This window comes from Sminthopsis crassicaudata, chromosome 3, assembly GCF_048593235.1.
Source record: "Sminthopsis crassicaudata isolate SCR6 chromosome 3, ASM4859323v1, whole genome shotgun sequence".
In the NCBI taxonomy this organism is placed as follows: Eukaryota; Metazoa; Chordata; class Mammalia; order Dasyuromorphia; family Dasyuridae; genus Sminthopsis; species Sminthopsis crassicaudata.
The window spans coordinates 355,271,594-355,415,772 of record NC_133619.1 but is presented as its reverse complement, the minus strand read 5'-3'; the positions used below and the strand labels follow the sequence as shown (position 1 = coordinate 355,415,772).

The following is a 144,179-nucleotide window of genomic DNA, read 5'->3' as shown; positions in this document are numbered from 1 at the left end:
AAAATAGTAAAATCCAACTTCTGTACCAAAACAAAAGAGTAAACAAACAATGGGAAATATATTTCTTCACAACTGCTTACATTGGAAAAGTAAATATATAAAATCTTCTATTAAATGGTCTGGAAATATTTTCTCCATTTTGTTTGATATAGTTATCAAATATGAAAACCCAGAAGGAGATCATCTCAGTTATTTTATTATTACCCAAAAAAGTTATATCATCTTACATTCAGTTAAATACCATTGAACTCAAAATTAATCAATTACAGGGAAATACTCATTATACATATCAGTTTTATGTAATTTAAAAATAATTAGAATGCAGTAACTATTAGGCAACTTTTTACATATAAATGCTAAATCTTGAAAAATATAATTTGGCAATTTACTTTGTGTAATTAAAAATCTGAACCTAAAATATCCTGATTATTTTCCAAATACATTATAAAAATCACATGGTATTTGTGTAATGCTCAAGAATTGAACAATGAAAAAAAATTGTCTCTTGCTTTAAGTTTTGTTTTATATGTGATTTCAATTTTTGTATATGAATGACATATGTCTACAAAAATATGAATTTAAATATGTATGCAGTTTTTTTTTTTCTCCACTAACATATTCTCTGGTTTCTTGTGGTTTATATGTAAACTTGGGCTCTGTTTGCAGAAGCCAAATGTGGTTGTTTGCTACAAAGTTTTTAGGTTTTCAGTATCGCTCTAACATTAGACCAGTTCAAATACTAGCCTAAATAAAATTTCAAAGCTCAGCATATGAGCATGTTAGCATGCAATGCTCTAATGCTCTGTCTCTCTCTCTTTCTCTTTCTCTTTCTCTCTCTCTCTCTCTCTCTCTCTCTCTCTCTCTCTCTCTCTCTCTCTCTCTCTCTCTCTCTCCCCTCTCTCTCTCCTCTCTCTCTCTTTTCTGTGTCTGTGTGTCTGTTTCTATCATAGAAAAAATCAAAGATGATCTTATAAGATATAAGAGCTTCATGTAGTCAAAATATACATATAGAAGCGCACACAAACTATGTTCACATGCATATGTGTATACAGATACACACATTTATGTGTTTTCATCATTTTGTGAATCTTTGGCTTCATTATTGTGGAAAACTTTTGGTTCAGAAACTTACACAGAAACTTATACAGATTTCTTCTGTATTTTATAGTCTAAAGAGTTGCCGAGGGATTGAGCAATTACTTTCCCATGATCACAAAGTGGAAAGGATAAAAGGAAAAGCAAGGAATAAACACACATATATATATATATTGAATACTATGCATCTCTCTGATAATTTAATAAAAATATTTTTATGATATTATGCAAGAGACTATTTCTCTTCTTGAATGTGTCTGCTTTTCATGTTGTATAAAGAGCCATTTTTGGAATCAGGAACAACTTATTTCAAGTCCTGTTTTGGACATGCAATAACTATTTAACAATGGATGTCATTTAATACTTCTCAGTAGGCAGTTTCACAGGCAGAGTAAAGCCAGGAAGCTGCTCATTTGAGATTCTCTGTCCAGGCTTAATAGCCTAGACAGCCTGCAGTCCTTGCACAGAAAGCAAGAAGGAGGGAAGGAGAAGAGGGAGAGAGTGAAGGAGGGAGGAGGGAGAAAAAAGGGAGGAAAATAAAAAACAAAGGAAGAAGGAAGAAAGAGAGAGAGAGGAAGGAAGGAAGGAGAAGAGAGAAGGAAGAAAGAGAGAGAGGAAGGGAAGGAAGGAAGGAAGGAAGGAAGGAAGGAAGGAAGGAAGGAAGGAAGGAAGAAAAGAAGAGGAGAGAAGGAGTGAAGGAGGGAAAGAGGAAAGGAGGGAGGAAGGGAGGAAGGAAGGATGGAGGATGAGAAGGCAAAGAGACAAAGAGAGAGATAAACAGATAAGAGACAAAATCAGAGTGACAGAGACAAAGAGAGAGAGAGAGAGAGAAAGAGAGAGAGAAGAGAGAGAGAGAGAAGAGACAGAGAGAGAGACAGAGAGAGAGACAGAGACAAAGAGAGAAAGAGAGAGAGAAAGAGAGAGAGAGAGAGAGAGAGAGAGAGAGAGAGAGAGAGAGAGAGAGAGAGAATGAGCAAGAAATAGAAAAGAATCTTAACCAAATGATTAACACCAACTCAGAAGAGGATAAAATGACCACACAGGAAATATTTAAGACATCAAGAATCAGTCAGATAAACCAAAAAGAATATTTAAAAAATGGAAGAAAATGGAAGTTACTTCATTTGGGGAAAAAAATCAACTTAGAAAATAGATACAGAAAGATAATTTAAAAATTATTGGTCTACCTCAAAAAAAAAAAAAAAAAGATGCTGGACAGCATTGTTTAGAAGATCAAAGAAAACTGCTCTGATATATTAGAAACAGACTGCAAAATATTCATTTAAAGAATCTATCAATAACCTCTGGAAAGAGATCCCAAAAGGAAAACCCTAAGAAACATCATTGCAAAAGTTGAAAACTATAATCTCAAGGGGAAAAGAAAGAAAACAAAACAAACCAAAACCCAACAATTAAAGTATTAAGGAGCAACAGTCATGATTACCCAGGATTTGGCAGTTTCTACAATTAAGAATTAAATGGCTTGGAATACCACATTTCAAAAGGCAAATGATTTGGAATTACAACCAAGAATAAATTACCTATCAGTCTGAGCACCATCTTTCAAGAAAGGAAAGGGATCTTCCATAAAGTAAGGGCTTTTAATCATTTCTATTGAAAAGACTAGAACAATAAAGGACATTTGATTTTCACATTCAGGATTCAAGAAAACTATAGAAATATTAACAAAAAAGGGAAAAACATTATTTAAAGGTTAAACCATTTATATTTCAGGATAAGAAATTGATACTTGTAACTTTTGAGAGCTGTGCCTCAGGGCAGTTAGAGGAGGCACATAGAGACAGAGGGATGAGTAGTATAAAGTTACTGATATAATAACATTAAAGAAAAATACATTAAGGAGTGAGGAAAGATACCTAAACCAGGTCGATCGAAAACTGAAAAAGAAAATTATAGACCAATTTCCTTAATGAATATTGATGCTAAAATCTTAAATAAGATATTAGCAAAAAGACTTCAGAAAATCATCCCCAGGATAATACACTATGATCAAGTAGGATTCATACCAGGAATGCAGGGCTGGTTTAATATTAGGAAAACTATTAGTATAATTGACCATATTAATAATCAAATTAATAAAAACCATATGATCATCTCAATAGATGCAGAAAAAGCATTTGACAAAATCCAACATCCATTCCTACTAAAAACTCTTGAGAGCATAGGAATAAATGGATTATTCCTTAGAATAATCAGGAGCATATATTTAAGACCTTCAGTAAGCATAATATGCAATAGAAATAAACTGCAACCTTTCCCAGCAAGATCAGGAGTGAAACAAGGTTGCCCACTATCACCATTACTATTCAATATAGTACTAGAAACGCTAGCCTCGGCAATAAGAGCCGAGAAAGAAATTCAAGGAATTAGAGTAGGAAATGAGGAAATCAAACTATCACTCTTTGCAGATGACATGATGGTATACTTAGAGAACCCCAAAGACTCTGCTAAAAAGCTATTAGAAATAATTCAGAATTTTAGCAAAGTGGCAGGATACAAAATAAATCCACATAAATCCTCAGCATTCTTATATATCCCCAACAAAATGCAACAGCAAGAGATACAAAGAGAAATTCCATTCCAAACAAATGTTGAGAGTATAAAGTATTTGGGAATCCATCTATCAAAGAATAGTCAGGAATTATATGAGAAAAATTACAAAACACTTGCCACAAAAATGAAGTCAGATTTAAATAATTGGAAAGACATTCAGTGCTCTTGGATAGGCTGAGCAAATATAATAAAGATGACAATACTCCCCAAACTAATCTATTTATTTAATGCTATACCAATCAGACTCCCAAGAAACTATTTCAATGACCTAGAAAAAATAACAACAAAATTCATATGGAAGAATAAAAGGTCGAGAATTGCAAGGGAACTAATGAAAAAAAAGTCAGAGGAAGGTGGTCTAAGTGTACCTGATCTAAAGCTATATTATATAGCAGCAGTCACCAAAACCATTTGGTACTGGCTAAGAAATAGAACGGTAGATCAGTGGAACAGATTAGATACAACGGACAAAAAAGGTACATCTATAGCAATCTAATCTTTGACAAACTCAAAGATACCAACATTAGGGACAAAAATTCATTATTCGGAAAAAACTGTTGGGAAAACTGGAAATTAGTATGGCAGAAATTAGATATGGACCCACACTTAACACCATATACCAAGATAAGATCAAAATGGGTCCATGATTTAGGCATAAAGAATGAGATCATAAATAGATTAGAGGAACAGAGAATAGTCTACCTCTCAGACCTGTGGAGGAGGAAGGAATTTATGACCAGAGGAGAATTAGAGATCATTATTGATCACAAAATAGAAGATTTTGATTACATCAAACTAAAAAGTTTCTGTACAAACAATACTAATGCAAACAAGATTAGAAGGGAGGTAACAAATTGGGAAAATATTTTTAAAAGTAAAGGTTCTGACAAAGGTCTCATTTCCAAAATATATAGAGAACTGACCCTGATTTATAGGAAACCAAACCATTCTCCAATTGATAAATGGTCAAGGGATATGAACAGACAATTCTCAGATGATGAAATTAAACTATTTCCACTCATATGAAAGAGTGTTCCAAATCACTACTGATCAGAGAAATGCAAATTTAGACAACTCTGAGATACCACTACACACCTGTCAGATTGGCTAAAATGACAGGAACAAATAATGATGAATGTTGGAGGGGATGTGGGAAAACTGGGACACTGATACATTGTTGGTGGAGTTGTGAAAGAATCCAGCCATTCTGGAGAGCAATTTGGAACTATGCCCAAAAGGTTGTCAAACTGTGCATACCCTTTGACCCAGCATTGCTGTTATTGGGCTTATATCCCAAAGAAATACTAAAGAGTAGAAAGGGACCTGTATGTGCCAAAATGTTTGTGGCAGCTCTTTTTGTTGTAGCTAGAAACTGGAAGTTGAATGGATGTCCATCAATTGGAGAATGGTTGGGTAAATTGTGGTATATGAAGGTTATGGAATATTATTGCTCTGTAAGAAATGACCAGCAGGAGGAATACAGAGAGGCTTGGAGAGACTTAAATCAACTGTTGCTGAGTGAAATGAGCAGAACCAGAAGATCACTATACACTTCAACAACAATACTGTAGGAGGATGCATTCTGATGGAAGTGGATATCTTCAACATAAAGAAGATCCAACTCACTTCCAGTTGATCAATGATGGACAGAAATAACTATACCCAGAGAAGGAACACTGGGAAGCAAATGTAAATTGTTAGCACTATTGTCTATCTACCCAGGTTATTTATACCTTCGGAAGCTAATAATTAGTGTGCAACAAGAAAATGGTATTTACACACATATATTGTATCTAGGTTATATTGTAACACATGTAAAATGTATGGGATTACCTTCCATTAGGGGGGAGGGAGTGGAGGGAGGGAGGGGATAATTTGGAAAAATGAATTTAAAAAAAAAAAAGGAGTGAGGAAAGTATTATACTAGGAAAAGAGGAAAGAGGAGGTAAAATGGGATAAATTAGATCACATGAAGAGGCACAAAAGATCTATTACAATGGAGGAAAAGAAGGGAGGGGAATGAGAATTGTCTGAAGCTTAATCTCATCAGATTTGACTCAAAGAGGGCATGACATGTTCACTCAGTGAGGTATAGAAATTTATCTTACCCTATAAGAAAGTAGCAGAAGAAAGGGCAAAGAAAAAAAGAAGGGGCTAGATAAAAGGGAGGGTACAAACATTAGGAGAAAGGATTGAGAGAAAAGGTGATAGAAGAAAGGGCAGGTTAAGGTCAGGGTGAATCAGAAGAAAACTACTACTAAGGAGGGACAGGGTGGAAAGAGAGAACAAAAGAGAAAATAGGAAGGAAAATAGGATGGAGGGAAATACACAGCTGGTGGTTATAACTATGAATATGAATAGAATGAACTCTCTTATAATACAGAATTAGACAGATGAGAATTCTAGATATATGAGAATTTTACAATATGTTGTTTACAAAAAACACATTTGATATAGAGAAATACATTCAGAGTAAGGATAAAAAGCTGAAGCAGAATTTATTTTGCTTCAAGCAAAGCTAAAAAAATAAATTAAAAAAAAAACAAAAAAAAAACAGGGGTAGCAATTTTGATCTCAGATAAAGAAAAAGCAAAAATAGATGTAATTAAAAGCAATAAGGAAGGAAAATACATCTTATTAAAGGTACCATATAAAATGAAATGGTTTCAATACTAAATATTGTATTGTATGTATTATGTACAATACATATGTATGTATGTATGTATGCACAATAAAATGTATTGTATTGTACCACCAAGTGGTATAGCATCCAGATTCTTAGAGAAGATAAGAATAGACAGGAAAACTATACTACTAAGATACCTCAACCTCTGCCTCTCAGAAGTAGATAAATCTAACTACAATATAAATAAGAAAGAAACTAGGGAGATTAATAGACTCTTAGAAACCTTAAATATGATATACCTGTAGAAAAAAATTGGAAAATTGAACTGAATAATAATTTCTTGAACTGTAATAGATCTTTGGTGCCTTTTTCTTCTCAGCAGTACATGGGACATATGCATTGACTATGTGTTAGGGCATAAAACCCTCACAATCAAATGAGAAAGGCAGAAATAGTATGTTTCCTTTTCAGACCACAATGCAATAAAAATTACATTTAATAAAGTGTCATGGAAAAGTAGACTAAAAAACTAATTGGGATGATCTGTAATGAACAGAACCAGCTACACCCATGGAAAGAACACTGGGAAATGAATATGGACCACAATATAACATTTCCATGTTTCAGTTATTCTTTACCACATTTTTTCCCTCAGGCTATTTTTACCTTTTTTCTAAATCCGATCTTTCTTGAGCAACAAGATAACTGCATAAATATGTACATAAATATCATATTTAACACATACTTTAACATATTTAACATGTATAGGACTACCCGCTATCTAGGGGAAGGGGTAGAGGGAAGGAGGGGAAAAGTTGAAACAGAAGTTTTTTCAAGGATCAATGGTAAAAAATTACCCATGCATATGTTTTGTATATAAAAAGTTATAATTTAAAAAATAAAAACAAAAAACAATTGTAAATTAAATAATCAGATTCTAAAGAATGAATAGTTCAAGAAATAAATCATCGAAACAATCAATGATTTCATCCAAGAGAAAGAATGACAATAATGGGACAATATACTAAAACCTATAGGATGCTAGCAAAGCAGTTCTTAGGAGAAATTCTATATCTCTAAATAGTTACAGGAATAAAATAAAGAAAGAAGTAATACATTAATTTTTCATGCAACTAAAAAAACCTAGAAAAAGAACAAATTTAAATTGGCAAATTAAATACCAAATTAGAAATCCCAAAAATCAAAGAAGTGATTGATAAAATTGAAAGTAAGAAAAGTACTGAAATCATTAATAAAAATGAAAGTTTGGTTTTAAGAAATGATGAAGAAAATAGATAAACCTCTGTTTAATTTAATTAGGAAAATAAAAAAACAAAAAACAAATTATCAGTATCAAAAGTGAAAAGGATGACCTTGCCACTGATGAAGAAGACATTAAAGCAATCATTAGGATCTGTTTTACCCAATTGTATTCCAGCAAATTTGACCATCTAGTTTAAATGGATGAATATTTATAAAATTATAAATTGACCAGATTAACGGTAAAGGGAATAAATTACTTAAATAGCCACCTTTTAGAAAAATGAATTGAACAAGCCATCATCAATTCCCTAAGAATAAAACTCCAGGGCTAGATGGATTTACAAGTGAATTCTACCAAACGTTTTTTTTTTTTTTTTTTTTTTTTTAATTGTGATAGTGTTTAACTTTTTCCTCTTTATTAAAGCTTTTTATTTTTCAAATCTGTGTGGACAACCTTAGCCCTTGCAAAACCTTGTATTTCAATTCCCTCCTCTTCACCATGCCCTCCCCTAGATGGCAAGTAGTCCAATACATGTTAAACATGGTAGAAATACATGTTAAATCAAATATATGCATACATATTTATACAATTATCATGCCACAAAAGAAAAATAAAATCAAACCAGTAAAAAGAGAGAGAAAAGAAAAATAGAATGCAAGCAAACAACAAAAAGAGAGAAAATGCTATGTTGTAAACCACACTCAGATCCCACATTCCTTTCTCTGGGTCCATATGGCTCTCTTCATCATTGAACAATTGGAACTGGTTGGAAACACCCCATTGTTGAAGATAGTCATGTCCATCAGAATTAATCATCATATAGTCTTATTATTTCTGTGTATAATAATCTCCTAGTTCTTCTCATTTCACTTAGCATCTCTCCAGGCTTCCAGGGGAAGTGGGAAAACTGGCACATTAATGCATTATTGGTTGAATTGTGAAATGATCCAACCATTCTGGAGAGCAATTTGGAACTATATCCAAAGGGCTATACAACTTTGCATATTCTTTGATCCAGTAGTACATTACTGGGTCTGTAAACCAAAGAAATCATAAAAGAGGGAAAAGAGACACCATCTACAAAAAATTATTGTAGTAGCTCATTTTGTGGTGACAAAGAATTGGAAAAGGTAGATGCCTTTTAGTTGGAGAATGGCTATATAAGTTATGGCATATGAACATGTATACCTATCAAAAATGTTTTTGCATGTAACTGAGGAAAATTAAAATAAGAAAAAATACCTCTCACTGCTCCAGGAAATTCTATGAGATTATTATAATTTTCTTGGGTATTGATCTGAATTGATAGAAGAAGATCATTAGTAGGAGCCCTCTCCTGCAAAGAAATCACAAGTTCAGTGCACAATATGTGTCTATGTTTACCATCTTTCATCAAAAAAAATTTGAGAATGTGATTATGTGTATATGGATATGTATGGTTTTATTATTAACAGAAATAACAATTTTTTTCTTTATTTCTGTACAAGTATTTGCTTCATTGTAATTAAAAATATCTTCTCAAGACTTCCTATCTTGCCATTTCATGAGATTATTTGTGTGTGTGTATGTGTGTGTGTATGTGTATGCATTGGTTTTATTATCAACAATAACAAATTGAGTTTTTTACATCTGTAAAAAAATATTTGCTTTATTATAATTAAGAATATTTTTCCTAGCCTGAAACTACTGGATTTTTTCCTTTCTAGTCTATGCCATGTTTCTTTAGATCAAAACATTCCCCACTTCTGCAGGAAATCTAGAGCTTCAACATCAGATATTTTCTTGAATGATTTAGTCAATAGCACTTTTTGTTAGAAACTGTTATGTCTTTCAGATAAGAAAATTGCAAGATTAGATTTGTAGATCATGTGGGCTGGCCATCACCCCCTCTTCAGATTCAAGTGTTTGGTCATATATATTTTCTTCTTTACATTCTTCCGCTTAAATGGGCTTGATGTTTCTTAGAAACACATCTTCATACTTTTCATATTTATTGAATTTCACTATTGTAGTCATACAGGAAAAATGAAGAGTTTCAATTTTTATCCAGCAAAACATATCTTCTAATTCTAAGAGACTTATGATGAAAAATGTTATGCTCATGTAAAGAAAGAAATAATGGAGTCTGAATACAGATTGAAGCATACTATTTTCACTCTCTTTATTTTTCTCATTTTTTGTCTTTGTTTTTTTTTTTCCACAACATGGAAATATATTGTGCATGATTGCACAATGTATCACCTATATCATACTTCCTACTGTCTCAGGGAAATGGTGAGAGAAAAGAGAAGTTAAAAGTAAAAATTTTAAAAAAATCTTTAAGAAATGTTTTTTAAAAATATCTGATATATACTGTGTCTATGACCTTATTGAAGTCCCTTAAAATGGAAGTTATCCTAAGCAGTTCTCTAATGTTAAACACATTACTAATCCTCATAGTTTACAGAGATTTACATCCAGCATAAGCATCATATATCTGAACCCTCCCAGAACCCTCTTAAAAGAGATGTATAAGAATGATATTGGTTTTAGTGGAATGATTTTTCATTAGAAATTGCCAAGTTGTTATCACTAAATTGACAGTAATAAAGAACAGTCCCTGTTAGCAATTCAAGTGTGTGAGAAAGAGCACACTAAGGCTAGTTAATGGGCAAACTTCCTTTGTTCTTGGAAATGAATCAATCAATACATTTATTTGGTGACTGCAATGTGCAAAGTACTGCTGAAGTTTTTTACTAATACTAAAATTTGCCAGCTAACAATGACACATTAGCCAGGAGTTGGCTCTTGACATGTACATATAAATGTTTCATTCATTTTTTAGTGTGTTTGTGATGGAAGAAGTAGATAAGACATTCTATTTTAACAATGTTTTGCTGTTGAATGAGAAACAGCATTTGAAACCCAAAATAAACATATAATTTTTTTTGTTTTTTTAATGATTTTATTTTTCTGGTTATACATGGACATTAGCTTGTTTAATACACATTTCTTTATGAATTATGTTGGAAGAGAAAAATCAGAACAAAAGGGGAAAAAAAACAGAAAAAAAATGAAGTGAACACAGCATGTGTTGATTTACATTCACACTCTATAGTTCTTTTTCTGGATGCAGATGGTGTTTACTATCCAAAATTTATTACGATTGCCTTGGATCACTGAACTACTGAGAAGAATCAAGTCTTTCATAGTTGATCATCTCACAATTTGTAATTAGTGTGTAAATGTATTCCTGATTCTGCTTGTTTCACTCAGCATCAGTTCATGTAAATCTTTTTGGGACTTTCTAAAATCTGTCTGTTCATAATTTCTTACAGGACAGTAATATCCTTTCACCTTCATATATCACAAATATTCATTTTCCAGTTAAAGGGGTTCTTACTCATTTTCTAGGTTTTTGCTACCACAAAAAGATATGCTACACACATTTTTGCACATGTGGATTCTTTTCCCTCCTTTTTGATTTCTTCCTATCTTTGATTTGATACAGACCCAGTAGTGGCACTGCTGGGTCAAAGGGTATGCCCAGTCTTATTGCCCTTTGGGCATAGTTCCAGAATGATAGAATCTTTTCACAAATCTACCAACAATTCATTAGTGTCCCAGTTTTCCCACATCCCCTCTAACATTTATTATTACCTCTTCCAGTTATCTTAGCAAATCTGACAGATGTAAGGTGGAACCTCATAGTTGTTTTAATTTGCATTTCTCTAATAGTGTTTTAAAGCATTTTTTTCATATAACTATAGACTTTGTCAGTAGAAAATGGTCTATTCACATCCTTTGATCATTTATCATCATTTATCAATAGGAGAATGACTTGTTTTATTGTAAATTTGACACTTTTTAAATATATTTAGAAATGAGACCTTTTTTCAGAAACATTAGCTGTAAATTTCCCCTCCACCACCACCATGTTTCTACTTCCCTTTTAATCTTGTTTTGTTTTGATTTTGTTTATGCAAAAATGAGCTGCTTTATTTTTCTATCCATCATTTGGGAAAAGGTATTCTGTGAACTGATAGAAATGGGACAAGCCAATTAAATGATTAATTCCACTGTAATATGTTTTTTTTTTAATTAAATGAAGAGCAAAAGCTTGAGAAATGGTATTTTCTTGACCATAATCTCTTGATGTCTCTTATTGTTTTGCCTCCCTTTGACCAACATCTGCTTGAAAGTTTATGTCAACTGTTTTATTGAACATCAGAAATGTGGTTTTACCATTTTTGTTTTACCATTTATCATTTACCAAGAATTACCATCCTTTCTATAATCACTCATGAGATTATAGAAACAAATGATTACCTATTTTTAAATTTCAAGTACTGATATAAAGTTTTCAGAGTTAGAGTTTCAAAGAACTTCTTTCAGTATTTTTTGTTAAAAGAAAATTCTTTCTCATTCTATATAATTCCATGGATAGAGGAATAACATTTCCTGGTCACCTATTCTGTCCTGCCTAAGGCTGGACAAAATGCTAAGACATCTTTAAGTCCTTTCATTCAGGAATTACCCAACTTCCAATGGTGGTAATCCTTGTGTCTAATCTTACCCTTTCAAATTTAAAACTAAAATTTCACTCATTTGTCTCACTTTGATTTAAAATAAGATATAACCTCAGATGTAACTCCTTCAGAACTGACCAATTAGATAAAAGAAGCTGCAGAATTATTGGTCTTCATGTGTTATCTCCTCTTATGTCAGTCCCCAGAGGAGTAAAATAGTATTTCTCCAGACTTATGAAGACCAATTTTCCCACATGGAGACAGCAAACTAATATTATAAAACTAAATTAGAGGAAGAATCTTATTTGGTTTAAGACAATTGTTAATAGTAGAAAGGAAAAGAATTGTTCTCATTCTCCTTCCCTTCTGACACCAAAACCTCAAGATACACAATAGCTATGGGTGTTAACTATGTACGAAGTACCACCTTCATAATGCACACAAACAATATTACTTTGTAACATAGAATAAAAAGTTGTAATATAAAAAGGGTATATAAGATTTATTTTTCCTTCTTCACTTCAAAAATTCCACCATCAGATAATCATTCCTTTAACTTAAGATTGACTTATTTTAAATTACTAGTCTTCTTGAAAGGAATCAAATTCTAAGTTTTTTCTCTTTTATTAATGCTTTAGGATAAAGGATGTGAGAGAAGGTTTAGTTGAAAAACAAAGGGGAGAAATTCTGATTATTTCACAGAGAGAACAATGTAGGGAAGATAAAATAATATTCAAAATATAGAGTTGGATAACTCAAAAAACAAACTTTGCTGCATACAGTGGATCTAGCTAGAGTAGGGTAAATGAGTTGAGTAACAGGGCACAGGAATTTAATAGGTGCTAAGAATACTTAATAGTTTTTTAGCCTCATAGAAAAAAATAATCTTAGCATTTAGCAAAATTATTCTAAAATCAGAAATTACCAATTATCATTTTCTATCTCATTTCCTCCCCCTCAGCATCACAAGTACATTATCTCAAAGGCCAATTCCACCATATTCCTTCCTCCCTCAACTTAATAGTGAATTTAGCACTGATTTCCAGACTTCAACCTCTTTCTACCCAGAAATTTATGTTTATTAAAATTTGATAATTTATGATCAATTGAAATTGATAATGTCCCACAGAAATATCCTTAAGAGGTAGGGACAGGAATCTTTTTTGGCTCCATTACTCCCAGAGCACAGAGCCAGTTTATTCTGACAAGGGTTTTAAGCTCAGTTAATTATTCATTGTGAGTACACAAGGGGCAAGGGCCCTGAGGAACAGGGCTTTCTTCCTTTGTTAGACCAAGATATTCTTGTTTGTTAAGGTAGAGGTAGATTAAATTATATTGATATTATAGCATATGCCCTATATTATTAAATTTAAAATAATATCAGGAAGAAGAGGGAAAAGCAAAAATCCCTGACATTTCTTCTCATTTTACCCAGCTTTTTAGCAACCAATTTTGAAATTCTTACTCCATCACAGCTAAAGGCTTGATAAGGAGATAAAAATACTAGTGCTTCTACCAGCTATAGTTCTTCCTCAGTTCAAGAGTTAACACTCTTGCATTAGCTTTATGACAAAGCTACTATAAGTCAAGAAGTTTAAGAGTAGAGGGATAAAAGGTGTAAAGGGCTGAAACTCTTGAATCAATGCACTGAGGTCAGACAATCGAGTACTTGCGGCTAATTACCGATTGGACAATATTCTATAAGAATATGCTTGGAAAATGGCCCTTTCCACTATCCTGTGCTGGCTCGATCGTTTGGTGTATACAGAGAATTGTGGGAGGAACTAGGAGGTGGAGTGAGACTAGCCAGACTCACTCTGGGGGGGAGGGGGGAATGAAGAGGTGAGGTGGCAGAGATTCTGCTTCCATCCCCTTGACTTCTACCACTGAAGACCAAAAATAAAGACTTTTGCTTATCCTGACTCTGGCTGATTCTAAGGTATCTAGGGTGCTAACATAGTCATCACAAAAAGGGAAGATTAGCTCTTGGTCTGTGGCTTACAAAAAATATTTCTATCCAGTTACTTGCATTATTTTTGCTTGTGCTGGGGTAGAATTGATACTAAAAGTGATTATTGATTCTTCTGGAAGCAAATTTTCAATGTGGAAAGCACTGAATATGGAGCTGAAAGAGTGGAGTTCAAATCCCCATTCTACTTTATAGGCATTCAGATTTGAAAGTAATTTTAGGAATTCAATTCAATTCATCCCCAAAATCCATATTTTTGACCTTTATGACCAATGGGCTTTATAGATTCCCTGCTATTTAGTTTCCTTATTTTAATATAAAGTATTTGAATTAAATGATTTTTTATTTTTTCTTTTAACTACACCCTGTGTATTACACTGGAGCTACCTTCTCAATTCCCTTTCAAAAAGGTAGGCTGCATCTCCAGACAGCAGCTACTGCTTTCCTTAAGAATCACAGAGGTAGCTTTTAGATATGCAAGATATAAAGGCAGGGAGAACTGTTTGTACTCTATAATTGCTCATAAACTTCCACTATTGATATGTCAAAAAATTAATTAATATCAATTAGCTTGTTGAAAGGAGTATTTATTAAAGTAGCATGTTAAGAACCAAAGATACAAAGTACCCACCCCTCAAAGGCTATGACATAGTTTCCCAAGGGTACATACAGAGTCCAGGGAAAAGTAGAGTCAAGCTTAGAGGATGCATTTAACAAAAAGGTATATTCACAGCTCCAGGTAGTTTAGCTAGAGTTCTTAAGATGTTTCATTTAGTTATGATATTTATTTTTCTAGTGGTTTTCCCATAAACACATGGAGCTGCTTTTCTGCAGTGTATCTATTTCATTTTTTGCTTCCAATGCCAAAACTGTTGCAATTATTGTTCTATATATGAAAAAATTCTGATACTAAAGCCCTTTAAAGTTCAAAAAGTCATTCTCTAGCCTGAGATAAATCTATAAAGGTGAGAATACACATTCCAATAACATCTTCTACTCTCTCAAAAACTTCCTCTCACATCTAGTTAAAACATCTTTAATTGGTTGATGTAACATGATGTCTAGGTATATGTTTCATTGATTAATTCAACTAACATTCCCACACACATACACCTAGCTAAGGTAACAAGGTAACAGCATCCTTTCAGTTACTTTAAGTGAGAGTGAGTGATATTATTGATTGACTCAGTCAACTTTGTACAAATTACATCTATAAACTGCTTTTTTAATTGTTGTTTTAATTTTTATTTATTTTTAGTAATATTTTATTTTTCAAAATATAGGTAAAAATGGTTTTCAACACTCATTTTTCTAAAACTTTACATTCCAAATTTTACTTCTCACCTCCCCCAGGATAGCAGTCAACCTAATATGGGTTAAATATGTGCAATTGTTTTAAATATATTTCCATATTTGTCATATTGTGTTAGAAAAAATAAGATCAAAAAGGAAGAAAAAACACAAGGAAAAAAAAGAAGCAAGCAAACAACAATAAAGAGTCAAAAAATATTATGTTTGATCCACATTCAGTCTCCAATATTCTGTATCTTGGTGTGGATAGTATTTCCCATACCAAGTCTATTGAATCATCTTGAATCATCACATTGTAGAAGAAAGTCAAGTTTATCATAGCTGATAATCATATAATTGTATTGCTAATATGGATAGTATTTTCTTGGTTTTACAGACTTCACTTGTCCTCAGTTCATATGTCTAAAATGTAGTGTTTTAAGATTAAGACAGTCTAAACAACAAAATGGTGAAGAATTTGGGGTAGAGGAAGTAATGACTTTTTCCATGGTAAGCTGATGACAAAAAAAGAGAGAAAAGTATAGGAAGATGGAATAGAGAAACAGTAAAGCAATGAAAAAGATGAGCATTAGTAGAAGCATATGAATAAATGATATTTTATTAAGTACTAACCAAGTGGTAAGCACTGTGTTTATATTCTAGTGAATAGGAATCCAAGCAAGCAATATAAACTCTGTACTCAAGAATGTTACATTCTAATAAAAAAGAATATATTTTAAGATATATAGTGGGAAAGAGGGGCTGGGGACATTGTGTTATTAGAAATATCTAGGAATTGATGTTACCCTTGTTTGAAATAAGATGAAGTGATAACTCACCTATCAAATGCTTAGATCTTGTAAAAAAAGAACTAAAATTCTAAAGTTGAAGGGCCAGAATCCAGAAGGCATAGTTTGAAAATGATAAGAAATGAAACAATATCATATTAGGGGGAAAACCGTGATAGACACTGGTGGCAAACAGAGGTTTTGGTATATACTGTGAATACAGGCAAGTTTCTTCACCTTTTGAGAATCTTTGTCTAAGTCAGTAAAAAGAAATATGGAATAGTCAGAAGAGTCATCTTTCCTATCTGGAGGGTGATTGATGCATAAGGATTCCATAAACTCTGAGACACTTTTTTTTAAATTTGATTTTATTCTATTAATTCATGCTAAATACTCACTCCTCTTTTATAAATGTTACATATGATATCCCAGATTTATTTAGATTTGTGTTTTAGTACAAAAGGAAGATTTGAACATACTCAAAGAATGTGCTAGAAGTTAGAGTCAATCTGCATCAGCCATGTACTGAAAAATGCCTTTTTCCTTCTCAAGATCTATTTTATCTAAATGACTAAGACAATTTCATATATATTATATCATAACATGTTATATATTGATGTGTTATATTAATATATATTAATTATATGTTTTATATAATTATTATGTATAAAATAAATATAATTAATAATATGTTAATTATATGTATTATATTATATATATTAATATATATTAACCTTTTTTAGCAATATATATGTTGAGGTAAATCTGACGTACAGGAATTTTCCTGAGCAAAACTAAATTTAGAGTAATTAGTTGTTGGAGTTTTTTTCAATGTTACCAGTTTTTCTTTTTAGCATACATCTGACCCCTTCCTTATTCTCTACACACCCTATTTGCTTATTTGTATCTTTGAGTTTTTTATTACTTTTGTTCAGGTAATTCCGTTGTGCACAAATCTTTGTGACCCCATTTGGGTTTTTCTGGTAAAAGATACTGTAGCAGTTCATCATTTCCTTCTTCAATTCATTTTACAATTAAGGACATTGAAGTAAACAGGCAGTGACGTACCCAGGATCACATAGCTAGTAAATGTCTGTGGCCAGATTTGAATTTAAGTCCTTTTAATGCCAAGGGTGATGATCTATCCCCAGTACAATGTAACTGCACCCTCTTCTCTTACCCTGGATTTTTTAATGACTGACAATGTGGGACTTTTTCTCATATTAATAGCAAGTCATAAAGATAAGCTTAAATAATCTCTTTTTTAAAAAAGTTAACAGAGGTAGAACTATTGGACATAATTGAGGACCTTGTGATTTTCTTGATATTATATACCATACATTATATACCATGGTAAGTTATTAATTCATTTATGAAAAAAATCAGTAAAATGAGATTTAATTTAATAGAACAATTAGTGACATATATTTTTATTCTTCTTTCAAAGAGAAAGGAATAAATGTCAAAAGTTTCCCCTTCAGGATTTATTTGGGGAAAAAAAAGGCTTTTTATAAAATACTCTTCAGTTAGTAATGATTGAACCCAATCTCCTACAATTTTTTTTAATTTCCAGTTCCAGCTCTCAACATGAGAATTGAGAATGATGACCCTGCATGTCCTGAAATATTCTCAATCATCAAAGAAAGACTCAATTATGTTCACTTAACTGTCTGAATCATTATAGGATGATTTTAAAGAACAAAAGTTGAACCAAAAAAAATCTGAATCTTAACCCAGATTGAACCAGGAAATTCATTTACACAGATAGACAGATTTAAAGTAGATCACTAGATCTTCTAGTTCCATCTCTTCATTTTAAGCATTAGATTTTGAAGCCCAGGAATATGTGATTTTTTTCCCATGTAACACAAAGAGCAAATTGTAGGATTGGGATTTAAATCTAGATCCTCTGAATACAAATGAATCTGCTTTCCACATTCCTTTTGATGAAGATGGAAGATTATAAAAAATAATAATGATAATAACATTCTAAATTTGTTAAGAATCTTAAACTTTTCACACTGCTGCTATATATATATATATATATTCCTTATTTTTTTATCTTGATCCTCCAAAAATGGTTCCAGTACCATTTAAATCATTTTTTAAATCTACAAATATTTATTAAATACTTACAAGAGATCATACATTGGACTAAGTTTTGGGAATACAAAAACAATGTTATCCTTATTCTTAAAGAGTTTACATTCTAAAGTATGAGACTATTATGTGTATCATATATGTATACATATATGATACATATACATTGACTCAGAGAGGATGATTAAATAAAAATAAAAGCTTAAGTGGGGAGATAATAATACCTAAGCTAATCCATAAAGGAAGAATGATTTATAGAGGCTGAATAGAAGAACATAAAGTCACAGGAATTGGCCTGATGATACACAAAAGTGGGAAAAGAGGAGAATGAAATATCAAATTCAGGATGTATCTAGTAATCTGGTTTACTTGGAAAAGTAGACTATGCGAAAGAATGATATGAAATAAGGTTAAAAATAAATTAGAATTAGACTGTAGGTAGTCTTGAATACTAGCTTGAGAAGTCTGCATTTATTCTAGAGGCAATGGGGAAGCAATTTCATTCAAGCAACAAATGTTTATTAAGTTCTCTATGTATTAGGTTTTGGTGATATAGAAACAAAAGTTAAATAATTCCAGCTGTCAAGTATTATACATTCTACTGAAGGAAAGCAATTTATGCCCAGAGAAGATGCAAGATATTTTTAAACTAAGTCAAATATTATGGAAGTTTGGAGGTGGCTAAGAAGTGATTAAAATTTGGAGTTGAGAGATAAGGGGAAAAAAATTCTCTAGTAAGAGCTAAGTTCTGAACCAAATATTTAAGGGATCAGGGATTTCAAGAAGCAGAGATTTTGAAAAAGAATATTTCAGGCATTGGGAACAGCATGTTAAGAGGCTTCTAATTCAGAAATGTAATGTCATGTATGGTTAACAGCAGGTAGACCAGTTTTACTAGAACATAAAATGAGTAGGAGTAATGTAAACTTAGTCTGGAAAATGTAGGTTGGAGCCACACTGTGAAGGACTTTAAATGTCAGAAAGATAACTTTGTATTTTATCCAAGCAGCAAAAGGAAGCCACTAAAACTTTTTGATCAAAGAGTGACATTATAAGACTTATGCTTTACAAATATAATTTTTGTACATTTGTGCAATAATGATGGTTTCTATGTTGTAATAGTCCAAGTAAGAGGAAATAAGCACCTGAACTAAAATGGTGATTGTATATATGAAGGAAAAGGAGAATACTTAGTGATATAGTGGGGATACAAATGACAAAGTCTGTCAATTGATTACATATATAAGATGAGTAAGAATGATAGAGTGAGAATGGTGGTTAAACTTCAATATCAGAAGACTGGAAGGTGGTGTCCTTAAAAATAAAAAAGAACTTCAGAAAGAATGAGTTTAACAGGAAGTGAAGGAGTTCTGTGATGTTCAGTTAAAGAATATTTGGGGAACTCAGAAGATAGGCTAAGGATTGATAAATATATCTATGAGTCATGTGTTTAGAAATGATAATTTAAATATCCAAACATATATCAGTTCACCAATCATGAGATACAAATAAAACAGATCTGTGGATTATATTCCTAGTTAATTACTTTGATATTGATAATTTTTGAGCCAAGGACACTGAGAAGGAACAAGCACACAATTTTGAGAAGAACCATGATAGAGCAGCACTATGAAAATGCAAAAAGGAGAGATTCCCCAGAAAAATTTTGAAGTGTCAAACGTTGCAGGAATATTAAGAGGGATGAGGATTTGAAGAAAAGCCATTCGTTTTTTTTTTGTTTTTTTGTTTTTGTTTTTTTTTTTTTTTGTCCTTGTTTGTTTTGGCTGTTGTTGTTTGTTTGTTTGTTTATTTGTTTTTTTTACAATTAAAGGATTATGGTAACTTTGGAAAAAGCATCCTAACATGAAAGTGGGATCTGAAGCCATATTGTGTAGTGTTAAAAATAAATAAATAAATAAAAAGAATGACAGAAGTAGAGAAAACAATGAGTTTCTTTTCAATAAGATTGTCTGAGAAAGAATAGATGTAACTGATCACAATGGTAGAATATAGGGAGTGTTATTTTAATATATGAGAGATTTGGGCATGTTCAAAAGCAGTATATTAAAAAAATAATAATAATAAATTAAGCATGATTTAAAAATAAAAAGAAATAAAAGATGAAAATGGGGTAATCTACTTATATCATGGGAAGTAATATTTCCCCCATACAATTAGAGAGATATATTTTCTTTAAAAGATATTGAAACTGTCTTTTAGAGATGAAAAAATAGAAGATATGAGAGACCTTTGGAGAACATTAATGGGAATAGGAAGGAGTATAACTTTTTATCATCTGGATATGCCAACTTCACAAAAATTAAATGTGTATTAGGACATAAAAACTTCATAACAAATTCAGAAAACATAAAATGTGAAATTCATGCTTTAGGATCATAACACAATAAAATTACACTCAAGAAAGTGTATTAGAAGCATAGACTAGAGTTTGAAATTAAATAATTTAAACTTGAAAAATAAGTGGGTTAAATCACAAAGTATATAAAGAATCAATAATAATAACAATGAGATAACACCAAAATCAGTAGGATGCAGCCAAGTAGCATTGAAGAGAAAATGAATATCTATAAACATATTAATAATGGGGGGGGGAGGGAAGAGCAGATATCAATGCAATGCAACTTAAAAAACTAGGAAAAGAATGAATCAAAAATCACTAATTAAACGATAAAATGGGAATCCTAAAAATCAAGAAGAGATTAATAAAACTGAATGTTAAAAAAATTTTTAAAAATTGAACTAATAATTAAAACCAGAAGTCAGGTTTTATGAAAAATAAAAAGGAAACAACGAATAAAATGATTTATCAATTTGATTATTAAAAAGGAAGAAAACTATATTGTGAAGAGCAGAAATGAAATAACCAAATTGAATAACCAAAGAAGATAAAAGTTAAAGAAATTATTAGGAACTATTTTCCTAATCATATACCAATAAAAGCTACAATCAAAAATAAATGAATATTTGCAAAATTGTAAATTACTCATATTAATGGAAGAGCAAAAAGAATATGTAAAGATTCACATATATTTTATCTAGGTTATACTGGAACACATGTAAAATGTATGAGATTGCCTGTCATCTAGGGTAGGGAGTAGAGGGAGGAAGGGGAAAATTTGGGAAAAAATTACTCATGCATATATACTGTCAAAAATAAATTTATAATTATAAAATTAATTTTAAAAAGTAAAAAAAAAGAATATGTAAAGAACCCAATCTTTAAAAAAAGCCATTGAACATGATATAAATAAAGGCCTTAAGAAAAATATCCCCAGGACCAGATGGATTTATAAGTAAATTCTACCAAATATTTAAACAACAATAAATTTCAATACTATATAAATTATTAGACATCTATCTTAATAGAGATAGATAGTGAGCATAGATAGTCAGCTCTAACAGCTGCTATGCAGAATACTCTTGGAGTCTGGTGCTTAGAGCCCAAATCTGGGTAAATATCACCAGATTGACTATTAGGAGTTTGTATCAGTAAACCTGATGCAACTACTTCTCATTGGTGATGTCACTTGTATTAGTGACTGGGATATTATCTACACATTCCCCAGTTTCCCAAGTAAGTATATGGATAGACACTGTTTTGTAAGCACTTTCAGGAGGTGAAATGGTCAAGCCTATTGTGCCTGGAAGCAAAGGATCTGTAAGGTGGACAGGGACAGATTTCACCTCTCTAGGGGATATCTTAATAGTCCCCGCTGCCTACAACTCTATTTTCCCTAAATGCATCCCATCAGGTTGCTTCCTGGCTGATTGATTATGTAATCACTTTCTCCCATCAGATTGCTTCTTGGCTGATTGGTCATGTCTGAGTACTAAACTTCTAAAGATTCTCTGGGTGTAACATCAACTGCCATCATGCCTCAAGTGTTTTTTTTTTGCCTGGGGTTCTGAAGCTGAGCCCCACATCTCCTTTCCCTGAGTCAATCCACATTTTGATGCCCAATAGAAGCCTCTGTTGCATTTTGGACCTAGGTTTTTTGGTCTTCTTGTCCCACCTTGTCTTCTATGACAATATTGAGCTTTCAGATGTCCTACTTTCCCACATTGAAAGTGTTGACAAGTCTCTCTGGAAGTCTCTTGCCAAGAGGGATCCTGTCTTCCCATGTTCTGCATCATAGCCTGGGTATAACAGGCATTTGTGCCCACTGTGGCACATAATCTTATGATCTTCTCTAAAGGAGCATCTTTGTGTAGTCCTAGTATAATTCATATACAAACGCTATTAGCATTTTCTCTAGCAAGTTGTCTTATCATAATTTTATTGCTATATTTTCAATAGTTCATATGACAGCTGCCTGAAGATATCCCAGGAAATCAGCAAAGGGTTCATTTGGACCTTGGGCTATTTTCATGAAGGCTTCCCCTTATCTTTGAGTGAAAAGTGATTTAGATTAAAGATTGCTTGTAGGCAGATGGAAATGTATTATCACTCTGATTGGACTTATTTTCATGCAGATTCTCTCATCACCCCTTCAAATTTGTTTTCTTACAAATCTTCTTATAATATAATATTTTTAGGCAGCTAAGTTGTGCAGTGAATAGAGCACCAGCCTCAAAGTCAGGAGGACTTGAGTTCAAGTCTTGCCCTCAGACACTTAACACTTCCTAGCTGTGTTAACCCCAATTGCCCCAGCACAAAACAAAAACAAACAAACTATATACATATATATGCACATATATATATATATATATATATATATATATATATATATATGTAATGTTTCTTTGCCACTGAATTCATGTACATTAATTACTTAATCAATTTACAATAGATATATTTTACAGTCCTAGAATCATATCTACTAATAATCAAAAGAACTAGGCTTGTGGCCAAAAATATATCCAGCAAAATTATCTATAATTCTGAATGAGAAAAAATGGATATTCAATAAACTTGTAAATTTTTAGGACTTTCTATCAACCAAACTCAAACTTACAGAGAATTTAATATATGAGTTAATGTGAAAGGTCAATTTTAAGGAATTTAACATGAACAAACTGTTTAAACTTGGACAAATTGAAATTGTAGGGGGTTTTTTGTTGTTGTTTTTACTTTGACAAAGGTATACTGTAAGTTTAAGATTCACATCAACAACAGGATAGCTCAAAAGAAAGATTGCCAGAATCAAGGTAAAAATAGTAATCAGGTTTTACAAATGAGGTTCAGAGAAGGAAGAGACACAGAAACATTAGACGGGGGAGGAGGGCTTATACTTCTGAAAAATCTACTCACATTAGGAATGGGTTCAACAGACAATACTACAAATATACCAGGAAGGGTATAGCATCCTTCAAAATCCATAAAGAAATAAGAGGAAAGGAAAGAGTGGTTGGGGAAGCAAAGGATGAGGGAAGAAGAAAATAAAAGAATTCTTAAGTAGGGGGAGGTAAAGTAATTTCAAGGCAAGTTATGGACAGAATTTAATTAAAGAGGCAGCAGGGATAGAAAAGATATGTGTATGTGGAGGGAGTTGAGAATGTGTATGTAAGTATCTATACTATATCTATCTATGCATCTATCTCTCTATATATATATACATAAATATATTTTTTCTTAACTGTATCTTACTTGTGGATGGTAGAAATGAAAGGGAGAAAAAAGAATAAAGTAAAGAAAATGTACAGAAGAGAGTCAAAGAACAATTTACAAGGAAATTTTAAAAAAGGACATTCATGAATATAATTTCTTCTACTAATATATCCTTTTTTGATGTGGTAATTTGTTGTTAAGTATTTTGAATCCTCCTTGATTTTCTGTTGGGCACATGGTAATGTTCTCTTTTGTTTTGCTTTATTTTGTTTAGTATTTCTTTTCTAATTTTCTTTTTTTCTTATTCTGTTTTTTCAAATAAAATAAATCCCCAAGAGTCAAAAAAAAAAAAAAAAAGAAAGAAAGAAAGGAAAATCCTCTTCCTCTTATTTATTTAAAGAAGATTTTATTCTTCTTATTAATCGGAAAAGTGAAGAGATCTCTGAAAGAGAGAGATGAGGTTGTTCTAGATGTATTATTATATTCTTTATCTCAGTCATGTCATTTTCTTCTTGTTCTTTATACTTTCTGAAAAAAAAATTTCTTAATCCTTTGCTATTCTTCATTGTAACTCTTCTGAAAAAAAAAAATTGCAGCAAGCTCCTTGTGGGATTGGGGGGTGAATCTTCTGTCCTGGAGTTGTTAATATTCTCACCTTTCCAGCACTTTCTCACTTTAAAAGTTATACTTAACATTCTTTCTCTTGTTTTTGATACTTTTTTTTTTCCATTGCTAAGCAACTTTTCAGCTTAGTCATGTTTGTCCTATATTTCTTCTTTTTGGTGATCAATAAAATCAAGCTGTCTCCTAAAGATACTCTGTCTCTTAACATATTCTTTAAAATGACCTCTCCTTCTGATAGAAATGGTCAAAATGGTTGATGTACTCCTTGCTGTCCAAGATAACTTTTGGACACTACTAACCAATTGTAAGCAACCACTTCTATTTTAAGTTTGTTGAAATCTTTATTGCTACTATTAATGTATACATAGGCTACTTTACTTCTTTCAAAATAAGTTCAGAACCTGTCTCAGAGACTTTCCCACCATAATCACTGCCTTTTAAAAATATCTTGATCTTCAAGTTTCTCAAACTTCCTAACTTCTATGAGTTCAAGCTTTTAGTGCCTTTCTAATACCATACACAAAATTGGTTCCTTTATACTAAAAAATAAATAAATAAAGATCAGGCAAATGTTTATGTGAACTATATCAATATTTATCTATTAAAAATAAAAATAGCTGATGATAATAATCATGATGGTAGTGGTGATAGTGGTGAGATTGATGACGATGGATTTATTACAGCATGCTTATTAAAAAGATCTTAGGAGTCCAAGATCTCACTAATCCATATTTTTAGAATGATTGGTATAGCCTAAACCTTTAAAATCATTTTTATCATAATTAGGCAATGACAGAGAACATCCACAACCAAGAAATAGACACATTAATAAAGTCAATTCATCTGTACCATATAAATACACTTTAGAGCACATTTGGATTTTTTTTCATTTAAAAAGGAATTAATGAATTTATAAATAAAACTCTCCAATGTACACATCATATATGTGGACATAAACTATATTTTACACATGTATAAGATTTGGAAACAAGTTGGAAAAATCATCATTTTGAATTAATTTCCACTGTTTGAACTATAGAAGGGACTCCAATCTTCTTTGACATTAGAACTCTTTAAACAAGTTGTATATCAAACTTAGTATTCCTTGACAAGAAACATATGGCCTTTTAAAAGATATACAATAGGCAAATCCATTGTAGGTCCATATAAACCACATAATACACAGAAAGGCCTATTCAGTATTGAGTATTACACAGGAATAATGTTTATTTGTCTTTTCTTTTTTCCTTTAGAATCAATCATTTAGTTTTTGAAACAGGGAGAAGAAATGTTTGTTTAGTTTTTGTTTCATTTCTTTTTATGGCAGATGTATACTTCATTGCACAACTGGCCTCAGAACCATATGAAGAAGCAATCAACACAAATACAAATATTTGCTATCCTGGCTTTTAAGGAAGAGAAAAGGGAATAGAAAAATTTTCTGTAATACAGTAATCTCTTTGCCTTTTCCTGGATCATTTTCTTTCTAACACACAAAGATGACTGTTGTGCTCAGCTGGTTCTTACACTCTTTGAAGATTCATCATGAAGAATAAACATATAATTAGCTGGTCCAGATTGTCTTCAACAAACAAATCAGATTATTATTTTTTTCATTCCTTTGTAAGAATTAAAGGGTAGTTGCATACTGTCCCTTGAAAATATCTTGACACAGGAAGATAAAAGGGGAAAGTAAATAAATACTCCAAATACTGTTTGAATTGGTGACTGTTAGTCATATTTCCCACCTCTCCCATATCCTACTTGTCTGTTATTATCATCAGTAAAAGAATTACTTTTTCTAGAAGAAAAAAAAGTATATTCCATCACCAAAATTTCCACTCAACATTGTGCTTGAATACTTGGGTCTATGAATATTTTTTGGAAGAGATCAATATCAATTTTTAAGAGATACTTAATCTGCTGCTATACAGAAAAGAAATTTAAGTCTTGCTAGTGTTTTCATCTGGAATAAGATAGGATACATATAAACATTTGATAATTTTTACACATATTGGGAAGGAAAATTTGTGAGAATTGGCTTTTTTGTCTAATTCTTATGGAAAAATGTAATAAATCATAATTAAATTGCATATATATTTAATCAAATAAACCTCTTGATCATGTGGTAAATTAGGCTAATCTGCTGTTTCCCCTAAGTATCCTGAGTGAAGCAGAAAATCAGATGAAGAAACAGAGAATGTTTTACTCAATTGAAATTCAATTTGAATTGAAACTTGAGGCTATTTTTTAAATGCATATCCAGCCTTTATACTGTAGAAAACTAGAGAAACATGGTGATTATCACTTAAGTCTATTTCCTAAAGAAATTAACAAGAAGTGGGAGGATTTTAGGGAGGTGACAGAGTAGCTCAGTAATTTTGTTTTTAGCAATAGTCTAGATTTATTTATGAAAATATAGCACACACCCCTCATAAGTGGAGTGCCCACCATTTTATCCAAGGGACCTTAGCTTAGGATTTACTTAACCCCACAGCAATCAGGAATTAGAAACTTCTCAGCTATCACATCTCTCTAATTCATCAGCATTGAACTTGGTGAATACACATTTCTTGGAGACATGGATTATATGTCAGCCAAGGAACTTGAACTTGGACCTACGCAAAACTTCAATTACATGTTCTTTATTCTGGACCTTGGTTTGAATTGACATATTAACTTGGCCAATGTGTACATGGGCTACAGTGTCCTGGGGCTTCCCAAAGGCTCCCCACATGCCAGTCTGGAGCTTATCAGCCCTAGCACATGACAACATCTTTTTGATGGAAATGACATGAAAAGATGTCACCACACATGAATATGAAAGCTATTCTTGCCATAACTCTTCACTATATACTTATTGGCACAGATCCAAGTGGCTTCTAAGGATGACAGCTGTTCATATTCATCTGTCACCATATGGCCACACAATGGAAATTCATCCAGTTTTGCTTTCTTTCTACCAAGATCAAAGATTCTTATCTTGGCATGAAGAATTCCATGCAGAAATGGAACTTTGGATATGGCTTATTTTTACAGTCCTACAACAGCACACAGGATAACAGTCCATGGTTCCAGTGCCAGCAGGGACTGTATCTCACCACAGAAAAAGGGATAACTCAGTAAACTTCAAGCTGTCCAGATTTTCCCCACTTATACAACAAATTTGAGCCTCAGAGCAAACATAGGCTGGTAAAAAAAAAACAAACAAGAACAAGAGTCCTTCTGTAATTACCAGAGGAGATCTGAAGAACGAATCCAGGCTGGAGTTTATCCCATATGAGGTGCAAACATCATCAGAATAGTTCCACAGAACAGCTAATGGGAGCCCTGGGACTATCTGGGTTTGGCTGGAGCCTCAACCCCAAATACAGAAAATTTTCCCTTCTGGACAGTGTGGGAAGTCAGCAGAAAGACCAAGGGAACTTCTGCTAATTAGGAATGCCAAGCCCAACTGTGCTGCAGAGACACAGCCATTGGTGAGAAGAAAGCAGCATAAGGTGAGTGCAAATGCAGGGAGTCAGGTACAAGCAACTGTCATGAATGCTGCATGAAGCAATGAGTGAAATGAAGGTGGAGCCAGGCAATTTCAAGCTTCCATCTTAAACTAATTTATTTCTTAAAGCTTCCCTTTCATATTCCACCATAAGTATATTTTTCTCTTTTATACATACACAAATGCCAGAAAATCACAGAAAGCATAACCAAGGCTGTGACATTTCCTTGTTCTGTTAGTCAAGGCAAATGCTGTTATTTGTTTCCATTTTTAAAAACATCCTGTCTCAAAATAAACTTTGGTCATGTTAATTGTCAGTAAATAATCCAAAAGAGATCAGATATGAGTTGTGAATTGGGAAACTGGACTTGTCAAGTTCCCCTTGTGTCAACCTTTCAAAAAATTTACAGCTGGCTTCCAATGAGCAGGAACTTTCAGGAAAGTGGAGCTTTTGGTTTGGGGTTACAAGTCAGAGGAGGAAGCTAAAGTGGCACTAGAGGCACCATTCCTCCATCTCTTTATTAGAGATGCTTATATTAATTGCTTTCATTAAAAAAAATAGACCAAGAAGAAAGAACAAAACCATAGAAACTACTATGGAATAAGGAAGATCAGGCTTCATCTTCAGAGGAGGAGAGTGAAGTTTAAAAAAACTCTTCTGCTCCAAAAAGTAACATCAAATGAATACTTACCCACAATTTATAGTACTCAAAAAAAGACTGAAAATCAAGTGACAAAGGATGAGAAAAAACTAAAACTAAAAATCTTATAAGAAAAACAAGATTATGAAAAAAGGTAACTAACTAGAAAAGGAGATACAAAGCTTCAAAGAAGAAATAAGCCTTTGAAAATTAGAATTGAGCAGGGAAAAGCCAGTGAAGCCATAAAGCTATAACAGACCAAGAAGTAACAAAACTAACTACAAATAATGAAAAAGTAAAACATAATATGAAAAATCTTGTAAGAAAAAAAACATCTAGAAAAGTGATCAATAATAGAAAATATAAGAATAATTGAACTACTTAAAAGTTATGATCAAAGAAAAAAAATATATATATATATGCCATGAGAGTATAGCACCCTCTAAAATCTATAAAGAAATAATTGAGGGAGAGAATAGAATAAGATGGGGAATAGAAAAATGGGTAGATTTATGGCAGTGAAACAATGTATAGATTAATGGAAAAGGAATAAAGGGGGACTGTGGTGGGAGAAGATAAAAGAAGGGTTCAAGAGTGGAGGGATATTAAGTAATAGCAAGACAAGTTAAAGAGGAGAATTAAAGTAGAAGAGTTAGAAATGATAGAAAACAGAGATATATACAAACATAACAACAAGGAACAGGAGTAGAATTCATTAGAATAAAAAAGTAGGTCTAGTATGTAAAGTATGGGCTTGCTCCCTGCAGGGCATTGGGGACAGCCAGAATCAGGATAAATCAAAGTACTTGTTCTTTAGGGAGAGAAGTGAAGGAGGCAGGCAAGCAGAATCCTGGATTCTGGAGTCCAGAATCACCAACTTCTCTCCTCTTCATCTTGTTGCCAAATGCTTCTAGCCTCTCTCTCTCTCTCTCTCTCTCTCTCTCTCTCTCTCTCTCTCTCTCTCTCTCTCTCTCTCTCTCTCTCTCTTTCTCTCTCTCTCTCTCTCTCTCTCTCTCTCTCTCTCTCTCTCTCTCTCTCTCTCTTTTCTCTCTCTCTCTCTCTTTTCTCTCTCTCTCTCTCTCTCTCTCTCTCTCTCTCTCTCTCTCTCTCTCTCTCTCACACACACACACACACACACACACACACACACACACACATATACACATGCCATCTCCCCCTCTAATCCTTGCCTAGGACTCCCTTAACACCAAACATTCAGCAAGCACCAATGGTAAGATCCCTTATCCAAATATATGCTATTAGAGTCATTATCTCACATTGAATAGGTAATTAACCTTAAATTCTCTGTTGTCTGATTCAAGTATACCTTTTTTGGAGTTTCAGCCTCTACACTAGTAAATCATTGATTTTAGACAAAGTCAAACTTAAAGATTCAATCAAGAGAGAAATCTATATTATATGTCAGCCAATCAATTCTGATGGACATGGCTCTCTTCAACAATGAAATGAATCAAACCAGTTCCAATAGAGCAGTAATGAATTGAACCAGCTACACCAGTGAACGAACTCTGGGAGATGACTATGAACCACTACATAGAATTCCCAATCTATTTTTGCCTGCCTGCATTTTTTATTTCTTTCAGAGGCTAATTGTACACTATTTGAAAGTCCGATTCTTTTTGTACAGCAAAATAACTGTATGGACTTGTATACATACATTGTATTTAACTTATACTTTAACATATTTAACATATATTGGTCAACTTGCCATCTAGGGGAGTGGATGGGGGGGACAGAGGGAAAAGTTGGAACAAAAGGTTTTGAAACTGTCAATGCTGAAAAAATTGCCCAAGCATATATCTTGTAAATAAAAAGCTATAAAATAAATAAATAAATAATGAGACACTGCCATTGTGGTTCCAAAACTGTGTCTATTAGCCTAGGCAGTCATTCTTATAAGAATGTAAAATAAATTTTTCTTCCAGTCATCAGTGAGCCAAAGGAGTTCTCTGTCAGATATTTTGTTTCTTTTTCTTACACCTTCCAATTATTCCAGTCCCACACCTTGTTCCCCAAGATGTATTCTTTGATATAATGACACTGCAGAGGGAGAACCAAGATGGTGTAGTAAAGGCAGGAACTCACCCAAATTCTCCACCAAACTGCTCCAAATTCCTTTAAATAATAAATAAAGGAAAAATAAACCCACAGAAATTATCAGCATTTCTATTACTTATAAAACCCATCAGCAAGAGATAGAAAGAGAAATCCCATTTAAAATTATTGTAGAGAAAATAAAATACTTGTGGGTCTACCTGCCAAGAAAAACCTAAGAATAACATGAGCCTAATTACAAAACACTTCTCACTCAGATAAAATAAGATCTAAACATGTAGAAAAATATCATTCATATCTGGGCTAAGCTAATATAATAAAAATGACAATTCTGCCTAAATTGGTCTACTTGTTCAGTGCCATACCAATCAATTTGCCAAAACATAATTTTATAGAACTGGAAAAAATAAAAACCAAATTTATCTGCAAGAACCAAAGGTCAAGAATATCCAAGAATATCAAGGGAATTAATGAAAAAAAAAAGATACAAAGAATGGTGGCATAGCAATACCAACCTAAAAGTATATTACAAAGCATCAGGCATCAATAATGTAAACTATTTGGTACTGGCTAAGAAATAGAGTGGTAGATCAGTGGAATAGATTAGATATACACAACAAAATAATTAAGACCTATAGCAATCTAGTATTTTATAAGCCCCAAAAATCTAGCTTCTGGAATAAGACCTCACTATTTGACAAAATTTCTGAGAACATTGGCAAATAATATGTCAAACTAGACATAGACTTACATCTCCCATACCATACCAAAATAAGGTCAAAATGGATATATGATTTGGGCAAAAAGGATGATATCATAAACAAATTAGGAAAACAAAGATAATTTACCTATCAGATTTTTGGAGAAGGGAAGAGTAATTTTTGACCAAAGGACAACTAGAGAACATTATGAAAGGCAAAATCAACAACTTTGATTGCATTAAATTAAAAAGGATTTGCACAAACAAAACCAACAGAAACAAGATTAAAAGAGAGGTACAAAACTGGGAAAAATATTTACAGCTAGTGTTTCTGATAAAGATCTCATTTCTAAAATATATATAGAAGTGTCAAATTTATAAGAAAACAAGTCAATGTCCAATTGATAAATAGTTAAAAGATATGAACAATGCAATTTTCAGATGGCAAAATTGAAACCATTTATAGTTATATGAAAAATACTCTAAATAATTTTGATTAAATAAATGCAAATTAAAATAATTCTGAGGTTCCAAATCATACCTCTCAGATTGGCTAAGATGACAGGCAAAGATAATAAATGTTAGAGGGAAATGGGAAAACTGGAACACTAATGCATTGTTGGTGGAGTTATGAAAGATTCAACCATTCTGGAGAGCAATCTGGAACTATGTCCAAAGGGCTATAAAACTGTGCATACCCTTAGATCCAGCAATGCCATTACTAGATCTGTATCCAGACCTTCATGTGCAAAAATATTTGTAGCAGCTCTTTTTGTAGTAGCAAAGAATTGGAAAAGTGGATGTCCTTCAACTAGGAAATGGCTGAACAAGCTATAGTACATGAAGGTAATTAGATATTATTGTTCTATAATAAACAATGAGCAAACTGATTTTTAAAAGAACTGGAAAGATTTGCATGAACTGATACTGAGCAAAACAAGCAGAACATGGAATACATTGTACACAGTAACAGCAAGAATTTGCAATGATCTGGATAGAGCACCAACAACACTACCTAGCTGTTTGATTCTGGACAAGTCACTTAACCCCAATTGCCTCAGAGAAAAAAAAAAGAATTTGCAATGATCAACTGTGAAAGACTTAGTAATTCTCAGTAGTTCAGTGCAATAGACTTTGGACAGAAAATACCACCTGGGAAAAAAGAAAAAGGGAGAGTGGAATGATGCAAATTATCTGCCATAAAAAGGAGGCAAGAAAAAGTTTTTATAGTTGAGGAGAAGGGGATGAGAGGGTAAAGCTTACTTTCATCAGAATTGACTCAAAGATGAAATAACTCAATATGGGTATAGAATTATCCTGCAGAGAATGGGATGGAGGAAGGGGAAAGGGGGATAAAAGAGAGGGAATATTAGGGGAGGGAGTGGTCAGTGCCAAAACACTTTTTGAGGAGGGACAGAGTGAGAGAAGAGAGAGAAAACATGGAAGAAATTATAGTTAACAACAGTGATTGTTAAAAGAATTTCAAAGCAACTTTCCCTGATAAAGGAAACATAGAAGAAACTGAATCAAATTTATAAAAAATAGGAGCTATGCCTCAATTGATAAATCATCAAAAATATAATCTGTGCCCAAAGGTCTATAAATTCATGCATATTCTTTGACTTAACAACATTACTACTTGGCATGAATAAAAAAAAAAGTTTTATTTGGGGGAGGGAGAAAAATGACCTATATGTACAAAAATTTCATAGCAACTCTCTTCTTAGGGCCAAGAATTTGGAAATTGAAGGCATATCCATCAATTGGGAAATGGCTCAATAAATTGTGGAGTGTGTGTATAAATGAATATTATTATTCTATGGGATAGGATGAGCAGGATGCTCTCAGGAAAAAAGAAAACCTGGAAAATTCTCCATAAACTCAAACAAAATGAAATGTACTGTATACAAAGGCGTGGCACTGTTCAGGAATAACTTGCTATAAATGACTCGCTATGCTCAGTAATACAATTATTCATAACTACTCTGAAGGACTTATGATGAAAAATCCTGTTCATACCCAGAGAGGGAAATGATTGTATCTGGTTAGATTTTGAAGCATATTCTCTCTCTCTCTCTCTCTCTCTCTCTCTCTCTCTCTCTCTCTCTCTCTCTCTCTCTCTCTCTCTCTCTCTCTTTATTTTTTGAGGGTTTTTACTTTCACTAGAGTTGGGATAAGGGAGAGTACCTGAAACTCAAAAAAAAAGTTTTAAAAAGAAATGTAAAAAATAATTTATAATGTAACTAGAGGAAATTTTTAAATAAATAAAAATGAAATTGTCATTGCAAAGAAAAAAAAAAGATATAGTGATACTGGCTTCTTGTTTTTTCTACAAATAAAATGTTCTCTCTTATTTCTAGTTAGTTGGATCTTCTTCATGCTTAGTATGCTCTCTCTCCCACCGCCACTCTGACAACTGAATTCCCTGGCTTCATTTAAGTGCCACTAAAATCCCATCTTTTGTAAGAAACTTTCCCCAATCACTGTTAATCCCAGTGCCTTTTCTCTCAATTATTTCTATTTTTCCTGTATATAATTTGCTTAATGTATAGTCCCAAGGAATTATTCCATTTCTCTCTGAAATTATCTTCCATCTACTCTGCATACATCTTTTCTCTCTTGTTATTTACATGGTTTTCTCCCTTTCTAAAATTTATTTAAAAACAGGGACTGATTTGCTTGCTTTTGTTTTTCTTTATACTTTCATGGTACTTATCAAAGAGAAATCCCTTAATAATGCCTATCAGCTGAATGTCTGAATCACAATTTCCTTTGATTCATTCTCTGTTTTGGTTTAATCAAATTGCTCTCCCTTTCTCTATTTTACCCTATTCTTTTCACTTATTTTTCCCCTTGGGTAGAGTGGCCTTTGTGATTATCAACATGTAATTACCTAAATTTTAAGCTATCTTAACCAAGCTGATCCCAATACAGCTTCAAAAATATGTACTGGTGTGTTTATCTTGGGCGTTAAATAGGAAGTCTATTACTGCCAAAGTATTAAACAAAAGTGTTAAGCATGCATCCTCCATAAACCTCTTCTAGGATTATCATTCATATTAAACCTGCATGCTCCTGTTTTCTCCATGTTACACCTTTCCTTCTTGGTATCATTTTGAATTCTCTCTCATTTACTGTTTGGGCACAGCTACCTTGTAGCAGCTCCCTGGTGCCACTTTAGGACCAAAATTCTCCTGTCAATCATCCTTTATAATCTTGGTGCAGGAAATGTAGAGAGAATGAATATAATAGGGTGCTGTGCTGTGGTACTATTTACTAAGAAAGTATTTGAAGACTTGACATCATGCTTTAAAAAAAAAGATATTTCTCTTTTATTAGGGCAAGGGGACCCATCAAATGGTCCAGTATGCATTCTTTCTCAGCATGTTCTCTCTGAAACTACAGGAACATCAAGATCATTTGGGTAATTATGGCTACTCTAAGAAGGCATACATAGACAATTATAGCTTCTTCCTTATTGAGTCAGTTTAAAGCCTGCAGCCACTTTTTTTCCCCTTGTATATGTATACTTGTTGGAAAAAATCATGGAAGGCACAAAAGGAACTCTCAAGAGTGTTCCCTGACTTTGTTGTGTGAATAAAGTATCTGGTCTATTAGGAAAACTATATCCCATACATGTAGCAGGAAATGAATGACAAGGATTCAGCTGATAGCTCTAATAAAAGACCAATTATTAACAATTTAGATTTTGTACTCTTTTTTGATGGATAATTTTTTACAGTGATACACACATATTTCTCTGCATAAACTTCATCTAGAAGACTAATATTGTTAGGATTCCTCTTTCTGGTGATGCAGTCATTTAGGTATTTCTTTTTATATCTATTTTTTCAGCTTAAGAACCTAAGATAGTGATGTAAAGGTTTAATCATCACATTTATTATTTTTTATGAGATATTAGTATATGCATGTATTGGGAACATTTCCTATTCATGTGGAAAATCTGGGAAAGGGATTAACAGGAAGATAGTTTTCTATAAACTTAAGGAAGATGGAATTTAAGGTATATAATCCAAGACACTCTTGAGGGAACCAATGTCATATGTGATTTATACTGGTATTTATGCCAGGTATTATGATGTGTTTAAGATCTATTTGAAGGAAAGGGAGGAAGGCAGAACAGCAAAAACTATGCAAAACTTGTGAATTTCTAGCTAAATAAGAGGGTTCAGTACACAGTTGTGGGAGTTTTTTAAATATACAGGTGATATAAATGATAAATCAAGTAATGTTTCTTAGGAAAGATATCCAACTCGGATTATGAATGAAGAAAGTTCTTCAACACTTTTGTGACTCCCCAGGCTCAAGCTCTTTCCTGGCCATCAATCCCTTATATATATGTTCTCCTTCTATTAGAAAATACATTTATTGAGTGAGACAACTTTTACTTTTTCATTTGTAATACCAGGATTCAACACAATATCTAGAACATAATAAGCACAAGATTATTTTCATTCATTTATTCAGTTATTCACTTAATTCATTTTTATCCTCTCTTAATAGACTTTCTGTGTAAACAGTGTATGTTTTCAATTCATGAATACTCCTATCTCAAAAGAATGTAATAGGAAATATACAAATCCCTCACTCTGCTGCAACAGGGATTCTAGATCTGTTGGCCTTCATTGATTGTAGGTGAAACTAGTCCATAGAGCAATATATTTTCAAAGTAAAGAATCTCTTGACTCTACTGTCTCCTTCCTGGTCACCTTTTTCTTCATGGCATCAAAGCCTTGTGTTCTACTCAGAGCCTATTATCCTAATGAAGTTAGGAAAACAAGATCAAAGGAAGGAGGACAGTGAAACATCTCAGTCAGAATATCATTTTTTTCTTCATCAAGTTGTGCTTTTATTGTGAGAGGATCACCAAGATTTTAGGCAAGGAGGGAGAAGCAATTATTTTTCTTTCGTTCCTAGGATCATCAGAAATGACCAGGCAATATGGCAATTTTTTTTAAAATTTCTTTTCCTCTACATTCCTCTCTTTAGGCCCAGGGGGAAACAATACAAATATTCAAGTCAATAGACATACACAGAATGTCTAGTCAATTTTCATTGGTCTGAATTAAATAAGACAGATAATCATTTAAATTTATTTATACATGTATATTAATTGAAAAAGAATCTACTAGGACAGGTAGTTTGTGCAGAAGATAGACTATTGGCCCTGAAGTCAGGAAGATCTGAGTTCAAAATTTGGACTCAGATACTTCCTAGCTGAGAATTCCTGGGTAAGTCACTTGACCCCAATTGCCTCACACACAAAAAGTAAAATTCCAGGCATTATTGGGGGGAGGGGTGATGTTCTGGCCTAGCACTCCTGATTTTATTCTCTAGCCCTTTGGTGATTTTAATGGTTGAAATTTGGGGGTCCTGAAGGAAAAGAAGCTGGCAGTAGGAAAGCTAATTAGAGAGAGATCAGATGGGGCCTTGAGATATTCTTTATAGTTCTTATCATAGGTTGTTAAGCCAATTTACCTATGTATACGACAAAGTCATGACAATGGGATCATGACTACATCTCAAGACCAGATTATAGGCCAAAGAGATTCCAAATTTCATTTCATTGTGATGATCTAAGAACCTTATTAAAATTTAACATTTTCTGGAAATAGAAATTCAAATCACTTAGCTCAGATAACTACCCCCAAATTATTAAGAATGTAAGAAAAGTTCAGGCATATGTAATTCTAACCTTAATCAGAAATATTTCCACAAGACATGTAATGATATCATAGAATTGCCTTTACAGAGTGTTGGTTTTGCTTTTTTTTTTTTTTTTTTTTTTCAGAATTCTTTATTACTTATCTAATCTTTAATTTATGGATTATAGTACAAAAATAAAATAAAATAAAATAAAGGCTTTTATAGAGATACCAAAATTTAAAGTCAAATCATTTTCATAAACATACCAAGACTTTCGCCTGTTCTTCCAAAGTAATATGTGTATATAAATAAACATATATATATACATATATATATGTATATATATATGTGTGTGTGTATACATATATATATATATAAATACATTTACATATATCTGTAAATGTATTTATCTATACATATATAAAATTAAGTATATAGATCATGAGGAAATAGATGGACAAAATAACATGTTTTTAAAGGAAAAATCCATGATTTCACCAATATGGTTATGTATACAAGTATAGAACATTCTGAGCAATATAAATATTGTTCAAATATTGACCAATTCTTGTTCATGCTGAATAGTCCTTTATATGCACCAAATGATTTACCTAATTAGCTGTATATTTTAATCTGAGCCATACCCATTATTCATCTATTAGATTTTTCTATATTAATTTAAGTTGCAGGTCACACTTACTTGAGTGTTCATTAATTGCAATTTGTATATCCCACAGAAATTCAGGACTTGATACAATCATAATTATATGATTTAAAATAAATAATGGTTTATCTTAATAAATGAGTAATTAAAACCACTCATAGAGATTTCCAAATTATATTAGAATGCCCCATAGAATAAAATAATTCCTTATCATTGGAATTCTTCAAGAAAAATTATGGTTCCTTTTTGCTCAGTTGTAGGGACAGTATGCTTTAGAAAAGAGTTAGATTGTTATATAATATCCCTTTCAATACTTAAATTGTATAATTCTATACCTTATCTTGAGGACATCTTCATTTTATTAGGAAAATCTTGGAGACCAAAAAGCCTTAAAGACCCTTCTCATCAAAAATTAAATTCTAATGATAAAATGTTAATTTACTCAGAGAAATTCCTTTGGGCAAAAAAGAAAAATCTTTCCTGTCTTCCCAGATAGTGTGCAATTACATTATAACTTATTCCTTTGATACTTTTTTTTTTTTTGCATTATATATGCCAAATACACACGTATCACTGGATTCAGTGATTTCTCAAGTCAAACAACATTGAGTTCTTGGGAATAGTTTATAACTGTTTCCATTTTTTAAATGTAATGTTTTTTCCATTATTTTTTCATATTCTCAAAGTAACATTTTATTCAGGGAAATAATTGTCATCCAAATTCTTATGTATTTCTTAAAAGTATTTTCTTCAAAATTTCTACTCATCATCCTCACCTCAATTCCCAAGATGAGTGTTTACTCTGTGAACTGCTATAATGCTTTATCAGAAAGGGGGATGTCTTGAAGTTTGATTTAGAAGAATTCTTGGGAAAGCAGTTTTTCATGTTTACTTACTTATATCCTTATTTAGCAAAACTATTACCTATAAAATAGGTAAATCATCAAGAATCTTCCAAGATATGGTCCTTTACTTACAGTAGTTATGTTAGATTCTATTACTTCATTGTTAATCATATCACAATGACTATAAGCTCAATAGTCAGGAGTGTGGCAGTTGTTTTTTTGTCAAATAAGTCAAATTTAAGTGGTAATAATAGATATATAATATCTACAATAAGTGCACATAGTAGTCTTCTTCTTTCCCCTTGTCCAACAATATCTGGACTTTCATGCTGAACTTTATCGGCCTTGGTGTACTCTTTGTGGTCTCATCATCTAATCCAATTTATTTTAAAAATAATAAAATAGAAAATTATACTTTCAGTAGAAATCTAGGGAATACTTTCAAACTTAACTTGCTGGAATAAATCATACAGACATGCAGAGAAAATCAAGCCCTGAACACTTATTTAATACTTTTCTGAATTTTGAATTAGGATGAAAGAAGTTTCATAAATGGGAGAGGCATGCAAAAAGAGCCGGTGCTGGGATTTAGTGCAAAAACAGTACCATTCTGGCCTACATAGTTATATACTGTAATGAGGAAACCAAATTATCACTCTTGGCAGATGATATGATGGTATACTTAGACAACTCCAGAGAATCAACTAAAAAGCTATTAGAAATAATCCACAACTTTAGAAAAGTTGCAAGATACAAAATAAATCCACATAAATCCTTTGCATTCTTATATATGACTAACAAAATCCAACAGCAAGAGATATAAAGAGAAATTCCATTTAAAATAACTGTTGATAATATAAAACATTTGGGAATTTATTTGCCAAAGGAAAATCAGGAACTATGTGAGCAACATTACAAAACACTTTCCCCACACATAAAGTCATATCTAAGCAATTGGGAAAATATCAAGTGCTCTTGGATAGAATGAGTGAATATAATAAAGATGACAGCACTCCCTAAACTAATCTATTTATTTAGTGCCATACCAATCAAACTCTTAAGAAACTATTTTACTGAACTAGAAAAAATAACAAAATTCCTATAGAAGAACAAGAGGTCAAGAATTTCGAAGGAATTAATGAGGAGAAAAGCAAATGAAGGTGGCCTAGCTGTACCAGATCTGAAACTATATTATAAATCAGCAATCATCAAAACCATTTGATACTGGCAAAGAAATAGACTAGTTCATCAGTGAATTGGTTAGGTTCACAGAAAGAAATAGCCAATGACTATAACAATCTAATATTTGAAAAACCTAATGGCCCCACCTTTTGGGATATGAATTCATTATTCCATAATAACTGCTGGGAAAATTAGAAACTAGTATGTCAGAAAGTAAGCACAGACCCACACCTAATACTGTACACCAAGATAAGGTCAAAATGGATTCATGATTTAGACATAAAGAATGATATTATAAACAAATTAGAAGAACATAGGATAGTTTACCTCTCATATTTGCAGAGGAGGAAGGAATCTGTGACCAAAGAAGAACTAGAGAGCATTATTGATCATAAAATACATAATTTTGATTATATTATGTTAAAAAGTTTCAATACAAACAAAACTGATTCAGACAAGATTAGAAGGGAAGCAATAAACTGGGGAAAAAATTTACATCCAAAAAAATCTGATAAATGTCTCATTTCCAAAATATATAGAAAATTGACTCAAATTTATAATAGTTCAAGCCATTCTCCAATTGATAAATGGCCAACAGATAAGAACAGAAAATTTTCTGATGAAGAAATTAAAACTATTTGTAGCCACATGAAAAGGTGCTCCAAATCACTATTGAACAGAGAAATGAAAATTAAGACAACTCTGAGATATCACTACACCTGTCAGATTGACTAAGATGATAGAAAAAGATAAAGACAAATATTGAAGGGGATATGGGAAAACTTGGACACTGATACATTGTTGGTAGAACTGTGAATGGATTCTGGAGAGAAGTTTGGAACTATGCTCAAAAAGTTATCAAACTATGAATACTCTGATCCAGCAGTGTTTCTACTGGGATTATATGCCCAAAGATATCTTAAAAGAGGAAAAAGGACCCATATGTGCAAAAATGTTTATGGCAACCCTCTTTGTAGTGGCAAAAAACTGGAAACTGAATGGATGCCCATCAATTGAAGAATGGCTGCTGAATACATTATGGTATATGAATGCTACAGAATACTATTATTCTGTAAGAAACGACTAGCAGGATGATTTCAGAAAGGCTTGGAGAGATCTACATGAACTGATGAAAAGTGAAATAAGCAAAACCAGGAGATCATTATACACAGCAATAACAAGATCATCTGATGATGAATTCTGATGAACATGGCTCTTTTTAATAATGAGATTAACCAGGCCAGTTCCAATGATCTTGCGATAAAGAGAGCCATCCATACCCAGAGAGGACTGTGGAAATTGAGTATGGATTGCAAATAATATTTTCACTCTTTTTATTGTTATTTGCTTGCATTTGATTTTCTTTCTCATTTTTTCCCTTTGATTTGATTTTTCTTTTGCAGGAAGATAATCATATAGATGTTTGAATATATTAGCTTTAACATATAGTTTTACCGTGTTTGACATAAATTTGATAACCTGCCATCTAGGAGAGGGGGTGGGAGAAGAAGGGGAAATTTGGAACACTTTTTGCAAGGGTTGATGATGAAAAATTATCCATGCATATGCTTTTTTCTTCTCTTTTATTTTTTAATAGTTTTTATTTACCAGATATATGCATAGGCAATTCTACAACATTGACAATTGCCAACCCCCTTGTTCCAATTCTTCCCCTCCTCCCCACCACCAGATGGCAGGTTGACCAATACATGTTAAATATGCTAAAGTATAAATCAAATACAATATATGCATACATGTCCAAACAGTTGTTTTATTGTACAAAAGGAATCGCACTTTGAAATAGTGTACAATTAACCTCTGAAGGAAATCCAAAATGCAAGCGAACAAAAATAGAGGGATTGCGAATTCTATGCAGTGGTTCATAGTCATCTTCCAGAGTTCTTTTGCTGGATGTAGCTGGTTCAGTTCATTACTGCTCTATTGGAACTGATTTTGTTCATCTCATTGTTGAAGATGGCCACATCCATCAGAATTGATCATCATATAGTATTGTTGTTGAAGTATACAACAATATCCTTGTCCTACTGATTTCACTCAGCATCAGTTCATGTAAGTCTCTACAGGCCTTTCTGAAATCATCCTGTTGGTCATTTCTTTCAGAGCAATAATATTCCATAATATTCATATACCACAATTTATTCAGCCATTCTCCAATTGATGGGCACCCACATAGTTTCCAGTTTCTGGCCACTACAAAGAGAGTTTCCACAAACATTCTTCATGCATATGTTTTGAAAATTAAAAAGCTTTAATAAACAAAAAGGGAAAAAAAAACAAAAACATTTCTTTTCCCTTAGAGAAATTCTATTTTCTCTGTCCCTCCCCAAACCTGCTTCAAAATGAGAAATCTGGCTGACAGTATTTGCCACCAAATCCTTAATTTATGGACTTCTTATTTGGGTTTTAGTACAGGAGTAAAGTGCTTTTTATTCATGTAGATCTTTCCCTCTTCATTTTTTTTCAAAACATTATAAGTAATCATATAATAAATATGTTAATAAAAAATCATAACAAGTATGGCTTTCTCAGTCAATTATAATAATGCCTCACACACAATGGCTATTTAATAAATACTTTATTTTCTTCTCTCCTGCATTTTGTGGAGCCACCAGGTAATATGTGATCCTAATGATTAGGATAGAGTTCTTAGTTGCTGACCATTTTTTTTTTATTCTCTGTATTTCAAAAAAAGAAAAATGTGTGGTGCTTTCTACCTGCTCTCCACAGCTTTGAAATAAAATACAGCTATGTTGCAAATTGGCTTAATCAATCATAGTTTTTGTGTCAAGGTATAATGCTTTCAAAGCTATGGATTGGATTGGAAATTATAAACAAACTTAAAGAACAAAGAGAGGCAAAAATGCAGCCATTTTACTGGAAGCAAAGAAAACATAAATTGAAACATTTCATTGGTTCCTTAATTTATTAGGAACAGTTTCATGGCCTCTTGTCCAGCCATGGAGCAATGATTTCTATACCAAAATCTTAATATCTATACAAAAGTGATCATCTGGATCTCTTGCTTTCTGTCAGAAAACTCCTTCATCTACTTTTCTCCAAAAAAAAAAAAAAAAAAAAAAAAAAAATGCTCCCAACCCTTCATTGTTATCATTCTCATCACTGGAATTATTTCACTGGGTGGGGAGAGAATGGTTTCTCTCTACTACCAAAACTCACAATTTAAATATCCAGTTATAGCTGTCTTCAAGGTAGGAATTATTAACACTACATAAAAATTGTTGAGAAGTAGATTTTTACAAAATATTAGGAAGAACTCAATGAAAATTAGGAATAGCTAATAAATGAATGGTATCCTTATAGACTAGTCTGCTTTGTGTTTCTAGAGGTCTTTAATAAGAAACTCAACAACCAATTAAGGTTACTATAGATGGAATAAGTTCTTTATATGACAATTAGATTAGATGACTTTTAAGGACCTTTCTAACTTCAAGATTCTATGGAATTTCTAAATGGAAAATTTTCTTTATGGTGAATTTGAAAGTTTCAATTTCTTTGTAAAGTATTGCTTAAGAAATCTAGCTTTACTTGTCATTACTTTATTTCTTCCTGGGAGATTGACAACGAAATTCATGGCATTAATGAGAGACTAAAATTCACAAAAATATAAACAAAACTAAAACTAAACTAAAGCTGCAAACCCCTAGCAAACTGATAGATGAAAACTCTGGTATCTGGCTGTATCTGTTAGTGACTGTGACTCTTAGTGAAGAAGAAAAAGACACTTTAAATTATTTGAAAAGAAGAGGTTGCATAAGATTCCTAATGCAGTTTAGTCCTGACTGAAGAAAGTTCAGATTAATCCCATCAATCATATTTTCTAGTGGTGGTACTGAGCTGCCAGGCAATGTTTTATATCAATCCATGTCAACCTCTCTGAGTTGTCATCATCTAATTAATAAGATTGATTTCCAGACACATTGTTTCAATAAGGGTCTTGTGGCTTGAAAATGGCGCAATTGTATTACACTCATACAAACCGAAGGAGGATTTCCAGCCACAAATAGTAAAGGTGAAGTTTGTCTTAAACACTCCCATATTCCTTTTTTATTCCTATCATATTTGAGCATTCACTGCCTTTTAAGGTCCTCATTGATGTTAAGATATTTCCATGAACTTTAGGGCTCCTACTTAAGACTACCCATCCTAGATAGCATCAATTTATCCTATTTCTACCCTTCTGATCCTCCCCCAAAAAAACATTCCTTTATGTCATGATCTCAACTAGCTGATATAGAGAAAATGAATCCCATTAACAAATTTACATTGGCCAGCTAGATGGCTCAGTGGATAGAGCACCAATTCTGAAGTTAGGAGGACCTAAATTCAAATCTGACCTCAGACACTTAACACTTCTTAAGTCATTTAACCCCATTGCCTCAGTTAAAAAAAAGGGGAAGGAAAAAAAAACACACACTTATGTTAATATGTCAACAAATAATAAGTTAAATGTTATTTAACTGCAAGTATATATTCCTTCTCCAAAAGAGGGGAAGCAAAGAGTAATCTGAGAAGGCAAAATACTGATGCACAAATTAAGGAGTCAGAATGATTGAACTGTAGGAAGAAGAGAACAACAATAACTAACAATTTTCAAATCTCATTTTCAACCTAATGTTGTTACATGAAGATAAAATAAAAAGAGAGAGAGGGGGGCAGAGCCAAGATGGCAGAGAAGACACACACCTCAAACTACCCTCACTACTGATTACCAAATTCGGTCTCTGAAATAGTTCTTGACTGGTAAAATGCATGAATATTGGGAGTTCATCAAATTACGAATCAAAGATAATCTGGAAGATCTCCAGAAAAGGTTTGTCCTGATCAGTGGGAGCAGGCCAGCTGCCTGGCAGCTCAGTACCACCACTAGAAAATATGATTGATGGGATTAATCTGAACTTTCTTCAGTCAGGACTAAACTGCATTAGGAATCTTATGCAACCTCTTCTTTTCAAATAACACAAAAACTAGCACACTGAGTGGATGGGGGGAGGGGGGGAGAGGTCTCCAAGGGTGGAGAATTTGCAGAGAGGACTCTACCACAGGTGGACTGCTCTGCTTTGGTTGCAAAGCAGTAGATCAGCAGAGAAGTTACAGAAACACCAAAGGCAAAGTGCACTCCAAAGGACCAGAATGTAATAGGAGCTGCCATACCCCAGGACTGAAAGCAACTCAGCACAGACCACAACACAGCTGTGCAGCCATATTCTGCAGCATAGGGCTCTGCCCAAGGCAACCACAATTCCATCAAATGCTAGGTTTGAAATTATAAAAGTAAAAGAAAAAAAAAATGATAAAATTGAAAGTAAAAAAAAAAAAAAAAAAAAAAACTATTGAGTTAATAAATAAAAACTAAGAGTTGGTTTTATGAAAAAAAAATACTTGAGAGTATAGGAATAAATGGACTATTTCTTAAAATAATCAGAAACATATAGTTAAAACCATCAATAAACATTATATGTAATGGCAATTAACTGGAACCTTTTCCAGTAATATCAGGAGTGAAACAAGGTTGCCCACTATCCCCATTACTATTTAATATAGTATTAGAAATGCTAGCTTAAGCAATAAGAATCAAGGAATACATTAAATGAATTAGAGTAGGTAATGAGGACACCAAATTATGGCTCTTTGCAGATGATATGATGATATACTTAAAGAACCCCAGAGATTCTACTAAAAAGCTATTAGAAATAATCCACAAATTTAGCAAAGTTGCAGGTTATAAAATAAACCCACATAAATCATCCACATACTTATATATCTCTAACAAAATCCAACAGTTAGAGATACACAGAGAAATTCCAGTTAAAGTAAAGTATTTGGGAATCTATCTGCGAGGAGAAAGTCAGGAACTATATGAGCAAAAGTATAAAACACTTTCCACACAAATAAAGTCAGATTTAACTAATTGGAAAAATATTAAGTGATCTTGGATAGGTCGAGCAAATATGATAAAGATGACAATACTGCCCAAACTAATATATTTATTTAGTGCTATACCAATCAGATTCCAAAAAAACTATTTTAAGGACCTCAAAAAAAAAAAAATAACAAAATTCATCTGGAAGAAAAAGTTAAGACTTTCAAGGGAACTAATGAAAGAAAAATCAAATGAAGGTGGCCTAGCTGTACCAGATCTAAAACTGTATTATATAGCAGTGGTCCCCAAAACCATTTGGTATTGGCCAAGAAATGGATTAGTTGATCAGTGGAATAGATTAGGTTCAAAGAACAAAATAGTCAATAACTTTAATAATCTAGTGTTTGATAAACCCAAAGCGCCCAGCTTTTGGGATGAGAATTCACTGTTTGACAAAAACTGCTGGGAAAATTGGAGATTAGTATGGCCAAAACTAGACCTTACACCAAGACAAGGTCAAAATGGGTTCATGATATAGGCATAAAGAATGAGACTATAAATAAATTAGAAGAACACAGGAAGTTTACCTCTCAGACCTATGGAGGAGGAAGAAATTTGTGACCAAAGAAGAACTAGAGATCATTATTGATCACAAAATAGAAAAAAAAATATATTATATCAAATTAAAAATCTTTTGTACAAACAAAACTAATGCAGACAAGATTAGAAGGGAAACAATAAACTGGGAAAATATTTTTACAGTTAAAGGCTCTGATAAAGGCCTCATTTCCAAAATATATGGAGAATTGACTCTAATTTATAAGAAATCAAGCCATTCTCCAATTGATAAATGGTCAAAGGATATGAACAGACAATTCTCAGATGAAGAAATTGAAACTATTTCTATCCATAGGAAAAGCTGCTCCAACTCATTGTTAATCAGAGAAATGCAAATTAAGACAATTCTGAGATACAACTACATATCTCTCATATTGGCCAGGATAACAGGAAAAGATAATGCTGAATGTGGGAGGGGATGTGGGAAAACTGGAACACTGATACATTGTTGGTGGAATTGTGAATACATCCAGACATTCTGGAGAGCAATTTGGAACTATGCTCAAAAAGTTACTAAACTGTGCATACCCTTTCATCCAGTAGTGTTACTACTGGGCTTATATCCCAAAGAGATCTTGAAGAAGGGAAAGGGACCTGTATGTGCAAAAATGTTTGTGGCAGCCTTCTTTGTAGTGTCTAGGAATAGGAAATTGAATGGATGACTATCAATTGGAGAATGGGTGAATAAATTGTGGTACATGAATGTTATGGAATATTATTGTTCTTTAAGAAATTACTAGCAGGAAGATTTCAGAAAGGCCTAGAGAGATTTACATGAACTGATGCTGAGTGAAATGAGCAGGACTAGGAGATCATTATATACTTCAACAGCAATAGTATATGATGATCAGTTATGATGAACATGGCTCTCTTCAACAATGAGATGAACCAAATCAGTTCCACTTGTTCAATAATGAATAAAGCCAGCTACACCCAGCAATATAATATACATACATACATATATATATACATATATATATGTGTATATATATATACATATATATATATGTGTATATATATATATATATATATATAATTTAACATATACTTTAACATATTTAACACATATTTAACATATATTGGCCTACCTGCCATCTGAGGGAGGGTTGGGGGGAAGGAGGGGAAAAGTTGGAATAGAAGCTTTTGCAAGGGTCAGTGCTGAAAAATTATCCATATCTTGTAAATAAAAATCTATAATAATAAAATAAAAAGGGAGAGAGAGAGATAATTCCAAAGCTAGACCATTGTAATGTTACAGTTGAACTGTATGTCACAAAATGAAAAAACATGCCAAAAATCTAGGCAAGATTTTTTTGTGACAGAAGTATGGTTATAGAGAGCTATTGTTCCTGAGTGATTTTCTTTATGTGTGCTCTTCTCTATGTGTATGAATCTTTTGGGATGTTTTATGAATCAAAGGAGAAGACTCATGTGTTTAAATTTTTCTACAACCTGAGATCCCAAACAAAGAAAATATTATAAATGTTTATAATAGTTGATGACTATGCTAACAAGTCAATGATGACATGGTCCTCAACATTAAAAGCCCTTAACTATTACCTGGAAGGGGTGGCTAGGTGGGGCAGTAGATAGAGCACCAGCCCTGAAGTCAGGAGGACCTGAGTTCAATTTTGGCCTCATACACTTAACACTTCCTGGTTGTGTGACTCTGGGCAAGTCACTTAACCCCAATTGCCTCAACAACAAAAACAACAAACAACAAACAAACAAACAAACAAACAAACAAACAAATAAAAAACTATTACCTGGATATGATTATGTTAGATAGAAGTCATGGAACTTGGTGGTCCTGATGCAATGTTGTCTCCTCTCCTCAGTTCCAGTGAATTATTCCTCTTAGATAATAACGATAGCTGTCATTTACAATATTATTACAATATTATATAAATATTATACTTTTTTAAAATTCCCATGATAAAACTGGGAAGAAAGTGATTTTTTTAATAATCCTTTTATAGATGAGGGATCTGAAGTAGCATTCTGAAGCTTTGCATATGGTCACATATTTTAGAAGTATTAAAACCAAATTTGAACACATCTTGACTTTAGGACCAACAGTCTATCCAGTACACTACTTCATTAGACAAAACAGTAATTCACTTGTCTGCCATATTTTTATGTCTTTTGATATATAAAAATATGTATCTTCTTTCCTTTATGTCTTTTGAAGCTTTTATTTTTGAATATTCTTCTTCACATTCTCTATTCAAATCAAACCCTATTGTTTTCCATTCTTCATACTGCCACTTCCTTTAAAGGGTTAATCCTGATCCAAAAACTATTCATATTTTCTCCATTCTGTTTCCAAATTCCAAATTGTAATTGCCACTTGAATTTATTTATTTGGATAAATGATCTTTTCCCCAATAACCTAAGCTTCTTGGGAAAATTATTCATTTTTTTATCTTTGTATCCCTAAGCATTTTCTTGCACATAAAAGGTAATCAATACATCTTGTTGAATGAATGATTGATACATGATCTATAAGGACAGAAATATTAAAAAATACCCTACATGTAGAAGGGACAACAAGTTAACTATATTTAACAAAGATATACAGAAACTTAAGGAAGGAAATACATTTAAGGAAAGCCTTCCAGAAACATAAGAGTCCTGAAGTTCTTCTTGACAGTTAACAAGAATTTTCACCTGGATCTTTTGGTCTAATCCAATCAGTTTGCAACCACATTAAAAGATAGTGACTCATTACAAATACTAGCCACAAGGTATTAGTAACACATCAATCTTTTAAAATTCCATGGCCCCTTTCTCTTCCAGAGCATTACAAACATTGTTCCAGGAAGAGTTTCCAATTACATTATACTATCATTTCCAGGAGGAAGATTCTTAAAACTTTTAAGCAGATAGGAATTGGTGTCTAATTTACTGAATCCTACCTAATAAAAAGAGAAAAGAAGGTAACGAATAAGCATATGAACTTTCAGGAAAATTCCCAGCTCATATACAGATTCATAATGTTTGTAAATGACTTTTATAAATTGAGGATATAATTACTAAAAGTGACCTTAAAGATTCACATGCATGAGTGTGAATTAAATTAAATGGATTTATACCAAAATGTTTTATTATTCAATGAGGTCTGACTCTTTGTGACTCCATTTTCAATTTTCTTAGCAAAGACACTGGAATGTTTGCTATTTCCTTCTCCAACTCAGAAAACTGAAGCCAACAAAGTTAAGTGACTTACTCAGGCTCACACAGCTAATAAGTATCTCAGATCTGATTTTAAATCAGATCTTCCAAACTTCAGACCTGTAACTCTATCCACTGTACTACTTAGCTGAGGGAGGAAAATGAGTGAATATTTTGGAAACTAATTTATTCATTTATCATGAACTCAGAGGCAAACTCCATGTTATTGAGCCATTGAATTTCAGGTAGCTAAAAATTAATAAGGTAATAACTGATAATTAACCAATAACTATGACTTTGCCAGTGAAAGAAAGCTCCTTTTCATCAGACAATCAAGAAAATACTAAGCAATAGTCTAAGATGTGGAAATATAAAGAAGTGCAAAAATATGTTCTCAAGGAACTCACATCTTAAAAGGCAGAACACAATATGCCAGTAATGTTGTATATATAAGATATATGGATATAAATAGTATGTAAATGGAAAGATATTTCTTTTTTTTTTATTATTATATATATATATATATATATATATATATATTTTATAATATTATCCCTTGTATTCATTTTTCCAATTTACCCCCCCTCCCTCTATTCCCTCCCCCCGACGACAGGCAATACCATACATTTTACATGTGTTACAATATAGTCTAGGTACAATACATGTGTGCGAATATCACTTTCTTGTTGCACAATAAACATTAGAATCCGAAGGTACATGCAACCTGGGCAGACAGATTGTAGTGCTAACAATTTACATTCCCCTCCCAGTGTTTCTTCTCTGGGTGTAGCTACCTCTGTCCATCATTGATCAACTGGAAGTGAGTTGGATCTTCTTTATGTTGAAGATTTCCACTTCCATCAGAATACATCCTCATACAGTATTGTTGTTGAAGTGTACAGTGATCTTCTGGTTCTGCTCATTTCACTCAGCATCAGTTGATTTAAGTCTCTCCAGGCCTCTCTATATTCCTCCTGCTGGTCATTTCTTACCGAGCAATAATATTCCATAACCTTCATATACCACAATTTACCCAACCATTCTCCAACTGATGGACATCCATTCATCCTCCAGTTTCTAGCTACAACAAAAAGAGCTGCCACAAACATTTTGGCACATATATGTCTCTTTCCGCTCTTTAGTATTTCTTTGGGATATAATCCCAGTAGTAGCGCTGCTGGGTCAAAGGGTATGCACAGTTTGATAACTTTTTGGGCATAATTCCAGATTGCTCTCCAGAATGGCTGGATTCTTTCACAACTCCACCAGCAATGTATTAGTGTCCCAGTTTCCCCACATCCCCTCCAACATTTGTCATTATTTGTTCCTGTCATCTTAGCCAATCTGACAGGTGTGTAGTGGTATCTCAGAGTGGTCTTAATTTGCATTTCTCTGATCAGTAGTGATTTGGAACACTCTTTCATGTGAGTGGATATAGTTTCAATTTCTTCCTCTGAGAATTGTCTGTTCATATCCTTTGACTTCTTATAAATTTGGGTCAGTTCTCTATATATTTTGGAAATGAGACCTTTGTCAGAACCTTTGTTTTTAAAAATATTTTCCCAATTTGTTACTTCCCTTCTAATCTTGTTTGCATTAGTATTATTTGTACAGAAACTTTTTAGTTTGATGTAATCAAAATCTTCTATTTTGTGATCAATAATGATCTCTAGTTCTCCTCTGGTCATAAATTCCTTCCTCCTCCACAAGTCTGAGAGGTAGATTATCCTCTGTTCCTCTAATCTATTTATTATCTCCCTCTTTATGCCTAAATCATGGACCCATTTTGATCTTATCTTGGTATATGGTGTTAAGTGTGGATCCATATCTAATTTCTGCCATACTAATTTCCAGTTTTCCCAACAGTTTTTTCCGAATAATGAATTTTTATCCCTAATGTTGGAATCTTTGGGTTTGTCAAAGATTAGATTGCTATAGATGTACCCTTTTTTGTCCTTTGTATCTAATCTGTTCCACTGATCTACCGGTCTATTTCGTAGCCAATACCAAATGGTTTTGGTGACTGCTGCTATATAATATAGCTTTAGATCAGGTACACTTAGACCACCTTCCTCTGAGTTTTTTTTCATTAGTTCCCTTGCAATTCTTGACCTTTTATTCTTCCATATGAATTTTGTTGTTATTTTTTCTAGGTCATTAAAATAGTTTCTTGGGAGTCTGATTGGTATAGCACTAAATAAATAGATTAGTTTGGGGAGTATTGTCATCTTTATTATATTCGCTCGGCCTATCCAAGAGCACTGAATGTCTTTCCGATTATTTAAATCTGATTTTATTTTTGTGGCAAGTGTTTTGTAATTTTTCTCATATAATTCCTGACTTTTCTTTGGTAGATGGATTCCCAAATATTTTATACTCTCAACATTTGTTTGGAATGGAATTTCTCTTTGTATCTCTTGCTGTTGCATTTTGTTAGTGATATATAAAAATGCCGAGGATTTATGTGGATTTATTTTGTATCCTGCCACTTTGCTGAAATTTTGAATTATTTCTAGTAGCTTTTTAGCAGAGTCTTTGGGGTTCTCTAAGTATACCATCATGTCATCTGCAAAAAGTGATAGTTTGATTTCCTCATTTCCTACTCTAATTCCTTGAATCTCTTTCTCGGCTCTTATTGCCGAGGCTAGCGTTTCTAGTACTATATTGAATAGTAATGGTGATAGTGGGCAACCTTGTTTCACTCCTGATCTTACTGGGAAAGGTTGCAGTTTATTTCTATTGCATATTATGCTTACTGACGGTCTTAAATATATACTCCTGATTATTCTAAGGAATAATCCATTTATTCCTATACTCTCAAGAGTTTTTAGTAGGAATGGATGTTGGATTTTGTCAAATGCTTTTTCTGCATCTATTGAGATGATCATATGGTTCTTATTAATTTGATTATTAATATGGTCAATTATATTAATAGTGGAAAGATATTTCAGAGAGAAGGCACTGGGTAGGAACAGGAGAGCAGACTGGAAAAGTTCTCTCCTGCAGAAGATGGGATTTGAGCTGTCTATTTTTTCATACAATAGTCCTCTACTTTCCCCCCCAGATACATTGTTATGCCGCAGTTTCTTTTAGTGTTCTGCCTCAGTTTCCCTACATTGTCCTACGTTTCCCTAAATTGCCCTACCTCAGTTTCCATAAATTATTCTCAATTTCCCTTAATTGTTTTGCCTCAATCCCACTGGTTTAATTCTATTTCCCTATTCATTAGGACTGAAATAATTAGGACTGTGGAGATCTGGCCACTCTGGCATTCCAAAAGAGTCATAAAACTCCATATGTCCTCTCTCAGTTACCTAGTCTCTACCTCTATCTCTCCAGACTTCCTGTCTCTAGCTGACTACCTCCTTCACTCTCAATTTATCAGAACTTATGGTCTTACCCCCATTCTGTCTAAATTGAACTGTCCTTTCCTGGAAATTCCATCTCACCAGTGTTTGGATTGTGTTTCCCCTGATCACTAGAGCCCTATAAAAATCATTTGAATCTCACATTCAATGTTGAATTTTTTTAAAAGAAAGTCCAATTCAGCCCTGGGAGCAAAATGGATTCTGCTCAGCCTTCAGACAATCTCTCTCAGAAGTGCAAATAAAATATTAAAAATTCTCTAATCTCTATCTTGCTCCAGTTACTCTGGCATTACATACAACATTACAAGTAATTTTTTTAGCATTCAGTTTTTAAAATATTTTGATTTCCAAGTGTTTTCCTTTGCTTCCTTTTTCTTTTCCCCTTTCTTCTATCAAATGATACTACTTAATAATATAGCTATTATCCAGCTGGAGAGGATTAAGATAATAATATAATGCAGAAGACCTTATATAAGCCTTCTCAATTCTCTTTCCACTCCACCTACCCTAGGCAATACAGTAGACAGAGCATTGGACATAAATCAGGAAGATGTGAATTCAAATCCAACCTAAGACCTTTACTGTCTGCATGCTCCTCAGCAAGTCATTTAACCCCTCTCTACTTCAGCTTCCTCAAATATAAAATGGGAGCAAAAATAGCATCTACATTGTAGATAGCTGTGAGTAGTTGGGAGAAATAAGTACGATAATATTTTCAAAGTTCACAATGCCTAACATATAGTAGGTACAATAAATCTTTCTTCCCTTGGCTCCTATCTTTTCTAAACTGATATCTTCTCCTTGTTTCCTACTTTTAAAAAAAGAGTTAATGAACCTCATACTGAAATCTATATCTTGTAGTCATATACATTAATATTATCCCTCTATCTTTTCAGATCCCCAGTGAGCACTTTTCGTGCATTTCTGATTTCTCCCTCTCTATTCAATACTTTCCTTCTACCTACAAACATGTTCAAAAATCCTACATCCTAAGAATGAATGAACAAATGGATATATGACACATACACACACACAACACACACACACACACACACACACACACACACACACACATATATATATATTATATATATATATGGTATACACATATATTTGACACAACTAACTGGTGAATATCTTTATATAAATATTTCAAGGAAAACTCAAACTCAATAGACCTAAATTCATTATATATTCCTCAAATTTTGCTCTTTTTGTAATTCCTTATTTCTATAAATGTATCATCATTTTCAAAAATGGAATCCATAAATAATTTTTGAGCCATTTTCTCCTTCATGCACAATGTTGAACACATGTAATAAATGGTAGTTCAGTCAATGAATCATACCAAGATCCAATCAGTTCCTAATTTCTTCTAATTCTACTCAATGATGCCACTTACATCAATCCATTTTTCTACTTCTACAAATATCTTAAATTTCAAGTTCACTTTTTTGTATTTCCCCTCTTCCTTATTAAGTCATACTGATGCTGAAACTCTTAAAAGGTATGCTTGAATCAGACAACTGAGCACTTAAAGCTAATTACCTATTAGACAATGATTCTATTAGCATATGTTTGGGAAAATGTCCCTTCTCACTGTTCTGTGCTGGCTCAGTGTTTGGTAAAGATAATTGTAGGCAAGGATTAGAGGGTGGGTAAAACAAACCACACTTCACTTTTAGGTAGGACAAGGAGGAGAAAGGTTGGTGGCAAGCCTCTGGCACTTTGTCTCCTTCATTTATCCCCCTAAAGACCAAAGACTTTTACTTATCCTGATTCCAATTGTTGCTGAGGCCTCCAGGGACCTAGCATGTACTTTACATTTTGGTGCTCAATATGTGGACCAAGGACCCTAATTTCACTAAAAATGTCCTTGGTGACCAGGAAATAGGGTGAGTATTTTAAAAGACAAAGAGGGAAATTATTTTGTTAAGGGCTAAACTAGTAACTCTCATTTCCTAGCTGAAATGGGGCAGCTATTAGGAAAAGATTCTCCCCCACCCCCACCTCCAACCCCATCCTGAGGGAGATATATGGGAAGATATACAGAATGATAAAGAGACCGAATTTGATTGTAACTTGGGACAAGATTGATGGACTCAGTGATACATTAGAATGAATGTCTTCTTGGTTCTTCAAGGAAGAAGAAATAGAGGCAAATAACTGGAAACTAATAGGAGATCAACTATGTGAATATTACAATGATAATGGTCCTGATTCAATTTCCAAGGAAACCTTCTATATGTATAACTTAATACAATTGGCCTTAAAGAATCCCACAAGTCATAGAAAAAAGAAAGTTTTAAGAATAGCCAGATGAGGAAGTGTGAGGATAAAGAGGATGATAAAGGACAGATTAATGACAATATCTCCAGAGGGCATGAAGGCTTATGTGAACAAGAAGGGCATAGTGATTCTCACTCTCACAGCCAGCTTCACTCCAACTACACCAAAGCAGACTCTTGAAACCCCTACCTTCCTGGGTGAAGGGAGGAGGAGGAGGAATGGGAGGAACAGTGATATCACTAGCAGCACTCCCCCTCCCAGCAATTACCCCATCCTATGACTAGATTACAAAAGGCACTACTTAAAGCCACAAAGGAAGGGCAGAATACAGCTGATTTTAGAATAGAAATGTATCTTGCAATTCAACAGTTTAACTCTTCAGGTCAAGAAAGTAGAAGATACACTCCTTTTGATCTAGAAATCATCAAAGACCTGAAAAAGGCTTGCACTCTATATGGGACTGCATCATCTTATGTTAAGATGTTATTACAGAATTTGGTTTATGAAATTTTAACCCCTAGCGACTGGAAATCTATAGCAAGGGCATGTTTAGAACCTGGACAAAACTTATTGTGGCTTTCTGAATATATTGAGTTCTGTAGGATACAAACCCCCCCAAAAAATAGTGAAAGTGGAGTTAATACTCCGATCATCTATGACAAACTAACAGGTGTAGGCTCTTATGCAGAAAATTCAATACAGATTAATTACCACATAGCAGCATATGAGCAAGTTGCTGTTACTGCTATCAAAGCATGGGGTTTTATCCCAGGTCAACAGGACAAAGGAGAGGCCTTCACAAAAAATAGCACAAGGGCCAAATGAACCCTTTGCTTATTTTGTGGGATATTTACAGACAGCTGTCATATGAACTATTGGTGAAAATGCAGCAACAGAAATTATGATAAGGCAACTTGCTAAAGAAAATGCTAATGAAATTTGTACAAGAATAATACTTGTTCTACACAAGGATGCTCCTTTAGAGGAGATCATAAGATGCTGTGCCAAAGTGGGCACAAATACTTTTTATAACCAGGCTATGATGCAGATTTCCCAAGATCCAAACATGGGGACAGGGTCCCTTTTGGCAAGAGACTTCCAACAAACAATGCTTTCAATGTGGTAAAGTAAGGCATCTGAAATCTCAATATTGGCATAGAGACAGAGTGAGAAAACAAGGTGGGAGAACAAGACCTAAAACCCCATGTCCAAAATGCAACAGAGGCTTCCAATGGGCATCAGAATATAAACTGATTGGGAAACATAATGGGGGGCCCAGCCCCAAGGCCCAAAACAAAAAATACTCGCGGCATGATGGAAGCCAATGGTATACCCAGAGAGCCTTTAGAAGTTCAATATCTAGACATGACCAATCAGTCAGGGAGCAATCTGATGGGAGAAAGGAATTATAATTATGGAAAATAGAATTGTATGCAGCTGGGACTACTGAGATACCCCTTGGAGAAGTGAAATCTGTTCCTCTCCAGCCTATGGATCCCTTGCCTCCAGGCACAGTAGACTTGACCATTTCACCTCCTGAGAGTATTTACAAAACAGTGTTCATCCATACACTGATGTGGGAAACTGGGGAATGTGTAGATAACATCCCAGTTACTAATATAGGTAGGCAATGTGTGACTTATCAACCAGGAGAAATATTAGCATCAGGTTTACTGATACAGACTCCTAAGAAGCAATCCAGTGATAGTTGCCCAGATTCTGATTCCAAGCAACACAATCAAGGAATATTTTGGATTACAGCAGTTACATCTGGCCAACCTATGCTCACTATCTATATAAGTGGTATTAGAAGGATTGGTAGACACAGGTGCAGATCGTACAGTTATTAGAAGTGCCAACTGGCCCAGTCATTGGCCAAAGATTAAGGCAGACACCTACATAGGAGGATCAATAGGAGCAGAAATTAGTGCTACCCCTTAGAGATGGATATTTGAAGGCAAAACAGGAGTTTTTACTCCTTTTATAGTTGAAAAATCCCCATCAATCTGTGGGGAAGAGACATTTTACAACAATTAGGATTACAAATGAGTACTTCAGTTTTTTATGCAGGGCTGCTGTTGAAGGCCTGCCAACACTTTCACCTGTTACTATTCAGTGGAAAACTGATACACCAGTGTGGATAGAAGAGTGGCCCTTAGCCAAAGATAAAATGCAGATCTTATTAGATATAATACAGAAACAATTTGACCAAGGACACTTACAACCTTCTCTAAGTCCTTGGAATTTCCCTGTATTTGTAGTAAGAAAGAAATCTGGAAAGTGGAAGATGTTGACTGATTTAAGAAAAGTAAATGAACAGATGGAAACTTTGGGAACTCTTCAGTCTAGACTTCTACTCAATTGCCTAGTGAATGGCCTCTTTGGATTATAGACATTTAAGAATTAGTTCTATTCTATCCTTCTAGATAAGGAGGATAAGTATCTAGTATTAACTTAGATGAGCCTTATAAAAGGTATAAATGAACAGTTTTGCCACAGGGAATGAAAAACAGTCCACGTATGTGTCAAATGTATGTTGCTGCTGCCCTTACTCCAGTAAGAAAAGCATTTCCAAAAGTAATGTTATTACATTACATGGATGATATATTGGGATGTGCACCTGAGGAACAAGTATGAAGCATGTCTACAAAAGACCATAGAAACACTAAGAAACTACAAATTGCATATAGCTCCAGAAAAAAATTCAAAGACTTGCTCCTTTTCAATATTTGGGATATGAAGTATACCCTAAGGTATTTACAGTAGAAAAACTTTCCTTAAGAACAGAGAAGCTAAATACCTTAAATGACTTTCAGAAATTGATAGGAGATATCCAATGGATGTGTCCAGTGTTAGACTTGACTACCTATCAATTGCAACCATTATATGACCTTTTAAGGGGAGACAGTGCTTTAAACTCACCACACCAGTTTACAAAAGAAGCTCAAGGGGCTTTGAGAGAAGTTGAACTGACTTTATCCAATGTGGTTGAAAGAGTCACTAAAAACCCTTGGAAATATAAATTTTTGCTACAAAACAGGCACCTACAGCATTCTTCATCAAGGAGACAGTGTGATAGAGTGGGTGAAACTCCAAGAATAACCAGACCAAAGCCTTACTCCTTACCCAGGGCATGTGGCTAGAATTTTATTAAAGGCCATTAAAGCAATGCAATTGTCTGGGATAAGACCTGACAAGACATACACCTTTTATACCAATGAACAAATTAATGTATGCTGTGAAACCATCGCAGAGTGGTAAATTTTATTGGCCACAGCTCCAAATTTTACATATGGGTCTCAATTAAAGATTACTAGGCTATTAAATAATTGATGATGGATTCTTGAAGAAAAGGTTTCTAAAGTTCCTCTTAAAGGACAAACTATCTTTACAGATGCATCCAAACATAATATTTGTGCTGTATACTCTCGTGACTCAACTATAAAGAAAGTAGTAAGAACTCCTTTTCATGCCACTCAGCAGAAAGAATTGGATGCAATCATTCTAGCTCTTATTATCCAGGAGATATAAATATAATATCTGATTCGGACTATTCAGTAGGTATGGTACAAAGAATTGCCACAGCCCAAATACAATTTGTAGCTTCCACTATATATCAGTTCTTTAAGGAACTTCAAGAGCAAGTGAGAAAGTGTCCAGATAAGATTTATATCTTGCATATCCACTCTCAGAGTGAACTTCCAGGTCATATTTTTGATGGTAAATCAAAGACAGATAGCCTTCTAACCATGTTGGCCAATACTCCTTTATTTCAAGAAGCCCAAGAATCTCATTCTAAATATTATCAGGCTGCTCGAGCTTTACATTTGCATTTTGGGATAACAAGTGAGGAAGCTAGGAGCATAGTAAAAGCCTATACAGCTTGCTTTCCTTTCCATGCTCCTATGCTTCTTCCAGGGAAGAACTCTCGTGGTTTGAGTCCCAATGAAATTTGGCAAATGGATGTGACCCATTACAAATCTTTTGGTTGTCTGTCTTTAATCCATGTTGTAGTAGACATCTTTTCAGGATTCACTTTTCTTATACCAGCAGCAAAAGAGATAGCCTGAGTGGTCACTGAATTCCTTATACAAGCATTTGCAATTATGTGCCACAAGCAATAAAAACAGATAATGGACCTGCATATACTGTAAACATTTTGCACATTTTTGTGCACAGTATAAGATTTTACATACCACTGGCATACCCTTTAATCCTCAAGGATAGGCAATAGTAGAGAGAAGAAACAGAAATATTAAAATGCTCCTCCAAAAACAAAAGAAATGAGGAGCCACAGATAACCTTAGAAAACTTCTAAATTTAGCTCTTTATACTATTAGCTTCTTAATTTTTGACAAAAATGCACTGGCTCTGGAAGACAGGTTTTATAACCCACCAGAAGGGCAGTGTCCAGTGCAAGCAGCTTCACTATCTTTAGATAATCCCCAGATGATTTGGAGAGATCCAGAAAGTGGTGAATGGAAGGGACCAGATAGTGTAACTGCTTGAGGGAGAGGGTTTGCTTGTATCTCTACAGATGGAGAAGGAATCAGATGGGTGCCAACAAGCCATATTCACCTTGTCTATTGAAGAGAGACAGAGCAGACCCTTGAAATGAAAGAGAAGACCCAAGAAACATTGGGTGGTTCCATCACTGATTGTGGCCACCACTGAAAGAGCATCGCAGTTATTTCAATTGACTCAAGAATCATTGGATTCTCTGAGACATGATAAGATTGTTGTAAGACTTGAAAACCCTCAGGAATCATTGGATTCTCTGAGATATGATAAAACTGTTGCAGGACTTCAAAATCTGCAGGAATCATTGGATTCCCTAACACATAAAAAGACTGTTTCAGGACTGCAAAAACTTGGAGGGGTCATTAGATTCCCTGACACATAAAACAATGGACAGTAGATTGGTTTTGGACTGTCTTTTGTCTACTGGAGGAGTGTGTGTGATTGTTATTTACATGCCCTCTTTCTAGGACTTCTGGAAATCTTTTACAATACCATATTGATTCATATTATTTGTTATATCACTACTTGCATGAACAATTTATGTTTGTTATACCACATTGAGCTTGCAACAACTATGGGGAGAGTCATCACTGCTTGCCTGCGTTATTGCTATGTGCTTGTGTAATACCTCTCATGCTGATGAGTTTGTGCATACCTGTTTCTAGTAAGATCCTTCAGCCCAGAAACTTGCTAACAATATCTGGATTGACTCCCTACTTCCCTTTGGTGTTTTTCATCTCTCTTCCTGAGAAGTCAGGGAAGGCATGATCATCTCTTTTATAGTGCCTTCACCTCCCTTCCTGAAAAGTCAGGGAGGTGGGGGCGGGGGAGGAGGCATGATCACTTCCTTTTTGGTGTTGTCACCTCCTTTCCTGAGAAATCAAGGATGGAGTGATCACCTGTATTCTAAAACAAAAGGAAGTGGGAGATGCAAAGTGCTGAAACTCTTAAAAGGCATGCTTGAATCAGACAACTGAGCACTTAAGGCTAATTACCTATTGGACAATGATTCTATTAGCATATGTTTGGAAAAATGGCCCTTCTCACTGTTCTGTGATGGCTCAGTGTTTGGTATATAAAGATAAGTGTAGGCAAGGATTAGTGGGTAGGGTAAAACAAGCCACACTTCACTTTTAGGTAGGATGAGGAGGAGAAAAATTGGTGGCCAGCCTGTGGCACTTTGTCTGTCCTCTTCACTTCTCCCCCTGGAGACCAAGGACTTTTACTTATTCTAACTCCAACTGTCCCGGAGGCCTCCAGGGAGTTAGCCCTGACTTTATAATACTGCACAACATTGCCAGGTTACTTAACAACTCCAATGCCATGACTATCCTACTCAAATTTTTTCAAAATATTCTTTTGCCTAATATATATAATACAAATTCTTTAGCCTAAAAATTTTAAACTCTCCATATCCCGTTCCAAGCACACTTTCTAATCTTATTCATTATTACATCCTTGAATACATTCTATATTAAAACCAAACTTGACAACTCTGAATTTCAGTTGTCCTAACTATCTGTCTTCTCTTGGGATATTTCATATCATGTCTGGAAGACCAGATACTTTCTTTCTGCTTTTTCTTACTAATGAAATCCTTCCTTTAAAGTTCTGACTAAATTTCACATATTCTATAAAGCCTCATATGATATCTTCTTCCTAGAAGTTAATTTAATGGCTTATAATATCTATTGAATTTTGCTTATTTGTTCTACTTTGTATTTTAGTAATTTATGTCTCTATCTTCTAGATTGTGAGTTCCTATTGTGAGGGGAATTACTCAACCTTTGTATTCTGAATCCAGTATCAGGACTTAAACATAGTAGTTTTTGTTTGTTTGTTTGTTTGTTTTTTTCCTGAAAGACTTTGTCAATAAAAATATGCATTGACATGTATGTAGCACTTGGGAAACCCTAGAGATTTCCTACCTTATTTTGCAGATAAGGAATTCAATGATAGTCAAGAAAGGTAAAGTGCCATATGCAACTTCATACAACTAGTTTGGTGGCATTATTGAAGTCATACAATGCATATAAGGATCTTCCCACAGAAGATGAATAAACATTCTGAAATGGAAGCTACATCTCAAACCTGATAGCACAATAAGGAACATTCACAGACTTTAGAAAGATGATGGAATCTCAATAACATAAGCAGGAAATAGGGACTCCTGGTGGTTGATGGCACTCTGATTAAGGGTGCAGCTGAGACTACATTTGCATACTTAATATAGTTAATCAGTAGGTATCCTGTCTTTCTGTGGTGTTTGTCTGGGACCTGATAGAGAGCCTGCTGAGACTGATCAAACCCACTGACTGATTCTCACCCGACATGGGAATGAATGATACCATCAAGGGCAACTCAGACAATATCTCTGTCAAATTACCCATGTCCCCAAATTGAAATGGAAAAAGATTAAAATAAACCACCAATCAACATGTGATTATAATTTCAAAGACTTATTAACTATTTTGAATCCAAGAAGCAACACCAAACAAATTCATATACACTTACATACAATCCATATAGTCTGCCAAATAAACAGCTGTTGACTCATTTATATCTTATTTTTTTCAATAAATGTTATTAAACCACAAATACTTGTAGATGAAGAGATAATCTAACAGTGAATAAGAAGCTGGGTCACTTATATCTTATTTTTTCAACAGACATTATTAAATTACAATTACTTGTAGATGAAGTCTAACAGTGAATAGGGTCTCAGTATGAGGTAGACTTGGATTCACATCTTGCATTAATCAATTATTGACTCTGTGGTCCTGGATCAATGACTTAACCTCTTTGTACCTCGAAATAACTCCTTAGGACTTTAAAGAACAAAGGAGGTAGAGTACAGAGGAAGTTTTCTTCATCAGGGTTTCATATATTAATAAAATCAGATATCTCACCTATCCAGGCATCTAAGTGACATTATAGTTAATGTTGGATTTGGAATCAGGAAGACATGAGTTTAAACCCTAGTTCAAGCATTAAATAATCGTATAACTGGATAATTTACCTAATTTCTCTACGACTAGGATTTATGATCTATAAAATGAGGATAATAACAGCACCAACTTTCATATATTGTTATGAATGCAATCTTAGGTGATAGTAAGAGGATCACTAAGCCTGAGGAGAAATAATTGTGCAGAGATGAACTCAAGATGGTAAAGTAAACAAGGAACTAACCTGAGCTTCCCCTCCCAAAATCTATCCAAATAAAATATAAATATATAAAAATAAATACAAATAAAACAAATAAATGATCTAAGCAAATTCAAATGCATAAGAATCCACAAAAGGACAAGAACCAATTTTCTAGCACAAGATAACTTAGAAGATCAGCAGAAAAGGTCTGCTGTACCAGGGTAAAAGTGGAATACAGTCAAGCATGGGCTGCATCAATATAGTCCTGACCTCAGAAAACCAGCAGCAGGCATTGGGGGCAATGAATTAGTGCAAGAGCAGGCAATTCCCAGGCTTCTCAATCCTAGAAGGTCAGTATGAAAAGTCTATCACACCTGGTGGGAACAGAGCACAGTTTGGTACAGAGGGTACCGACATAGCCCTGGCTTCAGAGAACTAGGAACAGGCCTTGAAAGTCACTGCCTATCAGCAGTAGTCGGAAGGAGGTTGGCCAGCAGGTCCAAAGGAGATTACAAGGGCTCTTTGCTAGTGCCAAGTAGGACTCTGGCTTTGCCCGTTCTAAAATACAGTTTACACTAGTGGGTTGCAGTTCCAGAGTGAGGAGGAGCATTAGCACAAGAGAGATGGCAGTCACAGTAATACAGTGACTGCCTCACCACAGTTACAGGACTGAAAAAAGTGCATGTGGTCACTCAAAGAACAGAGCACAGGTCAGGAGAGTAGTAAAGACACTCTCCTTAGAATATACCATCTTGGAAGAAGTATTTCCCTGGAAGTATCTCTAAAAACCCCTTCACAAAATCCCTGAATTTTGGGACATTACACTCTACATCCTGGAAGGAAAACTGTACTTTAAAAGTCAAACTAGAGGTTGGGAAAATGTGCAAGCAATGTAAACAAATTCTGACTATAGGAAGTTACTATGGTGACAAGGAATATTAAAATATATATTCAGAAAATAACAAAATCAAAGCCTTCAAGATTCAATTCCTTCAAGAAAAATAAGGATTGCTCTCAAGTTATAGAAGAGATCAAAAAACATTTGATAATCAAATAAGAGCGATAGATGAAAAAATTTAAAAGAAAAATGAGTGATGCAAGAAAATTATGAAGAAAAAAATCAACGGCTTGCTAAAGGACACAGGCATGCACACACACATACACACACGCACACACACACACACACACACACTCACACTCCTCCTCACACACACATAAATAATGAAGAAAATAAGATATTAAAAACATAGGTTATTTCAAACAATAAAGTTGAATTTGTATAAATTTGATTTTATTAACTTAAAAAGATTTTATACAAACAAAACCAATGATGAGAAGAGTAAAAGAGAAGCAATAAACAAAATAAATTTACATCCAAGGGTTCTGAGAAACACCTCATTTATTTTTTTTTTAATTTAATAATTTTTATTTATGAGATATATGCATGGGTAGTTTTACAACATTGACAATTTCCAAACCTTTTGTTCTAATTTGTCCCCTCCTTCCCCCCCAGATGACAGGTTGACCAATACATGTTAAACACGTTAAAGTATACATTAAATACAATATATGTATATATGTCCAAACAGTTGTTTTGCTGTACAAAAAGAATCAGACTTTGAAATAGTGTACAATTAGCCTATGAAGGAAATCCAAAATGCAGATGGACAATAGAGGGATTGGGAATTCTATGTAATGGTTCATAGTCATCTCCTAGAGTTCTTTCACTGGGTGTAGCTGATTCAGTTCATTACTGCTCTATTGGAAGTGATTTGGTTCATCTCATTGTTGAAGAGGGCCTCGTCCATCAGAATTGATCATCATATAGTATTGTTGTTGAAGTATACCTTCTGAAGTATATCTTCTGGTCCTGCTCATTTCACTCAGCATCAGTTCATGTAAGTCTTTCCAGGCCTTTCTGAAATCATCCTGCTGGTGATTTCTTTCAGAACAATAATATTCCATAACATTCATATACCACAATTTATTTAGCCATTCTCCAATTGATGGGCATCCACTCAGTTTCCATTTTCTGGCCACTACAAAGAGGGCTGCCACAAACATTCTTGCATGTACAAGTCCCTTTCCCTTCTTTAAGATCTCTTTGGGATATAAGCCCAGTAGTAAACACTGCTGGATCAAAGGGTATGCACAATTTGATAACTTTTTGAACATAGTTCCAAATTGCTCTCCAGAATGGCTGGATGTATTCACAGTTCCACCAACAATGGATCAGTGTCCCTGTTTTCCCACATCCCCTCCAACATTCTGCTTTATCTTTCCCTGTGTTGTAGCCAATCTGACAGGTGTGTAGTAGTATCTCAGAGTTGTCTTAATTTGCATTTCTCTGATTAATAATGACTTGGAGCATCTTTTCATATGTCTAGAAATAGTTTCAATTTCTTCATCTGAGAATTGTCTGTTCATATCCTTTCACCATTTATCAATTGGAGAATGGCTTGATTTCTTATCAATTAGAGTCGATTCTCCATATATTTTGGAAATGAGGCCTTTATCAGAGCCTTTAACTGTAAAAATATTTTCCCAGCTTATTGTTTCCCTTCTAATCTTATCTGCATAAGTTTTGTTTGTACAAAAACTTTTCAATTTGATATAATAAAAGTTTTCTACTTTGTGATCAGTAATGATCTCTAGTTCTTCTTTGGACATAAATTCATTCCTCTTCCTAGACCTTATTTCTAACATACATGGATAATTGTTTCAAATTTATAAGAACTCAAGCCATTCTCTAAGTAAGAAATAATCAAAGGATATGAACAGACAATTTTCAGATGAAGAAATTAAAACCATGTCTAATCACATGAAAAAATGCTCTAAGGTACTATTGATCAGATAACTGTAAAGTAAGACAACCAGATTAACTAAGATGATAGGAAAGCATAATGATGACTATTGGAGGGGATGTGCGAAAACTGGGACACTAATACATTGTTGGTGGAGTTGTGAACTGATGCAAGCATTGTGGAGAGCAATTTGGAATTATGCCTAAAGAGCTACCAAATGGTGCCTACTTTTTTGATCTAGCAGTGTTTCTATTGGGCTTGTATCCCAAAGAGATCATAAAAATGTTTGAAGCAGTCTTTTTTGTAGTGGCAAGAAACTGGAAACTGAGTAGATGTCATCATTTGGAGAGTGACTGAATAAGTTTTAGTATATGAATGTTATAGAATATTATTATTCTATAAAAAGATCAGCAGGAAGCCTAGGGAGGCCTAGAGAAACTTACATGAAGTGATGCTAAATGAAGTGAGTAGAATGAAGAGAACATTGTACATGGCAACAGCAAAGTTATACAATGATCCATTCTGATGGATGTGACTCTTTTCAACAGCAAAGACATTCAGGCTAGGTCCAATGGTTTTGTGATATAGAGAGCCATCTGCACCCAGAGAGAGGACTGTAGGAATTGAATGTTGATCACAACATAGTATTTTCACTTTTTCTGTTGTTTACTTGCGTTTTGTTTTCTTTTTCATTTTTTTTTCCTTTTTGATCTGATTTTCCTTGTGCAGCATGATATTTGTTGAAATATGTATAAAGAAGAATAGCACATGTTTAACACATATTGGATTAATTGCTGTCTTGGGGAGGAGGTGGGGGGTAAAGAGGAAAAAATTAGGAATACAAGGTTTTGAAAAGGTAAAAATTGAAAATTATCTATGCATATATTTTGAAAATAAAAAGCTTTAATAAATAAAAAGTTACTGTAGAAACACATACCTCCTTTTTTTTCTGGGAGGTTCCAAACCTGTTTTGTTTTTAAAAAATAAAGTGAATATGTATCTGGTGAAGAAAAAAAGAAAGAAATCATCAAGGAAAGGTGCACTAACACTCCAGAATCAGAAGAATTGAAAAATTCACTGATCATGTCCCAAAGAGTCCCAAAATGATATTCCCAGAACTAATATTATCAAATTCTAGAGCTTCCAGGTGAAGAAGAAAATATTACAAGTAGCCAGAGTGAAACAATTCAAACATTATGGAATCACGGGCAGGATAATGTAAGATTTAACATGTTCTACATTGAACAATGCCTAAAAGGCTATAAAACTATGGATACCTTTTGAGCTAGAAACAGTACTACTAGGTTTGTATTCCAATAAATATTTTAAAAGATGAAAAATACTTTTATGAGCTAGAAATATGTATAGAACCTCTTTTCTGGGAGTAGAGAATTGGAATATGAGGAAATGCCCATTGATTAAGGGATGACTGAACAAATTATGGTATGCAATTATGATGGAATATATTTCTCTTTGGTGGAAGAGAGAGAATCTGGAACTCAGTTTTAACAATCATTGTTAAATATTATTTTTCCATGTAAGGAGGGAAAAATCAAATACTAAATAAGAAAGGAAAAAGTATTAAGTTCACTGTGTTTTGCCCTCATAAAACTACACTTGAATAATGTATTTGATTCTATATACTACATTTCATGAGTAATATTGATAAGTAGAAATCATCCAGAGGACCACAAACAATATGGCAAAGGTACTCAATTTTATATCAGATAACAATCAGTTAAAAATACTACAGAAATTTAGCAGAAAGAAAATTTTTATGCAAGTAATTAAAAAGTTATAACAAAGAAAAATAGAATACTATGTCATTAATGATTAAGGGAGTGGGGAGAAATAGAAAGAAGTAAATATGTATACTGGCTATAAAGAATGGATTTTTAACAATAAACAACAGATGTATCTGAAAGTGGCATGATATATTTCAGGAGAAAATGGATTCTTCACCTTCACTTATGGTCATCCAAAAATATGTCCACATGTCCAAATTCATGCAAGGATTGTTGAACAGAAATATCTTGGATTTGGTGGCCTCTGAAATCCTTTCAAGGCAGATTCTATGATTGCAAAAGCAACTGTCATCCTTGCTTATTTTTCCTCTTATAAAAATGCATTGCTTGTTTTAACATTCTTTTCTTTTTTTTCAATTGAGCTCAAATCCTTCTTCTTCCATCCTATCACTTCCCAAATGATAAGAAAGCAAGCAAAATTATATAAATTACTCATGTTAAATCATGTAAAACACATTTCCATATCATAAAAAACAAAAAAGCAAGAAAATTATAGTTTAATTTGCTCCAGAATCTTTTCAGTTCTCTCTCTAAATATTATTAGAATTTTTTCATCATTACTCTTTTGGAATTGTCCTGAATTATTGTATTGTTCAGAATAGCCCTATCTTTCATAGTTGACAGCCAATACAATAGTATTGTTACTTTAAACAATATTCTCCCAATTCTCATTTCCCTTTGCATCCATTCATAGAGCTGTTGCTTTTCTAAAACAAACCTCCTCATTATTCTTATAGCATAATAGTACTCTGTCACAATCATATATTACAACTTGTTTGGTAATACCCCAAATGAGTAACATTACCTGAATGCCCAATTCTCTCCCAAAATAGAAAGTGCTACTATAAATACTTTTGCATATACAGAATTTTTTTCATTTTTTAATTGTTTTTTTTGGAGGATCTAAATAGCAGTATTACTACAGAGTTAAAGATATATGCAATATTACAACCCTTTGACAATAATTCCAAATTATTTTCTGGAATTCTTGGATCAGTTCACACTCACATCAACAATGCATTACTGTACTGGTTTTTCTTTGTTGCCTTCAGTCTTTGTCATTTTTTTATATGTGTGAGGTAATACCTCAGAATTGTTTTAATTTTCATTTATCCAGTTAATAGTAATTTAAAGCATTTTATATGGTTTTAAATAGTTTTGATTTCTTCTTATGAAACCTTCCTGTTTAAATGTTTTGACAATTTAACAACTGAGGAATTATTTAATTTTTATATCTATATCTATAGATTTGAGAAATGAGGGCATTATCAGAGAAACTTCTTTTATAAATTTTTATATTCATTACCTGTCCACATAGTTAGCAAAATGTTGTTTCCTTGATTATATTTTGCAATTAGATCTCTTTCTATTTGAGATCATGGTTTTTATATTAGCCTTTTTTTTTATTTCAGCTCAAGCACAACAGATTCTACTTCAACCCTCTTTCAAGTATGTCTCTTGTAAATAATATATTGTTGGATTTTGCTTACTAATTCATCTTGCTATCTATTTACATTTTATGGATAAGATGATTCTATTCACATTCGCCATTATGATTGCAGTGTGTTTTTCTCTATTCTATTTTTTTTCTTTATTCTTCCCTCTCTTTAGACTGACCCTCTTCAAAAGTCTGTTTTGATTTGGATCTTTGACTCTTCATTCCTCTTATTATCTCCTTCTCATATATATTTTAGCCCCTTTCCCTCCTATTTTTAGGTTAATAATATTTGAGTATCAAACTGAGCATATATAGATATTTTTTCCTCTTTGAATTAATTCTTATGAGTGAGTTCATACATTGCTTGCCACTTACTCTCATCTTACCCACCACTATACAAGCTCATCCTTGTGTGCCTCTTATATGTGAGACATTTTTTTCCTTTCTACCTTTCCCTTTCCCTGTTTTCCTAGTGTATCCCTCTTTCTTGACTGTTCATCTTTTTTAGATCATCCCAGCAAAATTAACTTATTTGTTTGATCTTTGTTGATGTAGACACCTTCTAAATGCCCTAATAAGGATGGAATTCTTAGGAGTTATATATATTTTCTTCCCTTTTAGGAGCATAGTTTAATATTGAATCTAGTTCCTTATACATGCTTTTTCCCTAATTGGTATTGTCCTAAAAATTAGATCAATTTCCCCCATTTTGTCTGTAGTTTTGTCTGTTCTTTAGTCAATGTGATGACGTTTTCTTTCAATCTTAGATATTTGCCTTTCCCCATCTCAAGGTCTTTATCTGTATCTTTATAGCTTGGTAATTTGATGATTTTCACATAAAAAATTCACACTAACAAAAATGAACACATTTTAAGAATACTTACTTGCTTCCTGTTTACTTTAAAGTCATATTTTTCATGTTTTCTTGCTTACAGTTACATGATTTTTTGATTAATGCCATAAACTACTACAATTATGTGACAGCTGTTATATCATTGTTGATTCATTAATATAACATTGATTTTGTCTACTATAATAATTCTTATTACTTTAATTATTGAATTATATTCTATCACTTTTCTAGTGATTTTGAAGTCCTAGGTAATAAGCAAAACTGTTTGGGTTTAAGGGAGAGGTAATGTCTTTATCTTCTATTCAATTGAAAGTCATGACTTTGAGTAAGAAGTAATAGAAGTGATAGCTCACTTTGAAGGGCATTGCAGAGCAAGATTGTTTCTCTGCATCATGACTTATAAAACTAGTTTTAAAGAGCTATTGACAAGAAATATAATGTATCTTCCACCAACTAGGATTAATATATTTGCAATGACACTTGGGTCCAACACCTATATAACCAGGAAAGGAAAAAGTAAATCTGCTTGATGGATAATTATGATGTCTTTATCATAAAGGCTGCATTTAAGTATAGAAACACAAACAAATGCCATCACTGGCATATGTAGTAGGATAGACCAATTTCTATTGTCCTTGAGTATGTTCAGGTTTGAACCTTCACCAGGTAAAGTCACAATAAGAACTATGGCAATATCTCAGTAGCTTTGGTAGTATATTGATTTTTTTGGTGCTGCTTTTATGAATGAATGAGCTGGAATAAAGATGGAAAAGAAGAATCAATTATGGGTAGATCTGTTTTTCTTTCATTCCATTTGCTTATGTATCATTACTACCCTTTGTATCCTTTGTTTTGTTACCAAGTCAATAAACCAATAGAGGAACCCGTAAATCTAATAATTCAGATTCTATCAAATTAGGGCTGGACTGTACCTCTGGTTAAGTTCTTTCTCCTTACTACTTTTTAACATGTACTGGAGAGGGTTTTATGAACATGACACAAGAATCCATTGAAATAACAACTTTGTAATAGAAAGATCTTATGATTAATTGGATGGAATTTCAAATAAGGATGTCAGTAATGTTTGTTGTTTCAAATGATTCCCTATTATAAATAGGGAAAATGAAAAAGGAAACAAAGTGAGAAAAGGAGGAATTCTAACATACAAACACAGATGTAATCTCGTGGCTGTCAGAAATTGGTGAAATGGTCATGATTAGAACGTGCCAGTTGGGGGGGGGGAAATATATATATATATATATACATATATATATATATATATATATATGTATGTATGTATGTATAGGTTATAGAAATATGTGTAGATGTAAGTAAGAAAAACATTTTCTATCAATAATAAATACATCCACATAGAAATCTAAAAAATACTTAATGAAGATATGGTGCAGAGCATTTGAAAGAAGCAAATGTTTTTAAATGAGTAAATTATTTTGCATGGACAATTTTGATTACATTAAATTTAAAAGTAAGACCAATGCAATCAAGACTAGAAGAGAAGCAGAAAGCTAGGAAACAATTTTATAGTCAGTGTTTCTCATAAAGGACTTTATTTCTAAAATATAAAGAGAAATGACTCAAATTTTATAAGAATAAAAGCCATACCCCAATTGATAAATGACCAAAGGATATAAATAGACAATTTTCAGACAAATAAATTAAAGTCATTTCTAGTCTTATTTAAAAATTGTCTAAATCACTATTGATTAGAGATATGTAAATTAAAACAACTTTGAAGGACTACTTCATACCTCTCAGATTCTTTAAGATGAGAGGAAAATACAATGATAAATGTTGGAGGGGATGTGAGAAAACGAGGACACTAATATACTGCTGGTAGAGTTGTGAACTAATTCAATCATTCTAGTGCCCAAAGGACTATAAAATCTTGTATACCTTTTGATCCAGCAGTATCTCTACTGAGTCTGTATCCCAAAGAGATCCCAAAAGACAGGAAAGGACCCACATGTGCAAAAATGTTTGTAGCAGTTTTTTTTTGTAGTAGCAAGGAACTAGAAACTGAGTGGATGCCATCAGCTGAATAATGGCTAGATAAGTTATAGTATACACACACACACACACACACACACACACACACACACACACACACACACACACATATATTGGAATATTATTTTTCTTTAAGAAATGATCAGTAGGATGATTTCAGAAAGCTTTGGAGAGACTTATATTAACTGAAGCTAAGTAAATTTTGTGGAACCAGGTGAACATTGTACATAGCGACAAGAAGATTATATGATGGCCAAATTTGATGAGACATGGCTCTTTTCAATAAAAAGATGATCTTGATTAAATTCAGGTATGTTGTAATGGACTTTACTTTCCATATGGTTAGAATCAGATGGTCATTAAGATCCCTCACCAATACTCAAACTCTGTGATTTTGTCAGTTTATATTCAAAGCTTTATCATTTATGTCAACCTGAACAAATCACTTAATTACTATGAGCCTCAGTTTCCTCATCTGTAAAATTGGGGGGGGGGTTGAGTTTAATAACCTCTAAGTTCTGAGTCCAAAAAAGTGTATACTGAATTGATGTCAGCTTGACAGATCTCCTGTGATACACTGAAATTGTCTGTATTTAATTTTGTCCCATTTAAACATTTTTAAATCATTTAGATGATGACATAAATAATATATAAATTCTGCAATATTGTGTAATAGCTTTCATCAATACTAATAGCTTGCTAGACTCTATATAGTGTCTATTTTATGCAAGGCATTTGTTAAATGCTTTGCAAATATGATTTCATTTCAGCCTCTTAATTTTGTGAGATAGATGCTATAGCTAACTCATTCTACAAATGAATCCATTCTACAAATTCAGATTAGATAAATGACTTGCTCAAGATCCATATAGTCTATCCATTATACCACAAACTGGCCCATAATTTTATATTTTTTACCAGTATTGGAGATATAAGTCAGAAAGACTGCATTCAAATCCAGTCTCTGAACTTCTCACTGCCTCAGTTTCTTTATCTGTAAGATAAGGATAGTAATAACACCTATCTTACATAGTTCTTGAGAGAATTATATGAGATATTGGAAAATACAGGACAGTGTTTGCATATAGTTGACCCTATAAAAGTGCTTGTTGCTGTTTCTATTGTTGTCATTGTTACATAACAGAAAGCTGGTATAGAAAGAAGAGGTTTTGAAAAACATAATGAGGAGGGAAAGAATTAGAAATCTAGGTCTATGAAAAGAAATAAACAGGTTTTAGTTTAATTTAATTTAATAGGTATAAATGCTGAAGTCCTAAATTTAGAGTTAGATAAAGTAAATCTTGTTTAATGAAATGTTATATAAAAAAGATCTGGGCATTTGAATTGACAATTTTAATTTAAGCTCCAAATGATTATTTGAAAAGATAATGTATTAATAAAAACACCTGTCAAGAGACATCCTTTCAATTTTCCTCAATCAAAATTATTTGTCATTAAGATAGAAAGGGCTAAAGTGGTGCAGCACTTGGCAGAAAACAAGGTAAAGCCTCCCAATATGCCCACTCAAACAGCTTCAGAATTATTCTTTTCCTAAAATGGCAAAACCAACAAAATATTAGGTTGAGAGACTTTCTCATTGGTCTAAGATAACTTAGGAGGTTGGTGGGAGTGGCTCTAAGGTAGAAGCAAGCCTGGGGTACTAGCAGGTATAGTGGACTTCAGAGGAGAGTATAACAGTAGCAGTGGCAGTTTTGGAAGTTGTCAGTCCAAAGATTGTGAGAGGGTCAGATAAGAAGTCAGAAAGAGATTAAAGGGAACCCTTTGCTATCAGTGGTGTAGTGGGCACTTATTAACAACTCTATGACTCATAAAGAAGTTCTGATTATAGTTCCATGGTAAAAAGTAGGGTTTCTAGGAGCAGTCCCAGGCTAGCTCTTGAAACTGAAGGATTGTAGGAAAACTGGTCACAATTCCAGAGCCAAAAGCTTTTCTTGGGTAAAGACCAGAACTTAGACCAGAAGAGCAGTAACTGTCCCTGGATCATACTATCTAGAAGCATTGAAAACTTGCAGATTCCTAAAATTTACTCAGAAAAAAAAAAAAAAAAAAGTACCAAAAAAAAAAAATCTGAGGCTTCAGGCAGTACCTTCCCAGACCAAAGTGAGCAGAGCCCAAATTTAATATGAAGTTCAAAGTCAAGAAATATACGGGGAAAATAAGCAAACAACAGAAAAAGAGAACTTGACCATCAAAGGCTAGTATGCTAGCAAGAAGACAAAGACATAAACTCAGAAGAAGAAAATAAAGTGAAAACAGCTATAAGCAAAGGATTAAAGAAAAATGGTAAATAGATCAAAGAACAGTAAGAATTCCTGAAAGAATTTTAAAAAGAAGGGGGCAACTAGGTGGCGCAGTGGATAGAGCACCAGCCTTGAATTCAGGAGGACCTGAGTTCAAATCTGGTCTCAGACACTTAACACTTCCTAGCTGTGTGACCTTGGGCAAGTCATTTAACCCCAGCCTAAAAAAATTTTTTTTAAAAAAGATAATAGTGATAGAGTAAAAGATGTGGAAAGAAAAGAGAGTGAGACAAAGAAATTATGAAAAGAGAAGTAATAGCTTAGGTAAATAGGCACAAAAAATTTCTAAAGAAAATAATACTTTAAAAAAACTGTGTTGCTTTAAGGATAAAAGAAGTACAAAAATTCACAGAAAAGAAAACAAAACTCGTTAAAGAGCAGAATAGGTAAAATAAAAAGGAAGTACAAATATTTATTGAAATAACTCCATGAGACCTCAAGAAACAATAAAACAAAAGCAAAAAGAATGAAACAAAAAAGGGGGAAATGTGAAATAGCTCAATGGAAAAACAACTGAGCTGGAAAATAGATTGAGAGAGAATTTAAGATTTATGGGACTTTCCTGAAAATCATTGTTAAAAAAAGGATCTATAAATCAGGTTTTTTAAAATTATGAAGGAAAACTACCCTCAAATCTTGATCCAGAGGGTAAAATAAAAATTGAAAAAATCAACAAATAATCTCCTGAGAATTAAAATTGAAAAATCTTAGGAGTATTATTGCTAAATTCCAGAGCTAAGAAGTCAAGAAGAAAATATTATAAGCATCTAAGAAGAAACATTTCAAATATTGTAAAAGATCAGAATCACACAAGAATCAGCATCTTCCAAGTTAAAGGAGTGGAGGGCTTAGCAATTATATTCCAGAAGGCAAAGGAGTGAGAATCACAACTAAGAATCACCTAAAAGTAAAGCTAAGCATATTTTTTGTGGAAAGATATGAACATTTAATGAAGAAAAGGACTTTCCACATTTCTAATGAAAATACCACAGCTGAATAGATTTTTTGACACAAAAGATTCAAGACAAACATAAAAAGGTAAATATGAAAGAGTAATTCAATATGGGAACATTGCACCTCTAATTCCTAAGGACTTTATCATTATTAGGGCAGTTAGAACCAGTCAATATAAATATAAGGTATGAGTATCAGTCAAATATGTTGGGATGAACTAAAAAATAAAAATGTTAGTTTCCAAGAAGAAAATTAAAGGGAAAGGGAATAAATATGCATGGTGGGGGATTGATAGAGGGGAAGGCAGAATATAGAAGAAGTGATCAGAAACTAAACAGACTTTTGAGGAAAGTAAAGATAAAATAAGAAATAATTTGGATAAACAGAAGAAAATAGGATGGAGGAAAATAGACATTATTTGTTACTATTAATATAAATAAGATTAGCTCAATCATAAATAGAAACAGATAGCAAAATGAATTATAAACTAAAATCCAATGATGTGTTACAACTTGAAACAGAAAAACAAAAACTGATTTAGAATGAAGGACTGGGGTAGAATCTATTATGCTTCTCCTGGAGTAGAATCTATTATGCTTCCCCTGGAGTAGAATATGCAGGAGTAGCAAAAAAAAATCTAATTAAAAGAAATAGTCAGAGAAACTATATTTGCCTAAAAGGCACATAGGAAAGTAATATTTAAAAAATTACAGTACGTTTCTTTCATAAAGGCTCCATTTTTTCAAATATGTAGGAAACAATTTTGAAAAAAAAAATAAGAACCATTTCTCAATGGATAAATGGTCAAAAATCTGAAAGTTTTCAGAAAAAGAAATTAAAGCTATCTAAAGACATATGAATTATTGTTACTATTGAATTAGATCATAAAATAAAATAACCCCATCCCTATTAAAAATGAATAAAGCCAAAGGGAATAAGGGGAATATTACTCTAAAGCAGTGATCCTCAAACTTTTTAAATAGGGTCCAATTCACTGTCCCTCAGACTGTTGGAGGGCCAGACTATCCAAAAACTATGAAAAAATTCCTATGCACATTGCATATATCTTATTTTGAAGTGAAGAAGCAAAATGGGAACAAATACAATATTTAAAATGAAGTAAAGTTAAATCAACAAACTTACCAGTATTTCAATGGGAACTATAGGCCTGCTTTTGGCTAATGAGATGGTCAATGTCTGGTTCCATATTTTTCACTGCTAGTTCTAACAAGTGATGCAAGTGTGCATCCATTGGTCTTGATCTGGTTGGAGATTTCAAATGTTTCATTCTAGAAAAAGGCTGTTCACAGACATAAGTGCTGCCAAAGATGGTTGCCATTTTGAGTGCATGGCTCCTGAGATAAGAATATGTCTCAGAGGGGAGAGATGCATAGAAATTATGAAGGCTGCTTGACTCGAATGCGTCTTTTAGAGAATCACAATTCTGTAGTTCAGCCAGTTCCATTTGGTAAATTGTATCCACATTTTCAATGTCAATAGAAAATGGGTTACAGAAAAGTTGTATGTTCTGTTCATGGAGATGAAGCTCTTTAAATCTAAATTGGAACTCCTTTTGCAATTTTTCCAATGAATCCACACATGTTTTGTTTGAGAATGCAGTCAGTGGTTTTTCTGCTAACAGATTTTGAGTCATGGGGAGATGGCAGAAGTTTTCCTCCTTCACTTGCTTGATGAGGAGACTTAATTTTACTTCAAATGCTTTGATAAGAGATTGCATATCACAGATGAGCTTCCTCTTTCCTTGAAGTTGCATATTGAAATTGTTGAGTAGCTCTGTTACATCTGTCAGAAAGGCAAGGTTCCATTTCCATCCTGCCTCATTGGCTCTGGTACTTCTTTGTTTTCTGAAAGCAGAAAAGTTGTAATCTGTGGAAGTAAGTCATAGAAATGTTTCAAAACTCGCCTTCAACTCAGCCACTTCTTTGTGATATAGAACATCTTCATACTCAACATTTAGCTCAGACAGAAATTCCTGAAATTGTCTGTGATTTGTTGCATTAGATCCAATGAAGTTAACACAAGATACCACGATTTTCATAACAGAGTCCCACTTCAGTAATTTACTACACAGGGCTTGTGGGTGGATGATGCAGCGTATGGCTATTGGATGAGAATGGTTATGTTTGTCCATCTCTTGGTTACTGCGAGCAATTACTCCTTTCTTAGACCCCATAATGCTAGGGGCACCAACAGTTGTCATGCTGGTTAGTTTACCCCAATCCAGCTCCAAACCATTTATAGTTTGGTAAATCTTTTCATAGATATCCTCTCCTGTAATTGTTCCTTTGATGCTTTGCAGTGTAGCAAGTTCTTCTATGACTTCAAAATAATTCGTCTCATGAATAAAAATTAGAAGTTGTGCAGAATCACAAACATCATTGCTTTCGTTGAGTGCCAAGGAAAAATATGAATTTTTTTGTGGAATTTTGCAAATGCTGATGCAGATTGTCTCCCATTTCTTCAATCCTCCATGTAATTGTAGGTCATGAAAGACTCACTGTACTAAATAAATCGGCCTTCTCTGGACACATCTCTTTGGCAACAGAAAGAAGGCATTTTTAAACAAATTCTCCCCCCACAAATGGTCTTCCAGTGTGTATTATTAGCTTGGCAACTTGAAAACTTGCTCGCAATTATGAAATGTTTAGCTGCTTCTGCTTCATAAAAATATTTTGCTGGGTTGTCAATGTAATTTTCAGTTTTAATATTTTATCTTTTCTCACTTCTCTAACTAAACAATCATATTTATCTTTATGTTGAGTTTCATAGTGTCGACACAATTTATATTCTTTGAACACAGACACTATATTCTGGCATCAAACAAACAGCTCTTTCTTTGTACTGCATGAAAAAGTAATCATAAGTCCACTGTTCTTTGAATATCCTACACTCCAAGTCAATTTTTCTTTTTCTTGACATCATTATTTCTAAGAGATTCCAAATTGCTATTAGTAAAATACCAATATATTTACACAGTGCTACAAAAACAATATACCAGCAATAACTTTGCCCACACAGAGACATACAGACTGCAACGCTCAACTTCCTCCAAGCTGCCTCTGCGCTGTGATGCCTCTGTTTCCCGCACTCTCTCTGCTGCTTCAGAACTTCACTGCATACAAGTCACCGCTCAGTAGGCCCTCCCAAATGCCCTGGCTTCCTCTGAATCCTGGGATCAATTCTCATGATCCAGCACTGCATGATCATACTGCTGCACTTGTAATTTATCATAATCGCAGGCAAGACTGCATATAACTGCAGGATAAATTGTATATGCAGAATGAACTTCAGTGACAAATTGTACATTGGGGTTTCCAGGGGAGGTCATCATGTGACTTGAAGCTGTACAAGTGTATGGGGAACTTAAGAATCTGGAGGAGGATGAAGCAGTACACCAGCTCTTACCCTCTCATACTCAGGATAAGTAGGGCGGCACTAAGGTCAGACCCCCAGTAATTATAAAGTGATGGTATATGTTAGCAATATTCCATCTCTTTATGAAACTACATAACATACACACAATGATAAAACTGATGACCACAACAGCCAGACATGAGGTCACTATGGATACAGGGCCATAGCCTGGTACCAGGACCCTCACTCTGGGTGACAATAGCAGTTAGTACTGCAACATGCACTAGAGAAGAAGCCATTACATTGTTATTTCAGCATAATGACAATGATAGAGTCAAGCTGGGACTTGTTGTACTGACTGTTACAGTTCCTGCGCACCAAACACAGCTCAAATATTCCCCCTGAAGTGGCCATGACATGCTCAGCATGCATTGTACATCTCTCACGCCTGTCTGTTGTGGTGGATTTCATTACTTTACAAGGCCATGAGCTGTCAGTTCTCTGTCTTCTACATCTCTCTCCCTTCCCCACACCATACATCCCAGCCTGGGAACTCACTTCACCTCAGTATCACCTCACATTCTGTCTCTGCCTCCTCAGCCCAGTGCTGGAAGTGGGCATTGCTAATGCAAATTTAGGTCTAATGTCACTTCTGGTCTGATTTTGCATTAACCAGGCGACCGCCTAAAAGTGCTTAGCAGGCCACATCTGGCCCATGGGCAGTAGTTTGAGGACCCCTGCTCTAAAGCACTGTTGGTTTAATCATAAATTGTACTAAACATTTTAAAAAAACAATTTGGAATTATTCTCAAAAGGCTATAAAATTACACATATCCTTTGCACACCTTCTAGGTGTGAATTTCAAAGAAATTAAAGAAGAAAAAAAAGAAAAAGAAAAGGACTTATAAGTACAAAAATGTTTATTGCCCCCTTTTGTGTTGGCAAAGAATTGGAAATTGAAGGTTTTTCATAAACTGGGAGATGGCTGGAAAAGTTTTAACATATGATTGTGATGGAGTGCCACTGTGCTATAAAAAATGACATACAAGATAGTTTTGTTTTTTGTTTTTTGTTTTTAATGGAAATAACTCTATGAATAAGAAGAATCAGGAGATCATTGTGCACAGTAAGAACAATGTTGTAATAATGATCTTTAGTGAAAAACTTTACTTCTCTGATCCATACAAAAAATTTCAAAGAACACATGAAGAAAAATCCTGTTATTTACCCCCAGAAAGAGAAGTAATAAACTGAGTACAAACTGAAGTATAATTTTCTTGCTTTATTTTTCCCTCTTTGTGATATAATTAATATAGGCATTTTGCATGATTTCACATATATACCTGATATATTATTTGTCTTTTCAGTGGATAGGGGAGAGGTGGGATTAAGGAAGGGTCTCAAATTTTTAAAAACATAAAAGAATGTTAAAAATAAATTTTGGAGGGGGAGAATAGCTGTGATATTAGTGGATAGTTTTGTATACCAAGTGTTAAGGAGATGTTCATAACATTTCAAAGAGAGATTTAGCACTATATAAATGCAAGTAATAGTAGTTGTTGTAGCTGTTGTTTTCGTTCTTGTTTTTATATGGCAAAAAGCTAGGATAGGAAGAAAGGCATTTTAGAAAACAGAATAGAGGCAAAAATCTCAAAATTTAAGTCTATGAACTGAAAATAATTGAATTGTTATTACTGATGTTATTGTTGCTGTGTTGATCCTCCTGAAACTAACAAAACCAAAATCAATAGGAATAAATCTTAAATTCTTTCATTTAGTGAGTTAGTAAAACAATTGCTGAAGTACAGGTTATAGGAGGGCTCACTTAATGAAATGTCATAAAAAAAAGATACATGTATTTGAATTAACAATTTAATTTTGAGTTCATTGTGACTATTTAAAAGGCTGATATCTTAATAGAAATCAAATATCTTCATATTGTATTTTTCTTTAGTCAAGCTTATCAGTGGTTGATGTGTATAAAAGGAGATGACATCTGGACCAAACAGAAACTAATGACTTCACAACATAAAAAGAAATATTAAAATATAAAAAGAGACAAAATAGAAAAAAAGTTAATATATCTCATTCCAAAAATGACTGTCTAGGGAAATAAATTGAAAAAGAAAAATTTAAAAACCATTGAACAACTGTTAAAGTCTTAAGCTAAAGAAAGAACCCAGACACCATGCTTCAAAAAATCCTTTAAAAAATAAGCAGTTGGGGCAGCTAGGTGGCACAGTGAATAGAGCACTAGCCCTGAAGTCAGGATGACCTGAGTTCAAAATCTAGACTCAGACACTTAACATTACCTAGATGTGTGACCTTGGGCAATGCACTTAACCCCAATTACCTCAGCAAAAAGAGAGAGAGAGAGAGAGAGAGAGAGAGAGAGAGAGAGAGAGAGAGAGAGAGAGAGAGAGAGAAAGAAAGAAAGAAAGAAAGAAAGAAAGAAAGAAAGAAAGAAAGAAAGAAAGAAAGAAAGAAAGAAAGAAAGAAAGAAAGAAAGAAAGAAAGAAAGAAAGAAAACAGTTGCCCATACCTCTCAGAGCTAGTGGAAATAGAATCTATAGATCACTTCTTGAAAGAAGTCCTAAAATGAAAACTCCCATAAACATTATAGCCAAAATCTGAAGGTTCCCTATCAAAGAAAAAATATTGCAAGCAACCAGAAAAAAATAATTCAACTATTGAGGAACCACTTTCAGTGTCATATATAATTTATCAGCCACCATAATAAAGGAATAGAGAGATTATAAGAAAATATTTTGAGAGCAAATCATTCAAGCATACAGCTAAGTATACTCAGAAAAGCTGAGTATAATTTTTTGACAGAAAGAAATAGAAAAAGTTCAAGATATTGGCTAAGAAATAGACCAGTTGATCAGTGGAATAGGTTAGGTTCAAGGACAAAACAGTCAATAACTTTTATAATCTAGTGATTTACAAAGCCAAAGAACCCAGCTTTTGGGATAAGAACTCAATGTTTGACAAAAATTGCTGGTAAAATTGGAAATTAGTATGGCAGAAACTAGGCATTGACCCACACTTACACCAAGATAAGGACAAAATGGATTCATGATCTAGGCATAAAGAATGAGATTAAAAATAAATTAGAGGAACATAGGATAGTTTACCTCTCAGATCTGTGGAAGAAGAAGGAATTTATGACCAAACTAGAACTAGAGATCATTATTAATCACAAAATAAAAAAAAAATTAATTATATCAAATTGAAAAGTTTTTGTACAAACAAAACTAATGCAGATAAGATTACAAGGGAAGCAATAAACTGGGAAAAAACTTTTACAGTCAAACGTTTTGATAAAGACCTCATTTTGAAAATATATAGAGAATTGACTCTAATATATAAGAAATCAAGCCATTCTCCAATTGATAAATGGTCAAAGGATATGAACAGACAATTTTTAGATGAAGAAATTGAAACTATTTTTAGTCATATGAAAAGATGATCCAAGTCATTATTAATCAGAGAAATGCAAATTAAAACAACTCTGACATACCTGTCAGATTGGCTAGAATGACAGGGAAAGATAATGCAGAATGTTGGAGGGGATGTGGGAAAACAGGAACACTAATACATTGTTGGTGGAATTGTGAATACATCCAGCCATTCTGGAAAATGATTTGTAACTATGCTCAAAAAGTTATCAAACTTGTGCATACCCTTTGATTCAGCAGTGTTATTACTGGGCTTATATCCCAAAGAGATCTTAAAGAAGGGAAAGGGACTTGTACATGCAAGAATGTTTGTGGCAGCCCTCTTTGTAGTGGTCAGAAACAGAAACTGAGTGGATGCCCCTCAATTGGAGAATGGCTGAATAAATTGTGGTATATGAATATTATGGAATATTATTGTTCTTAAGAAATGACCAACAGGATGAGTTCAGAAAGGCCTGGAGAGACTTACATGAACTGATGCTGAATGAAATGAGCAGGACCAGGTGATCATTATATACTTCAACAATAATACTATATGATGATCAATTCTGATGGATGTGGCCATCTTCAACAATGAGATGAACCAAATCAGTTCCAATAGAGCAGTAATGAATTGAACCAGTTATACCCAACAAAAGAACTCTGGGAGATGACAATGAACCACTACATAGAATTCCCAATACCCATATTCTTGTCTGCCTATATTTTTTATTTCCTTTAAGCTAATTGTACACTATTTCAAAGTCTTATTCTTTTTGTACAGCAAAATAACTGTTTAGATATGTATACATATATTATATTTAATTTATACTTTAACATATGTAATATGTATTGGTCAACCTGCCATCTGGGGGGAGAGGGTTGAGGGGGAATGAGGGGAAAAATTAAAATAAAAGGCTTGGCAATTGTCAGTGCTGTAAAATTACCCATGCATATATCTTGTAAATAAAAAGCTATAATAAAAAAAAGAAAAAAAGGAAAAAAAAATTCCAAGAGTAAGAGGAATCTTGTTTCCTTTTTTTTTTCTCTTTTTCTCATTGAATGGAGGGATAGTATGAGTAAAATAAAAATAATATCAAAATAAAAGATGAAAAACAGAAAAAAAAATAGCTGAAAGAACCATCTTCCTCAATGTTACATCCCTCCCAATGTCCTAATGGCCAACCATCCTAACTGTTAAAATAACTTTTAAACTTTTTAAACAGATATTGTCATTCACACCCTTTCTCTCCTACTCAAACTTTGATTCAACTATAAGAATAATCTCACTTATTCATAGATTTTATGCTACTATTTTACTCATATTTATTCACTGACTTGCTAGTATAGTTCAAAGTCATTTTCTCTGATATCCAAGGCACTTTATCTTTTCAGTTTTACCTCCTATTTTCTACCATGTATATTGTGTTTCTGCCATCATTTTGCAGATGTGGAAATTGATGACAACAGATTATATTTACCCAGAGCAAGAGAAAGTAACACAACTAGCAAATATCCAAGGCCAGATTTAAATTCAGGTTTTATTGACTCCGAGTCTAGTATCATGTCACTTGGGTGTAATCTATATGTTTCCTACTACTCTACTTGATTATACTTTCTATAAAGGAATATGTTCTATCTAAACTTTAGTCACTCTTAAACTCTAAATCAGTGCATTGATATGGTAGAAATCTAGTAAAAATCTATATTATTTTGGAAAAATGAAGAGAAAGAGTTTAAGGCAATTTTCAAATATTTAAAAAGTTGTCACTTAGTGGTGAAATTAGTTGCATTGTATTTGTTTCCTATAATTGGGATCATTAGGGATCATTATAAGGATAGAAGTTAGATTCAACAAAAGAACATTATTTTTCTAGAATCTAGAATCTAACAATGGATTTTTTTTACTCACTGTTTCCCAATGCCTTGAAAAATGGTGAGCTTTTCATTGCTAAAAATTTAAGTAGAGGTTGGATAATCTTAGAGATGTTAAAGAAGAGATTTCTATATTTACTAAAATAAAAATCTCTGAAGTATTCACCTGTCAATGTTTATGATTTTATGTTCTGTGATACATAAATAGATTAAATTGAATAAAGTGAATTGAATCATCATCTCAGATAACATTCTTCAGAGCCAAGGAATAAGAGAGAAAGAGGTTTGGAGAAGGAAAGGGAATCAGTCTTTCATAAGGTCTAGAGCCAAGTTCACATCTTGGGATGAACTAAAAGATTCTTGAAGACATCTGGTGATGACTATAAGAAGAATTTTCTTTGAAGAGCTTCTAATTAGACTGAAGATCATCTTAGGCCACTACTGAAAATGACTGATTATGACTCAACATACTGATTAAAAATAAAGGAAAGGATGAAAGAAGTTTGTAATGTTGTTGTTGAGGAGAAATAAAAGGAAAATTTGCCAAGTGGTAGTCGGATATAGTCCAGCATTCCCTATACATAAAAGGCTTATTTGGTGATAATAAACAATCTTTAGGAAGAGTAATGAATAACTTGGTATCACTCTCTAGATTTTTATTTTACTCAATCAGGGATATGTAGTCCATATGTAACAATTAGTTTGAGGGGGAAATCAGTAATTCTATCTTCTCAAAAAAATAACAAATTTAATGAAGGTCAAGGGAACAATATCTTGCATTTTGAAAAAAAAAGCAAATCTACTAGATCTCTTATGAACTAGAAATAAAATATCAAAAACAACAACAAAAACAACAACAATTTTTAAAGTATCTTGAAAGATTCTTGCAAGGAGGTCCTTTTTTAATACATGGTGACTCACTATTAGTGGAGTATAGAACTTATTTCTTTGATGTCCAAGATCCCCCATTTATGAGCTGCTACTAACAACTAGCCTTGCCTGCCATTAGCAGACTCTAACCTCTAACGAATAGCCACAAAACCTATACACAGCCATGACTTCCCACAATGCATATGTTTTCTCCTCTATATATCTGCTTGTCAGTCATTATTACTTTAGCATGTTACTCTGGGCAGTGAGTGATACAAGATGTGCTGTGTTTGCATCTGTGTGATAATTGTTCACATTATTATGTATTTCCCAGATAGTCATATCTATAAAGTAGGAGAGTTTCCTGGCTCTAACTCCCACCCAGACAGATCGATTTAGTCTTAACTGGCTATCATTGTAAGGAGGGGTTACTAACCTAATATCTAAATAATATCTAAATAAGCCAAAAAAAAAAAAAAAAAAACCTAAAAATACGCTAAAACCTAAGGCAATTGTAAGAAAATCTTTTTCTTTGTCTGAAGATTGGGAGATAGCCCCACAGTGAGAAAGACCCCAAGTTCTCCAACCCTTCAAGACTTTGTAGATCACTATCATAACTCATAAGGCAAAGCCACTTTGACTCTCAGAGCCTTAGTACATTAGTACAGAATTAGGTAGGATGCTAAGGAACAGCTGTTCTGCAAATGCCCACACTTTTAAATACTAGATCAGTCCTTTATGTGATCTTGAGCAAATAATTTAACTTCTCTGGGTGTCAGTTTCTTTATATGTAAAATAAAGAATTAGACATCTAAAATCTTTTGGGGACCTATGTCCTTTGGATTAATTTCAGGCCATGTTACCTGTTCAGTATTATTTCAATTTTAAATCATATTTCTGAAATAAGAAGGAAATGTTTCATCTCTTTTAATAGAATTTAAGTTATCCATCAGATTACTTTCCATTAAGCTTTTCTATGAAATTGACCATGGTCATGGCCTATATCTCCCCCCCCCCCCCACCAAGAAGCTCTGGTGGCCCCAATCAAGACTATTCCTCATTTGCTGTGAATCCTGTCAGAAAACTTATTCCCTAGAGTATTGGCTTGGTCATTCATAAATTTCAGTTTTCTCAAGTCTGACTACCATAATTCCCTGTATGTTACAGGAGAAACTCATTACAGTCTCCGTAAGGAGATCTTGCTTTTTGTCCAGTGCTCATAAGATAAAAGATGTTCTTAATATATATTTTTTTTTGTTTTCTAAGAAATGTTAGATTTTTTGTTTGATCCATTACTTGTTTTGTTGATGTTGTTGTTTAAAAGGAGGGTTTAGGTCACCTTTAATTTTGTAATTACTATAGAAACTTATTGGAAATATTTATTCAGTATCATTTTATAGAAAATGTAATGGTACAGCAAAATGTGAATTTCCTTGCATTTACAGAAGACAAAACTACCATATTTATTTTCAATAATGAAAGCCATGAAATTTATACTGCAGCTTGAAAACTACTAAATTAGACATTAGATCAATTGTCTAGCTTATTTTTTAAACCTGTTTCATGTCTTTCAGATCTTCAGTACCTGTGAAACTCTCTTCCCTTATATAAGACTTGTAAAATAATTCTTGAATGAGAAAAACCCTTTTCAAACTACTGTCATTCTGGGCAAGTTTTCCTTCCTTTATGCCCATCAGATTTACTCCTCAGAATGATTATGAACTCCCCCAAAATATTTAAGCTTCAGACAAACCTCAGTTAAAAAAGAGAAAAAAAATAAACATTTTCCCTGAGCCTGTTATAACAGTCCTTGTTTAATACCAATCTGAACAATTAATCAAAATCCTCTCTCACCATCTGCCCCCATCTTTAGTTTCTGCTTAGCTGTTTATCTTTACTTTCTCTCAGGAATAGACTCCAAGAATATTCCAATTTGCCCTTTCTGAACATAAAGTGACTCAGATTTGAACAATTTTGGACTGAATTTATTAAAGTTGTCCTATCTTTCTAATTGGTAATAAAACAGCAAAAATATATCAGTTGTGGGAAAATAAGATTTGGAATAGATGAAATTGTAGACATTGAAAAATCCACAGAAATTGTCTGTTTCAATTCACTCACTCTTTAGAGGAAGGAACTTAGAATCAACAAGGTGAAAAGTACTTAAACTGTTGAAACCAAATAACAGCTAAAATGGAATTAGAACAAAAACAATATGTGTCATTTGATCTCAAGAGGCTGAACTAGGAATGATGGTTAGAAATTGAAAAGAGGCTAATTTAAGTTGAATGAGGAGATTTTTTCTAATGATTGGAACTGTCCCAAAGTAGGACAGCTACTACCTAGAGGCAGAAAGTTACCTACTCCTAGAGGTTTTGTTCAGTGCATTATAAATGGGGTTCTTGCTCAGTTACAAGTTGGATGAAAAGATCTCTAATATAATTTCTAATTAATTTATCTAATATAATATATATGCATATATATATGTAAACACTATCTATAGAATATAAATGGAAGATAATCTCAGAGGAAAGGCACTAGGTGAGGTACAGGGTTGAGGAAAAACACCTCTGACAGTAGGGAAAATGGATTTGAATCTTAAAGGGATGGCAGGAATTAGTGAGGAAGGAAAATATTCCTGGCTTTAGTGATAGTCAGAATAAATTCAAAGTTTGGAAATGGAATATCTTGTATGATACACGAAAAGTAAACCAGTATAGTTAGATTCTAAAGTTTGTGAGAGAGAACTAATTTTGAGATTGGAGTTATAGGAAGAAATCAGTTTGTGAAGAGCTTTAAATGTTAAAGCATTTGATATTTTGCTTTGAGTGCAATAAAGAACCACTGGAGTTTATTGAGTAAAGGAGTGACATAGTCATACTTGTATTTTAAGAAACTACTTAGACTGAATGAAGGATAAATTGAAGGGGAAGAGATCTGAGGCAGAGAGTTCAATCAGGAGGCTCTTACATGACTTCAAGTAAAAAGTAATGAGCTTATTCAAGAATAGTGACTATGTAGGTGTAGAGAAAAAAACACATTTAAGAGATATTTTGAAGTTATGCTTTAACAAAGATTCAATGTGGATTGAGTATGAGGAGTGAAGGATGACACTCACAATTACAAGCCTTGGTTAATAAGATGGTGGCAATGTCTTTATCCATCAAAGAAGGATTTGGGTAGGGAAATGTACTTAGTTCTGATACTCTCAGTCCTTCAGTGTTTCAGTGTGATGTATTTATAGTAGAAGGAGCAAAGTGGGTTTTTTAAAGATAGACCTTTATATCAGGGAAAAGGTTGTTTTCGTTAAAACTAGGCAATTTCCCAAAGCCAATTCAGTTTTCTTTCTTCCTCTTTTTAACTATGGTCTTACATCATACTAATATTTTAAATAAAAAGATTGTTCAACTATAAGGTTTTGGACAATAAAAGTTCTTTATCCCCTTATTTTTGTTTTCCCTTGATAGGTAGTGTTTTTGAACAGCCCTCTTTACAGATTTCATTGACAATGTTCAAGGAGTTTTGCAATAATTCCAATGTCTTCCTAATATAGGAGTCTCTGGAAGAAGATACCATTTTTGGGGAAATCATCATGACCCTGAATTCTCTGCATATCCAAAATAGTAGCAAATATCTTTGTTGAGTATGTTTCTTACTGTTTTTATACCTCTATTAAAATTAACAAACACAGGAATAACTAAGATGATCTCTTGTTTTAAATGCAAGGAATCTTGTATAATTTTTTAAAAATCTGGAAATCACTTTGGGGGAAGAGAACCACAAGAGGATATTTGGCCTACCATATCAAACAGTGATTATTATTTGTAGTCATCAACAATATATTCTCCAGTTTATCTTCATTTTATCATGCTCTGATCATTCCAAGTTTTTATAAAAGAATCTCAAAGTACCTTAACAAATTTTATCTCAATGCCTAAATCAAACTCTTAGTATGTCTATGGTCTATAAACCCAACATTCTTTTTTAATCTCTTTCTCACTAGGCTCTATACACTCTTGATACTTCATACAAAATAAACTCATAAATATATTCTGTATTGCAAGCTACCTGTACTTTTGTCCATACTATTTAAATCACCTGGACTCCTAATCACCATCCCCATACGTTTGTGTGTTAAACATGCAAACATCTTAAAATTTCTTTTCAAAAACATTATCTATATGTCTAATCTTAATCCCTCAATCAGGTATTATCTTTACTACATTGTGGTACCATAATAGTAGTTCTACATTTTATTTTTTTTTTTTTACTTTTCTAAGATCATCATAGTATTATGGTTACTTTTGTACTTCATCTTCCTACTTTTTGTTCCTCTTCTCCTGAATCATTCTCTTGATACCTTAAGATCTTTTCCCCCTGGAGTCCTGCTGATTTTACTGGACACTGGTTCTGCCAGACCACTTTATCAGAAAGACCTAGCACCATGTTCCACTTTCACTTCTCATTCTCTGACCATCTCCTCTCTACTAACTCCATTTTCCCTGTCCTCCTATCTTTCCTTTCTCCAACACCTATATAGGGAACCAGGAATCATCATTCTAGGTGGAGTCTGACAATTTACAACTGTGGATATCTGTTGTGTCCATATAACACCTTAATGGATAGTTGAATTCACTCAATGAAATCAACAATACAAATTAACTTTATTTTATTTCTAAATGGCAAAGATAACTTGTCTTTATGTTGATACAGCTGCAACTCTCAAAGTCTTCTTGCAATATTCTTACACACAGTTTTTCTTGTGTCTAATATTTATCCTTCAGAAACCTAGCCAAAAGCATTCTCAAGCAATAAGTGGCTCCCTGTTGTACTATTAACTGCCTCATAACATTTCCTCCATTCTGTTCCTTGAAAAAAAAAAAAAAACACTATGTAAGGATGGGGAATCAATGCATAAAATTAGTTTGCAAACTCTTAAAAATTATAATATCTTTCCACTTAACATTTTCTTTCAAAAGCCCATAAGGTGATGTTACTACCATATAACCAGCTCCACTTATAATACTCAAATCCTCCTTAAAAAAAAAATATGAGATCCTATTGCATTTGATTGTTAGAATAGTAGCCTTTTATGTAGACTTATTTGATTTGCCATTTTATTACTTATTAGGATGACAGCTATTTCATTTGCATTGTTCTTTAAGCTCCATTTAGGTTTAAATATGTATTTTAAATTGTTGCTCCATGGGCCTATAAACTCTTGTGAGGTTTGAAATAATATGCATTTCAATTAAATTAAACAAACTACTTCTATGCATTAGGATCAGTACTGGAAGCTGGGGATGCAAAGATGAAAAGTGGCATAACCTTTTTGTGTCAGTCAGTCAATATACATTTCATTTTTGTTTTTAACATTTTATTAGTGATTTTATTGATCTCTGAAAATCACTGTTTATAATCTATTTTTTTTATTAAAGCTTTTTATTTTCAAAATGTATTCATGGATAATTTTTAACATTAACCCTTGCAAAACTTCAATTTCCCTTCCCTTCCCCTGCCCCCTCCCCTAGATGGCAAGTATCCCAATATATATTAAATATGGTAGAAATATATGTAAAATCCAATACATGCATGTATATTTATACAGGCGCTTTGCTGCACAAGAAAAATCAAATCAAACAAGAAAAAATGAAAAAGAAAATAAAATGCAAGCAAACAACAACAAAAAGAGTGAAAATATTATGTTGTAAACCATAATCAGTTCCCACAATCCTCTCTATGAGTACAGATGGCTCTCTTCATTAAAAGATCATTGGAATTGGTCTGAATCATTTCATTGTTGAAAAAAGCTACATCCATGAAAATTGATCATTGTATAATCTTGCTATTGCTATATACAATGATCTCCTAATTCTGCTCATTTTCCTTAGCATCAGTTCACATAAGTCTCTCCAGGCATCTCTGAAATCATTCTGCTGAAGTTTTCTTACAGAACAATAATATTCCATAACATTCATGTACCATAACTTATTAAGCCATTGTCCAACTGATGTGCATCCATTCAGTTTCCAGTTTCTTGCTACTACAAAAAGGGCTGCCACAAACATTTTTGCACATGAGGGGCCCTTTCCTTCCTTTAAGATCTCTTTGGTATATTAGCCCAGTAGAAATATTGCTATATCAAAGGGTATACACAGTTTGATAACTTTGAGCCTAGTTTCATATTGCCTTTCAGAGTGGTTGGACTTCTTCACAATTCCACCAACAATGTATCAGTGTCCCAGTTCTCCCACATCTCCTCCAATATTCTTTATATTTTTTTCTTCTCATCTTAGCCAGTCTGAGAGATATGTGTGTAGTGGTATGTCAAAATTATTTTAATTTGCATTTCTCTGATTAATAGTGATTTAGAGCACCTTTTCATATGACTAGAAATGGTTTCAATTTCTTCATTTGAAAATTGTCTCTTCATGTTCTTTGACAGTTTCTCAATTGGAGAATAGATTGAATATTATAAATCTGAGTCAGTTCTCTATATATTTTATAAATGTGGCCTTTATCAGAACCCTTGAATCTAGGAATGTTTTCCCAGTTTATTTCTTCCCTTCTAATTTTGTCTCAAAAACTTCTTAACTTATATAATTAAAATTATCTATTTTGTGATCAATAATGATTCCAGTTCTTCTTTGGTCACAAATTCATTCCTCTTCCACAGATCTGAGAGGCAAACTATCCTATGTTCTTTTAATTTGCTTAAAATATCACTCCCTATATGATCCATTTTGATCTTATCTTGGTATATGGTGTTAGGTGTGGGTCTGTGTTTACTTTCTGCCCTACTAGTTTCCAATTTTCCCAGCAGTTTTTGTCAAATAGTGAGTTCTTATCCCAAAAGCTGGGAGCTTTGGGTTTGTCAAACACTAAATTATTATAACCATTGACTATTTTGAACTGTGAGCCTAACCTATTCCACTGATTGACTATTCTATTTCTTTGCCAGTACCAAATGATTTTTGATAACTGCTGCTTTATAATATGGACATCCCCTCAATTTTTTTCCAAATCTTTGCCAACACAATGAAGAGTTGCTACAAACATTTTTGCACATATGTGTCCTTATCCCTTTTTATGATGTCTTTGAAATAAAGGCACATGAGAGATACTGCTGGATCAAAGGGTATGCATAGTTTGATAGCCCTTCAGGCATAGTTCCAAATTGTTCTCCAGAATGGTTGGATCAGTTCACAACTTGAGCAATACACACACACACACACACACACACACACACACACACACACACACACACACATATATATATATATAGGTTATAAGTGCAATCTTGTACTTTAGGAAAATTACTTTAGTAGATCAATGAAAGATGGGTTTGTCTTTACAGGAAGATCCAAGCTTAAAACAATTTCAATAGCCCAAGCTTAAAGTGATGAGGATCTGTACCAATATGGTGGCAATATCAGAGAAAAAAAGGGAAAGAAGTATTTGAAAGATGTTGCAAAGGTGAAATCAACCCATTGGACATCAGGGAAGAGAGCTAAGAGATAAGTGTCTGAGGACAGATTTGAACTCAGATCTTCCTGACTTTAGAGCTGGTGCGGTATCCACTGAGTCACCTAGCTGCCCCATAGTTGTGCTACTGTTGTTCAGAACTTTTTCTTACCTCTGATTCCTCATGACTCATTCCAAGTCACATCGCTAATTCATATTGATCTTTTAGTCCATTTAAACTCTCTCATCTTTTGCAGAACAACTACTTTCTAGTAATTTTTCTCTCATAAGCTTGTGAAATTATTTTATTTTTGCAGCTAAACGTGAGCTTTTACTTTTATTCCTATTGAATCTTATTAGATGCAACCTGCTGCTCTATCCTGTCAAGACCCTTTGATATTTTGTTTCCTATCACCTAGTATGATAGCTATCCCTTTAGACCTTGTGTCATCCACAGATCTAATGAGTATAGCATTGATTCTTTTATCTAGGCCACTGATAAAAATATTAAATAACTGGACAAGCACAGATTATTATAGCATTCCACTAAAGACCTCCTGTCAATTTGAAACTGAAGTATTCACTATTCATCCATTCAAAACCTTCTGAATGCATCAGAAGTCATTGAACAGTTGCATCTTATACAGAAATTCTCAAACCTTTTATTTTTAGATTTTTACATTCTCAAAATTTATTGGTGAATCCTTCCTCCCTCCTGTTGACCTCCCCCCAAAAAAGATGCAGTAAATAGAATGTTAGACCTAGATTCAGGAAAACCTGAATTAAATTTCAGCTGTGGGACCTTGAGCAACTCACTCACCTTTATTTGCTTCAGTTTCCTCAACTGTAAAATGAGTTGAAGAAGGAAATAGCAAACCACTCCAGTATCCTTGGCAAGGAAACCCGAAATAAAGTCACAAAGAGTAAGACACAACTAAAATAGGATAAAAAACTACAAAGATCTTTTATGTGAGTAATATCTATCTACATTTATCCTAGTAGAAACTAAGATGCCTCAGTATTATTATGAAAATAAATTTTACATTCTGAAACCTCTGAAAGGATTTCAGGGATTGTCAGAAAAAGCTTAAATCATAGTTTAAGAACCTCAAATCCATCACAATCATACACCACAACTTCTTCAGTCATTCTGCTATTGATAGATATTCCCTCAATTTCCAATTCTTTACCACTACAAAAAGAGCTGTTCCATATATTATTATTGGAGTAATTTATTTATTTTAATATACATTGGCTTATGAATCATATTGGGAGAGAAAAATCAAAACAAAAGGGAAAAACTATGGGAGAGATAAAAAATGAAAATAATATGTGATGATTTACAACTTTAGTTATTTTTCTGGATGTAGATGACATTTTCTGTTAAAAGTCTATTGCAATTGCTGAACCACTGAGAAAAACCAAGCCTTTCATAATTGATCATTGCACTTTCTTGCTTTTATTATATACAATATATTCTTGGTTTTGCTTGTTTCACTCAATATTAGTTCATCTAAATCTTACCAGGCTTTTGTATAATCAGCTTGTTCATTATTTATTATAGAATAATAATATTCCATTATCTTCATATACCACAGCTTGTCCAGTCATTCCCCAATTGATGAGCATCTGCTCACTATCCAGTTTCTTACTGATGCAAAAAAACACTGCTACAAACATTTTTGCACATGTGGGTCCTTTTCCCTCCTTCATGATTTCCTTTAGGATACAAACCCTTGCTAAATCAAGAAGTATGCACAATTTTATAGCCCTGTGGGCATAGTCCCAAATTGTTCTCCAGAATGGTTGGATCATTTCATATCTGTATTAGTGTTCTAGTTTTCCCACATCCCCTACAACATTTATTCTTATATTTTTCTATCATCTTAGCTAATATGAGAGTTGTGAAGTGGTACAGATTTATTTTAATTTGCTTTTCTCTAATCAATACTGATTTAGAGTATTTTTTCATATAACTATAAATGAATTTAATTCCATCATCTAAAAATTGCTTGTTCATATCCTTTGACCATTTATCAGTTAAGGAATGACTTGTATTCTTCTATGACTTGTATTGACACAGTTCTTTATATACATTAGAAATTAGACATTTTAGAATACTCTCTGTAAAGATTTTTCCCACCTTTGTACTTCCCTTTTAATCTTGTTTCTGTTTGTTTTGCTTGGACAAAAACTCAATTTAATGTAATCAAAATCCATTGTGCCTTTGATAATGTGCTCAAGGTCTTCAATCATAAAGTTTCCCCTTCTCCAAAAATCTCCATATGTAAATATGACTTGCATGACTTTTTATGTATATGCATATCATATTTTGTTATCCTAAATTTTTTTATGTTTCATCCTTCATGCCCAAATCATGTACCCATTTTGATCTTATTTTGGTATAGAGCACTGCAAATATTTTTGAACATATTAGTTCTTTTCTTTTTTAGATTTTTTTTTTTTTTTTTTTTTTTTTTTTTTTTTGTGGATACAAACCTGGGTTTGGTATCGCTCAGTCAAAGGCTATGCATGATTTTATGGTCCTTTGGGAATAGGTTCAAATTGTTCTCTAGAATAGTTGGATCCATTCACAATTACAAAAACAATGCATTAGTGTCACAATTCTCTTACATCCCTTCCAACTTTTCATTTTCCTTTTTGATAATATTAGCCAACTTGATAGGTATAAAATGATACCTCAGAATTGTTTAATTTGCATTTTTCTAACTCAAAGTGATTCAGAGCTTTTTTTTTTTTTTTTCCATATTAACAGCTTTGATTACTTAGTCTGAAAATTGCCTACTCTCTCCTGTAGCCACAAGCTCTTATGTGCTAGTTATTTTCTCCTTACTTTATGCCTGCAATCCAGGACCATGACTCAGATCTCAGTATATGCAATGTAACAGAGTCCTACACCCAGTTCCAGGAAAGCTACTCCTATAATGCCCTTCAGATGGGTTTTCTGATCCCCCCACCCTGCTCCCTTACTGTGAGTTGAAATCTCTAAAAGACATTGCTAAGGATTCAGTTATCCTCAAGGCCTGTTACTGGCTTGTTACATCATTGCATGTACTGGGCTTTGATCCACTTCCACTTCAGTGTAACACATTTTACCTGCCAATTTTCTAGCTTATCTTGAATTGGAAAATTGTTTTACCTCATCCTTTTATCAACTCTGCCATTCCAAAATTCATTTTGAGGTTCTTTTTTAAAGTTGTTTGGAGGGGACTTTGGGAGAATCTCTGCCATTTCTGTACTACTGTATTCATGATGTATATTGTTTTTGTTTTTGTTTTTGTTTTTTCGAATTCAAAATTCTTTCATCTGTGCCCTCTTACACTACATCCATTAGAAAGGTTAGAAATATGATATGCATATACATAAAAAGTCATGCAAGTCATATTTACATATGGAAAAAATAAAAATAAATTAACACAGAAAACAATATGGTGTTAAATTGTTTCACCAATTCAAAATAGGAAAATGAGAAGAATGTGGCTAGTTTAGGGGAGAAACATTAAGAGAAAATTGAAAATCAAAGAATTGGAGGTCATGAGTAGATAAAGAGCAAGGTTATTTAGATTGTATAAAGGTATTTCAGAATTGTTTAACATGAAAATGGTATATTTGTAATATCAAGGTTATGAGTGTAATAGTATTTGGATATAGTTGAGGTGGGATGGAGGAATGGCACATGGTAGATGAGTATGTTAAAGAACTAAATGGCTTCAATATTTAAAAAAAGAATCAATGTTTGTTGAAGTATTTAGTATGAGGGAAGGAATTGGGGAATAGAAAAAAATCAGATAGATAATGAATTAATTATTAAAGAAAGGGTAGTGACAAAGAAATCTGTTAAAAAATAACTATCAGAACTCAGACTACTTAGTAGATAAAAATAGTCTGAATTTCAAAAGAAGAGAGGTTACTGTGCTATGGAGGAAGTTGTAAGGGAGAGCAAGATGATTCTAAATCCTTCTCCCTGGCCAGTGAGCTGAGTTGAAATAATGAAGATATAATCAGTATTGGAAAGGATAGTCATAACATTGTTCTCTCAATTTCCTACTTTTCTTCTAATTTCAGCTTTATTGTTTTTGTTTGTATAAAAAACTTTAAATAATCCATATAATTAAAATTATCCATCTTAATTTCTATGAACGTCTTCATTTCAATCAGATAAAGTCTTTCATGCTTCCTAATTTACTAAATTTAAACTTTACGTTTAAATTTGAATTTTTCTTGCAAGATGGAGTGAATGTTTGACTTTGTCTAGTTTCTATCAGATTGTTTTTAAGATTATCCAGCAGTTTCTGTCAAGTGGTGAGCATTTGACCAAATAGGATAGATCTTTGATTCATCAAAGAATAGGATACTATGTTTATTTGCTTCTGAATATTTTATAACTAATGTGTTGTTGTTGTCCTCTCAAAGACAACTAATAACATCAGGAAGATAAGAAAAAGCTATGCAAAGTCACTAGCCTCACTCTCTTTTATAGTTATGTAAGTCTGGTAGCAAGATATAAATCAATACTAATTAAGATGGCCAGAAATGCAATAGGAGACCTTGATTTTTTTAAGCTAAGTTCTTTTCCAAGTCTTAGTTTGTCTGAAGCAATGTCCATTCAATCATAGTGGTAAGATAATTAATAACTAATCTACTAAATTGATTAATTACTTTGTTTCATCTTCATTGGTGATACATTACATTTTGGTCACTAATAGTTTGATTTTCTTCTCTTTTAATCAAATTAATCATAATTTTACATATTTTCTTGTTTTACTTTTTTATAAAGTCAACTCTTAATTTCATTTATTCAAAGGTTTTTATCTGTTTTTGGCTTTCAATTTTATTAATCTCTGCTTTTCTGCTTTGATTTTCTTTTTTTTTTTTATTTTGAAGTTTAACTGGTGGTTTTAAATTTGTTTTTTGTTTTTTTTTAATTTGCATTCAAATTAATTAATATGTATTTTCTTGGTATTGGCATGTACAAGTATACATTTTTCCTTAAATACTGCTTTGGCTTCATGCCACAAAATGTGGTATATTATCTCATTGTTATCATTATCTTTAGTGAAAACATATATTGCTTTTCTGACTGGTATGATCCACTTTAGGATTATATTATTTAATTCCAATTAATTTTTAATTTATGTTTTAAAAGTCCTTTATTGAATATAATTTTATTTATTATGCCTAAATTGTTTTTCTGTATTTGTTTGTAAGGATTTTATGCCCTAATCCATGGTCAGTGTTTGTGAATTTGACATGTATAAATAAGACACTTTTTATGCCAAAAGTATATGAGCTGCTAACTATCTTAACCTACTTGAATATTTTATCAATCCATGAGTGATCACTCAAGTAAAGTAGCAGAATTTTAGGCCCAATCCATTTTCTTTCTCCTATCTGGGACAGCTTATTTTTCAAGATTTTGAAAGAATTTTTGATGTGATTTTACAAATAAGATACCTATTGAAAAACCATGGGGAAAAAAACAATGTTACAGATTGAAAATAATGCATATTGTTTTATTATTTTAAGATATAAGTTTAATATTCACTCTAGGCTTGGGTTTTTAAATTAGATCTTGATCAAATGCTAAATTATTAAAGAGATGGTTTGTGAACACACTCAAAAAGGCAAGTGATAATTAGAAAGAACCAACATAGGTTTACAAAGGAAAAGTCATGCTGAACTAGTCTCAATTCTACTTTTCCCCTTGAACAGGGTTACTAGCCTAGGAAATCTTTTAATGAAACAATTTATCTAGACTTCAGCAAGATATTTGATAATATCTCTTATAGTATTCTTATCAGTTAATCAATCATAAGCATAAACTAGATAATAATAATTAAAACAAGATGACCACTGACCCCACAAAACACTGAATGATTTGCTGAGAAGTTTGAAGTAACTTCCACTTCAGCAATGGAAAGCTTTGTGCTTGACTATATTTTGTTCAGCACTTCTATCTATTACTTTGATAAATGGATAATGAAATACTTAGTGAATCAGTAGAGAAATATGACTGAATATGATCTAAGCTGAAACTGTGAGTATGAATTTTAATAGTTGCCAAGGCCATCTGTTATATTTTTGTTCAAAACCAATTTTATAATTACAGAATAAGGGAGGCTTAGTAAGAAAACCATTCATGTGAAAAAGACCTGACACTTCTAGTAAATATAAAGGTAAAGAATTGATGGGGGGGGGGGGAATTGGGAATTTATAAGCTTCAATAATAGAAGCTTGCTTTCTAAAATAAGACAGTTACTTATTACTGAATTGATCACATCACAACTGAAGTACAATATTCAGTCTTTAGAGCCACATTTTAGGAGAGCGTTGACAAGCTGGCTAAAGGAAGGATAAGAAGGTAGAGTGTTAAATTTTAGAATATCATAATATTTACTTTGAAAAATCAAATCTTATAAATATTTATGAATATTCTATTCTATATCTTTTCTTGAACTAGTAATATTTTATACATATTTTGAATTCTCCCTGATGTTCTGCTGGGCCCCTAACAATGCTCTGTTCTTTTCTTTAGTTTCTGTTTTTCTATCATATTTTTAATAAAATAAATTAAAAAATAAATCTGGAGCAGAGCCAAGATAGCAGATTTTGGTCTGAGCTCTTCCTGGCTTCCCTCAAAATCAACAGCAGATGAAGCCTTTGAACAGGTTTTGGAATGACAGGACCTACAAATATTTGGAATGTAAGAAATTTCCAGCAAAAGATATTTTGGAAGAATTTCAGGAAAAAAATTGTCTCATTCAAACAGAAAGAAAGACTGTCCAGTGCAAGCACAGTGCAGCAAGAACCAGGATGGAGAGGCCTCTGCCTGCCTGGAGAATCTACTGAGAGCGTTTTGCCAAAAAACAACAGCATTGGCAACTTTGTCCTGGTTCAGAAGTCAGTGGATCAATAGACTAACTGTGAGACTAATAAGACAAATACACAAGGCAAATAGTGAGCTCCTGAACCTCAGCATAGCAAGCAGGACTTAGCCATGCCCAACCAACACTACAAGAAAGCCAGCAGCACCAGTCCAATGGCACCTTGAAACCACTGTCACCCATAGAGGAAGCTTGGGATAATCTCCCTTTTGCCCTAAGAGCAGAACCCAATCTTTAAAAATAAGCAAAAAAGCAAAGAAAGCTCTGACCATAAATAGCTATTGTGGAGTCAGAGAAGAACACACCACAAATCTTGGGCACTAAAGGCAAAACATCTTCTGATGAAGCCGCAAAGGAGGATATAATTTTATCTCCAACTCAGGCTCTCTTGGAAAAATTCAAAAGGATCATAAAAGAGTTAAAAGAAAAATGGGGTCATTAGTAATCAGAGAAATGAAAATTAAGACAACTCTGAGATACCACAACACTTCTCTCAGATTGGCTAGAATGACAGGGAAAGATAATGCATAATATTGGAGGGGATGTGGGAAAACAGGGACACAAATACATTGTTGGTGGAATTGTGAATACATCCAGCAATTCTGGAGAGCAATTTGGAACCATGCTCAAAAAGTTGTCAAACTGTGCATACCCTTTGACCCATCAGTGTTAGTAATGGGTTTGTATCCCAAAGAGATCTTAAAGAAGGAAAAGGGACCTGAATGTGCAAGAATGTTTGTGGCAGCCCTCTTTGTAGTGGCCATAAACTGGAAACTGAGTGGATGCCCATCAATTGGAGAATGGCTGAATAAATTGTGATATATGAATATTATGGAATATCATTGTTCTGTAAGAAATGACCGACAGGATGAGTTCAGAAAGGCCTGGAGAGACTTAAATGAACTGATGCTGAGTGAAATGAGCAGGACCAGGAGATCATTATATACTTCAACAACAATACTATATGATGATCAATTCTGACGGATGTGGCCATTTTCAACAATGAAATGAATCAAATCAGTTCCAATAGAGCAGTAATGAACTAAAACAGCTCTACCCAGCAAAAGAACTCTGGGAGATGACTGAACCACTACATAGAATTCCCAATCCCTCTATCTCTGTCCACCTGCATTTTGGATTGTACACTATTTTGTTACTATTGGTAATTGTACACTATTTCAAAGCGCAATTCTTTTTGTACAGCAAAACAACTGTTTGTACATGTATACATATATTGTATTTAATTTATACTTTAATATATTTAACATATATTGGTCAACCTGCCATTTTGGGAGGGGGGGAAGGAGGGGAAAAATGAGAACAAAAGGTTTGGCAGTTGTCAATGTTGTAAAATTACCCATTCATATATATCTGGCAAATAAAAACTATTTTAAAAAATTAAAAAAGAAAAAAGAAGAACAAAAAGAATACATGGGGGAAAAAAAAGAAAAAAGAAAAATGGGGAAAGGAAATGAGACCTCTAGAAAATGAAACACAGAAATTGTCTGAAGAAAATCACTCCTTAAAAATTAGATATAGTGAAATAAAAAAAGAAAATAACTCCTTGAAAAACAGAATTTGTCAAATCGGGAAAATCCAATGTACAGAACAACTCATTTACAAAAGTCCAATTGGCCAAATGCAAAAGGATATTTTAAAAAGATAACTGAATAAAATAATTCAGTAAAAATTAGAATTCAAAAAAATGAAAAATTAGAAGAAAATATAAATACCTCATTGGAAAACTACTTAAACTGAAAAATAGATACAGTAAGAGACAATAATAGATAAGAAAAAAAAAAAAACAAAAAACAAAAACAAAAACAAAAAAAAAACAAGAGTCTAGACAACATCTTTCAAGAAGTCATCAAAGAAAACAGCCCTTATGTCCTAGAACCAGAAAGAATTGAAAGAATCTACTGCTCATCTCCTGAAAGATATCCCAAAGTGAAAACTCCAAGGAATACCATAGCTAAATTTTAGAATCATCAACTCAAGGAGAAAATAGTGAAAGCAGCCAGAAAGGAACAATTCAAATGTTGAGGAATCACAATGAGGATTACCCAATACCAACCAGCTTTCACCTTAAAGATTGGTGGGCCTGGAATATGATATTCTAAAATGCAAAGGAACTTGAACTGCTGCCAAAAACCAGGTCTCCAATAAAATTGAGCATTATATTTCAAGGGCAAAAATGGACATTCAATTAAATAGGGATTTTCATTTATTTTTGATGAAAAGATCAGTGCTGAACAGAAACTGTGATTATCAAATACAGAATTCAGGAGAAGCATAAAAAAGGTCAAAAGGCAAAAAAAAACCTTAAATTTTAAAATGATTATATCCCTATATGGGAAAACAATATGTTTAATTCTTGAGAACTGTATCTTTGTTATGGATAGAGTTAGAGGATGTGAGTATAATTTGTAGGTATAATACGTTGTGATAATATTAAAAACAAAAAAAAAATGGGGGTGGAAAAGGAATTGTACTAGAAAAAGAGAGAAAAGGAGGTAAAATGAGGCAAATTATTTCACATTTAAAAAGGCCAAAAAGACCTCTTTCAGTTGAGGGAAAGAAGGGAGGTGGTGAGAATTTCATTTAATCTCAACATTTTTTGACTCAAAGAGAGAATATCAGACTTATTTAGTTTAATATAGAAACTTGTCTCAGTCTCCAGGGAAATACTAGGAGAAAGGGGAAAGGAAAGGAAAGGATGAGGTAATAGAAGGGAAAACAAAAGTAACAGGGGAAAGGGATAAGAAAGGGTAAGGTGCTGTGAAAAGAGGGTAGAATTGATGGATGCGGTGGTCGCTAGCAAAACTCTGGGGAGGAGAGAAAGGGAGAAAGGGAAGAAATAGGTATAACTTCAAAAAATAAGATGATGAGAAATGGTTACTCATTTCAATTTTGAATGTAAATGGAATGAACTCTACCATAAAAACGAAATGAATAGCAGACTGCATTAAAAGCCATAATCCTACAATATATTATTTATAAGAAATACATTTAAAGCACATACATATATATTCAGAGTAAAGGTAAAAGGCTGAAGCAAAATCTATCATGCTTCAGCTAAAGTAAAAAAAAAAAAAAAATCAATAAATAAGGGGTAGTAATCCTGATCTCAGATCAAGCAAAAGCAAAAATAGATCTACATCTTACTAAAGTATACCACTGATAATGAAGCAATACTAGCACTAAACATATATGCCCCAAGTGGTATAACATCCAAGTTCCTAGAGTAGAAGTTAAGAGAGTTAGTTGCAAAAAGAAATAAACAAAATTATACTAGTGGGGCGTTTCAACCTTGCTCTATCAAAACTACATAAATTGAGCCATAAAACATGAGAGAAATTAAGGAGGAAAATAGAATTTTAGTAAAATTAGATATGATAGACTTTTAGAGAAAACTGAATGAGAAAAGAAAGGAATATTAATTTTACTCAGCAGTAAATGGAACCTACACAAAAATTGACCATGTATTAGGGAAATAAAAATCTAAAAATCAATTGCAGAAAGGCAATAATGGTAAATGCATCTTTTTCAGATCATGATGCAATTTTAAATTATATATAATAAAGGGCCAAGGAAAAATAGAGCAAAACTTTATAAGAAACTAAATAATCTAATCCTAAAAAATGAGTATGTGAAACAACTCATAGAAATAATTGATAATTTCAATGAAGAGAACTACAATAATGAAACACCATACCAAAATTTATGAGATCCACTAAAAATGGTTCTTAGGAGGACTTTTATCTTTTTAAATACTTAATTGCATAAAATAGAGAAAATTATTGAATTGAGCATGCAACTAAAAAAGCTAGGAAAAAAAGAAATTAAAAACCTTCAATTAAATACCAAATTTGAAATTCTGAAAATAAAAGTGGAGATTAATAAAATTGAAAGTGAGAAAACTATTGAACTAATAAACAAACCTAAGAGTAGGTTTTATGAAAAAATAAATTTATAATTAATTTGATTAGGAAAAAATGAAAGAAAAAATCAAATTGTTAGTATCAAAAATGAAAAAAAGTAAACTTTACATCAATGAAGAGATATTCCCCAGCCATCATTCCAAAGGTCTTTCTTGAAGCTGCAACCTGGCCAGGGTTGAAGCTTAGAAAAGAAACTTAATTGCATAAAATAAGAAACTTAATTGCATAAAATAGAGAAAATTAATGAATTGAGCATGCAACTAAAAAAGCTAGGAAAAAAAATAAATTAAAAACCTTCAATTAAATAACAAATTTGAAATTCTGAAAATAAAAGTGGAGATTAATAAAATTGAAAGTGAGAAAACTATTGAACTAATAAACAAACCTAAGAGTAGGTTTTATGAAAAAAAATAAATTTATAATTAATTTGATTAGAAAAAGGAAAGAAAAATCAAATTGCTAGTATCAAAAATGAAAAAAAGTAAACTTTACACCAATGAAGAGATATTCCCCAGCCATCATTCCAAAGGTCTTTCTTGAAGCTGCAACCTGGCCAGGGTTGAAGCTTAGAAAAGAAACCTTTAATTGTTGGCAGGGTCATAGAATGCCAATCCAAAAAAATAAGAGAGAATGTGCTAAGAGCAAAAGGTCTTGGGACTGAGAAAATTAGGAGTGAATAAGTTCCCACTGGTAAAGTTAGGTAGGAAAGTGAGAGAGAGAGACTTTGCCTGGCTTCAGGAGAGAGATAGGCTATTCATCTCTCTACAAGCAGGTGAAGAAAATTTAAGTGCTCTGAGGCTAGGAAAAAGACCTAGAGCAGTTTGAAATCCCTTGTCTTTGTAGACAGCCCTGCAAACATGCAAAAGCATGATTTTGAGGCTTCTAAAGTTAAAAGGCTATGACAGAAGGCAATGCTCTAATGCAGGATGACTAAATCAGGGAAACCAAGTCCCTTTTTAAATGTATGAGACAAGCTTTAAAAAGGATGGGACAAGCATTCTTCCTGAGAGGGCTGGAATCTGAGACTTGTTTAAGAACCAGGTAAAGGTCTGGGAGGGGCATGGCCTACATGTCCAGAATGCCGGCAAAGTTCCATTTTAAAAGTTGATGGTAAACTTTTCCAGAGATTTGAAAAGATTAAGATTGAGTCCCCAATCTCCCCACTGTACAGTACTCCAAGAAGGGGGACAGGATAGGAGCATTTAAATGGCAGGTTGCCAAGCCATATGAGAGAGGTCTGAAAAAGGCCTTGAATTCTGTGATTCCCCACTCCATGGGGGAGGGGGAGGAAAGGTCAAAGTGAGGGTGGGGGAGAAAGAGATGCCATCTTATCTGGTGCAGTGCATCCTGAATAGTGAGGGCTCCTCTGTTGATTCCACACTGGAACTTGAGGGTGGGGTAGATCGTCCAAGCCCCCCAAATTTTGCTGGGAGAGCAAGACCTGAAGGAGATGGCCCCACCCCTGTCCAGGGAGTAGCAGCCAGGTAGAGACATATCTCCAAGCTCACCCCAATCCAGTGACCTTTCTCCTCGTGGCTACAGCCTGACCATTAGAGACTCCATTGTATTTAGCAGTGGAGTGGGAGAAGAGCTCAAACATGGATTGACTGAAATTTCTCCAGTGATCTCCCTAGAATTGATCAAAGAGAGTGCTGGCCTAGGACCCCCGAGAGGGGTCCCCAGAATGGCCATGTGTCTCCTTGGTCTGGTGGAGTTGTTAAAGAGATACTTCCTCTCATGTCTTGAAGTTCCTGCCTAAGTGCAGGGCTTTCTGGTGAGAGAGGAAAAAAAAAAAAAAAAAAAGATTAAAAATGCCTTGAGATGCAAAGGAAAGTCCTGATATCTCTAAACAAGAGAGTGGTGATAAAATAAATAAGAAAATAAATAAATAAATAAATAAATAGATAAATAGATAGATAGATAGATAGATAGATAAATGAATAAATGAATGAACGAATGAATAAAAATAGAGTGTGAAAAAAAAGAGGTCTTTTTGCTTGAAATGCAAATACTATCCTTGAGAGAATACTGCCTGCAGCCCTGACCAGGTCTGGGTGCCCACTACCTTTAGATATAGGGTGAGATGAAAGAAGGAATGCAGATATTCTTTCTATAAGAATACTGCACGAACAGCTCAAAACCCAGATTGGTTCTAAGTGTCCTAAAAAGGTTGAGGTTCCGTTTGGTCACTAAATTATGTCTAGATTTTGGGGATTTGGTCAGGGAACCAAATGATGAGGTAAGATTTGGGGTACCCAAATGAAATTGAGGTCTAAGTGGCAGGTTTGGGATACAGGGAGTCAAATAGAGTTCCCCTGCAACCCCTTTGGATTCGGCCCAAGGATAGGGAGTTAAATGAGGTCTAGTGGCAGTGCAAGAGTCCATTGTAAAGGAATTTACAGGCCCGAAAGCTTAGATTGATAAAAGAGGTTTATTATGCGTTTTGGAAGTAAGGTTAAAGTTTAGTTAGTAAAAGGTGCTAAGTAAAGAGAAGAGGGCACCAGAAACAGTATTCCAGTGGGCAAAGAATCCTTGGTGCCAGGCATTGTGCTGGCACGTTTCAACCCTCTACAAAGAGAGGACTCAAGCTTGGCTCTTTTATAATGAAAGATTTTGCTAAAGGGGTCCGTGGGTGGAGTCCCAAGTTGGTTCAGATTGATGGGGGCAGGGAAAGCCAGGATCTCCTATATAGAATTCAAAGGGGTGCTTTTGACCAGGATTTGTGAATCAAAGGTCCTAGCTTCTTGAATTCATAATCAGCTAGGAAGGGTTGGAAATCAGAAAGGAATAATTCAATCTGAAAAGACTAGTTTCTTAAAGGGGCCACAACCCACTTCATTATGACCTCTTGTAATGTCCAGGCTGGCTTTCTGGAGGACCTCTGGATGGGCCTTAGTCTCAGAAAGGTAGTCACCATGATGATGGACAGGAATAGAATCTAAAGTCTTTATTATTTTTTTTTCATAGTCTGTATCTGTCACAGTCTGATCCAGTCTTAATCTTAGTGGAGGAGTGCAGGGGGCAGGAGAGACATTAGGAAGATGGTCAAAGATGGAATGTCTCATTTCCAGTCTGCTCAGCCCTTATATAACTTATTACAATTACATCATTACAGCATGCTTAATGTATGAGAACTAAAGAACCATTATATCACCATGCTAAGTACTAAGTATATGTATATACTAAATAACCATCATCTCATCAATTCCACTGAGTTAACATCTTGTTGTAAGTATCCTTGTTTCAAGTATACTTCTCCAGAGTTCCAGTACGCTACAACCTCTGAAATTTTTTCCAGTTCTAAATTTCTATGATATTAATATCATTCAGTAAACCTAAAAATAGGCTTAGATGATTCCAACTACAAATTTATTCTAGGTGATGCTTTTGATATTTCCTATGCTGACACTTCTCAGCACTACCAAATAGTTAATTACTTATAACCAAGCATTTAAATGTATTCTAGTGATAGCAAAAATGAACAATAAATGTAATTTACCTATTTTGGAAGTTCTGATTTTCATTTAAGCAATTTTTTAAAATTGCTTTTTGCATTTAAAATCATAGATTGTTTCTATAAAGCTGAATATATCTGATAGATATATATTTCAGCTAGGTTATCACCAACCTGAAAATATATATTTCAGCTAGGTTATCACCCAACCTGAAAATGCTCTTCCATTAACAGTGACCTTGAGAATGTCATTTCACCTCTTAAACTCTCAGTTTGCTTCATTAAAAATGAGAAGGTTGAAATTGGAGGATCCCTTGCAGCCACTTTTAATTATAAAACTCTCAATTTGACAGAAATACAGATCTCATAGAAAAGGAAAAGGAATAATTATGAATTGTATTTACATGAGAACATCTCAAAGGTTCACATATCCAGTTAATTAACAAATTATCCTTAGCATATCCCATTGAGACAGGACAAAAAAGGTATTATTACCTCATTTCACAGACTAGAAACTAAGGCTCAGGCAGGTTAAGAGTTTTCCACTTTCTTGCTATGTCTGAAATGGATGCAAATGTTTCTTTCACTAGAAAAACCCAAGGGAAAGAGAAAAGTAATTGACTGAGTCTTAGAGCAATCACTTAGGAAAAGTGCAAAAATAAAATAAATGAATAATATAAACAGTGGCATACATCCTAATTAATCCCTTAGCTAGTTTGAAAAGCTATACATAAATTTCAGAAGCAGTTTCTCATGCTAGAAACCAGTTCAGTGAGCAGTAGAACCCAAGTCTCAAACTGTTGTTATGATTAAAGTACCCACTGTAGTGTAGAATTTCTGGGTTTTAAAGGTACAGAGTTGAGGTTGAAGTGGGGTAGAAAAAGTATAAAATATGACTCAGGAAACTGGACCAATGCTATAGACACTTTAAAGCAGAAGTTTTTTTTTGTTTTGTTTTGTTTTTTTGTTTTTTGTTTTTTTTATGGTTAATGTCTATGTCTATGTTGCTGATTCATTAGAAGGAAACAAAATAGATAAATATTTCAAATCCTTACACTTTTTGCATTTAGCTAATATGTTGCAATAGCCATCTAACACAAATACTGTGAAATTTATTTAATGTAAAAGAAATTAATAAGGACTCGATTGTGTAAGCCATTGTCCTAACCATTAGAAATACAAACATGAAACAATGATCCATATCTTCATGAAGTTTACAGTCTTTTGAGGAGAAGGTCTATAATAGTATAGTCTCTCAGGAATGAAAAGGGATTCAGAGATACTCTTATTAAAATTTATCCATGAAGAACTGATTTAAAAGTTCGACATGTGGAATCATCATTGTTAATTAGCCTCTAATTAACTATTTTCAGTGAAGGGGAAATTGAATGTCTATTATAGTTCATATCAGAATATCTCCAGCCAGGTTCAGTCTCTAGCTCCCTCTGAATCCAAAGCCTCCAGCCAGCACGAAGGTAGACGTAGGAATGAAATCTTCACTCTGCTTCCAAGAGTGTGGGATTGTGGGTTTCCCAGAATTCAATCTTAGTTGTGAATCTCCCAAAAGTCCTTTAGACTTGTGAATCTCCTGGACTTGGGAATCCACTGAATCCTGGCTCTGAATCTCTTTGATTTTCTCTGAAGTTCTCTCAGGAATTCCTCTTGTTGCCCAATCCAGATTGACTCTCCCCACTGAATCTTGGCTCCTTATATCCTCCCAGAGAATGGGCTTGTGGGTACTCCCTGGGCTTGGGGGAGGTCCTTAAAGGACCAATGATGGGGCTCCTTTAAATGTATAAACTCCTTTAAAGGTGTGAACCAAGTACATTACCTTGTAAGAATCCTAACAGGCTGTATTTTGGATTATTGAACTGAACTGAAACTAAAACTGCCTCCAGAAGCCCTCCAAAAAATTTGCTCCCAGAGAACAATTATACTTTTAGACAAGAGAACATTACAAAATTACTCTTAAAAGGAGAAGAAAATAATTCTACAGATGAAAATAACAATAATAAAATTACAAATGAAATATGAAAATATTTTACTATATATAGTGAATACATTTTAGAAGATATTGTCACAAATTTGAAAAGAATGGATAGAATAAACCTATTTTGCTTCAAAAAAAGAGCAAGGAAAAAAGGTGTTTGCATACACACATTTATTTAAATGTGATATAATATCTATATTGGTATGTTTGTATTATATGTGTGTGTTTATACACACACATATACATAGATAGATATGATTACCAAATCACACAAAAGTTGCATAAAAAAGAAATGTTAAGCATATAAAAAACACATTGAAACTAATATAATAATCATAAGATATTTCAATATTCCTGTCTCAGATTTCTGTAAATTCATGAGAAAAATAAATAAAAAGGAAAAATGCAGTGGGTCAAATTAGTGGAAAAATATATTTGACTTATTGAAATATCTGGGTTACAATATTAAAGAGTATATTCTTAAGATCTCATAATACCTTGTCACAAAGTTAAAAAAAAAAAAAAAAACTCTTGTGCTGAACATAAGAGAATGAAACAGACAAAAGGGTAAAAGTAATAAATATATTATTTAAGAATCATAATAAAATTTAAAATTATATGTATTGTAATGAATAAAGAATATATGAGCAAACATGGAAGTCCAATGGAAGGTAATTGGAAAGTAATGTCACATTGAATATATATGTGTGTATAGCAAAGTAATGTCACTTTGTATATATATATATATATATATATATGTGTGTGTGTGTGTGTGTGTGTATATCTCAGATCAGATAATAGAAACAATATTTATGCCAAAAATAATATAAAAATATATCAGAGAACTTGTACCAAAATACATAGAACCAAGGGAACAATATACAAAATGAATACAACAGAGAAAAAAATAATCATTAATAGGCTATTCAATAATTGATAATACAGTATGAAATGCCAAATAATAGGTAAAGAAATATGTCATGTCTGGCTAGCTCCCTCTGAAGGGCTCAGAAAACAGCCAGAGTCAGGATAAGCAAAAGTCCTTGCCCCACATTGGGTGCCAAATTGTAGTGTCTTGTTGTCTCTCAATTGTAATCCTTCTCTTGGAGGAGGTTTATTTTGTGTAAATCCTTTTCTCTGTGAAAAGGCTTCTGGAGCCTCCAGCCAAAGTGAAGGTAGAATCTGGAATCCTCTTTTTCCTGAATACTGGCTCTGAATTTCATCCAGCTTCCCTGAAGCTCTCCTGGGAAATCTTGTCCTTGACCCAATCCATACTGACTCTTTCCAAAGTGTCTTCTTTTATCCTCCCAGAGAATGGGCTTGTGAGTACACCAGGGGCTTGTGGGAACTACTCAAAACCAATGAACTTGCTCCTTTTAAAGGTGTAAACTCCTTTAAAGGTGTAAGGTCCTTTTCAGAAGTCTAAAGATGTAAACTCCTTTTAAAGGTGTGAACTAAAGGTGTGAACCCTGAGCTAGAGAATTGTTAAGTTCGGACTTAGCACCTCGTAAGAGCCTAACATCTCCCCCTTTCTTTTGACACATAGGTTGGTCATGACCTTGAAACTGGTATACATAAATCCATCAATATGGGAGATATTACACATAATTACATAAATTGCATAAATAATAGTATCATAACACATGCTAGAAGTGATGTAACAAATAACATGATCAAATAATCATAAATTGAGAATTTATACATGTCCGTAAGTCCATTGTCCATTAGTTCAAGTACCAGAAATCCAATAATTCCTGCAAGTTTTAAAGTCCTACAATAGTCTTCAACAACAATTTTTCATCTCAAGGAATCCAATGATCTCTGCTGGTTTTCAAGTATTTTAACAATCTTCTTATCAGCCATGCTCTTTCAGTGTCAGATGTTTCTTAGATTTTCTCCTTTGTTTTGAGGTCTTTCTCTTTTTCTGTCTCTCTCTGATGGACAAGTTGAATACGGCTCATTGGCACCCCTCTGATTCCTTCTTCATATGAAGAAATACAAGCAAACCCTCTCCCCCAAGCAGTTAACCTATCTCATCCCTTCCATTCACCACTTTTTGGGTTTCTCCACATCACTTGGCGATTATCTAAAGATAGTGGAGTTGCTCATACTGGACACTGCCCTTCTGGTGGATTATAAAATGCTGTCTAAAGGAGGTGGTAGGGGAAAAGAGGTGGAGAAAAATTTGGAATACAAGGTTTTGCAGAGGTTAATGTCCATGTCGTGGTAGACACCTTTTCAGGATTCACATTTGCAATGCCAGCAGCAAAAGAGACAGCCCGGGTGGTCACTGAATTCCTTAACCAAGCATTTGCAATTATGGGTGTGCCACAAGCAATAAAAACAGACAATGGACCTGCATATATGTTTAAACATTTTGCACACTTTTGTGCACAGTAAAATATTTTACATACCACTGGCATACCCTTTAATCCTCAAGGGCAGGCAATAGTAGGGACAAGAAATGGAGATATTAAGACACTCCTCCAAAAACAAAAGAAAGGGGGAGCCACAGGTAACCCTAGAGAACTTCTAAATTTAGTTCTCTATACCATTAATTTTTCAATTTTTGACAAAGATGCACTGGCTCCAGAAGACAGGTTTTATAACCCACCAGAAAGGCAGGGTCCAGTGCAACCAGCTCCACTGTCTTTAGATAATTGCCAGGTGATGTGGAAAGACCCAAAAAATGTTGAATGGAAGGGATGAGATAGGTTAGCTGCTTGGGGGAGAGGGTTTGCTTGTATCTCCACAGATGGAGAAGGAATCAGATGGGTGCCAACGAGCCATATTTGCCTTGTCCATTGGAGAGAGACAGAGCAGACCCTTGAAACAAAGGAGAAGACCCAAGAAACATCGGGTGGTTCCATTGCTGACTGTGCCCACCACTGAAAGAACATGGAAGTTATGGCGTTTGACTCTTGGACATCAAAAATTGTTGGACTTGAAAATCCTCAGGAATCATTGGATTCTCTGAGATGTGATAAGACCATTATAGGACTTGAAAGCTCTCAGGAATCATTGGATTCTCTGAGACATGATAAGACTATTGTAGGACTTGAAAGCCCTCAGGAATCATTGGATTCTCTGAGACATCATAAGACTATTGTAGGACTGAAAGTCCTCAGGGATCATTGGATTCTCTAATCCATGAAGCAATGGACAATAGATTGGTTTTGGATTATCTCTTGGTTGCTGAAGAAGGCATATGTGTGACTGATGTTTACATACTCTTTTTCTAGGACTTCTGGAAATCTTTTACAAAACCGTGCTGATTTATATTGTTTGTTATATCACTACTTGCATGTACAATTCATGTTTGTTATACCATATTGAGCCTGCACTGACTGTGGGGAGAGCCATCACTAAGAGCCTCTGTGTTATTGCTGTGTCCTTGTATAATAACTCCCATGCCGATGGGTTTGTGCATACTTGTCTCTAATAAGGCCCTTCAACCCAGAAACCCACTAGCAATCCCCACTTCCCTTTGGTGCTTTTCATCTCCCTTCTTGAGATGTCACGGAGGGCATGATTATCTCCTTTTTAGTGCTTTCATCTCCCCTCCTGAGAAGTCGGGGGGGGGGGCATGATCACCTCCTTTTTGGGGTTCTCACCTCCCTGAAAAGTCAGAGATGGCACAACCATCTGTGGTCTAAAACAAAAGAAAGCGGGAGATGTAAAAGTCTAGAACTAAGCAAATGTACTTGGATAATGGAGTACAGTGAGACTAATTGCCAATTGAATGGTTCCCTATTAACTTGTTTGAAGGTTGACCCTCCCCAGCTATTCTGTGCTGACTTGATTGGTGGGACAAAGAGGGGGAAGTGACGTGTATGGGAGGAGGAGGAGGAGGAGGAAAAGGAAATTGGGACGCTCTGTCTCTCTAGTGGTGTTGGAGAGAGGAAGGTGTGTGTGGAGATTGCTAGATTTAATCCCCTGACCTTGACCATAAAAGATCAAGAATAACAACATTTAGTGATCCTGACTCTGGCTTATTTCTGGGAAGACAGAATTCCAGCAGTTTTAATTTCTTCAACTGAAAATTGTCTCTGTGTCCTGTGACCATTTGTCAATTGGAGAATGACCCATGTTCTTATAAATTTGAGTCAATTCTCCATATAATTTAGAAATAAGATCTTTATCAGGACCCCGTGGATATAAAATATTTTCCCAGTCTCTACTTTCCTTTCTAATCTTGGCTACATGGTTTTGAGTGTACAAAACCTTTTTAATTTAATATAATCAGAATTATCCATTTTTAGATTTCACAATGTATGCTGGTTCCTCTTTGGACATAGATTCCATCCTTTTCCACGGATTTAAGAAGTAGATTATCCCTTTTTCTCCTAAGTTGCTCATAGTATCATGAACTCATTTTGACTTCATCTTGGTATAGGATGGTAGTTATTGGTTAATGTCTAGTTTGTGCCATGCAATTTTCCAATTTTCCAAACTATTTTTGTGAAATAGTGAGTTCTAATTCCAGAAGCTGGGGTCTTTAGGTTTATCAAGTAGATTACTATAGTCCTTGATTATTGTGTCTTGTGAGCCTAACCTATTTCATTATTCAACTTCTTATTTATTAAGCAGTACCAAATGATTTTGATAACCACTACTTTGAAACCTTAAGTTTAATGGAGTCTTAAGTGCTCCATTATCTGATTCAAGCATATCTTTTTGGAGTTTCAGCCCTTGTACACATTGTAAAACTATAGTTTTAGGTCTGGTACAGGGATGCTACCTTCATTTGCATTTTTCATTAATTCCCTTAAAATTCTTGACCTTTTCTTCATTCAGATAAATTCTATTATTAATTTTTCTAGCTCTGTAAAGGAATTTCTTGACACTTTGATTGTTATGGCACTTAATAAGTAAATTAATTTAGGTGGAATTATCATTTTTATTAAATTTGCTTATCCTACCTTTGAGCTCTTGATATTCATCCTTTTGTTTAGATCTGACTTTGTGTGGAAAGTGTTTTGTTAATTGTGTTCATATAGTTCTTGACTTTGTTTTGGCAGGTAGTCTCCCAAATATTTCATATTATCTATAGGTATTTTAAATGAAATTTCTCATTGTATCACTTCCTGCTGGACTTTGTTGGTAACATATAGAAGTGTTGTTGATTTTTGTGGCTTTATTTTGTATCCTGCAACTTTGCTAAAGAAAAATATGCATGGAAACCCTGGGCAATTCAATGAAAAGATGACACCTCAGAAAAGAAGCCAAAAGGAAAGATACCATTTTTCAGTTTTGTAATGCTATGGTTTGTTATACTTTCTTAGTATCATACTGGATAGTGAAAGCTATTTCATCTAACATCTACCTGCTGTTCTCAACTTATTTGTATCTAAATGTTTTCCACTGGGTTCAAAGATCACTTCTCTTACTTGGAATATATATACTGCTGATTAATAAGATCTGATTAAAAGTTCAACAATTTATGACATGACATGTCCAGTTGGACCACAAACCAGAGATTTAATCATAAATGAAATCTAACCAACATCACTCATCTCATCTGTACCAACATTCAGATTTTTTAATCATGAAATCACAGTTCTATCTCATTATATAAGAGGAAAAAATATCTCACAATGTTGTTAATTGACCTTAATCTAATGTGATGTGTAATATACACAGCTGGATCCTCAGGCTAGTTGGTAATAGAACAGTAAAACAGTTCTCAAATTTAAATTATATTTTAAATAGAAGATTAGATTATTCCCAGCATCCTTAAACAAACCATCACATGATGAAATTTATCTTGAGATTTTCCAAATGAGTTAGAGCTTTGCCAACTGACAACTGGAATGCTTTATTTGGTAATCTGTTTTGAAAGCTTATCAGAAAAGCCATCCAAAATTACACTGGCCTCTTTGTTATAGATGGATTAAGAGACTTATGTTAGCAAGGGAATGAGCTATTTTGGCATGTTGGTATCAAAGCCACTTTAAGTTTAGATGTTAAAAGGAAGGGACAGTATGTGTGATTTAAAACAATATGCCTACAGCTATTTTCCACTTTGGCATTTTAATGAAATGACCATCAGCAACAAGCCTTTTACCTTCTCTTCTAAATGTAGCTTTACATACATGTCTTGGATCAATTTTATCATGAATTTTCTTGGTGAGCAAAGGAAAAGTGTCAACTACAGTGGGAAGAAGAGGATAACTTCATATGCAATCTTTAAATAGTAGAGAAGAGGAACAAATAGACACAGAGACCTAGAGTTGGAAGGGACTTCAGACAGCCACTTGAATCCTCTCATTTTGACAGATTTCTATGAATTTCAAAAGTCAAATCAATCATAATCCCCAGGAATTTATGCATATTGGAAAATGTTTTGAAACTGGAGGGAAAGAACTGGAATTCAAATCATGGTCTACTATTTCAATCAAATATTAAGTATTTTATTGATAAACTGCCTACTACATCAGACACTTTGCCAGGTACAAGGGATACAAGTAAAAACTCTGAAACAGTCCCTACTTGTAATGAACTAACTAAACCCTCATGAAGAAAGAATAGATAGATAAAAAGATGCAATAGATATGAAATAAATATATGCAAAATAGTTAAATACAAGGTGTTTTGGGAGGGAGAAACAACACTAGTCATTGTGAAGACTGGTAAAGTCTTCATATAAAGAAACTTGTGAAACCATCACATCACTTAAGCTCTTTGATCTTCAGTCAGTTCATCTCTAAAATGAAGATTAGATTTTTTATTACATCTCATTGAATTTGAGAACATCAAGAGATATAGATAATCATATAGCTAATTCATATATTAAAGGAATCTACAACATACCATACCAAATGAGTAGTTATTTGTTCCTTTCCTCATTTGTTGCTTTCCTCTGATTCAAATAAAGCAAAACCACTAATTGTTGAGGCAGTCAATCCTACTTTGCAACAGTTTTGCTAATAGCAAGCTTATTTGCCTTTTATATCTTCTAAGTCCCCCATTCCTTCCGGGTTTTAAGCCTAGTCAAATAAGTCTGATATTTCCAGTGCATTTCAAGAAGTACCTACTTGAAGACAATTGCCATACCACCCAAATTTCAACTGCCCTCCAGCACACTTATTTAAGCAACTTTAACCAGGTTAAACTAGCCACTTCCTCCTACTGATCCTTATAGAGAACATACACTTAAGGACTTTTATTATCCCAATTGTTCCCAGAAAAACTCTCAATCTTATCAATGTTCTTCCAAACGTTTAAAATCCAAATTATGCACAAAACTTGGCTAAATTCTATTAAGTACAGAGAACAGGAAATCTATCACCTCCTAATAACTTGAAAGTGAATTGAATGGGTGCAGCCTCAGTCAAACTGAGACCTGGTGAAGACCTCAGCTTAAAAAGGCCAAGGTCTCCCACTGTATCCAAGGCATCCTGATCTATATCTGGCTACTGGACCCAGATGACTTTGAAGGGAAAGTGAGGCAGGTGACCTTGCACAGCCCGCCCTCACTTAAATCCAATTCACTTGCATGTCATGACATCATCTCCCTAATGTTATTTAGAATGAAAGACAAAAAACTAGCACCTTTACTATAGTCCAAGATTGAAAATAGGTTTGTTGTTTGTCTGAAGAAGAGGTACTATATCATACTGCTGATTCATAGTGAGCTTGAAGTCCACAACAATCTAGATTTTTTTTTCAGAACTGCTTTCTAATTGTGTTGTCTACATCATTTGTTTATGAAGTTTGTCCTTGAGACCAAATGAAAGATTTTTATCTTCACTACTTTTTATTATTGAAATTCTTCTTATTAGACTTGGCCCAAATCATTTGCCTTTAAAAAGCTTTTTAGAGCCTAATTCTATAACCCAGTGTACTAACTGTCAGTTCCAACTTTGTATCATTTACACAATGTCATGTGTGCCTTTATTAGAAAGATTTATTTTTTGAAAATGTCAAGTAATAGAACTGGAACAATTCTACTCATGACCTATTACTCTGCAAGCTTCAACTTATTATCAATTCATCTTTAACTCTGACCACACAGCTAATTCTGAATCTGTATAATTATATAATCATCTAGTTTATACCTCTCTATCTTGTCCACAAATATGATAAGATATGCTTTATTAAAATGTTCACTAAACTCTTGGCATACTGCATGCCTAATTACCCTTTTTGTAATAGTAATTCTGTGGGGAAAAAAAAAAGAAAGAAAGAAAGAAGAAAGGAAGAAAGAAAATACAGGGAGTTTCTCTTGTTTTGTTTTTTTTTTGGTGAAGCCACTGTGTCTCTGTTCTTTTATTAATCCATTTTATTTTCCCAAGACTTAAAGTAAAGCTCATTGGCCCATGATTTGCATATCTCTATCCCTCTTGCTCTTTCTTCCCATCCCTTTCCTTCCTTTTCTCTCTCTCTCTCTCTCTCTCTCTCTCTCTCTCTCTCTCTCTCTCTCTCTCTCTCTCTCTCTCTCTCCCCATCTAGAACCTCTCCCATTTTCCAGAATTTTAAAAAATACCATTGAAAGTGCTCTGTGATAATATATCCTAGTTATTTTATGCTTGAGTAATTAAGTCTTCTGAGTCAGGTGATTCAAATTCATTGAAGAAATCATATGTTTTCTTACTCTCTCCTTACATATATTGGGTTTCAAATTTCGGTTAGTCATTTTTTGTTCTGTTATTTTAAAATGACAGCCATTTTCCTCACTATAAGAAAAAAACAAAACAAAACATTGTGGTCTGTTATTTTCATCTCATCTACCCTAGTAAAGGTCTACTACTTTTTTGATCCATGCATTTCTTCCAATATAATCCTTAAAAAACAAACCCTCAAGCCCCTTTTTTACTTAGCTACTTCTATCAGCCTCAGTTGATATATTTTAGCACTATTAATGTTACTTTTTAGTAGATCACAGCATGATTATTCTAGACATTAAAAAAAAAAATAGATATCTTAGTTTGTGAGTATTCTGTGTATCTAAAGGAATCTCTTTGAGCAATTTCCATTTTTTTTCCTCCTTGGAATCATTAACCATTGTATTTTCTGAAGTTCAATGTGCAGTACATTCTAGTCATTCTGTGCTGATTTCATATATAAAATTTTAGTCCATACGCTTTTATTTATATTTTTCTAAATCATTTGAGCTCCTCTCTTTAGATCTAGAAGGGATGTTAGACTAGGCCAAGATTTTTTTTTTCTTTTTTTAATTCTAGGACTTCTAGATCCTTTCTTTTTATCTAGAATTAAGATCAGAATGGAATTTGCTCTTTCTTGTGGACCCAGAAATTAGTAAAGAGGTTGATTTGTGAAGGTTGATTTAATTCCTATATTCCCACAATACCAATGAAGCTATTGTAAACCCAGAAGTAAGGCAGCAGATCTGAGATATTTTGAATTCATTTCAACCCTGGATAAATTACTCTATGTCAGCTAAGTATCACAGTAAATTCTGTTGGACCTGGAATAAGAAAGACTCATATTCCTGAATTCTAATCTTATTTCAGATATTTCATTGCTCTGTGTGACCTTGAGCAAAGCACTTTAACCCTGTTTGCTTCAATTTGTTTAGTTTATCTTTCAAATTATCTGAAGAAAGTGGCAAAGTGCATCATTATCTTTGCTAAGAAAACTTCATATAGGATCATAAATAATTGGACATGATAGAAAAAAAAATGAACAATAAAAATGTGTTGATCTAGTCTAAACAGGTGTAGGACTTTCAGGGAAGAGAGATAGAAAAAAAGAGTTTTACAACTTTTAGCAGAGGGATCCTGAAATCTTATTGAACCTCTTTTCCAACTTGCTTTAAATTCCCTTGCCTAAAGTTTTTATTTTCCTGGGAAGATTTTTATAATACAGTGGATTGTCCTGATAGCCAAGGGTTGTTATATATTTTAGTTGAAGAGTTTCTGAGTACTACCTTGTACAGACATTGAACCATAGTCTGAATACTTTTGTTTGTTCCTCTAGGTTTGGAAGAATGAAATGATCACTGGCATTAGTCAAGAAGGTTTTAGTGGTTCTGTTTTCATAAGTGATTGTCAGTAAACATATCTTAAGCATCTATTATATGCTAGACACTTATCCTGGTGATACCAAAAAAAAAAAAAAATTAAAATAAAAATAAAAAAAGATAAGAGCTAATAGTCTAAAGGGGAAGAAAATAAGCAAACAATTTTTAAAAAAATAACCTTTATACAGGGTAAACCGGGTAATTAGGAGAGAGAAAGCACTAGAAGTAAGACACTTTTTGCACAAGGTGAGATTTTAATTGGTACTTAAATGAAACTAAGGAATCCAATAGGGGAAGATAAGAAATGAGAGCATTCCAATCATTGGAAAGTCAAAGAAAAGACTAAGTGAAGAGATGGATTGTCTTGCTTATGAGACAGCAAAATGGCCAACAACATTAGACTGAAGAATATATAGTGGTGGATAAGTTTATAAAAAGTGGTAAGGTAGGAAGGAGTTATATTATAAAGGACTTTGAACACCAAGTCAGAGATTATTGAATTAATCATGGAGGTAATAGGGAACCTCTGGAGTTTATTTGGTGGTGACATTTGGTTATGACATGTTCAGACCTTCACTTTAGAAAAGTCACTCTGGTGACTAAATAAATGTGGATTGAAGTGGAGAGATATTTGAAGCAGATTGACTCACCAGCTTCTATTGCAAGATTCTAGGTGTGAGGTAATGAAGGTCTGCACCAAATTGCTAGTGTTGAAAGAGTGGAGATACATTCAGGATATGTTCCAAAAATGAAATTTAAAAGCCTTGGAACAGATTGCCTACTGTTGAGGGTGAGAGATAGTGAGGAGTTGAGAAATGACGTCTAGTTAATAAGTTTGAGGGATTGGGAAGATGATTTTGCCCTCTATTGTAACTGGGAAAGTAGGTGTTGGGGTAAATTTAGGAGGAAGAAGTGTTGTAGACATATTGAATAAATGATTATACAAAAGTGGGAGACAACTTCATCAAAGAGGTTAAAGATAGATAGGTAGATGTAAGAATCACCAGCATAGATATGGTAAGTAGAAACTGATAAGAACACAAAGTAAAATAGAATAGAAGGGTACAGAGACAAGATGGTGAAGAGCAGATAGGTCTTTATCTGAGTTCTTCCTGGCTTCCCTCAAAATCAACACCAGATCTAGCCTCTGAACAGGTTTCGAAGTGACAGAACCCACCGATATTTGGAGTGTAACAAATTTCCAGCAAAAAGATATTTTGGAAGAACTTCCATAAAATTCTATCTCATTCAAGCAGGGGGGAAGTGCAGTGGAGGGAGACTCAAGGTAGAGAAGCCGCCACAACCTTGGGGAACTACTGGAAAGATTTAGCCAAAATACAGCAACATTGGTTATTGTGTCATGGTTCATAAGCCAATGGATCAGCAGACCAGCTGAGAGACTGCTAACACAACTACAGAAGTGAGCCATTGAACTTTAGCATACAAACAGGACTTGGTCATGCCCACTCAGCATGGAAACAAAGCCAGCAACTCCAGCCCCATAACAGTATGAATCCTCTGTCACCTGTAGAGGAAACTTGGAACAATCACCCCTTTGCCCTAAAAGCAGAATGCAACCTTTAAAAATGAGCAAAAAAGCAAAAAGAGCTCTGATCCTAAACAGCTATTATGGACACAGAGAAGAATATTCCTTAAACCCTTAAACTAGAATAGACCTTAAACTAAAGGCAAAACATCTACAGATAAAGCTACAAAGGGTAATATGACTTTTTCTCCCACTCAAAAGACTCTCTTGGAAGAATTCAAAAAAGATCTTAAAGGAGAGTTAAAAGAAAAATAAAGTAAACAAATGAGAGCTTTGGAAAAGAAAACAAATTATTTGAAGAAAACCACTCCTAAAAAATAGAATTGGCAAAATGAAAGAAGAAAATAACTCCTAAAAAAAAAAAAAAAAAAAAAAGATTTGGCCAAATGGAAAAAGAAAACAGCTCCTTGAAAAACAGAATTGGTGAAATGGAAACAGAGCAACTCCCTGAAAAACAGAACCAGTGAAATGGAAAACAAATTCAATGAACAAAAAAAGTCATTTAAAAGTTCAATTAGCCAGATGCAAAAGGAGGTAAAAATGCTAATTAAATAAAATAATTCACTAAAAAGTAGAATTGAACAAATAGAATGAATGACTCAAAGAGGTATCAAGAATCAATCAATCAAAAGAAAAAAAAAAAAAAAACATAGAAGAAAATGTAAAATACCACATCAGAAAAACAACTGACCTGAAAAATAGATCAAGGAAAGACAATCTAAGAATTATTGAACTACCTGAAAACCACAGGGAAAAAGATTCTAGATGATTGTCTCAAGACAACATGAAGGAAAAATATCCTGATGTCCTAAAACCAGCGGGTAAAATAACCATTGAAAGAATCCATTAATCACTTCCTAAAACAGACCTCAAACTGAAAACGTCAAGGAATTTTATAGCCAAAGTTTAGAATTATCAGATCAAGGAGAATATATAACAAACAGCCATAAAAAACAATTCACATATTAAGGAGCCACAATCAAGGACCTACCAGTTTCTACTTTAAAGGATAAAAAGGCCAGAAATTTGATATTCTATAGGGCAAAGAAGCTTGGGCTGCAGCCAAGAATCAACTATCCAGAAAAATTAAGCATCATCGTTCAGGGAGGAAGATGGACAGCCAATGAAATAGGGGATTTTTAATTATTTTTGATGAAAAAAAAACAGAGTCAAACAGAAAATTTGATCTTCAAATACAGAACTCAAGAAAGGCATAAAAAGATAAAAAGAGAAGACAAGAAGCCACTATGGTTCTTTAAAGGTTAAAATTACATCTTCTATAGAAATATAATATGTTTAACCCTTGAGAACTGTATTTTTGTTAGCAGTATACTTAGAGGGAGTAGGCATAATTTGACTTTATTGTTATTACATAAAAAAATACAAGCTGTGGAAAAGGAATTATATTGGGAATATATTGGGAAAAGAGAAAAAGCAGGCAAAAAATGGGTGAAATTACAGGCAAAAAACAAAACAAAACAAAACAAAAAACTATTACAATTGAAAGAAAGAATGGGGGGGTAGGGAGATGAGCATTGTGTGAACCTTAATCTCTTCGGATTTGACTCAAAGAGAAACTATCAGATATAATTAGAAAATTATATCTATCTATCTATATCTATCTATCTATCTATCTATATCTATCTATCTCTCTATCTATATATCTATATATGTAGATAGAGAGATAGATAGATATAGATATATATAGATATAGATATATAAATTTGTCTCATCCAATAGGGAAGTGGAAGGAGAAATAGTAAGGGGGAGGCTAATAGAAGGGAGAACAAAAGTAGAAGGGGAAAGGAATAAGAAAGGGGTAGATACTGTAAAAGGAGTGGGCAGTTTGAGGGAAATTGGTGTGATAAAGGTGATCAAAAGCAAAATACTAGGGTAGAGGAAAAAAGAGAACAAAAACAGAAAAGTATAACTCACAAGAAATAAGATAATGGGAAATGTAGAGTTACTCATTTTAGCTGTGAATGTGAAGGGGATGAATGCTGTCATAAAATGGAAGTAGATAGCAGAGTAGATTAAAAACAGAGTGAATTCTCCCAATATGTTGTTGTTTACAAGAAACACATTTCAAGCAGGATGATATATACAGAATAAAGGTTAAAGGCTGGAGCAGAATCTATTATTCTTCAGCTGCAGGAAAAAGAAAAAAAGAAAGAAAGAAAGAAAGAAAGAAAGACAGGGGTAACAGTGCTGATTTCAGATCAAGCAAAAACAAAAATTAATTTAATTAAAAGAGATGAGCAAAGAAACTATATTTTGCTAAAGGGTACCATAGATAATGAAGTGATATCAATCCTAAACTTATGTGTACCACGTAGTATAGCATCCCAATTTTTGGAGAAGAGAGCTGCAAGAAGAAATAGACAGCAAAACTATACTACTGGAAGACCTCAACCTTGCTCTATCAGAACTAGATAAATCAAATCACAAAATAAGAAAGAAGTTAAGTAAGTAAATAGAATTTTATAAAAGTTAGATATGATAGACTATTGGAGAAAATGAATGGAGACAGAAAGGGTTATACTTTTTTTTTTTTTTTTTTTCTCAGTGGTACACGGAACCTATACAAAAATTGATCATGTATTAGGGCATAAAAACCTTAAAATCAAATGCATAAAGGCAGAAATAGTAAATGCATCTTTTCCAAATCATAATGTAATACTAATTACATGTAATAAAGGGCCAGGAAAATGGACCAAAATTAGTTGGAAACTAAATAATCTAATCCTAAAGAATTAGTGTGTAAAACAACAAATCATAGAAACAATGAATAATTTCATACAAGAAAATGACAATAATGAGACAACTTACCAAAATTTATGGAATGAAGCCAAAGCAGTTCGGGAGGAGGGGGGGTAATTTTATATCTCAAGATGCTTACTTTAATAAAATAGAGAAAGAGAAGATGAATGAATTGAGCATACAATCAAAATAGCTAGGAAAAAAATGAAAAACTTTCAAGTAGATACCAAATTTGAAATTCTAAAAGGGGAGATTAATAAAATTGAAAGTGAGAAAACTATTGAACTAATAAACAACATTAAGATTTGATTCTGTGAAAAAAAGCAACAAAATAGATAAGCCTTATAATTTGATTACACAAAGGAAAGATGAAAATCTAATTGTTATTATCAAAAATAAAAAGGGTGAATTGTCCACCAATAAAGAGAAATTAAAGGAATCATTAGGAGCTATTTTGCTCAATTGTATGCTAATAAATTTGATAATCTAAGTGAAATGTAGAAACACTTATAAAAATATAGAATGCCCAGATTAAGAGAGGAAGTAGTAAATCATTTAAACAATCCCATTTTAGAAAAAGAATTTGAACAAGCTATTAATCACCTCCCTAAGAAAATATCTCCATGGTAAGAACAATTTACAAGTGAATTCTACCAAACATTTAAAGAAAAATTAATTTCAATACTACAGAATGTATTTGGGGGAAAAAAAAAAAAAAAAAAAAAAAAAAAAAAAAAAAAAAAAAAGAGGCAAAGAAGGAGTCCTACCAAAATCCTTTTTATGACACAGATATGGTCCTGATACCTGAACCCAGTATGGTAAAAACACAGAAAGAAAATTATAGACCAGTTTCCTTAATAAATATTGATGTAAAAAATCTTAAGTAAAATATTAGCAAAGAAATTACAGCAAGTTATCATCAGAATAATAGACCACGACCAAGTAGGATTTATATGAGGAATACTGGGCAGGTCCAATATTAGGAAAATTATTACCATTATTGAGTATATCAGTAATCAAACTAACAGAAATCATATTATTATCACAATAGATGCAGAAAAAAAAATTGATAAAATCCAACATCCATTCCTATCAAAAACACTAAAGACCACAGGAATAAATGGAGTTTTCCTTAAAATGATAAGTAGCATCTATCTGAAATCATTAGCAAATATCATATATAATGAAAATAAACTAGAAGCATTCCCAATAAGATCAGGGGTGAAACAAAGTTGCTCGCTATCACCATTACTCATCAAGATTGTATTAAAAAGACTAGCTTTAGCAACAAGAGAAAAAATAATTAAGGTTGGTAATGAGGAAACAAAATTATCACTCTTTTCAGATGACATGATGGTATATTTAGAGAATCCTAAATAATTAAAAACTACTAGAAACAATTAACAACTTTAGCAAAGTTTCAGGATGCAAAATAAATCAATTGCCATTCTTATATGTTACACAAAGTCCAGCAGTAAGAGATACAAGGAGAAATTCCATTTAAAATAACTGCAAATAATACAAAGTACTTGGGAGTCTACCTGACAAAACAAAGACAGGAACTATATGAGCACAATTGTAAAATATTTTGTTTTCCTACAAATAAAGTTAAATCTAAACAGTTATTGGAATATCAAGTAATCATGGGGAGGCCAAGCAAATATAATGAAAATGCCAATTCTAAATAAATTTATTTATTCAGTGCTGTACCAATCAAACCATAAAGAATTTATTTAACAAATATAGAAAAATAGTATCAAAGTTCATCTGAAAGAAGAAAAGATCAAAAATTTCAAGGGAATTAATGAAATATGCAAATAAAGATGGCCTAGCCTCACCACAACTAAAACTACATTCATCAGTACTGTAAAATAGTAATCATCAAAACCATTTGGTAATGGCTAAGAAATAGAGTAGTTGATGAGTGAAATAGGTTAGGTTTATAAGTACACTAGTCAATGACTATGGTAACGTAGTGTTTGATAAATTGAGATTCCAGCTTTTGGGATAAGAACTCGCTATTTGACAAAAATTGCTGTGAAAATTGCAAAATACTATATCAGAAACTAGGCATTGACCAAGACCTAACATCCTCTACTAAGATTTGAAATGCATTCATGTTTTAGACATAAAGGGTGTTACTATAAGCAAATTAGAAGAAAGGATAGTCTACCTCTCAGATCTGTGAAGCAGAATAGAATTTATGGCTAAAGAACTAGAGTATATAATTTATACTATTACATAATACAAAATGCATAATTTTGATTATGTTAAGTTTAAAAATTTGTACCAAAAAAACCCAATGCAGACAAGATTAGAAGGGAAGCAGAAAACTGGGGGAAAAAATTTGTATCTGAAGGTTTTGATAAAGGTCCCATTTCTAAAATATATAAAGAATTGACTCAAATTTATAAGAATACACACCATTCTCCAATTGATCAATGGTCAAAGAATACAAGCAGACAATTTTCAGATGAAGAAATTAAAACCATTTCTATCATATGAATAAATGTTCTAAATCACTATTGAATATAGAAATGTAAATTAAGACAACTCTGATGGAACACTACACACCTCTCAGAATGTCTATATGACAGGGAAAAAATGATAAATGCTAGTGGATGTGGGAAAACCAGGACATTAATATATTGTTGGAGTTGTGAACTGACCAACCATTCTGGAGACCAATTTGGAACTATGCTCAAAGAGCAATCCAACAGTGTCTCTACTGGGACAGTATCCCAAAGAGATCATTAAAAAAAGGGAAAAGTATCCACATGTTTAAAAATATTTGTATTAGCCCTTTTTGTAGTGTCAAGGAATTGGAAAATGAGTGGATGTCCATCAGGTGGGGAATGGCTAAAAAAGTTATGGTATATGGATGTTATGCTATATTATTGTTCTATAAGAAATGATCAGCAGGATGAATTCAGAGAGGCCAGAGAGACTTCCATAAATTGATACTAAATGAAGTGAGTAGAACCAAGAGAACTTTGTACACAGAAACAAGATTATGTGATGATCAAATCTGATGAATGTGGATGCCTCTTTTCAACATTGAAGTGATTCAGTCCAATTCCAATAACCTTGGGATGGAGAGAGCTATTTGCACCCAGAAAGAGGTCTGTGGGGACTAAATATGGATCATAACATAATTTTTTTCACATTTTTTGTTGTTGTTTGCTTGATTTTTGTTTTTTTCTAATTTTTCCCCCTTTTGATCTGATTTTTCTTGTACAACATAATTGTGGAAATATGTATAGAAGAACTGCACATATTTAACATATATTGGATTACTTACTGTTTAGGGGAGGGGTGAGCGATGGGAGGGAGAAAAAATTGGAGCACAAGGTTTTGCAAGGATAATTGTTGAAAACTATCTTTGCATATATTTAGAAAATAAAAAGTTATTATTAAAAAAAGAGAGAGAGAAAGAGAGAGAAATAGTACAGAGGAAGAAGAGATGAGAAGATCCAAGACAGAACATAAAAGATCACATATGGGAAAGGCATAATCTGGATGAGGTTGCAAAAAAGGAGACTGAGAAGAAATGGTCAGATATATATGAGAAAAAAATAGGAGCCAGTGGTATTAAAAAGAGACTTTCAACAGATATCTGCCTGCATAGCAAAGTATCCCATTACTATAATGGTCATTATTTATGACTTTGTACCACATGTGTGACCTTTTGCCCAAATTTTTCACAAGTTTTCTCCTTTTGTTCAAATAGCTTACAGTATACTTCAAGAATAAAATAACTTCTATTTTTAATTTCAGTGATTTCTTTTATACAAATCCTCTAAACCATATTTTTCCTTATGTTCTTTGATTTGTTTACATGAATAGACATCTCTAAAGTAAATGTGTCAGAATAGATTATGTGCTAGACCTGGATGTGGTGGACCTGAAGTCAAGAAGACCTGAGTACAAATCTTCCTTCAGATATTTCCAAGTTGGGCAAGCCACTTAACCTCTTTATACCCCAGTTTTTTCATCTGTAAAATAGAGGTTTTGAAAAGAGGAAAAAAATTGTAAAGCATTTAGCATAGTATCTGGCACATTGTAAAGCATTATATAAATATTAGCTATTATTATCATTATTCTTATAAATGAGGTATACCCATTCAGAGCTATAATCCAGCCAGGAATTCAAACCTACCATGTCTCAATTATATACATGAAGCTAAAATTTCCTCTTTCTACTAAAATCCCTAGCTTCCTTCTTATCTTATCTGTGAATATAGGTATTATAGTTTAGGGGTTTCACTATTGGCTGCTTTTTTTTTTCCACTTTTGTGAATTGATTGTTTCAATTTCTAGTCTTCCTTCCTTGCTATTTTCTATTTTATCTAACTTTATAGATACACAAAAACAATCTTTTGCCCTTGCCCCTTTTAATTAAAATTTCAACTAAATCTATAAGACACTTTGGGGTTACATATTTTCCTGCCTTTATTAATTGTACTCTTTCTCTTGTCAGAAATTCATCATCCCTAAATTTTAACTCATGGTTCAAAACTTCAAGTCATATCCTTGAATGCTACCTCTTTATCTACTTGTTCACTTCCCAAACTAATATTTTTCTTCCTTATTATTAAACAACAATGAATAAAACACCATCTATTGACTTATCTATTCATAATTCTTAAAACATATTTCATCTTCATGTCTTTTTAATTCTCTGAAAAAAATCTTCACATATGATTGAATATAAACATATTTAATAGTTGAGAATACATGATGGGCATTCACATACAAAGGTATTATTTATGTGTTATCAGGGGCAAAACAATAATATTTTAGTAAAACTTTTTTTTTTTATTTTTCAAAGCATATGCATGGACAATTCTTCATCATTAGCCTTTGCAAAACCTTGTGTTCCAAATTCTCCCCTTCCTATATGCCCTCCCCTAGATAGCAAGTAGTATAATATATGTTGACTAATAATATTTTTCCTGCTTATCTACCATAATTCTTGAATGAGTACATTAAGGAGACTTAAGCATTACATAATTTACATTAGATAATATATTAGCAACAGTTATATTAAAACATTGTCAGTCATTCTTTATTACCAGAGAACATGATTCTGAAAGAATAGACTGCAAATTTAGTCCTTTTCCTTGGAAGGAAAATTGTTTTACTCAGAAACAGAAACTATTCTCTTAGGGTAGGTAAGAAGTAGGTTGCTAAAACTGAAAAAGAAAAAAAACTTCCAACTCAATTGGTAGTATGGTCAAATTTGTGGAATGGCACTAAAAAGAGGACAGGAAAAATTGGAAGGACGATAAAGAGAGCAGCCAATGGAAAATATATGTTAAGAAACATCTGCCTATTCTATTGTAGCATCCTTTCCCTGACTCTTAAGCCTCCCGTTATATAATATTGAATACATGCAGTCTCGTATGGCACATATACAACAAAAGCCTCCTCAATGATAACAATAACTTACATTTTTGTAGTGTTTTATGATTTCAAATAATTTACATATGTATCATCTTACTTTTTTGGGTGGTTGGTTGGTTGGTCCTCTTCAAGTATGAAGGACAACAATCATAAGAAAAAACAGGTATTTTTCCACATTTTAGAGATGACAATAATGAAGCTCAGAGAAGTTGAATAATTATGCAAGGACTCATTGTTATTAAATGGTCACTGAGCCATTAATAGAATTCAGTTCTTTCAACTTCTCCCCACTACATTCAACCTCTATTCATTAGAACTGTGATTTCCTTTGGGAGGTTAGTTTGTCCTCTGATTCCAGAAAGCAATATACCTAAGCAATACCAATCACAAAATCTTTTCTCTTTTGTAAATGCCTCCTGAGATCAAGATTTGTATTAAATCTCTTACTAGAATGCATTTCCCTAGGTTAAAGGCTCCCTGTATATAGTTGGAAATAATTTCTTAAATTTAAACAGGAGGAAGAGAATATTTATAGGGAGAGAAAAAAATACTAAATCTATACTTTCAACCATGCCTTTTCTTTCTGCACAACATGTTTATTTGTGTGAAAAAGACACATTACCTATGCATCAAAATCAATGCAACTATATTGTATCCAAACAGTGCCAGTAGAACTAACAGATGCATAATCAGCCTACTCTATTCCTTTGAAAATAAATTGATTTTTTCAGCACTTTTCCCTAAACTCTCATAGCTTTGAAAAAAAATCATTTTCTTTCCTTCTGACAGGAGTGCATTTTAAATGTGGGCACTTACTCAGCTAACAATTTTTTTTTTCTGTTCCACCCCTCCCCAATAGACATATCAAATTATCCAAATAGCTATTTAAACAGAATGCATTTTCAGTAATGTCTTAAAAGTGCAGTTAAAAAAATGTAGTGTTTTTTTTTTTTTTCTGACCTCTAAACCAGGGCTATTTTATTTAGACTACTGCCAACTCTAGTACAATGCCAGGACCCAGCTTGACTAGAATGCTTAGAGATTGTTACTGAAACCTACATGTTTTTGTTTTTCAATTTCTAAACACTACAATTCAATAGCTATAAAAGGTGATTAACTGAATTGGTATAGGATGGAGAATTGCCCATATTTTCATTGTAATAAAGTATGGTTGCAGATTATCACTGATATTCATTTAATATAGACAAATTTTAAGCAATACATTTGGCTAGAAAAATTTGATCCCGTTTTGCTCTGTATTGAACTGAGACCACATAACAGTGAATGCCCCTAATGTATTTTCTATTATGAAGACTACTTTAGCTAAGTATTTCCTATTTCCTCTGTATCAGCCTAATTTATTATTTGGGTATATATTTAAATTCATTGAGGCTGGGTATATGATGTTCAATTATACTTACTGAATTTTAGATATAAATTTATTGAAATCTAGCATTTCTACATACTTAATTATCATAATATTGATTTTCTATCATAGATAATTAAATTTGTTAGATTTCTAAATAAGTGTCTGCATCAGTAGAAATCTGATGTTCTAGGATTCAAAGGATGTAGGTTCTAATCTCAGTTCAGGCACTTATAAACTCTGTGATCTCAAATGAGGCACTTAATCTTTCTTCAGGTGTTATATTTTCTCATGACTATTTGAGGGGAGATATTTGGCACCATTCTCCAATCCAAGTTTATACACTGAGTATTGTGTTTTTGTTTGTTTGTTTGTTTGTTTTATCTTGTATTTTTCTTTAAGTCTTATATTATCTTATAGGCATTCAAAAGATAAAGAAAACATCAGTAGGCAATCTAAAGAGAAAAAAATATAACAGAAAATATTATCAGGAGACTAGATAAAATAAGCAAGTTAATAGTTCAGGAGGGAAATACCATTTCCTTCTGAGTCAATACAGATTATAAAATAATTCTAATGAGCAAGTCTTCTCAGGTATGGAAAACAAAAGATAGGATTGGAAGGGGAAGTGAAGCAATAAAAGGAAAAATCTTGCTATGACTTATAAAAATAAAGGACGATGAGGGGAAACACAATCTATTATGGTTTTGGTTCAGAAATTTCATCTCCAGACTGGAATGCCTCATTATTACCCACATATAGAAGAACTCTCAGTGGCTATGAGAACCATCTGACCTTGTGCCTTTCATGACAGGTTTCTTTGCCAGTTCTATATAGGTCCCATCTACTGCTTCTTTGGATACCCAAGATCTCCTTTTCATCTCTTTCCATAAACATACCAAATAAAAAGGTCCAATGTCTTCACCCTTGTCTGGCTTATTTAATTTTTTCTGTGAAGTCCTTTTTAAATTCCAAAAATGGACTCCAACAGGGATCATTTGCCTAGAGGTGATAAGTAAAATCTTGTTAATAAATTAAATCAAAAGGGAAAATTCAGAAAGAATAAAAGAGATAATTTTGGACAGAACTTTGAGACATAAACCCAATGGAGAAAATGAATATATATATTTTCCCCCTGAGGGAGTTGTGGGCCTTGTTTCTCTGTGACTTTGCACACACACACACAAAAAGTGGCTAATAAAGGTATTTTATTCATTTGTTTATAGACAGAAACTTAAAAGGAATAGTTAAACAAATAAATGGGTACCAGGGTAAAGTAGGGCTCACTAAAGAATCAAGAGAAAACAGCAGTATAAAGAAGACAGAGACAGTGATATTACTTACCTCAAAGAGGTTAAGAAGCATGAGAATTGAGAAGGATGATTAAAAGTTCATTAGTGACTTAGGAAAAAAGTGCTTTCAATACTGAGAGCTGGGGACAAAATTTACTAGATATTAGGGAATAAATATAGAGAAGAAAGAAGAAATAACAAGTATAGCCTAATAATAGGCAAACAGGAGAAACATTTTGAGTCTTGTATAGATCTGAATTTTTTGTGGGCAAAGGAAATAATTAGAGAACTTTAAGATGAACCAAAAAAAAAAAAAAAAAAAGGTTACTAGGTGTCAAGGAATCATCTAAGAAAATCTAGGCATAATAGGACAAAATTAGATTAAATTTATAAGAATTAGGGTTTATCATGCCAAAGAGAAGTATAACCTCATCCACTCTTTGAGAATAAAAGAAAGAGGGTAGGGGGAATGAGTAAAAATAAAGAGGATTTAAGCAAGGGGGGGGGGGGAGATAGGAGTTCACAATAGTTACTCAATCTTAATAAAGTGGGAAATTAGGCCATCTACTGAGAGATTAACAAGGATTGATTTAGGGCTTTAACAAAAACATTGCAGTGATAAGTAAAAGGATTATCATGCAGAAGTGTCATTTAATCCATAATTTCAATTTTGCCCTGAAGCAGTTGCTACTGTATTATGTGTGAGATACATGTTACATATCTGAGACTTAGCCTTTGCTTTAGCTATAAAAACTTTTAGTGTATTATGACTTTCTCTCATATGAAACATATTTCACATTTCTAAATCTAATATTATTCAATTAGTCAAATTATTTTCCAGTTTATACAATCACCCAAAAATGACAAAAACTTTTTTTCAATTAATGAGAAATTAAAGTAATAAAACAAATACATGAATTTTTTTTTAAATTCTCTCTCTTTAGTAAAGAACTTTGGCAGATGCCTTCTATAAGCCATCTAATTATCTTCATGATGTCAGAACAATTTAAAACTTCATCATCTTTATCACTATAATGTCATAATTGTCCTCATCACTACTACATTATTACTGCAACCACTGATGTCAAAATCACATTATCACCATAATATTGTAATCACCATAAGCATTTGCACTTTTCTTCATCTTGATAACCAAAAGCATATTGTAGTGCAAGGAAGGAGAAGGATTCGCTCAGGGATAAAGGATGTATGACTGCAGACTCTCAGAGTCAATTTCACATTGGGTACATTGAGTTTGTCACAGAGAAACAAGGTCCACAACTTCCTGAAGCCAGACTACATGGGTAACCTTCTTTCTGTTTCTCTCTCTCCTCCCACCTTTCAGATTCTCCTCCACATAATTAATTATCCACATCAAGTGACTTTTATGATTTTCTTGATGGTGATGTCATATAATCTGTTCACACTCACCTCCTCCTAACTCTTAGTTGATCCTTAATCTTCATTTCCTCAAAGGCTACTGTATTCTATGACTCACAGTCACACAACAATACAATATCACAAAATATCAATGCTAAAAAATGGTCCTCTATTTTAAGGAGAAGCTTGGGGATCATTAACAATACTTTGCATTTTCCTGAAGAAAATCTAGTCTTTTTTTTGGAACCACACTGCCCTCAGTGACAATTGTGCAAGTTATTTTCCTAGGAAACCTGACTAGTTAATTTTCCTAGGAAACCTGAGTCAGGACTCAGTCCAAAATACTATATAATCAATTAGCTGTATATGCAGGTACAATAGTGGCTGTCTGGAATATAAATACAGTGAAAGGAACCATAATCTACTAGGTGCAACATGCTAAGAAAAAGGCTTAGAGTCATAAATATCTGCATGTAACTCACTCCTCTGACACACTGTCCATCTGTGGCAAGTTTGCCACTTAACCTTTCAGTTTCCCCAGGACAACTCTCTGAAACATTAAGTAGAAAGTGTGGATAAATCTTTATTAGCAGAGTTCCTCACCATGAGTTCCCTAATTAGATGAAACCACAGGTCTGGGGCTTTGTTTGTTTTTTATTTTTAATGTATAGATAAGATTGTGTCAGCAGCTACAGATTCTGAGAATTCCTGGAGTTTCTCTTCTATTTTTCATTTGGAACAGTGCCTAGTGTAATGTTGGGCACTAATTAGGGACTTACCAAATATTTCTTAAGTTAATGAATGAAAATTACAATTTAGGACAGAAATTCCCATCTCCCAGCAATTGGGGGAGAGGGGTGGCTGAATGGAGATAAAAGTGCTTAATTTTGGGGGGTTAATTTAGAAGTCTACCAGGAGGAAGACTAGTCCATGTAGCCCTGAAGTATTTGGCAGCCAGCCTTAGCCATTGTGAATTCAGGAGCATTAAGAAACCATTCAATTTCTAGCTTACTACATATTACCTTTATAACCTTGAACAAGTCCCTTATCCTCTGAAAAAAATGAGAGTTAATCTATATGGCTTCTAAGGTTTCCAATTCTAAACCTATAAACTCTAAAAGATCAGATTTTTTTGTAGGACAACTTAACTAAATCTTGGACAACCAAACTCATTTTTTTTCTATTATCTTAAGGAGATTGTCTTGACACTAGACTAACCTAAAACCTTATATTTGTATAAGAGTTTCTGATATATAAACTGTTCTCAGGACTATTGTTTCTTTTGATACTCACAGCAATACTCTTAAGGTGTGAAAACAGGTTTTGTTATCCTTATTTTACAGGTGAACAACCTTCAGGATAAAGAAATTGAGTGACAAGATTAAGGTCATCCTGTTGGGGAGAAAACTGAGATAGATGCCAATACAGATTTTTAATTCCAAGTCTAGTAAATACTCTTTCCCTTGGTCACATCATTAAGCTTTAGAAGTACTTTAAAAAAAAAATAAGTCATTTAGCATCATTATTTCATCAAATTCCTGCCCTTATATACTGATGAGCATGACTGAGTTAGTATATATATCGTGTTATTCAGAAATGCTATTTCCACGTGTCTACTAATAATCCTCTTCTCCAATAGTATCTGAGTGACCTTTAAATATCAGGAAAGCTAAGTAGTAAAGGAGAATAATAATGTCATTTTAATTGATTTGTAAATTATTGAACAGGGTTAGCTAATACTTGGTAACTCTGCTCCTGCCTTCCCTCCACACTACCCTACAACTGCATTTAACTTGAATTAATCATTACATTTTTTGGTTAAGTTATATTTTCCCAACTTATGATTCAAAAGTTTGACCCTTTCTATTGCTATACCAATGGGTTACATTAAAAAAAAAAAGTTCAGATAAATGTTAAGTAAAATAGAAGCAGGAAAATCATATGCTGAAAGGAATGGAGTTAATAAGTAACATTTTACTGTAGCTATCACTGAACAAAGGATAGTATCATATTCGACATTTTGATTTTTCTTTGTTTTATGCTTTGTTTTTTTTTTTTTTTTTTTTTTTTTTTTTTTCCTCAGTGAATTTAATCTCTCCTGAGGCTTTCCACTGGGAATTTCTGACAATTCATAGCAATTATCAAGCACTGGAACAGGTCACAAGGGCAGTTGTGAAATCCTTTCCTTCAATATGACAGCATAGCTAAGGCTGAGGATTTGGCTTATAGAAATAAAAATATTATCCTCTAAGTTCAACCTAAAATTCACCTTCTTTTGGAACCTTACCTACTTTACTTAATTATTCTAGTCTCCAACAATCTCTCCCTTCTGGAAGCCTCTACCTTCTCTTCTCAATTTGAATTATGATTGCTTATAACATTTGATTATAAACAATTGTAAATTGTTTACTAATTATTCACATTTATATTTAGATACAATCCATATTGACATCTATTTATATATCTATAACTAAGATTTTTTTTAAAGAGGCTGAAAAGCTAAAATAGATTTAGAGAAAAGAGAAAAATATCAAAATTACATTATATGTCAGTCACATTAATCAATATTGTTTTGACTATTTAAATAACTAGAGAGTATAAAGTTCAAATATTGCTTTCATATAGGAAATGATAGGTTGGTGGGATTTAGAAAAATATGGAAAGACGTGGACATCTGAAAGAAGATATTTTCAGAGAAAGATGATTGAAAATAGACTTAGTACAGCATTATGTAGATGCTTATGAATGTTTATATGTGTGTATGATTATAGATAAGCTATGTATATGTGTGTATAGGTATATACATATGTGAATGCATATGTATGTGTGTGTATATATATATATGGAGAAAGAATGGAGAAAGAATGGAGACAAAGAGAGAAATGTAAATATATAATATCTTTACTTAATTGTACCATTCTTGGGGAAGAGGAGAGAAAAATAATAAAAAGTGCAAAACAAACAAAAGGCAATCTACAAGGAAGCAAAGGGATGACTACAATGTATAGTATTTATTATATAGGCTTTCTTGAAATGGAAATTTTTTGCTTTATGTTTAGAATCCTGTCTCATATTCTGCTGTACACATGGCAATGTTTAAGGACAGGAAAAGAGCTTATATATTAAACTTCTTAGATATTTCCCAAAGTCTAATATGTTGACGTGATAGATAGAACGGAATTCTAGGATAGAATAGATAGGATTCTAGGTTAGAATAGGATAGAATACTAATCCTGCCTCTTCCTGTTGTTAATTATTTCATAGTATAGACAGAGTTCAGACTTTATAAAGGTTGGTATTTGTGTGACCTCTTATTAATTCTACCTTTCTTTTTCTCCTCCCAGGAAGGGAAACAACATTCAGAGAATTAATGTTGTGAGTGTGATCATTTTAAAGCTTTGACAAGCATTTCCTGCTTTTTCTGACTACTGTCCTTCAAAGAGAAGCTATGGTTTCTATTGTCCTATTTGTCCTTAAAGGAACAACATTCCATGGTGAAAAAAAGGCTTGGTGTCATAATTCTATGCCAGAGAATGCAACTGAAGGAGAAATATCTGTAACAATGGGATATTTCATTTTCAATAATATAAGAATTAAGTTAGAGTGGCCTAAATAAAGATGCATTTGGTTAATTACTAAATCCAATCTATCTAATTCAGTTATTTAGGTCACATAACTTGTTGAATGAGCACCTACCATGGACCTGGGAGGGAATTTGATGTAAGCATTTTGTTTCTATTGAAATCAAGTTACCTGTATTCAAATCCTGCCTCATACCTTTAACTAGCGTGGGATTATGGACAAAATACTTAATTTAATGAACCTCAGAGAACTCCAGTATTTATCTACTAAAGTAAAGATAGGTTATGCTAAAGCAGAAAGTTCACTTCACTGAGAAAATCACAAGTACTTGATTTATTAACTACGAGTTTAGTAATTGCTAGAAGCAGTGAGGAAATGACCAAACAGAATGAGTAACCTATTAAAAATGTGATTTGAGAGGCATCAAATGAGAACCTCAATTTTCATCTCCCCATCTTCTTCCTCAATCTTCACAACCTATCACATAAGCAAAATTCAGTTATTTGTTCTTAGGTCTTGAAGTCAGTTGTTCCTGCTTATTTTTCTAGGTTGATTGCATGTTGTTCTTCCTTGCTAAACTATCTTTCAGTCAGGAGTGCCAGTGACATACTTTTTTTGGGTTTTTTCAGGGTTAAGTGCCTTTCCCAAAGTCACATAGCAAGTATCTGAAGTCAAATTTGAACTCAGATCTTCCTGACTACAAGAGCAGTGCTCTATCCACTGCACCATCTAGTTATCCCATAAAAAGTAGTCTGTATTATTATAATATCTATTTAATTGTTTTTTCTACCTCCAATCTCCCTCATTTCCAATAATTACTGCATAATTCTCTTAAAGTGATATTACTGAAGCATCCATCTTGAAATGTTAAGTTCCTTAAGGATGGGGACTATCTTGATTTTTATTTATATTTTTATATTTGTAATATTTATATATCATATTTATACCTGTAGTATTTTGCATAGTGTATGGTACCGAGTTAGTTGATAAATATACAAACATATTACCTAACTACTAGACTACTTAGTGACCTATCTATCTATCTATTTAACTATCTATCTATCTGTCTCTGTATGTCTATTTATCTATTGATCTATCTATCCATCTTTTTATCTATCTCAACAATATGAAACCCTAACCAACTAGAAGAAGGGGATGGGTTATATAGGCTATGAGAGACATCATGATCAAAGTTTTTGAGAATGATTAGAGTTATGTTGTACAACAGGAGACTTATTTCAATTCTCCACTCCCCTCTTGTCAGTATCGTCACTTTAAATATCTCTGTGGTGCTCAGTGTTGTAATTTTCTTCTGTGAATATAACATAATTTGTTTGCAGCAGAAGTAACATCTGTTTCTGTAGATAATTAAGTTATTAGATGCTGATCAATTTCATAAAGCCACAAGGCACTCCTGCCATCTTTATGCATAATAAATGAATTTGGATGCAAAATGTAGAAACTCGATTTTTTAAAACATAGATCTAAATCTACCATTAACATGCATATTCTATAATTAGATATCACTTAAAAGGAGATAGCTTTTCAAATGCAGTATTTTGAAAATGAAGATTCTTCAGTCACTGCTAAATGTTCCAAAAGAAAAGTCCATAGGCTCTGCTGGTCCCTTTCCAATGATGCTATCCTTTTCCTTTGAGTTTCTTTGTGTGTTCATTTTCTATGATCAATTGTTTGCAAAACAAAATTTTCTGATTGGAATGTAAAGGCCTTTGAAATCTGATTCTAACCTGTATGCAGAATTATTAGAAATTAACTTCTTTCATACATTTTATGCCCTGCCAAAATGGCCTTTTCACTGTCCCTCCCAACATTCTCTCTCACATCTATAGGTTTTCTTATAAATTGTTCCCCATGCCTAGTATGCACCCCTTCCTCACCTCCATCTCTTACAATCCTTATCTCCTTCAAAATCTGCTCAATCACTAATTCAATATGAATATTATTGATATTTTGAATGTGTGTAAACACTATTGGTATCTATTATTACTACTTTTATTTTGGGAATGATGTACGCCAGATTTATAGGGAAGACATAGTATTACTACTGTTCTGTGTGTTCTTATATAATGTGTATACAAGCTAAGTGCATTAGAGGAAGCACATGAACTATTGGTTTAGGCGTGTGGACCAAAGAGTTACCTTAAACTTAGGTAATCACTTTCCTGGGAAGCAAGCCTGAAAGTTCAAATTAGTTGGTTAGCCAAGAGGTAGAACTATATTATCAATGACTTTGATGCATTTATAAAATTAATTCTTATTAAATTTTTAGATTTTACAATCTGACAAATCCAACATTCAAAGAAAATCTAGGTAGAAATAGATTGAATAAAAACTGAATAAATTTAAAACAGATGAATGTAAAGTAAAAAAAAAAGAATCAATTTTTATGAGAATTATATGAAGGAAGAATGACTAGACAATGATTTGTATGTGGAGAATAAAAAATCAGTAGTAGTGTGGCTGCAAGTTAACTCACTATGAGTGAACAGTGCAAAATAGTAATCAATAATGTTCATTAAGAGTAGCAGAATTTGCACAGTGTGGAATGTGAAAGTTACTCTTGGTCTCATTACAATTGGAGTACTGAATTTAGTCTTGACAGCCATATTTCAGGAAGGATATTCAGAATCACATTATTTAAGGAAAAGCAACAAAGATTATGAAGGGTCTTTACATGAAGTTATATAAGAATCTTGCATAGTTTAGAAACCAGATTAAGCTTGTTCTGGACATATGGAGTAGAATGAGAAACAATAGTCATTTTAGAAAAGCAGATTTAGTGTCAATATAAGGAAACTTGAATAATGATTAGAATTATTCAAAATTGTCTACTTTAGCAGGTAGTCGAATCCTCTCATTAGAAGTCTTTAAAAGATGTCTCAACAAATTCTGGGAAGGAATTTTGTAAAAGGGGTTCCTATGTAGAAATGCTTTGTACTAGGAGACTTTTGAGACCTCTTCCAATTTTAATATTTTACAATTTTGTGATAAAGGGAACTGGCCTAGTCAAATAATGAATGAAAATTTCAGGCAACAGATAAACACATTGAGAGGCACATCAACATTATTATGCTATTAAGAGACCAAAAGGAAGTCCTAAGTAGGTGAACACCAAATGAAGGTTTATGGAAGAATATGAACAAATTTCAAGAAAAAGGGTTGTGTGCTACATTGCTACAGCACTTACACAAATGAAATCATGCATCCATTAACATTTCAATCCATTCTTTAAAGCCTCTTATAATGAAATCTGTGAAAATCAGAAAATTTGCTTTGTAGGTTTAGTAAATTTCTTATATTGGGTGTTTAATAAATCAAAAGTATACTTGCTTTATGTTAGTGAATGTTATTCCCTTTTTCATACTGGATCACAGTGACTACCTTTAAATATAGTGACTTACACTAGTGTATATATATATATATATATATATATATTTTTTTTTTTCAAATTACCAGAGTCAGCTACTTAATTTCAAGATTTGCAACTTAATCACAAGAATTGAGCAATATCATTTAGGCCATGTAAGAAAAGCCTTTGTTTATTAACCTAATGAGCTCAAATTTCTCCATAGAACATCAATAATGTTATTTTCAGGCTGTATCATTTTCTGTCTTCCAAATTGCTACATTAAAATAAAGCACTATTTCTTGAATAAATAATTGGCAAAAATATGAATAAACAATAATAAATCATTAAATTGTACAAAATTGCTTCAAATTACTACTAATAAAAGAAATGTAAATTAATGCAACTCTGAACTTTTATTTTACACCTAGTAAATTGTAAAAGATGATAAAAATGCATAAATAGTTGGTGTTTAGAAGGGGCTGCAAGAAGTCAAACATACAAATTTGCTATATATTGAACTGTGAATTAGTCTGAATATTCAAGAACACAATTCAAAATTATGTGAGAAAAGTGACTGAACTCTTTTTTTTCTTTTTATAAAATTAGTTTTATAATTATAAAAATGTTTTTGACAATACATATGCATGAGTATTTTTTTTATAACATTATTCCTTGTATTCATTTTTCCAAATTTTCCCCTCCCTCCCTCTACTCCCTCCCCTAGATGACAGGCAATCCCATACATATTACGTGTGTTACAGCATAACCTAGATACAATATATGTGTGTAAATCCAATTTTCTTGTTGCACAGTAAGAATTGGATTCCGAAGGTATAAGTAACCTGTGTAGAAAGACAGTAGTGCTAACAGTTTACGTTCAATTCCCAGTGTTCCTTCTCTGGGTGTAGTTGTTTCTGTCCATCATTGATCAACTGGAAGTGAGTTGGATCTTCTTTATGTTGAAGATATCCACTTCCATCAGAGTATATCTTCATACAATATTGTTGTTGAAGTGTATAGTGATCTTCTGGTTCTGCTCATTTCACTCTGCATCAGTTCATGCAAGTCTCTCCAAGCCTTTCTGAATTCATCCTGCTGGTCATTTCATATAGAGCAGTAATATTCCATAACATTCATATACCATAATTTGCCCAACCATTCTCCCTTTCCCCTCTTTAGTATTTCTTTGGGATATAAGCCCAGTAGTAGCACTGCTATTTATACCCTGTTGATCTAAAGATTCCTCTACTGGGCATTTACCCTGAAGAGGTAAAAAATAGAAAGGACCTACATATGCCAAAATAAGTTTGAAAACACTTTTCATTAGAGAAAAATATATATAAACAAATTGGATACCTATCCATTGACAATAACTGAATAATGCAATTAATGTAATGGAATTGTTATATTGTAAGAAATGACAAATGGAAGGAACTCAGAAACATGTATGAAGACTTAGTGAACTGATCCAGTTTAAAATAAGTAAAACCATATCTACAATAAAAGAAAATAAATGAAAAAAACAATAAAACAAGTAACAGTGTAATTATGATGAACAATCTTAGAACTATGCCAACTTGGTGCAGAAAGAGATATAAAAAAGTGTACCTTCTACTTTGCTTCCTAGAGTTGGAGAATTAGACAGTAGAATATTGCCTGTCAGTCTCAATATTGTATCAGTTGGCTTACTTCATTGCTTTTCTTTATTTCAAAGAGAGACTTACTAGATGCCTTTGGAGTGGGAGAAGTTTCCAGAAATCATAAAACAAAACCAAAAGTCATCAAAAAAAAAAAAAAAGAAAAGAAAAATAAAGAGTCATGTAAGACTTTGAAATTAGGGAAAGAATGAACTCTTCTACCTAGTCAAAAAAAATCAATCTGAGAGGAGTGTCTGGCTAAAATCAAAAACAATTGATATTTACAATCACTCTAAGGCACCAGGACCCAAACAATGACCAGATGGGGCTTGGCTGAGATCAATTATTGGCCAAAAACTGAGAGCTATATATAGTGCTTTGGGTTTAAGCCATGGTCTTTATAAAAGAAATCTAGCTATAAACCCCAAGATATCTTGCAATGTTTTAGCAATCAAAACATACATAAGGGTATGATATGTATTTTAATGAAGAGCCAGATAATTGGGAAAGATATATAGGAAGTCTGGAAAGTTGCTGAAGAGAAGACCTGTAGCAGATGACAAATGAATATATGTGTAGGTTTGGAAAGACATGGTCTCCAGGAGGGATCACAAGGGTGTTAGGTCAAAATACTTAAAAAGAGAATTTGAAAGCCAAACTTTGACTAATTCATATTGGGATCTGTCAGTAAATTTGCTCTCTTACTCCTCTTATCAAACTTGCTTAATCTTTTTACTTTGATATCTGCACTCTGTGGTGTTCTCTGTGTTGTATTTGTACCTGTACCCAGCATGGTATACCTGTATCAAAGAAGGCACAGCTGAATTTCTGTAGCTCAAAAGAAATGTGAGACATACAAATTAAGAAACATCTCTCTCCCAAATGTTTATACAGATAATTTGTGCCTGATCAGTTGTAATGTCCAGACTAGCTCCCTGTAGGGCTTCAGGGTCAGCCAGAGTCAGGATAAAGCAAGATCCTTGTTCTTTAGGGGGAGAAGTGAAGGAGGCAGGCAAGCTGCAACATGGCTTGCCAAAGATGTATCCTGGGATCCTGGAGTCTGGAGTCTCCAGTCTCTCTCCTCCTTGTCTTGCCGCCAAGTGACTCTGGCTTTTCTCCCTCCGCCCTCCAATCCTTGCCTACACATATCTCAATACCAAACATTCAGCAGGCACCACTAGTAAGGAGACCCATTAAATCACCATCTCATCAAAATATGTATATAGAGCCATATATAGTCTCACATCTAATAGGTAATTAACCTTAAGTGCTCAATTTTCTGATTCAAGTATACCTTTTTGGAGTTTCAGACCTCTAAAATCAGTGGTAAAGTTTTCCCAGATTATATTGGTCCTATCAGCCACAGCCAGATACAAACTGTGCATTTATCCAAACACTGTGATGTCATTTCAGTTCTCTTCAAGCATGAAGGACAAACAGCATCAGTCTAATAAGTAATATACAAGAAACCTCTTGGAACAGAACTAAACCTTAATTCTCAACATATTCCTAGCAATATATCTCTTCCTATGTGTGCTTTGTCTTTCTCTTAAAGTTCCTCTGGATCTCTTAGTTCCAGACTGTTTCTTCTGAATTTTGGCCCCTCTTCACCTTCCTTTTCTTGTAAGAGAACCATAACATAGAAAAGTTAAAAGAAATATCAGAGATCATCCAGTCTAAGCTGTATCTAAGAATCTCTCAGTAGTCATTCACTTGCTACTTTGCTCTTGATCATACTCTTACTTTGTGCCTCCACCCATATTTACTTTGGAAACAACAGAATTTGTCTTTGAACCTCCCATAGACATTTTAAACTCAACATATCCAAAATAGGTATTTTCTCCCAAGCTCTTGCTTTTTCCCATTTTCCCTGTTACTGTCAAGAGCAGCACTATCCTCCCAGAAATCCAGGCTGGCAATTCAGGTATTGTGTATTATTCTTCACCCTTTTAATGCCCTATATCCATGCAATTGCCAATGCTGATCAATTCAACCTTTATAATATCTCCCATAAATGCCTGTGTCTCTTCTTTTGCCCTACCACGATTCTGGTGCAAGCTCATGCCTGGCCTATTGTAATAGCCTCTCTGCCTGCTACAAGTCTTTCCCCACTTCAGTTCATCCTCCACTCAAATTTCAAACTCATCTTCCTAAAGTGCATGTCTGACCATGACTTTCTCCCTCCTCTACCCCATTCAATAACTTTCAGTGTCTATTACCAACAGGATCAAATATAATCTCATTTGCTTTGTAAAGCCCTTTTTGACCATCCCCACCATGCCCTTCCCCTACATACTCTGTGACACTATCCCTCTTCTGTTCCTAAAACAAGGTGCTCCATCTCCCACATGTGGTATTTTCACTGGCCTCCTCCCATCCCTGGAACTCTCTCTTTCCTCATGTTCATCTCCCAGTTTTCCTGACTTTTTCAAGTCTCAAATAAGATTCCACCTCTCTTGAGAAACTTTTCTTATTCCCCTTAATATCAATACTTCTCTCTGATATTATCTTTAATTTACCCAGGACACATCTTATACATATTTATATGTTGTCTCCTACATTAAACTGAAAACCCTTTGAGGGTAAATGTTGAATTTCCCCCTATCTTAGTATAATATTTGGTACATAGTAGGATCTTAATAATTGACTTATTCTAATTCTTTACAAGGAAAGAAATAGAGCCTGGAGTTCCATGTAACTACTGAGGGTAACAAAGTATCAGATATAGGAAACTTTTATTCAATGCAAGAGCAATTCCAATAACATATAGACAAGCCAAAAAGCATTCAAAAATACTTTCCTTATCACTCCTCCATCTTTTCTTGTAAACTGCACATCTCCTCAGATTTATAGAACTATTCTGGGTCCCTCTTCCTTTTCTCCCTCTCTTTCAGCATGCTAGAAATCCACTAAACTTACATTTTAATCTTGGTTTTCTGGAACCATGGATGGACACAGATTGATCCAAGTTCTCATAGTTTTCAAAGTCATTTGCCTTTACAGTATTATTTTTATTGTATAATATGCTTTTCTCCTTCTCATTGCCATCTTTATCAGTTTGTAAAAGTCATCAGAATTATTTTTATATGATTGATTCAATAGCATATACTTTCTTTTGATTCTGCTCATTTCATTTAACAGAGATAAATCTGGTATCCTTTCCAATGAAATGAAGTATAAAGCAAGAATCTCAATTATCATCACTTTTATTTCAATGAAGCTAGAAATGTAGGCTATAATAATGAGATAGGGAAAAATAAATTGAACAAATAATCATAGGTAAAGAAGAAAAAAATTATCATTTTTGAACATAATATCATGGCTTGTTAAAGAGTCAATTAAAACAATTGAAACAATAACTTCTGCAAAATTACAGAATTTAAAAAAAGAAAAATTTTTCTCCTTACAAAATATCTTCAATCTAAATAGCATTAACTTGCAGGTTAAGATTGCTGGATCAACCTCATTGGACCATCTAAAAAGTCTTGTCTCATTTCTAGCCTATTAGCAAACTTGCTAATGAAGTTGTGGGTTATTGGTACTCCAATCCTATTGATCTGTAGTGCATTACTGCTTGATTTCTAACTACTCTTCATGAACATTAATCTTAAAGAGACTTTAAGAAAACCCAGAAAATT

At 33.3% G+C, this 144,179-nt stretch overlaps 1 pseudogene; it reads right to left on the bottom strand.

Annotated features, from left to right (window-relative positions):
- Positions 1–26,888: 26,888 nt before the first annotated feature.
- Positions 26,889–88,909, bottom strand: LOC141562124 (large ribosomal subunit protein uL16-like; annotated as a pseudogene).
- Positions 88,910–144,179: the final 55,270 nt, after the last annotated feature.